The sequence below is a fragment of the Dendropsophus ebraccatus genome, chromosome 2 (assembly GCF_027789765.1).
Source record: "Dendropsophus ebraccatus isolate aDenEbr1 chromosome 2, aDenEbr1.pat, whole genome shotgun sequence".
Classification (NCBI taxonomy): Eukaryota; Metazoa; Chordata; class Amphibia; order Anura; family Hylidae; genus Dendropsophus; species Dendropsophus ebraccatus.
The window spans coordinates 31,692,484-31,835,409 of record NC_091455.1 but is presented as its reverse complement, the minus strand read 5'-3'; the positions used below and the strand labels follow the sequence as shown (position 1 = coordinate 31,835,409).

Here is a 142,926-nt window from a genome sequence, read left to right as displayed (position 1 = left end):
TGAGGGAAAAAACAAGAGGAGAAGACAAAAACAAATTCATCCAAGAGACACACTGAGACTGGGTGACTGGAGAGACATTGGACAAGTGCTCCATATGTTATCTAGGAATTTTCAGAGCTTCGGGATAGGCCTAGAGAACTCATGGCTACTAGAGATGAGCGAACCTGGAGCATGCTTGAATCCATCCGAACCCGAACTTTCAGCATTTGATTAGCAGTGGCTGCTGAAGTTGGATAAAGCCCTAAGGCTATGTGGAAATCATGGATATAGTCATTGGCTGTATCCATGTTTTCCAGACAACATTAGAGCTTTATCCAAGTTCAGCAGCCCCAGCTAATCAAATGCTGAACGTTCGGGTTCGGATGGACTTGAACGTTCGGATGGACCTGAACCCGGTTCGCTCATCTCTAATGGCTACCCAAACTGCACTTCTTCTGAGGCTAGCACCTAGGAAAGGACATTTTAGTATTATAGTGAGTAAGAGACTTACAAGGGACCTTATTCCCACACCTCAAGTGCTTGGCTTATTCCTGACCCTCACCATCAAGACCAGAGACTATACACAATGAAAACATTACCATCTCTTACCATTCGTGTAGGCCACTGCACTGGGAATGTGGGATACCCTTGCAGAAGCTTTTGTGCCAGCATAACAGCTACAAGTTCTAGCCATCCCACAGATTTTTGGTTTTGCCTATAGTGGCAGAACATAGGAGTCCGCTCTCCCCAGCACACGTCTACTCAGGTGTAATCATTACCATCTCGCAAAAATGACATCCAAAAACATATAGAAATAGATACACAGTCAAGAGAAGTCCAAAGGTAGTCAATAGCAATGCCCTTTGTAACCCATCACTAATTTTAATCTCACACTCTACAAATGTAATATGAGGCATTGATTTGGTACTGACCACTCGTACTCTGCACACCACTGTACTGTGGATGGCCCTGATACAGTGTCCATTTAATTTATTATATTTCCACTTTACCCAATTGGCATTTAGTTTCTTTAGCAGAACACAATATCACATGGAGGTACCATATGGCATTAGATACCATGAGCTACTATGCATTTATCCTGAACTTTGCATTGGACCAACCTATTAGTCAGTCAATGAAAATGTATCTTTGTATATACCTCCAATGATGATTACAGTCACATTTGCCACCAAACGTGATGCCAGGAAAAGCAGGACGGTGGGTAGGCAATTGTCTATGCAATTACACCATCTCATCTCCCAATGGTCATCCTAATTTTTGCCAAATCTTCTGAAATCTTCTCCTCAGTGAAAGGTCCATCATCCAGTTCAATAGAGCTGGATGATGGACCTTCCACACACTAGATTGAAAAATAATTGTCAACAAATACTTTCCTTGGTACAGCCGATTGTTTGGTGTCTATGGGGGTGAAAAACTGTCCCTCAAAATTTTTCCATCATTTACCAACAAATAAATGTTCTTAAACTATGGAATTGCTCTTGTGTTCTGCCTCTGAATAGTAATGTGTAGCCTTCATGTGGATAAAGCATATAAGCCGTATGCCTGAGAGAAATTGAAAATTCCGGCATAATAAGCAAGGACCTTGCTACGATGAATAATATGTAACTTTCATTTCTCTGCCCAATATGAATAAAATTGACATTAATATATATATATATATATATATATATATATATATATTTTATTTTATTATTTTTTTTACAAATTCGGGGGAAAAAAGCTCAATGCTAAATAAAACACTCTTTAGAAACTGATATTAAGATTGACTTCATTAGGAAATAAAAGTCTCAGAACATTTAGGGGAATATTACCGAACACAAAGCCATATGAGACGCGGGGAAAAATCTGATTATGAAAAATTGGAATTATTAAAATTTATTTCATGTCGAGCATTCATCTTCCAGGACTTTTCACACCTAAACAGGAGGAGGCCTAAATACTGAAAGATTAGGAAGTAAGATGTTTGTGTGAGTTCATGGAAACACTTAAAATAAATTATATTTATTTAGAGGCCTAATCATTACCATTAGAGATGAGCGAATCGGGTTCGGGTCCAACCGAACCCGATCGTTCGGCATTTGATTAGCGGTGGCTGCTGAAGTTGGATAAAGCCCTAAGGCTATGTGGAAAACATGGATATAGTCATTGGCTGTATCCATGTTTTCCAGACAACCTTAGAGCTTTATCCAAGTTCAGAAGCCCCCACTAACGCTCGGGTTCGGAACGACTCGAACCCGATTCGCTCATCTCTAATTACCATTAGAGGAATATCTATCTACACTCTCTCTCTCTCTCTCTCTCTCTCTCAGATGCTATATTAACTATTTTGAAGAACTCAATGGGGGAATTTACCAAAGTTTTTGAAAGGGATGTGGGTTGCCTTTGATGGTCAATGTGAAGTCGGACATGAGGATAGGAAGAAAGATTTACATCCACATCAGATGGAGCTAAAGTCTAGAGATGAGCGAGTATTAACATGCTTGGGTGCTCAAAACTCGAGACGAATATTTCCCGATGCTCGGGTGCTCGTTTCGAGTAACGAGCCTTATTGAAGTCAATGGGAAACTCGAGCATTTTTGCAGGGGACCAAAGCTCTGCACAGGGAAGGTTGCCCAAAAACCTGTAAACCTCAGAAAATGATGTAAACAACACGGAAATGGACAGAAAACAGCAGGGGCAGCATGCATGGACGCCTCTGAGGCTGCCCAATTGCAACATTACACCAAATTATGGGCAACAGCCGGGTGGTGGCCCTCAATACAATTTTGCTGACCCAGACCAAGATGAGCAAGGCACATGTACTGGCACATGTTAGGAAAGCACACAACTAGGTGCAACTAGGAGGACTTTTGGTGTAGTCTATGGAGTCTCTGTGTACCAGGTACCAGGTGCTTTTTGTTTTAGAGCACCCGTTACACTGCACACTGCACAGCCAGGATAGGTGTAGCTGCACTAGAGATCCCAGCAAGCCAAGGTACAGCAGCAGCAAAAATGAATACGGAGAGGACTTTGGGGAATTTCCTAGGGGTCCATGTGGACCATGTGCTGTCCCCTTTCTGGTACCAGTCACTCTGCACAGTGTGCAGCCAAGATGGCGGTAGCTGCACTACAAGTCCCAGCTAGCAGCCAAGATTAGCAAAAATAATATAGTTGTAGCCCGTAGAAGAACTGTTGGGTTCTTTGTGGATGATTTCTTCCTAACCGACACTATTTTTCCCACCCTAACACTCTCCCTGACAGACAGCAGTTCACTCCCTAAGCTCATCCAGCCTGGGTCTAAAGGGAGCATCGCGGGACCTGATTCTTATATGCCCGGGTCATCTGATCTGGCCAGCCAATCGCTGCTATCGACATGTAGGGTTCCCACGTGATGCTACGAGCTCCCAAAGCCTCTCCTGCATGATGATTGGCTGAGAAAAAGCCGCCAAACATGCAGGAAGAGGACAATGTCATTGTCTCGAGTATCGCGAGATGCTCATCCAAGTAATGAGCACCATCGAGTACCCTAAAACTCGAATGAGTACCAAGTGTACTCACTTATTCCCTAAGCTGTAAGTCCATCTGCAGGATGCAGGTCTTTAGGTAAATCCATGAGGTGACAGCTGCAACATCTCTAGACCCGGCCTGAAGCCCTTGAAGGATCTAGATCTACTATGGAGCTTTTGCACAACTTTCCCCCGAAGTTTCTACACGATTGTCTGCATCTCCATTCTGTAAGTTCACTCATCTCTACTTGAGGGTCTAAGCCCCCATTGCATATGCTACAATCCAAACTTTACCTATCCTATAATCCAAAATTCTGAAAATATCAAACTATTCAATAAGTTCCATAATTAACCAGCTCTCGTGTCATGGACCACTAGTACATTGACACTTACTGTATAGTATCCATCTAAAAAAATTAAAAATGAGCCATAACTACTAGGACTTGTCAACCGCACACCACAGAATATTCTAAACGTAATTGTGGTGAACATCGGAAAAAAAAGCAACTGAGGCCAATGTACAGTCTTATCTGCAGGTCCGATACATGACATTCTGGAGCTACATTATATCCGGCAAGTACTAAGTATATTTGAGCCATAATTATTTCATTTATCGGAACTGGAAGATAAGGGCATAGACAGAAAGCATGGGCTCTCAACATTGTTCCAATCACCAAGAACTACTTCTGAGAGTCATTTAAATGTAAAGCAGTCTGGTCCGGGCTGGAGGAGTGGCGGTAGCTCGCAGAGGGCTTGTAGCAGCTGTCTTTTGGCTCTTTTCAATAAGCAAAGAAAATGGAAGAAAAACTCTTATCTATAATAAGATGACAAAACAGAATGAAGCAAATCGAGTCCTCCAACCGTCTATAAAGTCGGATATCTTAAGAAAAGGAAAAAAAAAAAAGTTAATAGACTTTTAAAAAGGTTCCAAGCGGGAAATGAATTTTAATCCTTCGGCTCACTGGTGTCTTAATCAGGAGCGCTAGTGTTTTCTAAGTTATACTGTTATGTGAAAAACTATTTTTTTTTTCACCATTTTCACCTTTTGCTATAAATAATAACTTCTCGCGCTGAATTAATTGAGAAGGAGACGCTTGGAAATTGAGCTACTACCAGTGTCAATGACGCAGTTCTAGGATTTCTGTTTCTTTCTTTGGGGAAAAACAATGTTAAAATAAACCTAAATAGAGCTTTTTCTGCAATGTATACAGGGGTGGAGATACATTTTTTGCAACCTGTAATGCTGGAGGTTTCGAGTAGGTTTCGAGTAACTCCTATTTCATGTACGATGCATTTGGAAAAAGTCTTCAGACCCTTTTACTTTTTTTTACATTTTGGTAGCCCCTGTGTTAAAATTAATAAATAAAATAAAATACCCCATAATGACAAAGTGAAAACAGAATGGTGGAAATTTTTTGCAAATATATTAACCCCTTGCCGCAAAATGACAGGAACGTTATGAAAAGCAGGGAGTTCACGCATCGTGATGTTTCCGGAACATTGTGGTGTGCAGGGGCTCTATGAAGCGAGCTCAGGAGCAGAGCTATCAGCAGCCGGATCCTCACTGTTAATGACAGGCCGCAGCGGCTGTTGTCCGACATGAATCCCTTCATGACCCCCCGCCACTATTGTAAGTTTACCGATCCCGATCAGTTTGTAAGGGTCCCGATCAGTTTGTGTGACTGCAGGAGGTCATATACTTACCTCCCTGCAGTCCGATCAATGATCTTCTAATCTTCTATGGGAAGATCGACGATAATACTGATCAATGCTGTGCAGTGGCAATAGCATTAAACAGTATATGCAATCTAATGATTGCATGTAATAGTCCCCTAGGGGACAAAGCCCCTCTGCCAATAAAATTTTTAATATTAGCATAAGTATTCAGAAACTTAGGACTTAATGAGCATTGTCATTTAAAACAATCTTTCCTCCATAGCCTAAATAAGAAAACCCATCCAAACTGCACATAATGTTAACTGACCCCAATCCACATATGGGTCATATCAGTTAGTGCTGTTGGCATTTAGCCATTAGATTGAATGCATTAGGGACTACAGTAATAAGAGTCCTTGCTCTCTCTCTCTCTCTCTCTCTCTCTCTCTCTGCAGAGCCAGAGGCATTGTGGGAAATGTAGGCAGCATTAGAAATCATTTCAGTCTTAGAAGAGTAATCAATAGGGCTAAAAATCCATGTCTGCCGCGTTAGTTAAAACTGGTAAGCACAAAAACCTCTACAAGAATGTTTTTATAGATATCACTATCTTGTCTTTAACCCCTTAACGACATCGGGCGTAAACTTACGCCCTCGCGCCCTGGTACTTGGCGCATCAGGGCGTAAATTTACGCCCGATGTTTCCCCGATCGCTGCGTGTTCACACACAGCGGTCGGGGAAGATGGCCTGCTATAAATCATAGCAGGCCATCTTAGCTTCACGGCACGGGGGGTGGTTAACACCCCCCGTGCTTACGATCGCCGCTATAGGCTGATCAATTCAGATCAGCCAATAGCGGCGATCGGAACCTTTCCGGGTCATCAGCGACCCGATGACCCGGAAAAAAATGGCGGTCGGTGCTGTCCGAGGACGGCACTGACCGCCATTACTGTAAAAAGTAATGGTGATCGCCGTGCCACCGGCCCGATCGCCGTGAACGGCCGGCCGGACGTTCACGGCGATCGGGCCGGTGGCACGGCGATCAGAGTTAAAAAATAGTAAATACCTGCCCTGGACCCCTCAGCTAGGTAGCCGAGGGGTCCAGAGCAGGTATTTGTACATTACTCACCTGTCCCGGGCTCCTGATCAGCGTCTTCCGGGTTCGCGGCGTCCTCGTCTTCGTTCGGGTCTTCGGCTTCTTCCGTGACGTCACGTTCGGCTTCTCTCGGCTATTTTCGGCTCCAGCGTCGGCTTTTTCCGTATTTTGCGCTCTGCTGCCCTTTAGCGGCTGATATGTGTAATACACTTATCAGCAGCTACAGGGATGTTCAGAATGTAGAAAAAAATATATATTTTTTTTTTTTCAAATTTTTTTTTTTCTATTTTCCGCACCCTATCGCCGCTGAGTGTTGATCAGCATCGCACGAAAGTGCGCTGCTAATCAGCAACTCCTCCTTTTTGGCGTAGGGTGTTTTTTTTCTCTATTCTACTGCCACGGTCTGCTTATAAGTGCCGCACATAAGTGCGGCATTTATCAGCAACTCCTTTGTTGGCGTAGGATTTTTTTTTATACTTACTGTAAAAAAACACGTAAAAAACACTACATTACACCACACTACATTGAATAAAGTTTGACACTACACCACTACATACCCCATATGCCAATCCCCATATAAAGATGGCCCCCAGGGTGTTTTCGGCGTCAGAGGGATACGTTATTATTGCCTCCGACACCAAAACAGCCAGTAAGGATGAATGGGGGGATCCTTCTTTCCTCAATTCATCCTCATCATCCTCATCATCCTGTGACGTGTCTGGGGGTAGCGTAGCGTACGCTGCCCCCCAGACACGTCTTTTCCGCCAGTACCGTCCCAATAAGAGATGACGGTATGGTGTGAAATTCTACAAACTCTGTGAGCGTACCTCAGGGTACACTTACAGACTTAGGGTACGTGCACACTGCGGAATCGCGACAGATAGCCCTTCGTGCATTCCGCAGCTGGCACCCGCCGGCGGACTGATGCGGGCGCATGTCCCTACCCGTGTCATAGACTCCATTCTATGCACGGGCGGAATCCGTCGTCCATCCAAAGAATGAACACGTTGGACGGAGAGCGGAATCTGCCCGTGCATAGAATGGAGTCTATGACACGGACGGAGACATGCGCCCGCATCAGTCCGCCGGCGGGTGCCAGCTGCGGAATGCACGAAGGGTTATCTGTCGCGATTCCGCAGTGTGCACGTACCCTTAGAGTGTATGTAGGAAGGGACACCCGAATGCAGCCCCCAGATGCCCCCAGATGCCCCCCCCCCCCCATCCTCGGAACAAGTGGGAAGATCGTCCGGGAACTGATCTTCCCACTGCTGGATAAAGGTCACCACCTGTACGGGGATAACTTTTATACCAGCACCCCCTCTTCTGGTCCCTCGCCGCCTGAGCTACTGTAGCTTGCGGCACGATCCGAACATATCAGAAGTAGTAATAGAGCCCTAATATTTAGCAGCCATGGAGCGGACCCAGCGCTTCTGGATATGAAGGACCCCGGATCGCACCAGGACAACATTTTCCAGGTGACGTCCCCCACACTGGAAAACAGGAGACCCCAGAAGAAGTGCAGAGTGTGGTGTAACAGGGGGATCAGGAAGGACACCATTTTCCAGTGTGACGCCTGTCCTGATCCCCCCGGCCTCTGCATACTGGATCGCTTCAAGGCGCACCACACGTCATTGGGGTTCTACATTTTCTAAATTCTTTCCCTTATTCCTATTTCAGGGGTCACGTTGATCCAGGGATTATTCTGATCGCCAATATGGAGTCGGGAAGTAATTTTTCCCCTGTGATGAGGCTACTGTCGTCTGCCTCACGAGGGTTTTTTGCCTTCCTCTGGATCAACACAGGTTGAGTTTGATGGACACCTGTCATTTCCAACCTTATAAACCAATAATTGGCCTAATACCCCCAAATAAATAAGAATTGTCCCTTTTCCCCAGCTAAGTAGGTATGGCCGCCATTCCCATTAGAGGATGCCATGATGCAATTACAAAGCCTCTGTGCGGCCAGGACAGTAGAAACCCCCCACAAGTGACCCCATTCTGGAAACTACACCCCATAAGGAATCTAACAAGTGGGGCAGCGGGGATATGGCCCCCTGGTGACGGCCACATTTGGGACGTGAAAATGAAAAAAATTGTATTTTTTATTTTCTCGGCACATGTTCTACGTAAGTGCCCGTCACCAGTGGGGTCCATATGCTCACTGCACCCCTTGTTAGATTCCTTATGGGGTGTAGTTTCCATAATGGGGTCACTTGTCGGGGGTTTCTACTGTCCTGGCAGCACAGGAGCTTTGTAATTGCGACATGGCCTCCATCCTCCATTCCAGCCTCTAAATGGCACTCTGTCCCTTTGGTGACTTGCCCTGTGCCCATATGGCACATTATGCCCACATGTGGGGTATTTTCGTACTCAGGGGACACTACCCTACACGTTTTGTGTTCATTTTCTTTTTTAACCCCTTGTGGAAATGGAAAAAAAATCAAGGCTAGACCAACATTTAGTGTAATTTTTGTAAAATTTTTACTCTAAATCATTAATCTTGTCATGATTTTTTCATTTTCACAAGGGGTTAAAAGATAAAAAAAAAACATTTAATGTGTAGAGCAATTTCCCCTGAGTACGGAAATACCCCACATGTGGACATAAAGCGCCATGCGGGTGCAGGGTAAGCCTCCGAAGGGAAGGAGCGCCATTTGGTTTTTGAAGGCTGGATTTGGATGGAATGGATTTCGAGGGGCCATGTTGCATTCAAAAGGCCCCTGTGTTGCCAAGACAGTTGAAACCCCCCACAAGTGACCCCATTATGGAAACTGCACCCCTCAAGGAATGTAACAAGGGGTGTAGTTAGCATATGGACCCCACTGGTGACGGGCACAAATGTGGAACAATGTGGCGTGAAAATGAAATATTACATTTTTTACACTATAATGTTGGTTTAGCCTTGAATTTATCATTTTCACAAGGGGTTAAAAGAGAAAAAAACACACAATATGTGTAGAGCAATTTCCCCCGAGTCCGTAAATACCCCACATGTGGACATAAAGCGCCATGTGGGCGCAGGGCAAGCCTCCGAAGGGAAGGAGCGCCATTTGGATTTTGGAGGTTGGATTTGGCTAGAATGGATGATGAACGCCATGTCGCATTTACAGAGCCCTCGTGCTGCCAAAACACTAGAAACCCCCCACAAGTGACCCCATTCTGGAAACTGCACCCCTCAAGGAATCTAACAAGGGGTGCAATGAGGATATGGACCCCTTGATGACGGGCACATTTGTGCCATGAAAGTGAAAAAATGACATTTTTCCCTTTCACGTCACATTGTTCCACATTTGTGCCCGTCACCAGTGGGGTCCATATGCTCACTGAACCCCTTGTTAGATTCCTTGAGGGGTGTAGTTTCCAGAATGGGGTCACTTGTGGGGGGTTTCCAGTGTCTTGGCAGCACGAGGGCTCTGTAAATGCGACATGGCCCTTGAAATCCTTTTCAGTGAAATTCAGCTTCCAAAAGCCAATTGGCGCTCCTTCCCTTTGGAGGCTCGTCCTGCGCCCCCTTGGCACTCTATCGCCACATGTGGGGTATTTCCGTACTCGGGAGAAACTGCGCTACACATTTCTTGTCTTTTTTTGCCTCTTATCCCTTTAAGAAAATAAAAAATTGAAGGCTAGAACAACGTTTTAGTGTAAAAAATAAATTTTTCTTTTTTCACGCCATATTGTTCGGAAAAACTGTGAAGCACCTGTGGGGTCCAGATGCTCACCGCACCCCTTGATACATTCCTTGAGGGGTGTAGTTTTCTAAATGGTGTCCCTTTAGGGGTGTTTTTTAGGTTTTGGCACCCCAGAGCCTCTGCCAACCTGAAGTGGTACAGTCAGAAATGACCAAATATAACGGAGGCGTTGAAATTCACTAGGCGCTCCTTTATATCTGAGGCTTGAAGTTGCGTCAAATAGCGCAATAGGGTCACATATGGGGTATTTCTATAAACTGCAGAAACGGGACAATAATTATTGGGGTGCATTTCTCTGGTAATAGGTTTATAATTATGAAAAATATTGGATTACAATAAAATCTCTGCACAGAAAATTAACATTTTCAAATTCCTTACACACTTAGCTTTTATTTCTGTGACTCCCCTAAAGGGTTAAAACACTTTCTGGATATGCTTTTGCAGAGTTTGGGGGGTGCAGTTTCTGAAATGGGGTGCTTTGTGGGGCTTTCTAACACACAGTCCCCTCAAATACACTTTAAACCTGAACAGGTCCCTAAAAATATCTGATTTTGAAATTTTACTGAAAATTTGGAAATTTGCTGCTAATGTTTTAAGCTTCCTATTGTCTAAAAAAAAATGAAAGATAGTTTAATAAATGCCGCCAACATAAAGTAGACATGTTGCTAATGCTATTTAATATATAATTTATGTGGTATAACCACTTTCTGTATACGCAAAAAAGTTTCAAAGTTGGAAAAATGCATTTTTTCACATTTTTTCACATTATTTGGGTTTTTTTCATAAAGATTTGTTATGAGTATCGACTCCAATTTACCAGAAATGTAAAGTACAATATGTCACGAGAAAACAATCTCAGAATCAGCCGGATAGGTAAAAGCATCCCGAAGTTATTAATGAATGAAGTGACACTGGTCATATTCATAAAATTTGTCTCTGTCATTAAGGCCATTTCAGGCTCTGTCCTTAAGGGGTTAAATGAGTTATCCAGCGCTACAAAAACATGGCCACTTTCCCCCTACTGTTGTCTCCAGTTTGGGTAGGGTTTTGAAACTCAGTTCCATTGAAATAAATGGAGCTTAATTGCAAACTGCACCTGAACTGGAGACAACAGTAGGGGGAAAAGTGGCCATGTTTTTGTAGCGCTGGATAACCCCTTTAAAAGGGACACTCCAGACAAAACTGATACCTCATTATGGACCTGAGGGGGCGGAGCATGACACAGGAATTTAAATAACAACACAGAGGCCATGCACTGCCCCCTCAGACCCTGCACTAAGCATAACAAAGTCCTCCGTTTTGACTAGAAAGATCCTTTAACTTTACCGTATTTGGTAGTCTCATAGTTTCCGTTCCTTGCAGCAGGGTGATATATATATATATATATATATATATATATATATATATATATGCTATTTTGTGGTCATCAAGGCATGATAGAAATTGCTTAAAAGATTCCAACAAGGCCTTGGAATTAGGCTTGTTCATATCATGAGATTTTCTGCTTCTTTGTTTTAGTGCAAGGTAAATGTCAGGGATCTATTTTTAGCCCCTTGTAAGAAACAGAAGGTTATCTTTATCTGTACAACATGTTTTCATTTCTCTACTTATTGAGAATTAGATACCTCTCGCTGCGAGCTCAGAAGGTGTTTCATGTGCTCTCCAAATATCAAAATATCTTAAGGCCTTGTACACACTGTACAGCTTGTGAATGCTTGAGACAACCCAGGTACAGTTCTTAAATAGAAGAAACATATGAAGGAAAAAGAGAGGTTAGCTAAGACCGACTGGTCAGGTTAGTGCCCTGGGGGCTGGATGCAGCAATGAGCCAATCTGCCTTGCCAAGGATATTTAGGGCAGTGGACTAATTTAAAGGGGTATGCTGTAGAACAAAAGAAAATTCAAGTCAGAAAGTTATCTAGATTTGTAAATTGCTTCTATTTAAAGAAAAAAGAAATCTTCCTATACTTATCAGCTGCTGTATGTCTTGCAGGAAGTGGTGTATTATTTCCAGTCTGACACAGTGCTCTCTGCTGCCACCTCCGTCCATGTCAGGAACTGTCCAGAGCAGGGGAGGTTTTCTATGGGGATTTGCTACTGCTCTGGACAGTTCCTGACATGGACAGAGGTGGCAGCAGAGAGCACTGTGTCAGACTGGAAAGAATACACCACTTCCAGCTGAGTACTGGTAGGTATGAGATTATTAAATAGAAGTAATTTACAAATCTATATAACTTTCAGGTGAGTACCTGTGATTAAAGTAATCTGCTTCTTATGAAGCATTCCTAGGCAATGTCAGTCATTTAGTCAGTATTTTTCAACCAAATCTAGGACTATGCTAAAACTCACCAATAGTATATGGAATCAGAGATAACGCTGATCCCAGCCAATTAACTCCTAGTTACCACTACGGTCAATAGTGACCATGGCATCTAGGAGGTTAAAAATTGGGTGGCGACCCTTTCTGTTCTTTGAGTCTTTCAATTTTTTTATTTTTTTTTTTACATTTTTTTTTATTCCTTTTCAATAAACAACATAACAAAACAACAGAGAGAACTGCCATGGGAAACATCCATCTTAGTGGCATGTTATCGTGTAAGCAGTATTGCAAAGTAATCCAATTATGTTCTATAGAAAGATGGAAATTACAATGAATGTAGCAATAATACGGTCAGAACGAGCGAGACGGCAGGGGACAACAATAGAGAAAACAAAAGATATCTAGTATGGATAGAAGTAGAACTAATGAAGGGTCGTCACTTTATGAAGTTCGCAAGGTTAGAGTATACAACTCTGTATCTGTAAGGAATGACTTGGTGTCTGATGATTAAAAGTCCAGTAAAAGCCCTGTTACACTAAACAATTATTGGCCGTACTTGGCCGATAATCGTCTGGTGTAATAGAAGACAACGATCAGCCGACATGAACAGTGCTGTTGTCTTTCAACATGTTGAAAGGCAAATGACCAGGACAGCAACGATCTGCTGCCGTCGCTCTGTGGAATAGGGACAGCGGCTGCAGACCGCCGCTATCCTCTATGGGCTGCCTGGATGATCTAGTGATCACCCGGGCAGCCGCCCCACAGCTCCCTGTAGCCTCCCCCGGCCTTTACCCACTCGCTGCCAACGCATGTAATAGCGCCAGCAGCGAGCGGGAAACAAGGAGCAAACGAGCACTGACAGCACTCGTTTGCTCCTCAATATCACCACGTGTAATAAAGGCTTAAATGTAAGGGCCCTTGCACACTATGGAAATCAATCAGATAACCTCCCGCGGATTCCGTGTGCGCTGCCGCTTGAACATTCGGCCGCCCCATAAGTTTTACACTAGATGCAGGCGAATGCCCCGGTTCCAGCAGCGGGTCCCGTATCGTGGCACTCCGGTCCTTGGTTCCCGGCCACTTCCTGGTGTCTGACGCGGGCTCAAGACGTCTCAGATCCGACGCGGGCTCGAGACGGCTCAAATCCCGCCTCTGTCACTGACTGGCTGAGCGGACTTAAAACAGATTCCGCCTCTGTCACTGACTGGCTGAGCGGACTTGAAACAGATACTGCCTCTGTCACTGACTGGCTGAGCGGACTTGAAACAGATCCCGCCTCTGTCACTGACTGGCTGAGCAGACTTGAGACGTCACGTCTCGAGCCCGCGTCAGACACCAGGAAGCGACTGGGAACCGGGGACCGGAGTTCCGCGATACGGGACCCGCCGCTGGAACCGGGGAGGTGAGTGGACGTCTTTTCTCTCAGCCACCTCCTCCCTGGCCAGATCCAAAAATAGCCCCCACGCTGGAGTACCCCTTTAAAGTAGAAACTATAGAAAGTTTATAAGAGAGATTAAAAGAAAGCAAGAGCAGTGGTAGAGGAAAAGCAATAGAGAAAAAAAAAAGAGGAGGGGGGGGTCTTACCAGCATGGTAGAATAATAGGGATGAAGCCCTAGTCAGAGAGAGGGGTCCAGTAGTAGGGATGAGCGAATTTACAGTATTAGCAAAACTAAGAGCTTGGCTACGCTCGGCGGTTGCCTTTGAACTACGTGCCGCTCTGCTTCAGGTGCCTGCAAAAGCTGGATCCAGAAACTTCTCCCAGTTTCCCAGGACTGGATCCAGCTATTCCAGGCAGCTGGAGCCGATGAAATAAACATCAGTTTACTTTGAATTATCCATGAGTGATATGCTGCGTTTACACGAAGCGATAATTCGCCCAATCCATCGTTTAACGATTTTGAAGCAACGATTTGGTTTTTATAACGATCAGCGTTTAGACCAAAAAAATCGTTAGAAAAATCGTTTGAAGATTCGTTAGAAAAATCGTTATTGCGATCATTTTTAAGATCGCTTAAACCCATCTTTTACATAGGGTAAATCGGTGAAAGACTGTTTACACGAAGCGATCTGCGAATTTTTCAGCGAACGACGATTTAAGAACATGTTGAAAGATCAAAATAAACGATTTCTCGCTCGTCGCTTGATCGTTTGCTGTGTTTACACGGTACGATTATGACTCAAATGCGATCGTTTATGCGAAAATTCGAACGATAATCGTTCCGTGCAAACGCAGCAATACTCTCTTCACACATAGGTATATATTGTGCAATTATATGGTAAAATAAAAGGTGCCTCAAAACTAAGCGCTAATCACTGTCAATATTTCACGGCACATAATGTCTCAGCTCCCTATATAACGGCGGAAGTTCAGCACATGCATTATAGCTATAGAATAAACAGTGTGTCATTAGGCGACCTGGTGGTCTATGCTCTGATTTTACAGATCCTGGGGAATCTGGGTCAAGGCGTCATCTAATGGCTGTTCACGCCTAATGTCTGCGTGCTGGAGGTCTGCAAACAGCAGGGGAAGGAAACAAGACTGGTATTACAGGCACTTAGTATTGCTCGTGTAAATGTAAGCACTCTAATGAAGTCATTTGTAATTTTCTGCTGAGATTATAACAAAACTCAATTAAATTGTACTTTTTCTAACATTCTTTTTTTTTCAACTTGAAATCCCAGATGTTTGGGTTTGATGAACTGAAGAAGAGAAAATAACAAGTAATTTACATTGGAAGAGACCTCTTAACAAGCTCCCCTCAAAATAGCTAATGAGTGTTATTATGTCTACTTAGACGGAGCTTGTTATCTTATTATAGGTTTCCAAAATGTAACTTTCTCCTCTCAGACAACTCAATAAATTGAATTTAAGAGAGTCTGTCTCCTGCGCAAGGTGGTAGAAACCATAATGAACCATTAGGAAACTCAATAGGGCATGGTTATAGGTTGTGCAGGTGGACCCGAGCCTGAGTGCAAAGGCTGTCACATTAGAAGACGGCAGTATTATAAAAAAAAACAGGGTGGGGAAGGGGGCTACATTTTCATTGGAGCCCAGTATTAATGGGTCATTGCCAATAATTGAGTTATTAGACAGGTGAGATCACCCAATATGTCTACAGCTGCCCATACGCATTGCATGGGTGTTGGCTGGATCAACCTATTTCTTCCATTAAATGTGGATGGTGACCTTCCAATTCTCCCCTAATGGGAAAAAAGGGTTGGGCATGTTGGATTTAAATGTGCTTGATCCTTTTGTTCTCTGAGAGATAAGCCACCATCAGATGCATCTGACAGCAGCCCATAGCTTTACCCCATTGAGAACATGTTTATGTGTATGGTGCGGTTGGGGGAGATAGTAGTCAGTCAAATAAGTGTTTGGGTGACAGCTGTCTTATGTATATGCTCAGCTTAAAGAGGTTTTCCAGAAAAATAATATATTGTTTTTCAGTAGTTTATTGGTGGGGTTCCGATCAACTGCTGTTCAGTACCTCACTGCATCGAGAACAGAGCCAGAAGCAATTGGCTCCATACTCCTTGTAGTGGCAGCACAGCGTTACGGCAGCCTCAGGTCTTAAAGCGTAACTGTCATTTTTTTTGCAGTAGTATCAGTAGTATAAGCGATTTTAAGAACTTCTATAATAGGTTTTAGTAGAAAAAGCCTATTTCTGTACTCAAAAAGCAATTTCCAAGCCTCCCCCCCCCCCCCCTCTGTTCATTAACAGGCAAACGCATCTTCATTACAGAGAAACAAGTGAAGACGGGTTCTGCTGTGTACGTTATATATATTGTATAGGGGGGAGGGGCAGAGGGAGATGAGTGAGCAGGAAGAGGAGACATGAAGGTCAGCTGTTTGTAGACTGTCTGGGCATCTAAAACGCTGGATTCAGGGGTCAGAAAGGTCAGGGCTTATCTAGGAACTTGCTGAGAGAAGATTGCAGGATGTTGTGCTGTGCAGGACTGCTCCGTGCTCACTCACTCCTCTCAGCCCCTCCCCTCTCCATAGAGCATAATGGACACAGAAATCCTCCTTCTTCTAAAGTGACAGGGGAGCTAGGAAAACTGCTTGATTAGTACAGAAGGAAAGTCTTTTGGTGAATAAAACCTATTACAGAGTTTCTTAAAATCGCTTGTACTGTTGATATTTATTGTTTTTCAGAAAAATGACCCTGAAATGACAGCTACGCTTTAATTCCTTTCATGTGGCTGTGGCTGCAGTACCCCGACACTGCCACAACAAGCAGTATGGAGCAAACTGCTACAGGCTCTGTTCTCAATTTAGTGAGTCAAACAGCTGATCTCTGATGGTGCTGGGTTCTGGTACCCAACAGATAAACTATTTAAAAAATTTTTTTTTCTTTTCTTTTTTGGAAAACCTCTATAAGAAATTTTAGCTGTGTGTGAGCCACTAAGGGAAGACTTAAAGAGGTATTCCCATCTGAAGTAATTATGCCCTAGCCACAATATGCACAGGAAAGGGCATAACTAAGAGATTGGGGGGGATGGGGGCTGACCCCTGACCCCCTTTCCCAATCTCTAGAACAGGGACCCCGAAATCCCTGCTGTATAGAACTATGGGCCGTACATTCGCATTGCAGCTAAAAATATTCTCTATGGAGCTGCCAAAGAGTCCCCAAGGCTGCTTCTCTTCATCTCTTCTTCATTCTCCATAGAGAATACATTAAACTGTAGTGTGGCTCCATTCAGCAGAGATTTGGGGGTTGTGTATGAAGCAATGAAGGTTTACTTTAGCGTATGAGGCAAGAGAGGGGCACTAGTTCTGAGTAGGGCACTAAGGGGGCATATGCATGGGGGTATTTTATCTCCATGTATTAATAATGGCTGATCAGTGCTCAGTGTAAGAAACTCTTTTCTATTTTCTAGGTTAAGATATGTGTGTTCATGTTCCCACTTGCTGCCATTCATACTACATCGTGATCCGTACAGTTGGCAGTGTTATTATCCTCCCACATACTGTAAGCTGAGGTCTCTATGAACTCTCGCAGACTTTTCTCCCTCCGTCTCACAAAACCAGTTCTCATCTAGTCAAGAAACCCCTTCGGTTTGATTATGAGGACCTCGGGCATCGCACACGCCAGGTCCTGTGCCAGTGCGCCTTAATATGTCTTTAATAAACCACCTGTGGCTGAGCGAGTCACAATGTCAGGTCTCTTAAGGAGAAGAATGTACTATTCATCACCTTGTATGGGAAATTTCACTGAATTGCAATGAGAGCAATGAAGCCTTTAATATCCTCGTAATGTTTGCTTCCCACACATTATGTATTGTATTAGATACAAGATGTCAAGCACTAGACATGACGGTAGGGCAGGCTTCCAGCACCATGGAGAATCATAAAGACAAAATGTTAACAGTTTAATCGACAGGTTAAGTACATAACCTTATAGGTCTGATAAATTAGATTTTACTAAGGAGAGTGTTCAGACCCTGACCGTTTACCAGAACAAGCCGGGAGAAGCATGGCCTTAGCGTATTCTCTCTTGGTTTAGTGTCACATGACCTGAACAGCCAGACATAATTTTTTTATTTAAAGATAATTAATTTGTTTATGTCCCACCATGACTGATGCCAGGATCTTGTCTGTGATGGAGTAAAGAGGAATGCGGGAACAAGGAGAGGTGAGTATTGACAAAGTCTGTTATGTCAGGACGGGGCAGGTAGGGACAAGACACAACAGTGAGCCCTGAAACTGAACCCACCTACTGTCCCTACCTACTTGCCTCACACGGCCCTAGGCAGCCGCGGACAACCACGATGACGTTCCCCACACTGGGTACGTGCACACAAGACGAAAAAAAACAGACAAACACAATATCTGATAGTAAACTAGCAAGGGCCAAAACCAGACGGGCAGCATAGTACAAAAACAAGTATCGGTCGGATAGTTTAAAGTCAAAGCCAGAGGTCAGACAAACAAACCAGGGGAGTTAGGACGGAAAACGCAGAAATAAACAAGGCGAGCTGGGAACAGGGTTTTAACCTAATAGCCAGTGCTGAGACACTGCCGCAGATCAGTTTTATGCTGAACAAGAGCCCGGTCCGGATCCTCATTGGACTGGCGCTCTGATCTCCCAGGCTCCAGACAGGCAGATGAACAAGTCAGTCAAAAAGGTCTGCTCAGCTGCAGTAATCAGGTCCTTGCTAGAGATGAGCAAACCTCAAGCATGCTCGAGCTCATCCGAACCCAAGCGTTCGGCATTTGATTAGCTGGGGCTGCTGAAGTTGGATAAAGCTCTAAGGTTGTCTGGAAAACATGGATACAACCAATGACTATATCCATGTTTTCCACATAGCCTTAGGGCTTTATCCAACTTCAGCAGCCAGCGCTAATCAAATGCCGAATGCTCGGGTTCGGATGGACTCGAGCATGCTCCAGGTTCGCTCATCTCTAATCCTTGCAAAGTTCTGATTAACTCCTGCATTGCCGGATGCTGAGAAGCAATTGGGTGTGTCACATAAAAGCAAAAACCAGGCCCAGTTCACACCAGGTTACTGCACAATCCTGACATGTTAGGTCTGCTCTTGGGTCTGTATTTATTTAACGGAAGGGTGGAGGGGGAGGAGTCTCTTTATTGGGGGGGGGGGGGGGTTCTGGTCTGGAGTCCGGTTTTAGGAGGTCTAGGGTCTTTTTATTTAAGGGTTTGGTCTGGAGTCTGTTTCTCTTTCAGAGGCCTGGGTTTCTACTTAGGGGACTGTATTTAGGGAGTCTGTATTTTTTAGAGTGTTTGGTCTGGGGTCTGTATCCGTTTTGTGTAATGATGAAAGACGTATACACTATTTGTGATGCAAATGCTTTACGTTGGGGGGGGGGGTCCCATATGGGTAGGACATATGTTGCGGGACTCTGTACACCACATTTATTAAACATTAGTAGGATGTGGTTAAAGAGGCTTTTTCGGGTACACCAGAATTTTCTCAACAGTTGGACATGGAGCAAAAAATGATTAAACTTTCTATAATGACCTTTTTGGTCCCCCAGCTGTTACACCTACAGTCCTCCGCTGGTCTCGTCTTCTTCTGACGTCTGTGTCACCCAACCCCCGCAGGACCCTTCGCATCAGCCAAGCACAGACAAGACACCTCTGTGGCTACTGTTTGGCTGAGCGTGCAAGTCCTGTGGGATCAGGAAGACAGAGAACCCAGAAGAAGCAGACACCAGTGATGCATCAGTAGAGTTGGTGTGGCAGTGGCAGGGGATCAGAGGAGGTGAGTATATCATGTTTATGTTTATAATGCAGAACAAAGTACAATTTATGACATATGCTTCTGATCAGGAAAATCTTTGAATTTCCTTGGGTAGCAGCCTGGAATACTGTCAATTCTCCATATAGCTATAGGCCTATGTCTTCAATTTACTTCTTATGACCAACTGCTGAGACTATCTGAACAATCTCAGATCTGATTGGACACTAAACATAGGAAGCATAGATGGAGAGGAGATGATGGATGAGTACAATACAGTAACTCCAAAGTATCATACAAATAATAGCACTTCTCTAAATGCTCCATGGTTCTCGTCTTCCAAGGTTCGGTTTTGCAATTACTAGACGCCAGGCTGTAATGATGGATTCTCTCTGACCGCTCCGTTGTGGTTCTTCATGTAATGAGGACACAGAGAAAAGCATGTAAAACAATGAGGATCCTCTGTAATTGTCTAGTGCAATAAAAAGCTTCAGTGGAGAAAATTAAGACTATTAGAAATACATCGCTTTGATTGTTGGAACAAGAAAGATGATTGATTATATGGATTTTAGCAGATAATCTCCAGAACAGATAGACTCCAGAACGAGCCAGGAGGAGGGGTGCTTCCATAGGGGTTGCAGCCAAATATTCTAATATAATGCTGCCTGAATGAAAGTGACTGCAACTAGCAAGTTGCCAAAACCACCAGGGGCGTAGCTAGGATTCATGAGGCCCTATAGCAAAAAAAATAGTAGGCCCTATTCCTTACATCTTTTTTGCTATGGGGACACATATCCACTAATTTGCCAGGTAGAATAATGAGTCTCTGTAATGGACTACATTGCATGTGTCTTCGCAATGCCCCCACCAATACTACTGTGACCTTCTGTCACCATCACAGACCTGGGAAACGACAAGATGGGACTCGTATCCAGTACTGCACATCTCAAACCTTTACAGGCTCATGTATCTCCATGGAAACAGACAACAAACAAACCCTGTGTAGTCTGATACTGTAGTTATAATTCCTTTCAGCTGTCACCTATACTTCCTGCCCCCTTAATCTTCCTAGCATAGCTTTACCAGGTTAGATAGTTGGGGACCAGTAATGAGAACTGTGATGGCAGGATCAGACTACACGGAATATGTACAGATCTCAGAGAAAGACACAGAAAATCAAAGAAATCTTGTGGTTTCCTGAACCTGAAACAGGGACACATTCCCATTTTTGCTTTGGGGGTCACGTACTTATTTGTTACATCAGCAGACAAATAAATTAGATAGACAGACAGACAGATGGATAGATATGAGATAGATGAATAGATAGATAGATAGATAGATAGATAGATGGTGTCCCACTATTGGTGTTGCTATTGGTTACACCCTTCATAAAAGCCTGTAGTTATTGTACACAAGTGGTGATAAAGGTAGTGATAAAGTTTCGCCACTAGATGTCGCTGTTATAGACATGTGGTGAGCCCCCGGAGGGTGTTACAGCAGTGAGATGGCCGGTCACTTGCTAGGTGTTGTAGTGTGACACGACTCTGGTGGTGGATGGCCAAGATACAGACGGACCTTAATGTATTGTCATGTGACGCCAGTGCCTGGTGCGTACACAGGTGTGATGGCCCGCCTGTTTTTAGTGTGTAAGGTCAGTTGTACCCTTTTCCCCTGTGGTCAGTGTCCTGCCGGGTTGCTGCTGGGTCTCTTGGGATAGTGTCACAGATGATGTAGTCACAGGTGTCCTCCAGAGTGGTGTAATGACCCTTCTGAATAGTAGGATCGCCACCCACAGAAAGGGGAAATGTCCCAAGGTTGCGGTGTATATGCTGTGTTGGTGATGATGAACAATCACAGAGATAACGTTGAGTTGGTTTACTACTTGTAAATTTGCAGCAGGTAATACAGTAGATCTTTGGTATACACTTGACGAAAGTTCCAATAAACAATTGCACATAAGAAAAGCAGATCTGTGAGATAAGTGCTGAATAGGAGATAGTTGTGTTGGTAGAGTTGTGTTGAGGTAGAGTAGCAGAGATGAGGATGCCATGAGAGTCTCAACCCATGTAGTAATGTGCTCTACTAGGATGTTGGAGGATATAATAGAATACTTGTAGAAGAAGAAGAAGACCTGTGCCTGTGTATTGACCTTTGCTTTAGTCTTCACACCGCCTTATGCCCACTAGCGTCGGCCGAACCGTACTGATGGGTGACAGGTCCCAGACCTTGTTACGTGGGTTGAGCGGAATGCTGAGAGTTCCCTGCTGACACCTGCGCTGCGAGATAGAGTTCATAGGCTTACTGCAACTTTGCTCCACCCGGATGAGTTCCTAGCTCTTTGGCTCTATAGCTGATACTGTCCTGCACTGTGACTTCTCCTTGCCCATGGCGTGGGTTAAGGTTATCTTTTGGCTAGTCCTCTCCTAAGAGGTTTAACACCGCATAGTGCTTTGTGTGGGTACTTAAAAGGGAATAGGTGACAGTGTGATGTCTTGCGTCCTACCCATGCGGGGCACTGGCTAAGACTGAACTGTGGGGACCTGGCAGAGGGCCAGAGCCCGGACGAGACTGCTGTGGAGAGGTATCTAGCTTTGCGATCCTTTAGCTGTGCAACTTCCATATATCAATACATAATACAGCGGCATCTAGTGGTCAACTCTTAATACTACCTCTACCATAATAAGACCACAAAAAGTACAGACTTTTGCAAAGAGTATATATTAGTAACACCTCTAGTGGGACACCACAGATATATGTACTTAGATGCTGCATGGCTGAAGTATGTAAAGGGTTATCGTTTATTTGTGTGTCACATGGATCTGTGGACCTATGGGAATCTTATCATCTCTCTCTCTTTACTTCTTCTACTTCACCCACTCACAGCACACTTTAGATACGCTGAGGAAGAAAGTCACATGGGTGGAGGAAGTGCATGGGTCTTTCATGTTGTACATTGTGGAGGAAGGACGCCAGCCCTCTCTACAGTGGTCCTCTCTGGACCCTGGCCCTCTGTCAGGTCCCCCTACTCTCAAGAAGTTCAGTCTTAGTCAGATCCCCGTATGGGTAGGAAACAAAACAGGACACAGCTAACAGTTTCTTCTCAGTAACGCTACACAACACTATGCAGTGTTAGACTCCTCACAGAGACAATTCCAACCCACGCCGTGGATTAGGAGAGTCACAGAGTAGGACAGTATCCACCGGGGGATGCCACAGATAGATAGATAGACTTGGCAAATACTTGCCAACATCATGGAGGTTCAAAGAACACATACATACAATTTCTCCCTGTTCCCTGTCCATTCATGGGCTGAAACCTATGCCCAGGGTCAGATTAGGAGAGCTGAGAGTATGGAGCTGATAATCTGTCAGGGCCCTTCAACTAAGGGTCCTTTTACACAGCCCAATATGGGGCCGTGCAAGGACACAGGCAACCGCCACTCATTTGTGGTGCCCTCAGAAGGCACGATCAGTCATGCTGCCAAGGCACGCGCACAACCCCTGCATTGTTCAAGCAGCTATTTAAGTATATTGCCGTCGGCCGCACATCCCCTGTTTACACAGGGGCTGATAGTTATACAATTTAGCACAGCCAAAAAGATTGGATCAGCTAAGGATCAGGCCAAACCTGATCTCCCAAGTGTCCCTCTTTTGGAGGGATAGTCCCTTCTTCTCAGCCAAGTCCCTCTGTCCCTCTTTGCCCCTTACATGTCCCTCTTTTTGACCTAGGAACTAGATCTGCATTAATATACTTTCTATGTTGCTCTAGAAAGTGTTTCTTACTGTATAATAGACCCAAACCTGCTTATTATTCCATCATGTGATGCAAGTTGGATCCTAAAAATTGTTATATTCAGATGAATTATGTGACATTATGACCCCTTTTACATGTCCGTGTCACCTATTTGAGAGTGAGTTGCTGCAAATGCAGACAGTTACTAAAACACATTGGTAATCCTGTCCATGGTTCCGCAATTACAGACAGGGTCACTATGTGTGAATGGGACCTAAGGATGCAGTCACACAAACCGCATCTGCTGCAGATTTGCAGATATCAATGTGACTAAATGCATCAATCTGCAGCAGATCCTGGATGTGTGAATGCTTCCTTGAATTAAAAAGTATAGAAATGTCTGTAAATTTTTCCTAGGGTGAATCGCAAGTATCCCTTTTTGGTCGTCCAAAAAGTTGAGAGGTATGCACGGGCAATACACGTGCAATTATTGGCCGAGGGGCATTTTTAGCAACACAACGTGTAGAAATTCGGCCTGTGTAAAAGGCTCGTAACACAGGCCCTCTACCAACTCTCGATAAAGTCCAAATGTGGGGTAAAAGAGCCACCTATATCTTATGAGTTATATGCTGTATGGGCCATACTGGAAACAGATCACTGATCTCAGGGAGACCAGCCATAGATAACACTGCCAGCTGCCGGTTAAAGCGCTCAGTACAGTGAAATCCTAGGTGCATTGTTCCCTAAAAAATATGTAAAAAAGAGCCTGTGGAGCCTCACTTAAGATTCTCAAAACACAGGACTAGCCAGATATCCCTCTGGGTAGGACCCAACCAAGGGGTGGCTCCTGTACGGAAACCACCTGTGGCGAGTGCTTGACTGGTCACCTATGGAGTTGTTCCGGGTGACGCCACTTTCATGGTGGTTGGTCGGTGGAATATAGCCCAGCCAGATGGTATGTTGTTGTGACGCCAGTGCTGACTCAGCACACAGGTAAGAGACACACCTGGTTTTAGTTTTTGAGGCTGGCTATACCCTTTCCCCCTTGGTCAGTGACCCGCCGGGTTGTGATGTGTCCCTTGGGCGCTTATCACGGTGGTCCGGACTGGAGCTATGACCCACCCGTACTGTCGGTACCGCCAACCACAGAAAGGGGAGATGACCCAAGGACGGTGTAACTACTGTGTTGGTGCTTGAGCAATAACCACTGAGTCCCATTATCATAAATAAACTCTTCCTTACTGAAGGAACACTTTAATACACCAGCTGATAATAGACTTTTGACTTGACTGGACAAAATCTGTTCTGAGAACTTTAGAGGTAGAATAGCAGTGCTCACTTGATTGCATGCTGAGAAGTAGAGTAAGCTCAGAGTAGAAAAGAGGAGTAGGTTGTGAGAGTTCAGAGTAGTGGAAAGGATTTTGCCTTGAGAGCCCCAACCCAATTTAGTATTGTGCTCTGCCGGAACTTTAGAAGAAGAAGAAGTAGAATACTTGAGAGTACTTGAGAGTAGAAGTATACTTGTGCCCGTGTTTTGACTTCTGTCGTGATACCACCTATTGCCCTGCAGTGTCGGGTGACCCATCCTAACAAGGTGACACAAGCCCCAGTCTTTGTTACCTGAGTTGAGCAAGGTGGCCAAAATTACCTGGTTACACCTGCGCTGCGAGTTAGAGTACGTAGACTTGTAGCAACTCTGCTCTATCTGGATCAGTTCCTCTATCTTTAGGATACTGTCCTGCGCCTTTAGAGACGTTCAGCGGCGTGGGTTGGGGTGATCCCTGATTTGTCCTATCTGTTGTCGTTTAGCACTGCATAGTTGGAATAAGTCTTGCTTGGAAGAAAAGGGTCTCTGTGATTGCCATGTAGATACACTACAGCTGGTCTGTCCCGAAGGGGGTACCTGGCCGAACCAGGCTCCTGGCTAAACTCTGCTGGTCTGGTCTAGACTCTGTTCTGTGTGTCTTGCCTCTATGATAACCAGAAAAACACTAAGTGTGGGCGTACACTTCCTCTCCCCATGTGACAACTTCCTGCAGGATGTGTAACAACTCCTGTGAGTGGTAGAGGAGAGAGTGCAAAGAGAAAGGAGAATAGAGATAGGTGAAGAAGAAGAAGCTCTCATTGGTGCAAAGAATACAAACAATATCCCCTGGCTCACTACAGCTGTACAATATACAAGTAAACATATACATTCTAGCGACATCTAGTGGCAAAACTTAGGTATAACTTCATTAACACTTGACTTTGAGTACAGGCTTTTGCGAGGGGTGTACAGACTAGCAACACCCGTGGTGGGAAACCACACCACCAAAGCCACCATATTAAGTGGCCGTATAGGTCAATGTAATTACAAGGGAAAAATCAAGGCCAGGTATCCATCCACAGACAGCTGTGTCAGGTGGTTGCCCTTCATTAGTGTGAAGAAGGATTCTTTATGGGCATTGCTAGTGTTAAAGTAGGTAGGTCACCCCACTAGACAGGTAGGGCCCCCCAGTAGGTAGATTGGTTCCCCCAGTTGGCAATTTCCTGTGTTAGTTAGGTTCCAGCAGCACATAAGTAAGTGTGCCCAGTAGGTAGATAGATGCCCCCAGAAATAAGACTGGTCTCCTCAGTAGGTAGTTCTCCCCAGTCAGTAGGCACCGATATTTCACTATACGAACGAGTATTCGATCCCATTATAAACTATGGGGAAAAAAATTGCGGCACTTGGAAATCAAAATTCGACCACTTGGGGGTCACCAAGTCCCTCATAAAACCTCCCTAAATGATGCAAACACCTCCGGAATGACGCTGTGACATCAGGGGGAGCATGCCTGGGTGTACCCAACACCCCAAAATCACAGTATAATGCCACTCTCTGCAGTTGCGAAGGAAAAATATTTGCGAACGCTTTATGAACATTTATGGCAATGTTCACACATTTCGTTCGTATTTCTTGTGCAGTGTTACATACATGATTCCAGTGTGCGTCCACAGAGTGTCATGTTGTTCGCGCGTATCATCACACGTAATGCTGTACGAACGTTACTGGAACAGTATGTATCACGTGCCTTTTTCTGGGCTACTGGAACAATATGTATCACATGCCTTTTACTGGGCAACTGAAACAGTATATATCAGGTGCCCTTAGTGGGCTACTGGAACAATATACATAACGTGCCCTTAGTGGTGTTAAACAGGGACACTATAAGTCACTTGTACACACAGGGTACTGGAATGAAAACAGCTGCTGATGCTGCTGCTGTTATATCATCTATTTCTTAGCACTGAGAAGTGCTTTGCATTCAGAGATTACTTTTTTGCTGGATCTTAGCCTTGAAAAGGACTTTTGGGTTCTGTAGTAAGCCTGCCTAACCAAAACGCTACTAAAACCAATCTCTCCCTGCTGCAAGATCTTTCCCCGGCTAGGTTGAAAGCTCATCTGCGGTCGAGAGGCAGGAGCCAAGTATTTAAGATTCAAGGTCATGTGGTTCAGCTATCCAATGAGGGTAGACGCTATGAGTACTCCCAGGGTCCCTCACGGCCTCCCTGCATGGTCATTGGATTTAAAAAAGCAGCAATTGCGATGGGAGGGCTTTCGAATGTTTCCCGCGTATTCGCCTCACTACTTGATTGAATTCGAATCTTTCGAATACCGCAATATTCGATCTAATACCTACTCGATCGAATCGTATTCGCTCATCTCTATTAATTACAAATCTATATAACTTTTTTACATCAGTTGATTCGAAAGAAAAAAAATTTCCACTGGAGGTCCTCTTCAATTGCCCCTGTAGGTGTGCCTCTAAGTAGATAGATAGACAGACAGACAGACAGACAGACAGACAGACAGATAGATAGATAGATAGATAGATAGATAGGTAAATAGATAGATGATAGATAGATAGATAGATAGATAGATAGATAGATAGATAGATAGATAGGAGATAGATGACAGATAGTGAGAGAAAGCAATGTAACTTTAATGTAAGTTTGACATTTCAGCTTCTTCATGCACAATACGTAATAGGACAGTACACAAGTCTAATTCATAAAAAGTAACATGAAATGTACTTTCTATTCTTACAGCGGATGACTCGGATATACATTTACGTTATCAGAAATTACACAAGCGTCCAGGGCGTCTGCTGCAGCATCTTCCATGAGATGACTCAAAGAGGGCTCTTGTTCTTATTTTAGCTTTTGGCCAAACATGATGACGCTCGGACAAGTAGCGCTGGAGCTTCATGTCATCCGGTCTATTCTTGCTATAATGCTACAAGCCTCATGAATGACGTGTGGCCGAATGGCGTTATAATTTACCTGCTCGTTGTCTGGCATCTTTGAAATGTCACATTTTGTATCATTCGGCATAAGCCGCCTCACGGAGAGTGTCTCGTAAATACTTGCGATAACAATGTCTTCTAGAACACTCTAATGACCATAGAGCAGGGATGGGGAACCTGTAGCCCTCCATCTGTTGCAACATTGCAATTCCCATATGCCTGGGCGACCCTACAATTCCCGTCATGCCTGGGCAACCAAAGCCAGGCAGCATGGGAATTGTTGTTTTGCAACAGCTGGAGGTTATGCTGTTAATATTATATTTTTGTTAAATGTGAGAAGTTATTGGAGTCAATCTAACGTGTTTCCCCAAAAATAAAACAGTGTCTTAAATTTATTTTTTCTACCAAAGATGCGCACAGTCTTATTTTCAGAAGATGTCTTATTTTTCCATGAAGAAGAATTTACGTCACATGCACAGCAGGGACTGAGCGTACGGTATGTTGGCTTCCAGCCACTAGGGGGAGCTCACCACATCACACTTGTACAGCACAGCAGGAACAGCATACGGTATGCCGGCAGGCAACGGGATAGCGTCAGACTGTGCGCAGTTCTACATCTGGTGGTAGGGGACAACGGGGATGGTGGCAGGCCTCTTGATGCCTTGTCTGCATATTTACAAGTGACGGCCAAGGAAGGGAACAACGGGATCGGTGACAGGTGACAGTCTTCATGTCCTTGTGCTCTGTTCGTTGGGCATGCTTATTTTTAGGGGAGGCCTTATATTTAGCAATTCAGCAAAACCCCTACTATAATACCTTATTTTCAGAGGATGTCTTATTTTGGGGGGAAACAGGGTAATAATGAATGATGATGTTTATGCTGTTGTACATGAATGATATAGAGTTAGCACAGCTTTGTAAAGCACGCACATGTTATCTCACTTTCTTCCCAGCTAGAACTCCCCAGTTGGGTGATTAGTATTCAGAACCTTCTGGCAGGGGGAATGTTAGTCAGAACTTATTTACACCTGATTTTAAAAGAAGAGTGTAGAGTGGTGAGATGCAAATTGTGAGTGCAAGCATGGGAAGCTAGTGAGGAGTTCGCTCTCAAGGCCTATCCCGGGTCACTGAGAACCAAGCTGGGTTCAGAGAAGGACCATAGTTAAAATTTTAACTAGTCACTTTGCCCTGGCCTAAAGCTGGGCACATACCTTCAACCGATGGCCAAATGATCATTCGGTTATCATTCTCCCGTCCTCCTTCCCACACACAGCTATGCGTTCTCGTATTCTCTATGGGGAGCGTTAAGCTGCCGTCAGACTGCTCTGACTGTGGCTTATTTCTCTGGAAAAAAAGTAGTCAGGCAGTGATTTTCCATCACACCTGACCCCCTATGTCCACTGGCATCATCTGTCGGGAAAGTCTCATACAGTTTATACCGACTGCCAGACCAGGTGTGAGCAGCGGGTAAAAGTATAAGGTGAATGGGGACCTTTAAGGATATCCCTTTTAAGAGGAAGACCAGTATTAAGTCTCTTTACTAGTCTGAGAAGATAACAGTTTTGAAGGACCTCTTCGCAGCCCACAGCCTTATAGACTACCAACCAGTATGATTTTACTTTGTCATCTCAGAGAATAGCTTAAGAAACTTAAGGACACTTCACAAGACCATGGAGGAGCAGCAATCCACTACTGTACTTGCATATGCCTTCAATTAAAGTGGTTAGAAAAACTTCAATTTTCGCCATTTTCTCCAATCGCCATGCCCGCTAATTATACATTTAAATGCAGCTGTCAAAACTGACAGCTGCATTTAAATGTATAATTCCCTCCTATCCCTGGTGTCTAGTGGGGGGATCCCTCCCCTCCCTTCTGCTTAACGGGCCGGGGATCAGCGTCGCAGTGACCCTGATCCTGGCCCCGCAATCTGTAGATCTGTAGAACAAAGCAATACAGCAATGATCTGATCGATCATTGATGTATTAAGTATACTGCAGTGATCTCTATGGGAGATCACTGCAGTAATACTGAAAGTCCCCCAGGGACTGTAAAATAAAAAGTGTTTTTATTAATAAGAAAAATCCCCTCCCCTAATAATAGTTCAAATCACCCCCCTTCCCCATTTTATTAATATAAATGATTAAATAAACAAACAAACAAACATATTTGGCATTGCCGAAAACGAATAAATTATTACATTCTGGATCTGGATTCAAAGTGTTCCCAGCGGTTAGACTCCCAGTGAACACCTTTTTATCCCTTATCATATAGATAGGCCTTAAAGGGATATTCCCATCTGTGCTTTTCAACACCTATCAATAGGATAGGAGATAACCAGCTGTTCCCTGGGAGTCTAACCGCTGGAAACACTTTGAATTCTGTAATGGGACAGTATAAAGTAAGCTCCCTCTAGTGGTGGCTGCAAGCATACAGAATATTATTATTTACAATAGTATCTATGCAGAAGCTCTGGGTCAGAAAAAAAACAAAGCTACAAATACTATAAAGATCTATTAGTCAATTAATAATCAATAAAAAATAATTTTGGATCTACAAAAGACATGATGGTAACTGGTGGAGATTCCCTTTAAGCATTGGCTATATACACCTCCTTTCTCCTCCGTGCTGCTCAGGAGAGGGGATCTCCTGGTGTATAGTGTGTTCTGTTTGCTCAAGCAAAGAGAAATCATGATTTTTATTCTTGTCAAAACACCAATCTCCCTTCCTTTCCTCTCCTTGGGTGAAATCACTTGAGACAATGACTCGGTATCCCAGGAAACCGCTATCACACGAAAATATCTTCATGTACATTCTCGCAACCTGCCAACCTGTTCTAGTAAGAGAAGCCTGGTACTGTATCTATGCGAACTGGAATTACAAGTAGACGAAGGGGCAGCGGAATGGCGGTAACCCCCGTATGTCTCTTGCAGTCTCTCATATTCTCCCATCCGGATACATTGAATAATTTATGTTATAAAATGTCTTTGTTCTGGTAACATTCCAGATGTAAACTGCTGGCGTCTCCACGAAACACATTAATGAACATTGTAAAATCTAGCAGAAAAAAAAAAACGTGGATGGGGAGCGGAGTGCGTGCACACCATCGCCATGGAAACTGGTGCGCAGTGTTGTCTAGTCTCAAGTAATCAACCTTTCTTCTTTATTATCCTAATAAATGAGGATAACTTACCATGTAATACCAACAATTCCCCGGAGAGCCGCGACGTCAGCGCCTTTATAATGGTCAGGCAAAATTTTATATATTTGACTTTTAGTAGGAAAGAAAACAAAGCAAATGCAAAGGCTCATTAACCCCGAGAAGACTAATGGCCGCCATTGCTCATTAGAGCCCGGGCTGCTAGCTATGTCCACAGTTATTATAGGAATACTGCCCATCACCCATTATGTGCGTCCATGCTTAATCATGGGAGATGCACTCATTGAAAGAAAACTTTAACCCATTGTAAGGGTGCAGGAGCTTCATGTGACTATTAGTATTGGGGATAATTATTCTTCTGAAACTAGGTACATCGCTTTTTTGTTTTTTATATATGAATAGACTGGCCCCAATGAGGGGATACCAGTCCCGCAGTCCTTTCCGCGAACCACCACTCAATTCCCATGCACTATTACCGAGCACTGGCCAGGCATTAAAGTGACTCTGTACCCACAATCTGACCCCCCAAACTGCTTGTACCTTCAGATAGCTGCTTTTAATCCAAGATCTGTCCCGGGGTCCGTTCGGCAGGTGATGTAGTTATTGTCCTAAAAGCAACTTTTAAACTTGCAGTCCCGTGCCAAACGGGAGTATCTGTGCACTAACTTTGCACCACCCCACCATTCCTCCTCCCCACCCTCCCCATCATTAGGAATGCCACTGGAACATTCTCTCCATGCTGAACATTGCACAGGTGCCTTAAAGGACAAGTGCCATGAAAAACTTTTTTCCAGTAATTGAAGCACATTACAAAGTTATATAACTCTGTAATATGCTTCAATCACCTATCTGCCTCCCTTCCCTGTCTTTTCCCCCCTCCACCCCCAACCAGGAAGTGTCCTGACTCACACAGACCTGATTACTGTCGTCACCGTCACCAAGCTCTTCTCTCAGCTCCTTCTCCTGTTACACTAGCCTCCCCCCTCCCCTGCCTTGTCAGGTGACTCAGCTTGCTCAGCTCCCATTGGCTGAACAACTGCAAGCCATCACTTGGACTGGGGAGGGGGGGGCTGGTGTAACAGGACCTAGCCCCGCCCTCCTGCTGATGACTCATCCTCACAAGAAGGAGCTGCCTGGTGACGGTGACGGCAGTCATTAGGTCTGTGTGAGTCAGGACACTTCCTGGTGGGGGGTGGAGGGAAGAAAAGGCAGGGAAGGGAGGCAGATAGGTGATTGAAGCATATTACAGAGTTATATAACTTTGTAATGTGCTTCAATTACTGGGGAAAAGTTTTTCATGGCACTTGTCCTTTAACGATCCAGCCCATGTTCAGTATTCACACAGTTGACGAATAGAAGACAGTCTGCCTGGAGCACTGCTAATAATGAGGAGGGTGGGGAGGAGGGACGGAGGGGTGGTGCAAAGTTAGGGCACAGATACTCCCGTTGGGCACAGGGCTTCAAGTTTAAAAGTTGTTTTTTAGGACGATAGCTGCATCACCTGCCGAACGGACCCCAGGACAGATCTTGGATTAAAAGCAGCTATCCGAAAGTTCAAGTGGTTTGGGGGGGTCAGATTGTGGGTTCAGAGTCGCTTTAAGCACCGGAGGCGGGCGGGCCGACTCCCAGTGTGGCGTGGGTCCACATGCCACGTCACAGAGGGGCAGGGGTTTCATCACACTTGTTGCCAGCCAGGACGCCTTGAGTGCTTCATGCTCGGCCGGTGCCCGGCAATATGCGTGGGAATCGGGTGGTGGTTCAAAAACAGGACTGCAGCAACATCATCCCCACACTGGTCTACTCATGTTAAAAAAAAAAAATTGATGTACATTTGCTTTCAGGAACAGTTTGCGACAATAGCAGTTGCCTAATATGGCTGATAGCGGGTAGGGCTCAGTCTCTTAATGGAACCCTGTTGGCACTAGCTATGGTGTCGTTGGGAAGCAGATTGGATGGATAGATACAGACTCCTAAAGTGATAGGTGGAGTAGGCAGTAGTTTATTGGGAAAAGTGTATAGTAGGGTCATTAATGGCTTTTTGACTCGCTAGTCTTGTATGGTCCCCTGTGGCTCTGTAAATGGAGGTCTGCACAACTGTAGTAAGTCTTTGACCCCAAGGTACATCTGGGTAAGGTGTCCGAGTTGTAGTCGTGATGATGTGTGCAATAGAATCAGTCCAGATATGTAGATAACTTGCAAAACAGGGATTAAAGGGGATGTCTGAGATAATTTGATCTTGCCGGGGCCACAGGGGAGTAATGTATACTTACCTGTCTTGCTCCCCGCCACTGTCAGATTATGGGCCCCCTGTTCTCCGTTGCTCTCAATGTTTTGGAAACATCCGTTGATGTTCTGCTCCCTCCAGAAATGGCTGGTCAGTGTAGATCCTATACCAACTCACATGTACCCCACAGCCTCAGCAGGATCGGAAAGTAGCCCACAAAAAGTAAAGTGGTGGCAGAAGAGTCCTTGCACAGCTCATCACTCTTCTGACTAGACTAGTCTTCCTCTCAAAACAGGTGCAGCATAGTAGGGATGAATGCCCCTTAGTGTGGACAGGAGATAGTCTTGGGTACACCGCCTAATACAATACTGTAGTGTCTAAGAGCAGATGTGTCACTATGTCCTATCACCCCCTGTCATCAGGTATTTCTGTTATATGTCACACTCTGGGCTAGTGGCTGCCTTTTGCTGCTTCACCACTTGATGTCTCACTTCTCCTATTTCTGTTCTGTTTCTTTTATCCAATCGTTAGCCTGGGTACCACACCACACAGCCTATCACACACTTAGGCCCTATTCCTTCTAGTAGTTTCCCCGCCAATAGAAGCTTAGCCCCGGCCACCACTACCAAAAGTGTTGTTAGTTCCTGGGTGTTGTGGTTGAGGACTAGTAGAGGAGACAGAAGTTCTAGTTTTGGTGTGTTCTTACAGGGAATATCCAGTGCTAAGTCCAAAGGTGGGGTAACTGCCTACTTAGAATACCTTATCTACATGAATCAGGACAATCCAATAGTCATAAGGACTCGTCAGCAGGGGAGCAAAGTGCAAGTAAAGCCGATGTACTCTGTTGATATCTGCTCACCTACTCGGGAAACCTTGAGGGCCTACCTTTGCCCAACAATGTGCTTCACACATGTGGCCCATAAGTATGTCATCCATGGACTGTGAGGCATTGGAGCTGTAGCCCCTTTAAACAGATTGGAAGGCATCTTAGGAGTCAGAAACTTGACAATATTAATATTAATGATCTCTCTGGAGGACAGGAGCTGTGGGCCCTTTAAGAAGATCATTGGCTGGGGTCTTGGGAGTCAGACCCCTGACAATCTAATATTAATCATCTTTCCAGAGGATAGGTTATCAATTTTGAAAAACTGGATAACCCCTTTAAATAAGTTAATTGATAATTCAAACTTAAGGTCTGCTGAGCTAGCTGTAAGCATTTGAACCAAAGGCAAGATTAACAGCTTAGACTGCTCAGTTGTGATGTATAATGTCTTCTATACTGCTGCTTTATGGAGTATATGCAGGGCCGATTCTAGGTTCTATGCTGCCTGAGACGAAAATTGAAACTGCGCCCCTTCCCCCGCAAACACAACTATATACCAGCAGTGAACATTGCATATATAACTACATACCAACAGTGCATACAGAACTATATAACAGAAGTGCATACACTAAGGGTATGTTCACACTGAGTAAAACAGGTGGAATTCCGCGGTGGAACTCTCCGCCGCAGGATCCCGCCTGTCTCACTGTCCCATAGCCCGTCTATGGGAGAGCGCGCGCTCCTCCGCAGCCGCCGCTCTCCGCTCAAAGAAGTAACATGATACTGCAGCGGCGGCTGCAGAGGAGCATGTATAAGTGCCAGTCTTAATGGTGGTGACATATGGGGAGCCAAGTGTTAGAGACCCCCAAATAGTATAGGTCTCAGACTGCCTAATACTGCCAGCTTCAGACCCTCAATAATACTGTTAGCCTCAGAGACCACCTTACCCATATCATCATACTACTCCCCCCTTCATCCTCCATCATCATACTACTCCCCCCTTCATCCACCTGCCCTATCATCATACTACTACCCCCACCTTTATCCTCCAGACCATCCATCATCATACTACGACCCACTTTATCATCCTCCTGCCCTTCTATCATCATAGTACTACCCCTCTCATCCTCCTGCCCTTCCATCATCATAGTATAACCCCCCTCATCTTCCTGCCCTTCCATCATCATAGTATAACCCCCCTCATCCTCCTACCCTTCCATCATCATAGTATAACCCCCTCATCCTCCTGCCCTTCCATCATCATAGTATAACCCCCCTCATCCTCCTACCCTTCCATCATCATAGTATAACCCCCTCATCCTCCTGCCCTTCCATCATCATAGTATAACCCCCCTCATCCTCCTGCCCTTCCATCATCATAGTATAACCCCCCTCATCCTCCTACCCTTCCATCATCATAGTATAACCCCCTCATCCTCCTGCCCTTCCATCATCATAGTATAACCCCCCTCATCCTCCTACCCTTCCATCATCATAGTATAACCCCTCTCATCCTCCTGCCCATCCATCATTATAGTACTACCCCTCTCATCCTCCTGCCCTTCCATCATCATACTACAACCCCTCTCATCCTCCTTCCCCCTCCATCATTATAGTACTACCCCTCTCATCCTCCTGCCCTTCCATCATCATAGTATAACCCCGCTCATCCTCCTGCCCTTCCATCATTATAGTACTACCACTCTCATCCTCCTGCCCTTCCATCATCATACTACAACCCCTCTCATCCTCCTGCCTTCCATCATCATAGTACTACCCCTCTCATCCTCCTTCCTCCTCCATCCTCATAGTACTACCCCTCTCATCCTCCTGCCCTTCCATCATCATACTACAACTACCCCTCTCATCCTCCTGCTCTTCCATCATCATAGTATAACCCCTCTCATCCTTCTGTCCTTCCATCATCATAGTACTACCCCTCTCATCCTCCTTCCTCCTCCATCCTCATAGTACTACCCCTCTCATCCTCCTGCCCTTCCATCATCATACTACAACTACCCCTCTCATCCTCCTGCTCTTCCATCATCATAGTATAACCCCTCTCATCCTCCTGCCCCTCCATCATCATACTACAACTACCCCTCTCATCCTTCTGCCCTTTTATCATCATAGTATAACCCCTCTCATCCTCCTGCCCTTCCATCATCATACTACTACCCCTCTCATCCTTCTGCCCTTTCATCATCATACTACTACCCCTCTCATCCTTCTGTTCTTTCATCATCATACTACTTCTCCCTTCATCCTCCTCCTGTGCCTTCATCATCATACCACTAGCCCCTTCATCTGTATTTAAAACAAAAAAAGCCATACTCACCTCACCAGTATGGACCCTCTAGTCTTCCAGGGACTCCCCTCCCGCTCTGCATGGGTGACATCACTCACGCTCGGCAGGGGGCGGGGCTTCCCGCGGCAGGGGGCGGAGCTTCCCTGGACATGGTTTTGCCGGGGCTGTCTCGTCAGAATCAGGACAGTCCCGGCAAAACCTGAGGGCCCCCACCTGCTCCCCCCCTCACCATCCACCGCTTCTCCTTTCCCTCGGTGACAGAAGAAGACGCCACACAGGCCCCTTCCCCAGGCCAGGTCACAGCGCCATACACGCTCTCTGTTGTACAGCATTGTGACCTGGCCTGGGGGAGGGGCCTATCACCCAGCGGATGCCGTACAGTACAGGAGAGAGGATTACAGTGTGAGTGGGGGCGTCTTCTCCTGTCACGGAGGGCCCCGAGTCTGACGGCAGTGCATCCCTAGAAGCTGCAGAGCCGAAGCTTCTAGGGATGCGGAAAGGGGGACACCTGAGCGGGCGGCGGGAGTCAAATGACAGGGCAGAAGTTGCCGCCCCTAAAGGGACCCCAGAATGTGCCGCCTGAGGCGGAATACTCATTCCGCCTCATGGCAGAAGCGGCCCTGAGTATATGGAGACATAGGAGATCAGGATCCCTTCTTCTGTGTGTGTGCAGTATGTTGGAGACCTCATAGAGGTTAGGCTTCACCAACTAAGAGAAGAATGACCGTGAGGAGAAAACTGGTGAACATTGCCATATACAAGTTATATTATTGTATAGATAAAATGTTGTTTTAAAAAAGTAATTTCCAAAAAAACAATCATATACACGGCGCTGAAAAAAGCCCACTGTTATGCTGCTAAAGTGTAACAAGGGATTCCGTGGTCCCTCCTAATAGTTAAAATACGCCAAAAATATGTGTGTACACTTAAAGCGCTACAGTGCGTGCTTAAATGATGGAAAAGAAGTTTCCTGAGAGACTTTGGCGATCAGCGGTCGCCCTCCTCAGAGATAATTTTGGCCTTGATGCAGGGGGGCGACAGCTGAACGCCGAAACATGTTAGATGTTTGACCTGCATGAACTACGGCAATTACTACAGTGACGTCACTGCTATTCCGTGGAAAACCTTTGGACTACTCACCGCATGCCGAGAGTTGGTAGTAGTGGAGCCGCCGGCCGGGGCCCGCTCCCAACCCGACACCTCAACACCTACAACTACTGAAAAGATACAGAAGAATCGAGGATACTATACCACATCCCAAAACTACCAGGTATTCAGCAGTATAGCTATATATCACTAAGGATACTTAAACTGCTTGAACGAACCATTGCCACTATTTATTCACGTACTTTACAGAAAATATATTAGGTTTACATTTTCATAGGACAGTATCTCTCAGGAAACTTCTTTTCCATCATTTAAGCACACACTGTAGCGCTTAAGTGTACACACATATTTTTGGCGTAAGTTATATTATTGTCAGAAATAGCCCGGCTCTGTATGTACACACTTGTGGTAGCCTATCTCGAAAAGTCACCTAAAATAACAGGTATGCTTTAAGCAGGCTCTGAATGCAGCAGAATGGAGAATCCAGAGGAGTCATCGCAGCCGGGTCATAAAAATCATGTAGAAAAAAAGCTGCGGATACTAATGTATGTTTAATTGGTCCTCACAGTTAATGGAAACATTGGGAATTGGGCAAAGGCTGCATATACACAGGTGCCAGGCATCCATGGTACATCCTAGTCAATGTACTGAACACTTAGGGTTAATGGGTTGTTGTGACTTCTCTGTACTGTAGATATTCATGCCCGGCTATAATGTCAGCCTCACGTTATAGGGATCACTGAGCCTTATACACAATGCATCTCCAGTTCAGCTTAGACGACCATGCAGAACTACTGAAGATCCTGATGATTTTGACTACAAAACGTTATCAGCGAAGTTTAAGTAAGGAAATGTTCAGGATATTGTGAACGGCATCAATCAAAGCTAATATGAAAGATTCACTAACATATCTTAACATCTAAAATCCCATTTCAGGTCATTATTAAAACCTACCCAGAAACACTCACCAAATGTATCTATAGGTCCACCCTCTATCAGATTTTTCCTCTCCCCCCACCGATCACTTAAAGGTGTAGTCCAGAGGGGAAAAAATTGTTTTCAAATCAGCCAGTGTCAGAAAGTTATACAGATTTCTACATTACTTCTACTTTACAATTTCCAGTCTCCCAGTACTTATCAGCTGCTGTATGCCTTGCAGGAAGTGGTGTATTCTTTCCAGTTTGACAGAGTACTCTCTGCTGTCACCTCTGTCCATGTCAGGAACTGATAAGAGCAGCAACAATTCCCCATAGAAAACCTCTCCTGCTCTGGACAGTTCCTCACATGGACAGAGGTGGCAGCAGAGAGCACTGCGTCGGACTGGAAAGAATACACCACTTCCTGCAGGACATACAGCAGCTGATAAGTACTGGAAGGATTGAGATTTTTAAATAAAAGTAAATTACAATTCTTTCTGGCACCAGTTGTTTTGAAAACATGTTTTCCCCACCGGAGTACACCTTTAGGCTATGTTCACACTACGTAAAACTACGGCCGTAGTTCTCGCCGCAGAACTACCGTCGAAGTTTTGCGGGGTGGGACATAGCCTTATTTTCAATTGGATCCCGGCTGGAGCGTACACACATTGTATACGCTCCGGCCGGGATCCCGTGCGGCGCTGGAAAAAACTGACAGGTCAGTTTTCTGCGTCCGGAATTCAGTGAATTCCGGCCGCAGAAAGCCCTGTCAGTTCACACAGTGAAGTGAGCGGCTCCGGCCGCTTGCTTCACTGTGGGCTATGGGAAGCTCTGATGCGGGCGCACGCTGATGCGCCCGCATCAGAGCTCCGCGGCTGGAAAGATCATCCGGCCGGTACTTAAGTACCGTCCGGGGTGATCTGGGCTAAGACCGGCTGTTCCGTGACCCGACCGGGGTCACGGAACGGCAGGTTGTTCACGTAGTGTGAACATAGCCTAAATCTATAAGGCCAGGTATCCAAATTTCGGTCCCCTTGCATTCTCCAGTGGTCATGAGATGGTGCAGCAGCATCACACAGCTATTGGTAACTGCACAGGGTGTGGCTTCTGCTGCAATGTGGAGACCTGGCCTTATGGCAGTGATCGGAGAAGGAGGGGGGAGAAAGTCTGCTAAATGGAAAAATATTTTTTTTCCATTTTACACGTGTACTATTGAATTATGGTAATTCGTTCATAATTAGAGACACTTTTAACTCTTTGGCTTCACGCATACAGCATCATCACTCCACCATACTGTTAGTATAGAATGCTCCTGCTTATGATAGAAGGCAATTCAACAAAGTACATGTAATAATAGGCCAATCAGTCTACATACAATACTTTATAAATTAAAGACATGCTATTCATTCGGTTTCTTCATATATTAGGCCTGCATTCCCCAAAAGTTAATTTAAATCTAAATACTGAAGCCTATTTATACAGTAGAAACAAGGTTGGCGCCACCTGCTGGTAGAATGGAGGTATTTCTTCTTCTAGGAAAAGCCATATAGACTTTTGCTCTGTACAGTGGCTGTACTGGTATTGTGCTGAATATCTGTAGTCTATGGTGTGCACATTTAAAGAGTTCACACAACACATTGGGGGAGATTTATCAAACATGGTGTATAGTGAAACTGGCTCAGTTGCCCCTAGCAACCAATCAGATTCCATTTTTCATTTTCCAGAGCCTGTGAGGAATGAAAGGTGGAATCTGATTGGTTGCTAGGGGCAACTGAGCCAGTTTCCCTCTACACCATGTTTGATAAATCTCCCCCATTATTCTTATTTACACAAAACATATTCAGATTCTTATTGTAAAAGTTAACATCTTTTGGTCTAAATTTACGCTATATGATTTCTGTAATGCTGCCACGCTATTCAGGTTCCTTGCTGATTGTACAAACTTTTGCAGAATTAGAAAAACATGGTTTTCGCATAGTAATAGCGCCACTGCTATATACTGGTTGTGATTGGTACTGCAGTTGAGATCTAGTGAAGTAAATGGGGCTGAGCTGCAATACCACAAACAACCTGAGGACAAGTGTGGCGCTGTTTTTCGTACAATGCCAATAACAGGATATGTTCTCACAGGAGACAAGCCGCTGCCAGACGTCTCCGGCCACTCGGCCAAGTGTGCATGTATATGAGAGGGCTGGAAGGAATAGTCATAGACCACCTTTAGCATCCAGCATATTGTATAAGTAAAGCAAATCATAGAGCTATTATAGCCAAACTCCTTGATACACAAGTATAATTAGCAATATACACTTCTCCCACCCCCTTGGCAGCTCAAGTTTCTTAGCAACCACTTGACTTTTCTTCATTTTCCTAATGTAGCTACATAGACAGTCCCAGGAAGCTCCTCCATTATAACAATACACAGGAGCTCCAATCTCTCCAACTCAACAACAATAAGGCTATGTTCACACAGCGAATTTTGACTATATTTGTAAAGTTAAAGATGCTCTTCCTTTAAGTTAACAACCTGAGATATTTCAACTTGTTTTTCACACGTTTCATACATAGTGTGCTTTTTTTTTAACATACATTTTTGTTTGACACTTGAAGCTTTTTAATGCACATTTTTGTTTTACTTTGTATTTTGGGAGTTTTTTTAATGTTTTATAGAGTGTTTTTATTTGAGCTTTCTGTTACACACACTTGTTTTACATAGTGTTTGGAAGTCTTTTTTATGTACATTGTATGTTGTGTTTTTAGAGCTTTTTAGGCACATTTTTATTTTCTGTTGCTTTTTTTTTTGTTTGTTTTATACAAGGAAAAGCTAGGAAGGGTTTAATATCACAAGAGCAGCCGGGTCTAAGCAGTAACCTGCTTCTGCTAAGGCTAAAGGGAGGGTATCACATTCAGGAGGCGGCAATACGTACATAGAAAGACATAGCAAGAACATTATCCGTGAAAAGAGATAAAAGGAAAGCCTTGATTTACCTTTCAAACTAAGGCTGCATTCACACGTTCCAGGAAGTTGTCCGCGCTCACGGATCCGTGCGCACGGACAATTTTACAGCCCATTGCTTTCTATGGGGCTATTCAGATGTTCCGTGATTTCACGGATCCGTGATCCGTTCCGTTAAAAAATAGGACATGTCATTACTCGGAACGGATGCACGGAAAGGATTCCCCATAGAAATCAATGAGATCCGTGTTTTACACGGATGTGACATCCGTGTTCGTCCGTGAAAAACACGGATGTGATGTAATCAATGTCATTTAAAATGCTGTAAGACAGATCCGTGAAAAAAACAGACACGGATACAAAACGGACTGTTTTGCACGGATCACGGAGGTAGCTGTCGGACCACAATCACGGACCGGGAAAATCACTGAACATGTGAATGCAGCCTAAACGTGGAGGAGGGAGACTGGCTTAGCTTGCATTCACACAATCCAAGCTCTCCTGTACATAGCAGTAGCTAAGCCCCGCCCCCACCACCTGTGTTCTGTCTTGGTCTCTCTGCCGCTAGAGGTGAAATTCCCCTAACAACAGGCAGTACACAGGAGATTGCAGAGAAGTGAGACCCCTAGTGGCCAAGACTTTAGAGCATTTTTCTGCAGTGAGGAGTGATTTACAAAGTATGTTAAGGGAAGGAAAGTCTTTTATAATATCAGGGACCTTTTAAAGAAATTGCCATAAAGACATCAGCATTTTTATATTACAATAAGCAACATTTAGACACCAGTCATTTTTATCTTTAAAACTTTATTAGATGTAGCTGCAAAACATTCTTAAATAAAAGTATCGCAGGTTAATTGCTCAGGCTCTGTTCACACTCCATCATCTCTGTATGGAAAAAAACAGCACTGCATGTAGCCCCATATGTCCATTCAAAATGGCCACAATGTAGGTGTGAACAGAGACTTACTTACTGAACAGTGTCTGACTTTATCTGAAATTCTGGAAACATTAAATATTTTAAGAACAAATAAAATCTACTTATTACTAGAATTCTGGCTTCCAGCCAAGAGAACCAAGATAACTTAATGTTGTTAGTTATGGTGATCAGCTGACTGTCACAAGGCCAACTCTTCCAACCCCAATAGGAGCTGTCCCAGCCGGGCCCTGCTGCCTCATAGGGCCCAAAGGCTGCTGAACCACATAAGACAGCAGTATTATAAATGGTGTGAAGTCCTGTTACTGATTTTGCCTTTTCGGACCAAAGGCTTCACTTCTGACTCACAATGATCCCCTGGTATAACCAGAGGTAACCCCGCTCCCCCCGCACATATGGCCAACCATTTAGCACTGCTCATTGGCTTATATTGCCGATCTGATCGTACTAACTTAAACTGATGTCTGGATGTAGTAGTGCACCTTAGTGCTTAAAGGCGTACATCAATTACGTTATGCTGTAAATGTTTGATAGGGAAAGACCACACATCTGGTACCCAAACCTATGGGGAGGACAGGGGTCCAAACATCACAACTCTTGTAAGGGGCCGTGTCGGTCCCATAGAGAATGAATGGAGGACAGGTCACAGTGGCCATAGTGGCGTGATGAGTGCTACATTCATTGTCTTCCTTATTGGTGGGGGTCCTGTTGGTTAAACCCCCAATGATCAGCTTGTTTCCCATATCCAGTAAATATGGGAAAACCTAGACAGCCGATATCACATGGATAAAGGCCTGACAAGGCAAAAGGCAAAATCCCCCCAATGATTGTGAAAGAATCATGTCTTCTTCAAATCCTATAAGGCCCATTGCACTACATCTGGCAGCAGCTCATCCCATACACTTCAATAGGACAAGCATCAGAAAACTTGGGATATGCTGACACCTGGTGGTCACTACTGGTAATGCAAGGAATCTAACTTTCTCAAAGCACCTATCCTGGATTTGGTGAGCTGGTGACATGTTCTACATCTAGTACTGGATGCACCCAGCAGTGTCATTCCTGGCTTTGTATACTCCAAGCTATGACTTTAAAAGTTACATCAACCCAAAATGTCAAACGTAATGAAGACGCTGCTGGAGATTGCTCACCGACATAAATATTTAAAGGTGTAATGAGGATTCACTGAGTACAAGTTGGGAAGAAAAATGAAAATTCAGGGTGGCATTTAGCTGGCAGGACATTGGATGTGACTAATGGTACATTGTGAGTGTCCTATAGGTCTCATCAGATTGTAGGAAACTAAACCAGTCTGTTTTAGCTGCAAATTCTACAATTCCCCTTCTACATAAAAGCACAACCAAATAATTAAAATATAAAGAAAACCCCTGCAGCAGCCTCCTATACAGAAACATAAACTAACCACTAGTCACAGCCCTTCGCTTATACTACCTCTACATCAGCAGCAACGTCATAACACAAAAATTGGTTTCAACATATAAAACCATTCAGACGGCCAAGGCATCAGTAGAGATGAGCGAACCTTGAGAACGTTCGGATTCCCCCAAACCCGAACTCTTGGTATTTGATTGCCGGTGGCAGAAGAAGATGGATGCAGCCCTAAGGCTGCCTGGAAAAACATGGATACAGCCATAGGCCATAGTCTATACCCATGTTTTCAGGACTCATCCAACTAGGATGGGCTGCATCCAACTTCTTTAGCCACCGGTAATCAAATGCTGAGTTCAGGTTCAGACAAACCCACACTTTCTCAATGTTCGCTCACCTCTACACATCAGCAATGGGCAACAATTACTTTGTTTCAGAACAACACCTCCCTATCTCCTCTGCGGAACAAGAGGTAACAGTGCAATTCAGAACACTAAAAACAGGCACATAAATATATATATATAATGCTCCAGTGATGCTCCACCTATGAAGCAGAAGTAAATCAGGAATAGAGATGAGCGAACCTCGAGCACACTATGATTCTTTCAAACCCAAACTCTTGGTATTTGATTATTAGTGGCTGAAGAAGTTAGATGCAGCCCTAGGGAGCCCTAGAAAACATGGATACAGCATATTGCCTATGGCTGTATATACAGGCAGCCTTAGAGTACTTTTAGACAGGCCGATAGGGGCCCGATAACAAGTGTAAAAGAGCGCCGATCCTTGCAGCCCTTGCTTAAACTGTATACATTATCCATGCTCCAGGGCTGCTCCTGCAGTCCGCTTCTCCCCGGGTCCCGCACGCTGTAGCTAGCAGCTGTATATCGTCAGTCGCGCACCGCTATTACACGTAGCGATGCACGGTCAGCGCCCGACAATTATAGGTTCTAACCTATATCAACGATCAGCCGATGATCGTTGTCATCGGCTGATCGTTGTATTTATTACACTGAGCCGATTCGGCCCGATACGGCCAATTATCGTTCCGTGTAATAGTACCCTTAGGGTGGAATCCAACTTCTTCAGCCACTGGTAATCAAATGCAGAGAGTTCAGGTTCAGATGAATAGGAGTGTGCATTCAAGTAAATGGCCCAAAGCTGCAGAACCAGGCACGGCCACATGTATAGAGGTGTCACTGTGCCCTTATTCTGTTGTGGTGGGATTCCCATGAGTCTATATCACAGTGAGTGAGGATTGAGGATTGCCCATCAATGCATATCCTAGAACACTCCTTTAGCATAATATATATATATATATATATATATATATATATATATATATATATATATATATATATATATATAGTAGAGCACTAATATAAGCATCTAATACACCTGGACCATTGTACTACAAACAGGAACAAGAAGTTAGCAATAATATCACAGCAGTGACCCCACTGATACCCGTCTGAGCCCCCTGTACACTACACCCCCCAGGAATGGAGTGAGCACTGGGGCTTCTGCAGCTTTGGTCACGGCTGTGTATCCTGCTTACATCACAGGGTCGGCATCAGCAGAGAATCTATTCTGTGTTATGGGGGTCACTCCTGTATGTGATGGGGGAGGGGGTTTCTCATACTACAAGGTGGAGCGTCACTGGATAACTGGCACAGAGGATAAAACTATACCAAATGCAAAAGTTCTACCTAATGAATTAAGCATCTTCTTGGGTTTGTTGAATGATCCCTATTGTTTCCTCTTAAAGGGTTTATCCCAGACTGCAAAAAGAGGTTCCCTTTACTTACGTGAAGAAGCACCACTCATATCCATGGGCTTTGTCTTAATAATTCATCCCTATTGGAGTGAATGGGACTTAACATTAGACAAAGCCTGTAGACAGGAGGAATGCTGTACTTGGAAAAAATACATACTGGACAACCCCTTAAAGGGAATGTCCACCTCCTCTTTGAGGTTATGTATGTTGATTACATAAACCCTGTGTAGTCTGTAGGTCTAGCTCCATCATTCTTCTACTGCAGGGATGGGGAACCTTCGGCCCTCAAGCTGTTGCAAAACTACAACTAAAGCTTTGGCTGTCCAGGCATGGATGGGAATTGTAGTTTGGCAACAGTTGGAGGGCCGAAGGTTCCCCGTCCCTGACCAGGGAGACACATAGGTCTGCATAGGAGCTGTATACATGAAATGGTAACATAGTTAAACTTGGATAATTAGCAAATTTTAAATATTAGAACAATAAAATAGTTGCATGGGGACAAACCCCTTTAAGTCCAGGCACAGTATTAAAGGGGTTATCCAGGATAAGTAAAGACACAGCTATTTTCTTACATAAACAGCGCCACCCCTGTCCTCAGGTTGTGTGTTGTATTACAACTGAGCTCCATTCACTTCAATGGAACTGAGCTGCAAAACCCACAGACTGAGGACAGGAGAAGTGCTGTTACTGAAGGAAAGCGGCCATGTTTTTCTAAGCCTGGATGCGCCCTTTAAAAATGATTTGTGATCCTATCCAACTCCACTCATTAGGTGTTTCTCAGTCTTTGGCATATTATATAGCAGCATAAACCATATACAGGGGATAGGAGTAAGTCCTGCGAGCGGCCCCCCTTTTGCTCATACACAACGCAGGATGTGATGCGGCCATTACGTATGCCAGGCGTCACTGCAGAACATCAGAAATCTGCATCCAAAGTGAAGACGTTATCCGCTGTGTGAGACATCACAGCGAAGCGCTGGTATTCAGACACGCGCTTCTCAAAGAAATTAGTTTTTCCCTCCAGAGAAATATTCTCCATGAAGTCAAATGGATTTTCTGCATTAAATACCTGAAATGAACAGAAGAAGAAGAAACAAAGTCATGAAGATGAAGTAAGGAGTAGAGGTACAACAGCTGGGACCCCAAATGTCCAGGGTATAGGCAGCAGGAGGTCTTGGTTATGAGTCTCTATGTTATATTTAGGAATGGGGATATTGTTTTGGAGACAGTCAGCAAGCTGCTTGGCATATACTCCTCTAATCACATACCTGTTGCACTAAAGGGGTACTCCATCAGGGGAAAAAATTCTGTCCAACAACTGGTTTCAGAAAATTACACAGGTTTCTAATTTGCTTCGATTTAAAAATGTCAAGGATTCCGGTACTTATGGGCTGCTGTATGTCCTGCAGGAAGTGGTGTATTCTTTTCAGTCTGACACAGTGCTCTCCGCTGCCACCTCTGTCCCTGTCAGGAAAGGAGAGTTTTGGGGATTTGCTGCTGCTCTGGAGAGTTCCTGTCATGGACAGATGTGGCAGCAGAGAGCACAGTGACTTGAATGAATACAGCACTTCCTGCAGGACATACAGCAGCTGATAAGTACTGGAAGACTTTATTTATTTATTTTTTAATAGAAGGAAATTACAAATCCTGGCACCAGTTGATTTGAAAGAAAAAGACTTTTGCCAGAGTACCCCTTTAAGGGGTTATCCAGAATAGAAAAGACACAGCCACTTTCGTTTAAGGAAAGCGCCTCCCCTGTCCTCAGGTTGTGTGCAGTATTACAATTTACAGTCATTTCAATGGAAATGAGCAACAAAACGCACATCCATACTGAGGACAAGAACAGGGCTGTTTCTAGAAGAAAGCGGCCATATTTTTTTTCCTAACCCCTTTAGGACAGGTAGTTCTTTAGTTGCCGGTGTTATCTTTTTTTTTTTTGCTACATGTTCCAGAATACAAAAAAAAAAAATCATGCTGCAGCAAGGAATGCTGGGAGAGTTCAGCTGTGTAATAAATGTAATAAAACATGTAGTTTAACCCCTTAATGACCAGAATTTTATTTTTATTTTTTTGCAACTTTGCACAATTTATTTCTGCAGCGTTTTTTTTTTACATGACATGCTGGGCTGTTTTTAATACCTCTTTAATATAAAATTGAAAGTAAGCAAAAAAAGCAGGATGACAACCAATGTGCTTTCCTCCAGCTTTCCGAGACTTCCTAAGCCCTGTTCACACACTATTTTACCTGTATTCAGGAACATAGTATGTAGTATGGTTGCTGATCATGTATGTACACAGGATTGGGGCACAGGATAGGGTGGACCTATGGGACATGTACTAAGAACAATGGATAAATACACTGGAACTCATTACCTTTGTAAACCCCAGTTCCCCCAGCAGTCGATCTGCCACAAATTCTATATAAGTTTTCATTAATCTGCAGTTTATCCCGATGAGATCCACAGGTAAGGCTTCTGTTAGGAACTCCTATGGAGGAATAAAGGTAATGAAATCCGGGTAACACAGACAATGTGTATAATACAGCGAGGGCTATAAACCTTTCTCCAGCGGCAATGATCATTCCTGTGTTCCCGAATGACTGCCGCCACACGGCTCCCTGATCTACTACTAACGGACAGACATCTTGTAATAAAGTTGCTAAACCACAGACCCTGGAAGCATTCAGTAATAATGTATAACGCTGGATATAGTGTTACATGGAGCTGAGGTAGTGCTACTCAGGTAGGAAACTGATAGGAATGAATCGAGTGTATATAGAGCAATGACGTCCTGTCGGATCCATCGTACAATATAGGTTACAAATGCACTGATGTGTTATTGTACAGACGCAGCATGTGAATATAGACATGGATGAGCTCCAGAACCTCAGATAACTGACCTGCAGCCCTGTCTAGTCCAATCTCAATATGTCCAGGACTCCCTCTCGCCTACGTCTATGGGGCACCCTCCCTCTTACGTCTATGGGGCACCCTCCCTCTTACGTCTATGGGGCACCCTCCCTCTTACGTCTATGGGGCACCCTCCCTCTTACGTCTATGGGGCACCCTCCCTCTTACGTCTAAGGGGCACCCTCTCCAGTGTCTATGGGGCACCCTCTCCAGTGTCTATGCCGCACCCTCTCCAGTGTCTATGGGGCACCCTCCCTCTTACGTCTATGCGGCACCCTCCCTCTTACGTCTATGGGGCACCCTCCCTCCTACGTCTATGGGGCAACCTCCCTCCTACGTCTATGGGGCACCCTCCCTCTTACGTCAATGAGGCACCCTCCCTTCTACGTCTATGGGGCACCCTCCCTCTTACGTCAATGAGGCACCCTCCCTCCTACGTCTATGGGGCACCCTCTCCAGTATCTATGGGGCTCCCTCTTTCCAGTGTCTATGCGGTACCCTCTTTCCAGTGTCTATGCGGCACCCTATCCAGTGTCTATAGGGCACCCTCTCCAGTGTCTATGGGGCATCTTCTAGAGTATCTATGGGGCACCCTCTCCAGCGTCTATGGGGCATCCTTTCAAGTACCTATGGGGCACCCTTTCCAGCGTCTATGGGGCACCCTCTCAAGTATCTATGGGGCACCCTCTCCAGTATCTATGCGGTACCCTCTTCAGTATCTATGGGGCACCCTCTCCAGTATGTATGGGGCACCCTCTCCAGTATGTATGGGGCACCCTTTCCAGCGTCTATGGGGCACCCTCTCAAGTATCTATGGGGCACCCTCTCAAGTATCTATGGGGCACCCTCTCCAGTATCTATGCGGTACCCTCTTCAGTATCTATGGGGCACCCTCTCCAGTATGTATGGGGCACCCTCTCCAGTATGTATGGGGCACCCTTTCCAGCGTCTATGGGGCACCCTCTCAAGTATCTATGGGGCACCCTCTCCAGTATCTATGCGGTACCCTCTTCAGTATCTATGGGGCACTCTTCTCTGTCTGACATTGTACTAGTATAATATTCAGTATAATAAGAGAAGACATTACCTGCTCTATTCTCACGGCACTGGTTATAATCTCAGTGACGCGCTGTTCTGTGGGTTTATTCACCAGGTAGTGAAACATTAAACAAGCAAAATCACAATGTAGACCCTGGAGATAGAAATGTCAGATATTACATGTACAGTAATAGCCGTAATAAAGCAAACAAAATTAAAGAGGCTCCGTCACAAATGCGTCTCTTACATACATGATTGTAAGTAACTTTGTTATATACAGGTTTCCTTTTTTTAACATTTTCTATGTTAAAATTCACCTGAAACATGTGACCAGTAGTTGTCTCCCTTTGCCTCAAACTGCAAACATGTGTACTACTATCAGCAGCATGGCGGCTCAGTGGTTAGCACTGTATATGGCAGTACAACGGCTCAGTGGTCAGCACTGTATATGGCAGTACAGCGGCTCAGTGGTCAGCACTGTATATGGCAGTACAGCGGCTCAGTGGTCAGCACTTTATATGGCAGTACAGCGGCTCAGTGGTCAGCACTGTATATGGCAGTACAGCGGCTCAGTGATCAGCACTGTATATGGCAGTAGAGCGGCTCAGTGGTCAGCACTGTATATGGCAGTACAGCGGCTCAGTGATCGGCACTGTATATGGCAGTACAGCGGCTCAGTGATTGGCACTGTATATGGCAGTACCGCGGCTCAGTGATCGGCACTGTATATGGCAGTACTGCGGCTCAGTGATCAGCACTGTATATGGCAGTAGAGCGGCTCAGTGATCGGCACTGTATATGGCTGTACAGCGGCTCAGTGGTCAGCACAGTATATGGCAGTACAGCGGCTCAGTGGTCAGCACTGTATATGGCAGTACAGCGGCTCAGTGGTCAGCACTGTATATGGTAGTACAGCGGCTCAGTGGTCAGCACTGTATATGGCAGTACAGCGGCTCAGTGGTCAGCACTGTATATGGTAGTACAGCGGCTCAGTGGTCAGCACTGTATATGGTAGTACAGCGGCTCAGTGGTCAGCACTGTATATGGCAGTACCGCGGCTCAGTGATCGGCACTGTATATGTCAGTACCGCGGCTCAGTGATCAGCACTGTATATGGCAGTACAGCGGCTCAGTGGTTAGCACTGTATATCGCAGTATGGTGGCTAAGTGATGGACAGGAACTTCCAATCTTCCTAGAAGTTACAATATAGCGGTACCTTACTCTAAATATGATGTTAGCATTAGTCATGCTCATATGTTACCTCATCCCGACTGATCAGCTCATTGGAGAAGGTGAGTCCGGGCATCAAACCTCTCTTTTTCAGCCAGAAAATAGCAGCAAAGGATCCGGAGAAGAAGATGCCCTCTACAGCAGCGAAGGCCACAATTCTCTCTCCTATAATGAACAGAATATGAGAAGGTAGTGTAATAGGGACATACGTCTGCGTCTGTAAGTCCCAGCCTGACTGTGTGTCCTAAAGTGATGGCGGTCAGTTTGGATCATCAGGTCTATGGTCGGGCCGGGATTTGCAGGTGTGATACAGATGCACAAATGTGTCCATATTACACTAGTGTGAACCAGACAAAGCAATGTATAGACGGCAAATATCAGAACCCTTTTCACAATGAGGGAGATACAAGTCTGACACATACAGCAAAATGTACTTTAAAGGGGTACTCCTGTGGAAAAAAAAAATCTTTAAAATAAATTGGTGTCAAAAGTGCCAGAGATTTGTAATTTACTTCAATAAAAAAAAAAAAAAAAAAAACATCTCCAGTCTTCCAAAACTTATCAGCTGCTGTATGTCCTGCAGGAAGTGGTATATTCTTTCCAGTCTGACACAGTGCTCCCTGCCGCCACCTCTGTCCATGTCAGGAACTGTCCAGAACTGTAGAAAATCCCCATAGAAAATATCTTCTGCTCTCCAGACTGAAAAGAATACTACTTCCTGTAGGACATACAGCAGCTGATAAGTACTGGAAGACTTGAAATATTTTACTAGAAGTAAATTACAAATCTCTGGCACTCTGGCACACCAGTTGATTTAAAGAAAAAAATATTTTTAATATATAAACTTCCACATGTAAATTACACTACACCTTATAGGAATGATCATAGGGGAACATCTAGAGCTGGACTGTCAAACCTTCGGCCCTCCAGCTGTTGCAAAACTACAATTCCCATCATTCCTGGACAGCCAAAGCTTCGCTTTGGCTGTCCAGGTATGATGGGAATTGGTAGTTTTACAACAGCCAAAGGGAGGCAGGTTTAACACCTGTGATCTAGTGCAATAATTTTAATTTAATTTTAGGGCACCTATTAGGGCCGCTGGGTTCAGGTTCTGCCACATTTACTGTAAGCTCAGCACTAGTAAGGAACATATGTCACAATACGAGCAGCTCCAGCATAGTAATACTTACCAAAGGAAGCTTTTCGGTTCGATATCCATTGTAAAGCCCACTCTGCTTTTCTTCTAACACACGGCATTGTTTCAATAGCATTAAATAAATAAGTACTATAAAAAAAAAACACAAAAAAACAGATATAAAAAATTTAAGTAAGCACTAAGTGAGACTAACAATTCCTTTTATACTTGTTATTATCTATTTGGTCTCCTTCCCCCAGTTCTGAGCTGCTGCTTTCTGCTGAAGACACAAAAAACTGTGTGTAAGGGTTTGTTTGTTTCTGTCTCTTCTCCTCCCCCCTCCCTTCTGAGACGGCTGACAATTCCCTGACAGGCTTTATCTGCAACTTTGTAGCTACTTTTTAATGCTGGTTGGGTTCATCTGAGGAAGTTGCTGGTAAACTCACTGTGATTAATCCTCCTGGCATTACAAAGTTGCTACCAAGTTGCAGATAGGGACTTGTTTACATCAGCCTTCTTGGAAGGAAGGGGGAGGAGGGTAAGACGGAGAGAAAGGCTCACACACAGATTTTTGTGTCTTCAGTAGAAAGCAGCATCTCAGAACTTGAGGAAGGAGACCAAATAGATAATAACATGTATGGAAGGAATTTTTAGTCTCACCATGGGATAGCAACACATGAAAAGTTATGTTTGAGCAGAATACCCCTTTAATTTTTTTATTCTGAATGCTCATCGAGTCCAGTCTAAAACCTTTTGTGCCTGGTAGACCCCATTTTATTCTCTGGTTAGATACAATATTAATTTTTCATGCCTCCTGTTGGCAGAGAGCAATGCATTGTGGGAGTTCCGCAGAAGTGAATGCATTCCCTGCCTCCCAGCCCTCAGTACCGTTTCGGAGGATCTTTGATATAGGTCTCAATCAGCAGGCTGTACATTTCAGAGTGAATATTCTCTATGAGAATCTGAAAGCCATAAAAGCATCGAGCCTCTGGTATCTGGACCTCCTGAGTGAATCGCTCCACCTGAGGAGAACAGAAAAAAAGGAATTTATAACTATAAACCGGATCACTCAGGACAAATATACAGTCAAAGCAATGGAGACGCCCCAGGGCTTAAAGAATATGCAAAAACCTCAACTAAGGCCTAACCCAAAGCAAAACATTGAGTGCAAGCAGTTAGGGGCAGGGTGCCTCTGCTGTCCCCAATGGATGTGTTAGGGACTGCAGGTCTGCTCAAGTCCTGGTCCCAGCACAATGCATATTGCTTGCAGTCCTAGATACAGCTCATGTGATACTAAGCCTCCCCTGATGTCTATGATAATGCATGTAAGCATTAATATACAGATTAGAGATCAGGGGAGGCCTAGTATTGCTATCACTGAATACATATAACTGTGCTGGGATCAGGGCTTATGCAGCCCTGCAGTTTCTGACACATAGGGGGAGATTTATCAAACATGGTGTAAACTGAAATTGGCTCACTTGCCCCTAGCAACCAACCAGATTCCACTTTTAATTTCTCACAGACTCTCTGGAAAATGAAAGGTGAAATCTGATTGGTTTCGAGGGGCAACTGAGCCAGATCTACTTTACACCATGTTTGATAAATCTCCCCCATTGTGTGTATTCCACTTAAACATAACTTTTGCTATATTGCTGCCTATGGTGGACTAACAATTCCTTCCATACATGTTATTATCCATTCAGTCCTCTTCCCTCAGTTTTGAGTTGCTTTCTGCTGAAAACACAAAAATCTGTGTGTGAGCTTTTCTTTTCTCTCCATCTCCCCCTCCCTTCTGAGATGGCTAATGTAAACAAGTCCCTGGGTGGCTTTATCTGCAACATTGTACATTTTTGTAATGCTAGGAGTGTTACTCTTAGGTCAAACTCGTGATGTACTCACTGTAATTACTCATCCCTGCATTATAAAGAAGCTACAATGTTGCAGATAAAGCAAGTCAGGGACTTGTTTACATCAGCCAGCTCAGAAGGGAGTGGGAGGAGGGGGAGACAGAGAGAAAAGCTCACATACAGATTTTTGTGTCTTCAGCAGAAAGCAGCAGCTCAGAACTGGGAGAAGGAGAATTAATAGATAATAACAGGTATGGAAGGAATTGTTCGTCTCACCATGGAAAGCAACATATCATAAGTTATGTTTGAGTGCAACCCCTTATATTACAAAGTTATATAACTATATTAAAGAACTGTAAAACATGTTATTTATTGGAATACCTCTTATGTACGGTTACATCAAATCCTTGTTGAAGGAGATCCCCAGCTCTAATCCCAGACATGCTACATATAGTATCAGGGTCCACGCCCATTGTAATCTTACAAGATAGAGGGCCAGAAGACAGTATAGTAACACATATAACACCTACCAGATTCTCATTCACTATGCCATCACTAGCAGCAAAGAAAGCCAATACATGGGAGATAAAGAACTTCTCATCTGATGTCAGCTTCTCCCAGTGGGCAAGATCCTTGGTTAAATCCACCTAATAGGAAGATTAAGCCAGTACATTATATACAGTAGATGATATACAACAGATAGTACATCAGTAATATAACATGCAACAGATCATGTACAGCTAAAAAAATATACAGTGGATTCTAGGTTAGGTTGGGTTCACGCTACGTTTTTTTTTATCCCTTTTTGCAAAAAAACAGAAGGAAACACGGATGCAATTGTGTGCATCTGTTTTGATCAATTTTTCCATTGACTTCCCTTAAAAAAAAGGATCAAAACACATCCTTTTTTTAATGTACACAAAAACGTATTTGACCTTATTTTTGTGTACATTAAAAAACACTGATGCGTTTTGATCCGTTTTTTTATAATAGAAGTCAATGGAAAGATGGATCAAAACAGATGCACACAATTACATCAGTTTTTTGTAAAAATAATGAAATAAACAGATTGTAAAAACGTAATGTGAACCCAGCCTTATCAATTTGTAGCAGATGCCCCCTTGGGGGCGCACATCATGTCTCTAGGGGTCTCTCCCTCTGTTCTGTTGTGCCTTACATATGCAGCATATTGTAGGATCAAGGCCTTGGGGTTACTCCAATATAACTGATTTGGGTAGGAGGTACTGCAGTAGATAATATACGGCATGGTATATTGTATGATGACTGGGGGGGGGGGGGGTCACTGCTGTATATAATATATGCTAAATAACATTTCAACATTATTATACACAGTAAGTATTAAAAATATACAAAATATTAAGTATATGACATGTATTTAACCTGTACAACAAACAGAACATAAGATATAATCCACTATTATCAAGGATGAACAAAGTTTTGGAAATTTTAGGAGCCAATTTTCTGCAAATGAAAAGAAAAGAAGCGGCGTCTCGTCCTTACAGATGGGGATGATGAAGTATTTTATAGGAGCAGATGGCCGGTAATTTCATAGAGAATACATTATTTTATTGCCTTCTTCTGTCACTCTGGTTTCCTGTCTGTTTACATCTGGGCCGGCAGATCTCATTGAGGTTTTATTGTCGCCACAAAACAGAAATCAACGGATCACTGAGGTCCCCGGATCCCGTAACTGAAAAACTCTGCAGGTGCGTTTGGTAAAATATAAGGCGATGGTGTCAGTATCACTTCATTTTCTTGCTTTTTTTTTATTTCTTTTTTTATTTGTATATGTATCTTCTTTGTGTCTCTTCTGAAGTCTGAAGTACTGTCAGGAGATGTGACCACCATGTTAGATGGTATCATAGTAAAAAAAAAACTCTGTTGTACAACTTAACCATACAATACTCAAAGCCCCTGGTACTCAAAATTGTCTGGAGCCTGGCAAAAGACTCTTTGGGTGGTAAACTTTGCAACTGCTTTATTAGATAAGTGGTCCAAACAATGGAAACTGCAGTTGAATGTTTCCAAATGTAAAATAATGCACTTGGGGAGCAGGAATCCTCTTTCCGAGTATCATCTCGGCAGTTCTGTGTTGGCAAAGACTTCAGAAGAGAAGGATTTAGGGGTAGTGATTTCTGACAGCTTTAAAATGAGTCACCAGTGCAACCAGGCAGTGGGGAAAGTTAATGGTATGCTGGGCAGTATATATATATATATATATATATATATATATATATAATGGTATGCTGGGCTGTATATAATGGTATGCTGAGCTGTATATATATATAATGGTATGCTGGGCTGTATATATAGTGGTATGCTGGGCTGTATATATATATATATATATATATATATATATATATATATATATATATATATAGATAGATATATATATATATATATATATAATGGTATGCTGGGCTGTATATATAATGGTATGCTGGGCTGTATATATATATAATGGTATGCTGGGCTGTATATATATAATGGTATGCTGGGCTGTATATATATAATGGTATGCTGGGCTGTATATATATATATAATGGTATGCTGGGCTGTATATATATAATGGTATGCTGGGCTGTATACATATATATATATAATGGTATGCTGGGCTGTATATATAATGTTATGCTGGGCTGTATATATATTGGTATGCTGGGCTGTATATATAGTGGTATGCTGGGCTGTATATATAATGTTATGCTGGGCTGTATATATATTGGTATGCTGGGCTGTATAGCTAGAGGTAGAACCAGTAGGAAGAGGAAGATTGAGATCCTACTGTATAGAGCTCTAGTTACAACGCATCTGGAATACTGTGTCCAGTTCTGGAGACCTCACCTACAAAAAGATACTGATAAAATAGAACGGCAACAAAAATGGTGGAGGGTGTAAGGCATAAAACGTATCAGGAAAGACTCAAGGATTTGAATCTGTATAGTCTGCAGGAAAGAAGGGAAAGAGACAACATGATGGAAACCTTTATATACAGCATGTTAAAGGACTAAATAAGGTTTAGGAGGCAAGTGTTTTTAGAAAAAAAAATGAACTCAAGAACAAGAGGACACAGTGAGAGGTTAGTTGGGGGGGAAAGATCAGAAGCAATGTGAGACAATATTACTTTACTAAAAGAGTAGTAGATGCTTGGAGCAAAATTTCCTGCAGAGAAATCTAATAATTGCTTTTATCATGCCCAAGCCATGGCCAGCATAAAACACTGACGGGTTCCCTTTGTAGAATATGTACAGTGCCTTGTGCCCCCTTGAACTTTTCAACCTTTTGCCACATTTCAGGCTTTAAACATACAGATATAGAATTAAATTTTTTTTGTGAGGATCAACAACAAGTGGGACACAATCGTGAAGTGGAATGAAATTTATTGGATCTTTGAAATCTTTGCAATATTATTCGCCCCCTTTACTTTCAGTGCACCAAACACAGTTCAGTGAGGATCTCTGAATAATCGAATGTCGTCCTAAATCACTGATGATGATGAATAGAATCCACCTGTGTGTAATCAAGTCTCCGTATAAATGCACCTGCTGTGTGATAATAATAATAATAATAATAATAATAATAATAATAATAATAATAATAATAATAATAATAATAATAATAATAATAATAATAATAATAATGCTTTTATTTGTATAGCGCACACAGATTCCGTAGCACTTCACATAGTTTTTTTTGCCAATTATTGCTCCCTGTCCCCAATAGGGCTCACAATCTAAATCCACCTATCTGTATGTTTTTGGGTGTGGGAGGAAACCGGAGTACCCGGAGGAAACCCACGTAAACACGGAGAGAACATACAAACTCTTTGCAGATGTTGCCCTTGGTGGGATTTGAACCCAGGACCCCAGCACTGCAAGGCTACAGTGCTAACCACTGAGCCACCATGCTGATATTCTTAGGGTTCTGTTTAAAGCGCAGAAAGCATCATGAAGAGCAAAGAACACACCAGGCAGGTCCAAGATACTGTTGTAGAGAAGTATAAAGCCGGATTTGGATACAAAAAGATTTACCAAGCTTTAAAGGGGGTTATCTAGTGCTACAAAAACATGGCCACTTTTCCCCCTCTCGTCTCCAGACTGGGTGGGGTTTCAAACTCAGTTCCATTGAAGTAAATGGAACCTGTCACCCTGTGGCCCCAGGCAGAAACGGACATACCCTGCAATAAAGCTCAATATACTTACCACATCGGTCCTGGACCACATCTCGCTGTTGACACAGAGAAATTGCTGAATTTTCTTCTTGCGTCCATTATGGTAATGAGCGCCGCCGGGCCTGAAGTCCAGCCTTCTCCACACCTCCGACAGTTGACACCGGTCTTTTTCCTCCTCGTCTTCTGTCTTCTCGCCTGATCCCGCCCAGGCGCCATGACAGATGTTCTCAGCGCATGCACAGTTTACAATTGAAGCCACTCCACAGCTTCACTGTTTGCCGCGCATGCGCAGAAGAAGTGACGAGACCTTTGCAAAGGCGCCTGCCTGGGAATTCGTGAGAAGACTGAAGACATCAATCAAGTTCCAGGAGGCATGGATGGGCGGCGACGAGAAGAGGACCTCATGAATAAGTTGGACTCATCCGTCAATTCCTATGGACGTTGGACTCATCTCGGCTCATTACCATAATGGGCGCGAGAAGAATATTCGGCAATTTCTCAGTGTCGGGACTGGGACCGATGTGGTAAGTATATTGAGCTGTATTGCAGGGTATGTCCATTTCTGCCTGGGACCACAGGGTGACAGGTTCCCTTTAATTGCAAACCACACCTGACTTGGAGACAAGAGAGGGAAAAAGTGGCCATGTTTTTGTAGCGCTGTATAACCCCTTGAAACATCTCAAGGAGCACTGTACAAGTGATAATATTGAAATGGAAGGAGTACCAGACCACTGCAAATCTACCAAGACCCGGCCATCCCTCTAAACTTTCATCTCGTACAAAGAGAAGACTGATCAGAAATGCAGCCAAGAGGCCAATGATCACTCTGGATGAACTTCAGAGATCTCCAGCTGAGGTGGGAGAGTCTGTCCATAGTCATACACTGCACACATCTGCCCTTTATGGAGGAGCGACAAGAAGATATCCATAAAAAGTCTCGCTTAAAGTTCGCCACAAGCCCCCTGAGAGACACCAAACATGTGGAAGAAGGGGCTCTGGTCAGATGAAACCAACATCCAACTTTTTGGTCGCAATGCAAAACAATATGTTTGGCGTAAAAGAAATACAGCTGATCCCCCTGAACACACCATCCCCACTGTCAGACATGGTGGTGGCAGCATCGGGGTTTGGGCCTGCTTTTCTTCAGCAGAGACAGGGAAGATGGTAAAAATTGATGGGAAGATGGACGGCGCCAAATACAGTTTTTTTATTTGTCAAAAAAGTTTAAAATAACCAATAAATTTCTTTCCACTTCATGATTGTGTCCCACTTGTTGATTCTTCACAAAAAAAAATTTAAACTTTATGGGGGAGATTTATCAAACATGGTGTAAAGTGAAACTGTCTCAGTTGCCCCTAGCAACCAATCAGATTCCACTTTTCTTTCCTCGCAGACTCTTTGGAGAATGAGAGGTGGAATCTGATTGGCTGCTAGGGGCAACTGAGACAGTTTCACTTTACACCATGTTTGATAAATCTCCCCCAATATCTTTATGTTTGAAGCCTGAAATGTGGCTAAAGGTTGAAAAGTTCAAGGGGGGCGAATACTTTTACAAGGCACCCTATGATTTAGGGTCCTTTTACAGGCCCAGATAAATCAATTAATCGCTTGTTTAGTGAAGGACAAGTGATGATTTTTTTCTTTTAAACGATTCACACAAGAAGATAAATCTATATGAAAAGTCGTTAATGCCATCTTAATTGTGTTCCTATCTATACTTTGAATATTCGTAATTGCGTTCATATCTATATACTGTGAGTGATGAGTGTTTACACCGAAAGACTTGAGAACGATTAACAATGATTTTGAGGTCAACTCAAAAGATCAACGACACAAACAATTTTTCCTTCAGAGTTTGATCACTTAAATTCTACTCTTTATGCCACAATGTCACTATGTCATAATATTGCTGTAAATGACAAAAAAAATTTCAGTAAAAATATTGAACCAGATCACTTAAATTCGAACAATTTAATAATTTTTCGCATGATAATCAGCCCATGTAAAAGCCCTTTACTCTGAAATACTGCAGCGTATCATTTAAGGCTGGTGATGTGGGGAAAAGCCAATGGAGACCTCCTGGTTATTCAGAATCCCCTTGCTGATAAGGAGAGATGAGTGAAACCACAGTAAGTTCAGGCTTGCAAAACTTTGAACTGTTGGCATTTGACTCCCTGTGGGTGGAGAAGATGGATGGAGTCCTAGGGAGTCCTGGAGAACATGGATGCAGCCTAACATGAGCTAATTTGCACACTTTTTTTTCCAAGAGAGCAATGCTTGGAGTGTAGGTCTCTCTGTGCCGACAGGAGAAACAATAACCCCAATATCTATTCCAGTTGTGAGACAAGAACAGGCTTCTTCCGGAAACTACACTCCAACATGGCAGACGTCAGGTAATTGTGACTGACATTCATCTGATGTGTGGCTGCAAATACAGATTTATATGAAGTAGTCTACTTGTGGAGACCACCAGCTGGTGTAGGGAGCCTTATAGGCCAGGCAATGCCCTCTGGATATGCAAATAAGCTCTCCTCCAGAAGAAAGAAATCTGGCTCTCTAGCGGCGGCTACCCTGTAGGCCAATGTGATACTTCATACATGACTAGGGATTATCATCTCCTATTATCTTCTGGAAAATCATCTGTAGCTAAGCATGGGGCCAGTAGGACTCCATTGATATAAAAAAAAAAAGCTGTACAGTCTGGAATGCTGCTTCTGGAGGAGACTAGCCCTGTAAATAGAATGTTTCTAGAAGAATAGTTCTGTACATACAGTCTGACAGAACATACGTATAATGGCGGACATCTATGCAGCTATATATTGAGGGCCATACACTATAGAGGAACTATTACTGGTCTTCACAAACATGGCCATGATAGGAATGAAATAAACCCCAATGTTCTCATCTATCAACACTGGCCTTGTAGCAACCAATCAGAGCTCGACTTTCAATTCCTAAACTTTTCTACAAAAATGAAGCTGCGCTGTGATTGGTTGCTAGGGGCAACAAGACAAATTTTTATTTTAGTTCAGGGGGCTCTGATCACACCACCATCAAGGCATCTGTTACTATGGAAACCACAACTGCAGTGCCAGGCCTATCAAATGATAGACATCAACTAGGCCCAATTATTTACTATGGGGTCTATCACCAGGAATAGCGCCGCACGTTGGTAGAGGGTAGAGATGAGTGAACCTTGAGCATGCTCGAGTCGATCCGAACCCGAACTTTCGGCATTTGATTAGCGGTGGCTGCTGAAGTTGGATAAAGCCCTAAGGCTATGTGGAAATCATGGATATAGTCATTGGTTGTATCCATGTTTTCCAGACAACCTTAGAGCTTTATCCAACTTCAGCAGCCCCAGCTAATCAAATATCGAATGTTCAGGTTTGGATCGACTCAAACCCGAACCCGGTTCGCTCATCTCTAGTAGAGGGTGGTAGTGTGACTATGTAACATACAGAATACACATCCAGCAATCACTTACTTCCTCCACAGTCCAGAATGAAGCCTGCGCCTTCTTATACATTTTCCAAATGTCCGGATACTGGATTGGGAAAATGACGAAGCGCCGGGGATTCTTCCTGAGAAGAGGCTCATTCTCATCACCGGCTCCATTACTAGCGCTGCCTCCATTCTGCAGAACAGAGAGAGGACACAGTGATAAAAAAAAAAATCGTCATCTAAATGTTATAAAAAGGCCCAACATTTCTTGAGAGATACATCGGTGGGATATTTATGGATAGTGTAATAGTTATCTCTCCTGTCCCCCCCATACATATGTTCTCTATGGGGAGGGTTAAGCCGCAGCCAGAGAGCTTTCTCTTATATCTCCCAGAACAAAGGGGATGGGCAGATTGCAGACATTGATCACTGCTGTGACATAGACATAGCATTGATCAGTGTGATAGGCGTTCTGCTCATTGAGCCTACCTGTGGCAGACTCAATGACCAGAAAGCCGATCAGACCGCACGGAGGAAGGTAAGAGACCTCCGGCGGTCCGATACAGCGATCAGGACCCCCGCAGTCACACTGCGCTGGTCCCGATCGGTAAGTGACAGGGGACTCCCCCTGTCACTTACACTTAAACGCTGCGGTCGTTATGGGGTTAATGACACACTGCAGCCTGTCATTAACGGTGATGGCCGGGCTGCTCACTGCAGCCGGCCCCCACCTCCTATGAAGCGCGCTCCATTGTCTGGGGACAGACATCCAGGGAGTACCGGTACGTCCTTAGTCGTCTAGGGGTTAAAGGGGTACTCTGGCAAAAATGTTTCTCTTTCAAATCAACTGGTGTCAGAAAGTTTGTCAGATTTGTAAATTACTTCTATTCAAAAATCTCAGGTCTTCCAGTACTTATCAGCTGCTGTTTGTTCTGCAGGAAGTGGCATATTGTTTCCAGTCTGACACAGTGTTCTCTGCTGCCTCCTCTGTCCTTGTCAGGAACTGTCCAGAGTAGTGGGAAATCCCCATAGAAAACCTCTCCTGCTCTCTAGACTGGAATGAATACACCCCTTCCTTCAGGACATACAGCAGCTGATAAGTACTGGACGACTTGTGGGGGGGGGGGGTGATTTTTTTTGTTATAAAAGTAAATGACAAAACTCTGGCACTTTCTGACACCAGTTGATTTGAAAGAAATGTTCACTTTTTTTGTCCACTGGAGAACCCATTTAAAAGCAAAAAGTTTCTAAATCACATAAAACTAGGATTTCGTGACAACTTTGCCTGCAACAGGTGTCTGTGACGAAGGATTGACATCTTAACTGTAATGCATTGCAGCTAATGTAAGTAAAAGGAGTTTATTGTCACCCGTAAGTGGCCAAAACAACCTACAGACTGTCACAGTGACAAATATTGCTGGTGCTATGGAGGGCGTTTGGTGCGGAGTGAGGGCATCATAGCTGGCACTGTGGTTGGTACTGCTATGTGGGAAGTACTTGTCCATAAGGGAGCCTAAAATCTTCAAAACTTTTAGCATGGTGAAAAAAAAAAAGTTTCTACTCACGGCATACACCACAATGTGTGACCGGGGGGCGGCATTACACCTGAAGTCTATAGAGGAGTTTTTGTCCAGTAAAATGATGGACACCATTAAAGTCAATGGGGTCCATTAGGCTCACTTGGTGTACTTCGTGCTCTGGATCGGTCTGCTTAGTTTTCTATCTTAAGTCTATAGGCCTGATAGGGACGGCTGCCATTTGTCTTCATGTGTCAGAGATTAAAAGCAGCAGGTACAGTAGCTGCAAACTGTAAGGCTGGGTTCACACTGCGTTTTTAGCATACATTTATCGGATCCGTTTTTTTTTTAACGGACAAAAAAAATAGTGTCAGCAATGTTTTTGTGTCCGTCAAAAAAAACGGATCCGTTTTTTTTATAATGGAAGTCAATGGAAAAACGGATCAAAACGGATGCACACAAATGCATCAGTTTTTTTCAAAAAAAACGGATAGCAAAAATGCAGTGTGAACCCAGCCTAATAGATGTGGCAGAAGTGGCATCCACAGAAGACAGGCTACACCTGTAATACAAGTCTGTCCTCAGCGGCATCTAATAACAACACAGGAGTCTGGGAGACAAAGACTGTCACTAAAGTGCTTAATCCCATAAGGACCCTCTAACATTACTGTATGGAAACCATGAAAGGATGAAGATTTGTCCCGGCCAGGTGCTCCGCTCATTTACAGTAACGCTCATCCTATAACGTCAGGACACATCATCCTCCTCTGAAAATGAACAGGGAAGGTTCAATAGGCAAATTATTATTACGATTATTATTTTTTCTAATTTTTTTTTACTTTACTAATAACAGCGCCCCTCCTGTCCATAGGCAGTGTATGGTACTGCAGCTCAAGTGGATGTGACTGAACTGCAATACTGGATGCAGCCATTGCCTATAGTGGTGCAAGGCATGAGGGTGGCTTTTAGGAACATTGCCATCCATTGTTATTATCAATATTTAAAGGTCACACTGTCCCTTTAAATAGGATTTAAATGACCCCAGCGACCAATCAGATTGCAGCTGTTACATAACCAGAGCAGATGCAATGACATAGGCTGCTAACACGTATGTGGATCTATAAGGATCATTATACTTCTTCTAGGTTAGATCTTCCTATTATAGAGGGGACATGGTGCAGGTCCCACACAGCGGTTCTGTGCAGCTGCGTCATCACATCCCCCCTCCCCTCCTCTATACCGGGTCACTCTGCGTCTGGCGCCAGTCCCATCAGGTTATGATGGCGCTGTGTACATTACCTGCTCTCCGGTACCGCAGCCATCATCCCCCGGAGGAGGAAGCCTGCTGTCCCCCATAGCAGCGCAGCCTCAGATGCGGCCAGGGGCTGAGCCTGGTGCTGTGTGACCAGGAGGAGGAGGGTACAGGGTGAGCGCTAGGACCCGGGCCGCCCCGGATCCTCCTACACAGGGAGGGGACAGAGCGCACTGCAAAACTACAATTCCCATCATGCCTGGACAGCCTTCGGCTGTCCAGGCATGATGGGAATTGTAGTTTTGCACCAGCAGACGTTAATTTATACATTGTGTGGATCAACAGCCACAGACTTAAACGGAAATCAAAAAATTATTTTCCAGCGTGTGAACATGGCCTTATAATTATAGGGGAAATTTATCAAACATGGTGTAAAGTGAAACTGGCTCAGTTGCCCCTAGCAACCAATCAGATTCCACCTTTCATTCCTCACAGACTCTTTGGAAAATGAAAGGAGGAATCTGATTGGTTGCTAGGGGCAACTGAGCCAGTTTCACTTTACACCATGGTTGATAAATCTCCCCCATATGGCTAGTGATGTCCACAATTGCATGGGCCCATACATAGGTATAGGTGATCAGAATAATATGGGCCATATAATAGCGTGCAGTACGGTTCACGGTCCTTTTTACGGAACCATAAAAGTTGAGTAAAAAAAATGTCCATTAAAATAATTGGGTACTACACTGTCTGTAGTTACGGATCCCTAAAGGGGTCATGAACAGGGGCGAGAACGGCAAAGCATTATACCTACGCCCGTGTGTGTGGCGTGGATGACGACCAATGACTAGAGATAAGCAAATTTACAGTAATAACTAAGCGAGTCGCTTCATTATCTCTGCAATCCGCTCATCTGCCTGCTGTCTTTGTTTTTTTTTTTGTTTTTTTTTAACTCACTGCCGCTCCTCCCTGAGTGCCAGGAAAAGCTAGGTCCAGTCTTGGAAAACTTTTCCCAGAACCCAGGGAGGTGCGGCAGTGAGTTTAAAAAAGAAAACCAGCAGGCGAATTGCAGAGATAATGAAGCGCTTTGCTTAAAGGAGAAGTCCAGAGAAAATTTGTATTAAAGTATTGTATTGCCCCCCAAAAGTTATGCAAATCCCCAATATACATTTATTACGGGAAATACTTATAAAGTGCTTTTTTTTCCCTGCACTTACTACTGCATCAAGGCTTCACTTCCTGGATAACATGGTGATGTCACTTCCTGGATAACATGGTGATGTCACTTCCTGGATAACACACTTCATGGATAAAATGGTGATGTCACTTCCTGGATAACATGGTGACATCACCATGTTATCCAGGAAGTGACATCACCATGTTATCCAGGAAGTGAAGCCTTGATGCAGTAGTAAGTGCAGGGAAAAAAGCATTTCCCGTACTGAATGTATTATTGGAGATTTGTATAACTTAAAAATAAAATATTTGCCGGACTTCCTTAATTATTGTAAATGCCCTCATCTCTTCCTATGACTGATGAATAGAGCAATTGCTATGGATGTGTGAATGGACCCCATACACTGTTAGGGCCCTTTTAGACTGAGTAAAACAGGCAGAATACCACTAACCTTAGTATTACACAGTTCCTCTATGGGATGGTTCCCACTTCTCCACTCAAAGAATTAACATGTCAATTCTTTGAGCAGAGCGCCACAGAACCATCCCAAAGAGACACTGATGCAGATGGGATTACACAGCAGGGGGCTCCGCCACAAAATTCTGCCTGTTTTGGTCAGTGTGAACATGCCCATAAAGGAATACTCCAGCAAACGACTTTCTTTCAGACCAACTATTGTCAGAAGTAAATTACAAATTTATATAACCTTCTATTTTAAAATCTCCAGTCTTCCAGTACTTATCAGCTGCTGTATGTCCTACAGGAAGTGGTGTATTCTTTCCAGTCTGACACAGTGCTCTCTGCTGCCACCTCTGTCGATGTCAGGAACTGTCCAGAGCAGGATTTGTTACTGCTCTGGACAGTTCCTGACCAGGACAGAGGTGGCAGCAGAGAGCACTGTGTCAGACTGGACAGAATACACCACTTCCTGTAGAACATACAGCAGCTAATAAGTACTGGAAGACTGGAGACTTTAATAGAAGTAAATTTCAAATCTGTATAACTGACGTATAACTGTTTTAAAAGTAAAAAATTAATTTGCTGGAGTTGCCCTTTAAATCCTTCCGCATTTGCACCCATTCACAAGGTTCTCATGGAGGGGTCTGTACCCTCACCAACAGGTTGTGGCAGCTGCAGGTAGGACTACAGAGGTGACACATTTGCGGACCTATAGACACATCAGTGTGTGTTATGGATCTGTGTTGGGACAGTGATCCATGCCGCACAAAAAAGGCTAAGCCATTGTATGGCCCAAATCAACAATAGTGAGCAAAGGAGTTATCCAGCGCTACAAAAACACAGCCACTTTCCCACCTACTGTTGTCTCCAATTCAGGTACAGTTTGCAATTAAGCGCCATTTACTTCAATGGAACAGAGTTTTAAAACCCCACCCAATCTGGAGACAACAGTAGGGGGAAAGTGGCCATGTTTTTGTAGTGCTGGATAACCCCTTTAAGGAACGCACATTCATAGTCTCAGACACGCAGCTATGGACGTGTGCACACAGCCTAAGCCTACGGCAAACACTGAACGGGTAAAGAGTTGTTTTATTTTACACGTGTAATCTTAAAAGTAATAGACTAAGTGTATTCTGCTTTTTATAATAAAATACAATACACATAGATTTAAAATTACTTACTAATTCACAGAAAATAGCCCAGTCTCTTTCTGGTATGTCATGCATGTGTATAACTGCTCCATTCACTCTCTATAGCAGGGATGGGGAACCATTGGCCCTCCAGCTGTTGCAAAACTACAATTCCCATCATGCCTGGACAGCCGAAGGCTGTCCAGGCATTATGGGAGTTGTAGTTTTGCAACAGCTGGAGGGCCAATGGTTCCTCACCCCTACTCTATAGGATCTGCCCTAAAGAGCCTGGTGGTTGTATTATCTGCAGGAGCTCCATAGAGAGTGAATGGACTGCATCCATAACAAAGACTCAGGACCCCCTGCCAGAGATTGCCAGGGATCTCAGTGGTGAGCTACTTTGCATATTTTATTCCCATGGAGCATTGTGTGGCTTGTAAGGGCCCTTTTGCACAAAGATTTATCTGACAGATTATCAGCCAAAGATTTGAAGCCAAGGCCAGGACTGGATGTGAAAAGAGGAGAAATCTCAGGCTTTCCTGTATGACCTGATCTCTGTTTATAGTCTGTTCCTGGTTTTGGCTTCAAATCTTCGGCAGATAATCTTTCTGTGTAAAAGGGCCCTAAGACTCCATACACCAGTTTGGTGGTTTCCTCAAGGAGACACACTACCCCTATAAGGCCTCACAGGATGGTTCTGTGTAATCTGTGAGCAGTGTGAGAACTACGCCACCCGATCCTCAGGTTGTGTGCAGTATTGCAGAACCAAAACTGGTGCTGTTTCTGGTTTTCTAAGCCAGGATAACCGCTTTGAGTAAAGTAAATTTCAGACACTTTTAGGGTGCGTTCACACCTACAGGATCCGCAGCAGATTTGATGGTGCAGATTTGATGCGGTGTTCAGTTATTTAAATGAAATGTGCTGCGGATCCGGTAAGTATGAACGTACCCTAAAGGGGTTATCCAGTGCTACAAAAACATGGCCACTTTCTTTTAGAGACAACATGACTCTTGTCTCCAGGTGAGGTGCGGTTTGCAATTAAAGCTCAATTCACTTTAATGAAACTGAGCAGCAAAACCTGCACCCGAACTGGAGACAAGAGTGGGGCTGTGTCTGGGAGAAAGTGGCCATGTTTTTGCAGCGCTGGATAACCCCTTTAATTAATAAGTTACAAGTTTTATGGAATTTTTCCTCTGTAATAAATCAATCACCGTGATCTCTTATAAGGGTATGTGCATACTGAACCCGTTCACATTTTGGGCGGATGGCAGACCGCCTGACCGCAGAATGGAGTCTATAGCACAGGCGAAGAGTGACGTGGGGACGAGCGGTGGAATGCGCCGTGTTTTCTTCAGTGTGCTCATACCCTAACACAGGAGTCGACTTTCCACATGTTTAGATTGATCCAGCTCTGGGCAGAGACCCCTCCAATTGTTAGTTGTAACCAGGTGAAGCATAAGGCAGAATGCTTCATTATCTGCAGCAGGACTCCTGTATAAATGTACAGAGCACATCTCTTGCAATGATTCAGATCAGGTGGTGAGAGGGAGAGAGTAAAGCACGCTCCCTTGCGCTTCACCCGGCTATAACTATCAGAGGGAGTTATGAACATATTGGTTTAAATTCTGCTTTATCCAGTCCCCAAAAAAGTTATATACATTGATAGCACTATTTCAGAGACTACCTATCAGACTGTAAAAGACTGACTTATGCTCATTGACAATCCATGATTTAGTGTTTCCTGAATATTTGTAATTTACTGGGGTGGTGAAAAGGGTCATGTGATGACAGATTGGTTTATATGGTGCAACAGCTAAGTAAACTGGGTCATGTTGCAACTTCTGGGTTGCAGTGTGACCTCATCCACTTACCTTATCTGCAATGTAACAATCCAAGCTGTGTAGCCCAAACTTTACCTGGAGTGTTTATGTAAAATGCATTGGATTGTAACATTCATATCACGCCACAGGCACACAAAAGATCCATCTTTAGGGTAGCTTCACACATACCGTATCGCTGTGTATTTAACGCTGCGTTTTTGGCGCGATTTTTACATGCGAGTTTTGATTTTCAGATGAAAATCATGTGAAAATCAAAACTCGCATATGAAAATCGCACCAAACACGCAGCGATAAAAACACAGCGTTAAATACGCAGCGATATGGTACATGTGAAGCTACCCTAAAAGGGTTTTTCTAGCTTATAACACCTTATACACAGGACAGTGGATGTGTCCAAAAACTGGGGGTCCAACTTCAAGGATCTCAAGAACAGGGTCCACAGTCTCCCAATGAAGTTGAGCAGTGCTCTCTTGCACACCACTACTCCCATTCATTATCTATGGCAACTGCCATAGAGTATAGAAGACAACACATTGGATTGGACCCTAGCGATCAGATGCTTTCAGAGCGATTGGGAACAGATAATGGGAGACATTGTTCCCGACTGGACACAAGTAGTGTAGTAGATGACTGCTTTACCCCCACCTCCTACCCTGACCAGCCCAGTACTTTCACTTTCAGACCCCCATTGATCCCATGACAGATGCGGCACAAAAACCATAGTGACAAAACCTTCAATTTAACCCAGAAATAACGAAAGACTTACTATAGGTTTCTTTCAGTTTGTTGTTTGTTTTTTTACTAAAAGCTTCCATTTAAAGTAAAAACAGTAGAGATCAGCTTTGAGTTGTATTTCCCCATTGGCTTAGGAATAGACAGAGCATAATAAAGTGAAGGATGACTTTAAAAAAGGTGATTTTTCTTTGAGTGCATAGAACATAAAATGACAGATGTATTTGTACATGCAAATCAGAACCCATGGTTAACAAATCGTTTCCAGTCAATGGAGAAAGCCTTGGTCAGACCAAGATCTAGGCGAGTGACACTTCAAAACAAAATAGTGCAACATAAGCTCGATATTTCATATCTGGATATCACTTTTACAAGTTTAATATACATCATGTACATCACAGTAGCCAAACTACAAATTAAATAGCATGGGAGAAGGAGGAAGAAAAAAAAATAATGTACCCAAACATTCCCACACATAAAAAAAAGTCAGGAGAACAGATTTTTTTTTTTTTTTTTTTTACATTGCAATTGCTCACTCCCTTCCTTCAGAGACAGCCGTGAAACAGATTTCACAAAGGCAGTAAGTGAATAGTCTATATATTGGCCTGGTCTTCTCGCTATTCATCACAGTGTAATCATTTTCTGCTGTCCTGTTCCTTGGGGGCGGGCACAGCCTAGCTGAACCGTTACTCAGAACAGGCATGGGGGGGGATCAAGGCTGTGTCTGTACCTTCAGTTTACTGAGGAATGTCTTAACCCAACTGGTGTCGGCAGTGACCGGAGCACCAAAAGTAACAAAGTCCTCAATAGACCACCAGGGGGCGTGACAGCAGTAACCTTCATATCTTGTTTTCGATTGACAAATGGAAAAGGATCTACAAAACCCATTGTTTTTACTAGGTATATTACAGGGGAGGGGCACACTTTATTTACTCTACACAAAACCAAAGTTCTTGGTTTTAATAGCAAGTAATAATTTCTGTTTGAGAATCTGTTTGGAGGAGTAAAGAGGGACGTAGAGGCGGGAGATGCACGTGTTGGCTGTAGGGAGGTGTTGGTCATCGGGCGGGCGGATAGTGATGGATGGCATGGGCTGAAATCCTTCCTCACTTGCCGGTAAAGATGGGCTTGAGGTCCAGAAATATACCTAGGAAGAAGGAACAACTATTACATTGCTGTTTAATTCTTCTTTTCACCTGTTGTGATGCTAGAACACAGCATCACTTAAGTCACATTATATACAAGCCACCAAGCAGGTGTCATATAAAAAGTGTTAAATAAAACGGGGGGCAGCCACTTACTAGATCTTGTCGCTCTGTCATACTCATCTTTTCAACTATGGACCAGAACCACCGCTTGAACTGCAATAACTTTTCTGCGTTTTCTCCTGTAAAGACAAAAGCATTATATATACTTTTAGTAAATTTGAAGAAACTACGAAGTGTACAAATTAAATGCATCCTAGTGAAACTCAGTGTATCACAAGGGTTGTCCCATCTGGATCTAGAGCAGCATACATGGAGAGGGACGATGTGCAGGAAGCCAACTCTTTACTAAAGCTCAAACAGCGGCCCTGTGGACTTAACGTGGCAATGTTTAAACACACGCACGCCATGCAACACAGCATTTCTGGATGAACACACACAAAGCTTTCAAATCTTGGGGTTAAAAACCAGGGGTCCCTTTACAGTGGCAGATTTCCAGAAGACCGGAACCCTCACTGCCAATAATTGGCCCATGTATGAAAACTGGCATTAATGGGTTGATCCACCCATTGGAGGGAATTTTATTGGAGGGAATGAAGCTCAGCAGTCACATATGCCTGTGTAAATGGGAACGTGTGGGCGACTATCATCAAGTTAAAAGGCCACATGAGCCATTGTAGAGCGTTAAAAAGGCTATGCAAACTAGCGCCAATCTCGCTTTTTAGCACTTGCTTGTCGTCATAGTCGGGGTGTGTAAAATGGCCCTAATGGATCATTAACAACATTCAATGGCTATATACATGATTATACATTTAAAAAAGGAATTTCAATGAAACCTGCAGTGTAGCTATAGGGTTCAGTTGACCAAACATGATATATGCATGTGTCTTGCAAATGACATTTATAAACTACAGATGGTATATTGAATTATGTGGCTTTACAGGGGTATATACTGGAGTGCATTTTTGATAGCTTATGATTTTGAGAGAAGTTGCACAGTTTTTTTGGCTTCTTCCCAACTAGACTACTCCTGAGTGTAATGACATTTACAACGCTTCCATTACATTATTTAGGGCATACGTTAATATTTTACTTGCAGAATTTATTAATGTCAGTTATTAAGTTGTAAAAGCAAGTAGACGTGACCCGGCGCTGTTACCTGATTCATCGTTGAATGATGTGAAACTGATCAGCATCTGAACATTCACTTCACCGCAGCCATTAACAAGCAGCCTGAAGTCCTCAGCTGTTAGGTCTTCCAAAGCAGACTTCGGAAGCACATCCAGCAGACCTTTCCTCATTGCCTGCAATACAGAATAGATGATATTAAACAGAGGCTCTACAAAAAAAAACAATAAATAAAAAAAAAAAACATTAGTTGGCAGAACCTGCAAACCATCATCTAGTGTGTGGACGTTGAGGCATCTCAACTCTACACAGCAGAATCAGGACATTCTCAAGGGAGAGACCCCTTAGTCATCATGTAACCAAAATCTAAAACGTGACTTATTTCAATCATAGTATAAAGGACGGCCAGGATGCCAGCACCATAGGCAAATATGACAGCTGTTTTGCGTGCGTTAGCACGATTCTCCAGTCTGGAGAAGCGGGCAGACGTACGCGAAACAGTCACGTTTACCATATGGTGCTGGCATCCTGGCGGTCCTTTTTACTATGATGGATTTTAATGGATTGAAATAAAAGTTACATTCAACGGTGAGTGCCCTACCGAATACCTTTCTTTGTTTACTATTATACGACTGGTTTCTTAACTATTTTGGAGTGAGCACCCCACGTAATGACTACTGGCAGAAGATCAGCCGGACATCCCAATAGGACTCTGTTCACATGACTATAGTGCCGATCTCTTTTTCTATGTTTTGGGACAAAATCTAACAAATTCTGCACAAATGACAACTTACATGAAGTGGTTGCTCTGCAACTACCAGCATTCTGTGCTCTGCGTATTTCCTGACATATTCGTATACATTCTGAGGGGTTACAGGGATATTAACACCATTGGGAATAAGTTCAACCTGTGGGGGGAAAAACACAAAAATGTAAGAGAAAAGGCTTCTTCAGTATTAGATGATTTATTTAATCAAGCTCTTTGGGAGATATAGGTTAAGCACAAGATAGTACATGATCTAATAATATATTGTTAACTGTGCACAGAGTTAAAGCTTCTGATCCCTTTTAGGCGAAATTAAATGTGCAATCTTTGATACAGTTTCTGAACACACATAGGGGCAGATACCAAAAAAAAAAGAGACGTTTGTCTCCATTCACATTTCCTTTTTGGATTCATTGTAAGAGTGAATCCAAAGTTATTAACTGTAAAATATACCTGTCCGCCACTTTCTTCTTTGCACAGGTCTATTGCAAAGGCTAGATCCATAGATGCAAACACCGCATCTGCATCAGGACTCTGCGAGGCGAGGATAAGCTGCCGCAAACTTTCATACATCACGTGATCGAAAAATGCAAAATCGTGCCAATTCACCTAGACATAAATAGATTAGATTAGTATTAAAAAAAATAGACCATTTCAGACTCCATTCACAAAGCGGAGCATTATTGAATGGCTTTATGTGTAGGATTTGGTGATCACACGTGCGCAAAAATTTATAACACTATTGCATTGATAAATTCCCCACAATATATTTAAATCCTACGTTCACTGTACACACTGGAAAAGTGTATTAACCTCAATTGAACTGCAAAAAATAAATTTACACAAGTTTAACAATGAGAGTCTACTTCTGACTAAAGCCACAGTATGGTTCTGTTTGAGCCTTCTGTCACATATACTTTGGGCATAAACAACTATTTTTGTGGCTAAATCTGGAGTTCCATCCCCATCAGAATTATAAGAGAAATCTGAATTTTGAAATTAGAAGTAAAAATAAAAATTCTATGTTTTGGGTAAAAATAACACAAAAGACTTGCACATATTTGCATAACCAGCACGTGGGGTGAACAGACTTACTTTTCTGCCCAGAAGAACTTTGATAACCTGTCTGCTCAGCGTGATTGGACACAACTCGTTCTGTAACAGACACAGGCCCAGAATCCTGAAAGATAAATGTACAGCATGATGAGAAATTTTCCATATTACTGAGATATCCATATCTAATAAGAACACTGCTTATATTCCTTTACCTTCCAATGTTCCGGAAACAGTTTAACCGTGCTTCGGTGTTTTTGCCAGGCCTTGGGCTATAGAAACCTCTTTTACCAGGCTGATAAAATAATGGTGCGTTGTCATCACCATCATCTGTGTCTGTCAGCTCCATATCCACCACACTGCGGCTGGACCCATGACGCTTCCGGTTTTCCTGCACTTTTTCAGATGAATCTAACAAGCCAAGGTCAAGAATACTGTCTGCTCCATTTTCCCTAAAGAAATGAAATTACATTTTTTGAAACAACTCTGCATATCAATTTTGAGCAAGTCTGTCTGTATGTAGCATAGCAGCAGGCGGGTGTACTGTACCTTCCATGTGCTATAATCAGTTCCATAGCCTCATCAACCCTGGCTCTCAGAGAGTCCTCGCTGGCCAGCAGCAGTAGTAGTTGTGCAGGAGACAATTCTAGCAGCATACCAGTAATTTTACTTGCAAAGGCCTATACAAAAAAATAGGTCCCATTATTATTATTTTTTTTGGTAAATCTTAAAAAATCCTCTTTTAATTAACTAACTAATGAAGCAAAGGGGTACAAGGTAACTAAAAATGTCCATACCGGCTGCATGGCTTGGACCCGTGGATACAGCCTCTCTCCAAGAGCCTGTCTATGAGCAGGTAATGGGTCGGGGTCATCGCTGGGATTCCCTTCAGAGGCTGGCCTAAACGGCCTGGTATCAATAGACAGCTGTCTTCTGAAATCCCTAAAATAGAAGTGTGTTATCCCCAAAAAATAAAACTTAATAGCAATACTATAAGTGCACTAGAACAACAGTATACAAACCTGTCTCTATCCCGCCGAGAACCGGCTCGTAAACCACTGCTCCGCCTCATGTCTCTTTCCCTTTCGCGATCTCTGTCCCCTCGATTTCTTAGTCTCTGCATCAAACCTTTAAAATGTTGCAAGACAATTCTATAAAATTTTGTATTCACCAAAATTCATGTTATATGCACAGACTAGGAGTAGACAAAACATAATTGGGGGTGGTGGCGCGCTGCACGTAATGCACTTGCTCTGACACCCACCAATTGCTAGACAACCATAAGTAGTGCTTCGCTGACCAATTCATTCTCCGGTTTGCTGCTCTGTCTCCTTGTAGGAGTTGGGTTCCACATAGTAATGTAGTAGAACCCAACTTCTACAGCGAGGTAGGGAGAGCAAAAAAACTGGTGCTAGAACACAGATTAAATCTGACCACCCAGACCCCAAACAAAGCAAAACTTTTGACAAAAGTTTTAGGGGGAGATTTATCAAACATGGTGTAAAGTGAAACTGGCTCAGTTGCCCCTAACAACCAATCAGATTCCACCTTTCATTTTCCTAAGAGTCTGTGAGGAATGAAAGGTGGAATCTGAGTGGTTGCTAGGGGCAACTGAGCCAGTTTCACTTTACACCATGTTTGATAAATCTCCCCCTTAGTTTTTCTTAAAGCTGCAGTAAAGCTTTAGGGTACAAACCCACACACCGTATTTACTACTGCGATACGCAGCAAATACGGAGCAAACACGCAGATTAGATCTAAATAACTGAACGCAGCATCAAATCTTCACCATCAAGGGTTTATACCCTTAAAGGAATAAGTCATAGAAACAACCAGAAAATTCTAAATCCAATTAAGATATCCTTACTTGTATGAGTCCCTTTGTTGGCATTCTGGATACAGTCTAGACTTGGAAGTTTTTCATTGGACAAAAATGCTTGTGCGATAGCTGTATAGAAGCTTCGGGCCACTCCACTGCCTTCTCCAGGCTCATCTTTAAAGGTGACTTTTACTCTGTGGACAGCCATTGGGGTTGTAGCGCACCTTCTCCCAAAGTGATTGTTTAACTGTCTCATGGTTTGCTGAATAAGGAGATCGCGGTCTCTGTCAACCTACAGCACATATAAGACACAGCGGATGTAAGTAATTTGTCATAGAACAAAACATTACATACATACAGACCCATTCATACCTCCAGTGTTAGGTCCCTGGACTGTTGATTCCTAAGCTTTTCCATCTCTCGTCTGAACTTGGACTCTTTCACTTCAAAACCCCCCAACTCTGTGAGAATCTGGTAAGGAAAGAGATTGTACAAAAAGGTAAAAATGACACACTGGTAGATGACACCAACAAATAAAACAGGATCTCTATACTTCCTATGGAAAAAGCTAAGGATTATTTTCAGACTTGTTACTTACAGAACCAGGCTCTGCTCCCACATCTTCCATAAAAACGCGTCCAAATAGTTCAAGGGATAATCTCCATCTTCCCAACAGCATATCATGTGATATCACCATACCCATAAAACTGCACTGTGGCCTGAAAAGTATTATGGAAAAAATTCATCATTCATACTAAAAACCGATGAAGCCCAGCTTAAAAGGAGCATGTATCGGCTAGATTTCTTCCTACTGACTACAGCCTGGGAAGTTTAGTTTTAATAATTTTTCTTTAAGTTTTAGCATATCATTAGGGAAGCGGCCATGTTGCCTGAACTTTTAAACAGCATTTAGAGTTGCTTAACAGCAAGCTCCAAGAACCACAATAGATGGGGGCTGAGCTTTTAGCTTTATCTATTAACATCCTCATCTACAGCAGACCCTTCCTCATCAGACAAAAAAAAAAAAAATAAAGCCTCGAGCTTAGGGCGCCTTTAATCAGATTTGACAGATTTTTGAAGCCAAAGCCAGGAATGGATTTGAAAAGAGGGGAAATCTGAGTCTTTCCTTCATGACCTGTTCTCTGTTCATTGTCTGTTCCTGGCTCTGGCTTCAAAAATCTGTCAAATTTTTCTGTGTAAAGGCACCCTTAGTTTTAGGTGAAAACCTATAGACTATAAGTAGACTATAAAACAATACCCACAGCATAAAACATGTTCATTTTCTGATGACGCATTCCCTTTCAGATATTTTACAGACTGACTTGTCCATTAACATACAAATATTGTGAGATTACCTGAATGATGTCAATGGAGGGCCCTCACTCTCAGTCAGTCCAATTTCTGCCAATAGGCTGCTCTTTAGCTGGGCTGCAAGATCATGCGCAGATGGCCCAGGCTTTGAGCTTTCCACGTCCTCCGCAGGTACATTTTCTTCTATAGTTTCCTTCTGTCGGTTCTGCATACTCATTACATTCTTCAGGTTAGCAGCGTAGGACATTTTGGTTGGCAGAACCTGCAAAACACACAAACATGCAAAAGAATCATTAATTGCTTTACATTCATTGTGTAACTCTAAATCCAGTAACAAGTGTGAAAACTGCATTTATTTCTGTCACAATTCTGACACTTTACTTGTAACCTCACCAGCATTCAAGCGTACTGCAGCAAAGAAAGGGAATAGGCGATATGTAGGGAAAAACTCAGAACAGTGTGGTTTCCCAGCACCCTTAAGAAAGACAGTGCTGGTGTGGAGGCCGACATCAATTACCTCAGATTACAAAAAGGTGAGGTCATCCCCTCTCATTACTATTAACAGGGGTTCACTGCTTAGACCAAGGTTGCTTATATTTAACCATATTGCTGTGATCCTTTCTGAGGCTGTTTAGAAATTAGACATGGCATTTCAGAAAGAAGGAGGGCATGTGAGTAGGTGTGTCCTTGGATTGGCCAGATAAGTAAAAGTAAGTCTACGTGTAAGCACTGCCGGCAAAGAGTCCATTCTCTGGTCTCCCCTTCTGAAACTGAGAATATGAGAAATACATATGCACCATGAAGGGGGCTCAAAAACAACAGCAGTGACTGCACTAAAGTCCCTTGTCGCCACTCTGAAGGGTTATTCTAACAAACCCGTGTAGGTTTCTAGATCGTTTTGAAAGTACAGATAGGCTTTATGCACATTCAAGTGAATCGGGCTGTGCTGCAATTGATACAGCGCTAAGTAGTGGAGCTATGTTGGTGACATGCTATGTTGGTGACTTAGGTAAGCCCTCAAAACACGTCTCAGCCTAAATGTAGGGAGAAAATCTTTTGTTTAGGAGAACATTACAGTTTTTCCATCCTAAAAAGTGTGGACCGATCAGAACAGATGGACAGAAAAACAAAGACATTCTAGGATACAGTGGACTTTATTTGTAGCACATTATGCAGAACGGTTTTGCAGAGATGAATGGGTGATGTGCAGCGATGGCTGGCACCTGTTCTGTCTTACCTCTAGGCAGTTTCTGTCTACTGTCACTTCTATTAAGCATTTTCCACTATTTGCTGAAGATGAATAGAGACCCTGACTTGGACGGCCAAACAAGTCTTCTTTCCGAGCATTAGGCTGTAAATAAAAGAGCTGGCATTAAACCAGGTGACATTCGGGAGTATTATGTGTGAGTTTATTATTCACAAGAAATTCAAAACTTTTGGTCCATGTATTTACATTAAAGTAGAGGAAATCATGTATATTTCAGATCACAAAGTTAAAAGAGTACAAACTCTAAAGTATCTGTCCATCGGTACAGAAGGCCACAGTTTAACTCAAGTGACTAAACAGATGTTACACAGGATACACTTACTACATGATTTACATGGCTTATCATGCAGAGTATATGAACTATGGAACATCAGACTGTAAAACAGATCAATTCTGTACACTTTAGCCAGTGACTAGGTGGTTAACTTATCACACTTAACATTTAAAGCTCTGAGATTTCAGAACAATGTTTAATACCTGTAAGAGATGTGGCTGGTCAGCTAAAGGAATAGCTTCTGCAAGCGGAACCTCAAAAGGATTTGGTGGGATACAACCGAGGAACGTCATTGAATCTGAACGGCGGAAAAAAGGGTGGTTCTGTCCGGTTTCCGCAGGCAGAGTGTCATCATCCTTGTCATTCAAAGTCGAACCTAAAACATACAACTTCATTATGAATAAATTCTGATGATTTGATTCAGTTAAACACGAATGGAACAGATGGCAAAACTAGTACTGTCACTAGTCTTTTCTGGAGTTTGTTATTGTTATACAGATGGTGAGCATGGATGTCGTCATACAGGACATATTCTCAATAACATCCGCAGAACCCACATTATAAAGTCATTTCAAAATTGCTTGAAATTGACATGGAAGTGCAGTGACTCATATACTAACTCTGATTGGTGTCATCATCATTTTCATGCTCCGAGTCTTCATTATCGAGACCAAGCTCAAGCAATTCTCTCGTCCTAGATTTAAAAAAAAAATAAATAAATTAAAAAAAAAAAAAAAAAAAGTCAGTGCTACAACCAATAATGCAATCTGCCTTCCTCTCACTCAGCATCTAGGGACTTCATTTGCTCAAAATATCAAAGCTATCCTAGTCACACAAGAAAGAAAGAATCATGAGCAAGTACTCAATGTACTTTTCCTTTTAAGAGCACATTGCATTATATTTTATTTGTTCGGGGAGCTGTATTTAGCTGTTCAGTAACTGTGCGGAGTGATATCTACCTCTTTCGCTCCATTTGTGGGGTGTCCAATGTCGTCTGCTGATTCATTGCTTTAATCCAGTAAATAAGAGCTTGAAAAACATAAGCCACGTGTTTCAGGGAACAAACATCCAGCACTGGGAGAACATCTGAATGTTCGTCATTATGGGAGCGCATCAGTGATAGTGCATAGTTTAGAAAGTCTCCACGTGCGGACATCCCTTGGCGAGCGCTGAGCAGGGTTGCTCTTCTAGAAATAAAGAATATGAAACATAAGCTACAAAAAGGAAACTCTACGACTCTTACATAAATTAAATATTTCTTGTTACACATCAGTTCTGAACAAGTCCTGCCAATCTAATGTTTTTGGCATACCCTTTGGATAACAACAATTTTGGAGCGCCATGTAGTCACTTTAACAAGTAAAACTGTAATTGTAATTTAAGTCTACATTACCTTCTACCCTCCAGTGTCCTTAAACTCGCTTCTTCACGTGCAGTCATCCTCTCCCTACGAGTTGGATTCTGAGATGCATGGAGAGGATGGTTCGGATGTCCAGGATCGCCAGCAGATGACAATGCAGACCCATAACGGAGCTGTGCTTCTGTAGAGTCCATGATGCTGACCATCCAGTTCCAGGTTGGAATAAGTTTTTCTTCTACATAGTTCTAAAAAGGTGAAAGTATGAGAGTTAATGGTTCTTATAAGCATTCAAGTATCAATAATTGCACACAATATCTGAGATTACTGGTGGACAGTAAAGTCAACTTTACCGATTGCTGCCAAGACATAAAATCATGGGAGACATCAAAAGTGGCATAAATTCTAAAGATGAAAACATAGGGTCCTTTTACACACACAAATTATGGCCATATTCACACACTGTATGACCATCTGTTTGACGCGGCTGGGTCAAACAACGGTCGATGTCAGATGTTTATTTTAATTGGAATGTGGGCACATAGGGTTTCTGTAGATTGAACGTGATGGACTCGTCTTTCTCAACCTTATTAATTATGTTACTATATTAATATTTATAGACGTACCTGCAAATTTACCGCATCTTGGTACGTCAGCTTTACAGCAGCAGGTATCTGTGAGTACACCAGGTGATTATACTTTGGGATTAAACCCATTAGGTCAGATATTTGCCGAATGACTATGCTGTATGCCCTTGCTAGGCTGCTTGCTGACGTTAAGTAGCTGCTAGAGTTGCTCGCTTCAAGGGCAGCTGCTGCACTGGAACTCATGTTCCCACTTCTTCGCAAGCTGGATGGTTCAATATAAATCAGTGCTCCAGAGCTGGCTGCAGAGTAAAAAAAAAAAAAAAAAAATTAAGATCAATACAGGATAATAAAACACACGGTATGGGTATGTGTGTATATATATAATTTATTTTTAACAGGAACACTTCCTAAAAGTTAACCAAATGTTACTAACACAATTCATATTGCATGGCTTCCATAATCATTGTTTCATTTCAACTTGCCTGCTGGAGTGGAGGTACTAGAAGGGGCTGCATTTGGGGCCCTCTGATTTTGTGTATTCCTCACAGCCCACTGCATGGAACGTGGAGCCTGTGCAGCACCATTGGCATGGGTGCTATTCGTCGATCTCTCTAAAGGCTCATCAATCATGAAAGTCTCCTGATCGAGGTCATCGCTCTGACTACTACTGCTGTCAGAATCACTGGAGTCATTGGACTGGGAGTCATCTTCAGAGAAGAAAGCTGGAACACTGCTCGCACCTGCATGTATACAACAATTACTACGCTGATTTGGACAATCAGAGAAAGTCTCATGGATGTAAACAATACCTGCTTCTGAACCAGCGGTTGCTGCGGTTACCACACTTCTGCGGCCGCTGGCATTGTCCTGGTTACTGTGATTGCTCTCACTGTCACTTTCAGTCTCTGCAGCTGCCAGAAGATCTAATTCCATGTCACTCCCTAAGGCACAAATATTGTATGACTGCTAAAGTACTTGGATTCATCACATCAGCATTGGACAGAGACTATACAGCATAAATTACCATCCTCGTCGTGTTCATCATGTTGTCCTTCAGCCTCTGCATTCTCCTCCCCATGTTCTTCCTGCTCATCATGATGATCTTCCTCACCAGCTACTCCCTCCACTACTTCCACCTGAAAAGAAATCAGAAGATTACCCACTGAAGAGGTCTGGCTGACTACATTAAAAACTTCTGCTTATAACTTTACCTGCTAAATATCAGACATTTTGAAATTTGAGATCAAATGACAATTAAATGGTTGTCTCAAAAAAATATGCCCCCTGCTATGAGCCAGAATTGAAGGAAATGGCCTTGTTTTACATGGATGGCAATTCATCTAAACAGCCACCATGTAATACTGTATTTTCCGGAGCAATAGACACTGAATGAGGAATTTCTTCCCTGCTAAAGAAAACCCAGAATCCGCTGATCTTGTGCGGTCCTCATTTTAAAAAATGTTTCAAAGAGGTAAAGGAGTAGTCCGCCATTTGAAAATCTGCCAGTCACTGCCGGGGGGGGGGGGGGGGGGGGGGGGGGGACAATATATCACAACTCTCCTCTCCCCTTGCTTCTTCAGCTCTCCAGGATCTTCTGCAGAGTCAACACCATGACACTGTTGATGGACAGCCCACACAGCCAGTTATTGAGTGACTGGGGCGAGACGCTGAAAACCTCCACCCAAAGTTGTGACATCATCACAACTCGAGAGGGGAAATGCCTTCCTATGGGGTCCCAGAGCCTGTGAACCAATGCTTCGCAGGCACTGGGAGAGCTAAGTAATGATTGATTGTTAGGTTATCTATGGCCGAACTTCTTTAACCCTATTATAATTAGCCACTGCTACACTGTAGAGCTGAGAACCATATCATACAGAAGGATTTCTATATCTATAATGAACATGATTATATATGTTGAGAAATCACCTCTTCTACATCTGCAGACACAATGTCGTCCTGCTCTTCATCTCTGCTTCTTACAGGCTGTGACTGACTGATCCTCCTTTGCTGCGGATTTCTAATGATGTACGACGACTGGGACTGATTGGAACTGGATGAAGTCAAATAGAAGACAGATGAAATCTTTAGACAACATATTGCAAAAATGCAAGCACACATATGTAAAACATTTTCCCCATAAGAGAAGGTGTATTCCCATCTTAACTAATATAGTTAAAGGACAACTCCGGCCAAAACATATTTTGTAATATGCTATTGCTTATGGAAAGTTATACAAATTCCTAATGTACCGTATTTTTCGGACTATAAGGCGCACCGGACTATAAGGCGCACCTCCAATTTTAGCCTGCTAAGCCATCTAGGTTCATATATAAGGCGCACCGGACTATAAGGCGCACCGGACTATAAGGCGCACCGCATTATAGTGTATAAGTTTGGCGGAGGAAGCACGGAGGAAACTGGAAGCCTCTCTCCCCTTTGCCCGGTCAAAGCAACATGGCACCGGAGTCCCTGCGGCTCCCCCTCCCTCCTGCTCATATGCCGGCGGCGGAGCGGTGTGGCAGACTGCTCCGTCACACACAGCATCAGCGGGGACACACAGGGAGCCCATGGCAGCCCGTACTCTTCCCTCATCTGACAGAGGTAACAATCGGAACAGCCTGCCTGCAAATACCGGCTCCCCCGGACCCTTGCCGGGCTTAGCCGCAGAGCCGCAGCATCAGTTCCCCTCTGCCTCCACTCGGCCTCCCCCTCCCCTTTGGAATGCAGACAGCTCCTCAGCACAGCAGCGCTCAGGCCCTCTTCTGCATCCATTTCTGCCTGCCTCCGCTCCTGTTAAGTCCTTGCCTGTAGAGCATCCCTGACACTCAGCTTACTACTGCTGGAGAGAGCGGGACACCTTGAGAGCAGGAGAGCGGGACAGCAGGACAGGCCTGCGGAGCCATGGGCCGGAAGTCCAGGTGAGGGAGCGCTGCGCTGTTCTGTGTGGCGGGGAGATGTGAGCTCGGCAGCCTATCTGCGCCATGGAGGCCGGAGCTATCCCGGTCCATATATAAGGCGCACTGGACTATAAGGCGCACTTACAATTTCTTAGAAAATCATAGTATTTTAAGTGCGCCTTATAGTCCGAAAAATACGGTACATTAATTATGGGAAATGCTCACATACTGCTATTTCCCTTGATTTAGTAGATCAGGCAGGGTTCAGATTCTGTAAAAAAAAAACGTGACGTCACAAATCAGTTGTAATTCCTATGGAGTGTCCAGCAGGGGGCGCTAAATGTAGAAATACATGGCACTTCATTGTCTACGGAAGTGCATGTAATGTCATGTAGTGTAATGTACACTAAGCTTTACTGATTGAATACATTGATGGAATACTTTCCTAAATGTATTCCATTAATACATTTGGAGGGCACCGAGCAGGGAGGGAGAGAGGTGCCTGTGCATCTAACCAACTCCCCCCTCGCTCCCTGCTCGGTGCTGTGGGACACACATACACACACTACTCCTCCCATCATGAGCAGATGATGGGGGAATACTACCAGGGCTATCACCCCCCCACCCCACATATACACTGTACTACTCCTCCCATCTCTAGCCAGACCACTGCTTTCAGAGCAGAGGGGGGTTTGTAGCCTAGATGAGTCAACAATTGGAGGAAAATAGCAGCATATCAGGAGGAGGCAGCAAGTTTGCTAAATGAATGCATGCTAGAAATGTGCATCCTAGGGTGCCTTTGCATTTGTGCTTGCAATTGCAATACATTGTTAAGGCAAAATTAAATAGTTTTCCAATGCATTGACTATACGACAAGCCATCTGTGTGTGTGGGGGGGGGGGGGGAAGACACCTGGTTTTTGTCTCAGAACAAATCACAGCTCATTTTTAAAGAGACAAAAGCTGAGCTGTGATTGGTTACTGACAGATCATTGTTTTAATATGCTTTTCCTAAACTTGTGAGCAGTGGAAAAAAAAACCCCTCATAAACCTGCATAGAGGGCACAGAGTATCCTAACTATAAAGCAAATGTGGGGAAAATGAAGCAGAGAAGGAACAAACAAAATCTTGTTTTATAGTCTTACTTGCTGGACTGATCAGATGACGGTCTTGGTGGAAGAGGTTCCACTGAGAAGAGCTCTTCACTTCCTTGCATGGCATCGATGCTTGTACTGGCCAGGGTAAATGGGGCTGTCGGCCTTGCAATTCCCATTCTCACAGGGACAATAAGTGACTCGGCAACATTACACAGCTCCTCCACTGCATAAGGAAGCAATGCCTGGAAAACTCTCTTACATTTGCCAATAGGTTGTGGTATAAAGTTGCTGGAAAACAAAAATAGATGCGGTTAAGAACAGACATCTCAAGAACCTAATGCATGTAGAACCAACTTAGTATACATAAAATCAAAGTAGAATACATACTTTTTCTTTTTAGAAGAAGCCATTTCAACACTGAGAATAACAAAGACCCGTGCCACAGAACGTAGAAAGCGCATTGTGACAGCTACTGCTTCCTCTCTGCGCCCTGGAGCATATTTATTCTGAAGTTCTTTCACAAGCGTTCCAAGCAATGTGTCCAAAAGCTTGACAGCCAGGGGGAGGAAAAAAAAGTACATGTTATAACTTTGAAGCGGTCACTTTCAATTCAGTAAGTATTTTAAGTCCTTTGTTTGATTACCATGCTTCTCAGGCTTGCTGCAAAATTTTTAAAGGGGTTATCCAGGCTTAGAAAGACATGTCCACTTTCCTCTACAAACAGCACTGCAGCCATTTGTTTTGGTTTTTCAGCTTTGTTCCATTGAAATGCTAAATTGTAATCCCACGCACACAATTTATTTTTTTTGCAAGATAGTAGCTATGTTTTTTCTAATCCTGAATAACCCCTTAATATATGCTAACAAAAACAAAATTAAACGTCACTGCAAATTAGCAAGCTGTGCAAATACAGACACTTACCAAGATGTCGGCTGTGCATTTGACAATAAGGCAGTGAGTGAAACAGTCCAGGCGGATGGTACCACTCTGCTGATTTAGATAAACTTGCTCCTCTGGGAGAAGGTGACCGATTCGGCTGCTTGCACTAAGACTTAAAAAAAAGGGATTGTATATTAATTAAAAACATCTATGCAATGAAACCTTGCCGTGTAACGTGTGTGATTTTATATGCCACTGCTACCTTCAACAACATTTCATCATTCGTGGCAGCTTCCATTTGAGATTGGGATGTTTAGTTGGGATAACACTAATGCTTTTTATAACAAAAAGTAAAAACACGCAAAAAAATAACTCACGGGTCCTTGTTTTCTTGAGAGCCAAACATGATCATGGATTTAAGTGCATTCCAGTCTTGTAAGACACGTTCTAGTGCAAGTTGTGCAAATCTCGGGGGCTCCAAATCATGATCTGGCATGTCAGAATCTGTCAGAAACATTTCATATTACCAGAAGGATAACAATCATGCCAACTGTACATTCAGGTATATTTTATATTGAAAGACAATCTTTTTATTCCAACGTTAAGAACACACCTTCAGGATTGGCTGCTTTGCGATTTCTGTCTTCACGAATACGGGGCGGTCTGTACTGGCAATGCTCAACTGTTTGCCTGGCAACAGTCTGCACCAAGAAGAGAAGTAGATGCTCCCCTCTAAAATAATAATGGACATCAACAGCTGAAGATGATGAAGATCATATCATGGGGGAGGGGGAATACAATACATTTAAAAGCAGCCATCAGTTTTGACAGCTGCATTTAAATGTATAATTAGCGGGCGCAGCAATCAGACCGTGCCAGCTATTAGCCACGATCCCGGGCTGCAGATCACGACCCCTCTCTGAACCCTCCCACCCGCATCAGGACGTAAATGTACTGACTGATGCAGGAGGGGGTTGAGTAAAGACCTCAGACAAACTCATTCCACCAAGAACATAAACATTACCTGCTGTTTGGCATGGTGACTAGATTAGTGATGGTCAGCAGTCTGTACAGGAGGTCAAGACGAGCAGACTTTTGACCAGCGATTAATGTTTTACATTTGCACTTCTCCCAGCAATCACAATAGGCAGTTGGTGAAGTTCTCTTTAGTCTACAAATAAGCAGGGGATAAAGTCAACACACACATAGGTGGCGATCCAGTCCTATAAAGAGAAGGCGAAAACAACAACTTACTTGCAGTCATGCCCTTTGTGGCAGACCCTAGCACATTCTGTACAACAGCAGAGAGATTCCAATAGGCCACATGTACGGCATTCAAAAATGTCCTGAGAAGAGAGGTCAAGTAAAAATTAGTTTCTAGGGTCATTGATAAAATGGTTCATGACAAGGAATTAAAAAAAAAACAAAAAAAAAAAAAAACTTATTAAATAAAAGATTTTACACTGACAGTGTTATGTACTGTAAAGAACGAAATTGGTTATGCCTAAATTAAAAGTTATCCCATATGTACAGGACAGGTGACAAGGAGTCCAACAACCAGGACCTTCACCATTCAGAAAAAGAGGATTTTTTACTCACCGTAAAATCTCTTTCTCGTAGTCTTCATTGGGGGACACAGATACCATGGGTATAGGCTGCTGCCACTAGGAGGCGCTGACACTAAGAGAAACAAAGAAAGTGACTCCTCCTGAGCAGGATATACCCGCCCACAGGCACTGAGCTAAACCAGTTTGTACAAGAGCAGTAGGAGAAGTCAAGAACAGGTAAAGTAGAAATAACACCAAAAACGGAGAAAACTACCATACCGAGGAAAAACCCCAAAAGAAAATGGGTGGGTGCTGTGTCCCCCAATGAAGACTACGAGAAAGAGATTTTACGGTGAGTAAAAAATCATCTTTTCTCGTGCGTCTTATTGGGGGACACAGATACCATGGGACGTCCAAAAGCAGTCCATGGGGTGGGAAAGATAACCGCTAGACAAGAGCGCTTGGCGAGAAGGCACAGAATAGCACCAACACAACCATCAACTAGGAAGAGAGCAAGGGATGATGCTGAATGCATGAGAGAAAACCCTGACAGGTCCGCGGCAAAGGAAAAAAAGAGTGTCTATTCCCTGGAGCAATGTGCTGCACAGCAGACAAGAGTGGGTTGTGTCCATCCTGGAAGCCAGCGACATGATGTAACATTGAGTCCAACAGAACTAGTAGGCTAGATGTGGGGGAAAAAAAAAAAAAAAAAAGCAGACGCCCAGCCAAGTGGGTGACCACAGGCAGCAGGGACTTACTCTGAGGTAAAACAGAATAAAAGGCAAATACAACCAAGACGGGAGAGACTGGAAAATGTTTCATGGCACATAGAGGTCTAAGGCGTCAAATAAAGGAGAGAGGACTGAGCGTCTCTCATAGAAGGTGCCACATGAGATGCAGGAGAAGCTGCGTCCTTGACTATGGAGCTGGCAAGAATGGCCAGGCTGGAAACTCCATAGGCCTAGGAGTACAGTCTTCACTGAGAAGACAAAACTTGAGCACAAGAGAAGCCATGGCCTATGATATGAGTTATCCCATCTGAGAAACACATGTTAATAAGAAGAATAAAGCTGTCCAAGCATAAAGCAGTCCAGGGAAGGAAGGAGCTGGAGGAAGGAAAAACCGCGATCAGAATCTTGAGTAAGTTGTCCTGGAAGGAGTACAGTAGTACCTGGTATCCCGCAGTGCCCAACAGAAAAGAGGAGCAGAGAAAAGCTGGTAAGCCGGGGAAAAAACAACTCCATGGGCTGTTAGAGCCTTAGAAAGGAGGTTGATCATATAAAACACTCTGCTCCAAGAAGCCTAGAGGTACTCGAGAGCCTGGAGTCCCAGAAGAAAACTGTGAAGGGAGGTCAAGGTAAGGCTGATGGGCATGGGAGTTGTCACAGGACAATGGGCACAACAGGTAATACATAGACTAGAGTCCATATGTAAACTAGATCCAGAAACCAACGCCTCAAAGGGTGAGCGGAGACGTTGCTTGGTAAGAGCAGAACAGCAAATGTAAGTCCTGCCAGAATGCGATAGGTTTGGAGACGATAAAAGGTAGGGCCAGACATGGGCCAGTGAACAACCCTGTTTCCAAGGAGAGGAAACCTTTAAGGGAATAAGTTCTCAAGGAATCCACATGGGAGACAAGATAAGGGAGGGGGACTGGGAGCCCCGTCTGGAGAGCATGGCCGGTCAACAAGAAGACCAAGGACAAGGAAGTCAAGCAGGAGTGCTCATAGAGGCCAGTGAGGGTCGGAAACCCACACCCGCCTGTCGGAAGAAGCAATTACGGAATAACAGTCGTCTGGAGGATACTTATACTAAATATTCCATCCTCCTGGAGGAGGGAAGGACTGCTTGAAGATCTTCTGACTGAGTGGTAAAAACCCAAACCCAGGATGGGGGGGTCATGCACAACAGTGTGCTACTCCAGAGCGTAAGAATAACTGTGTATGCGGGAGCACTGCAAAACCCTGAACTGAGAACAATGCTTCATAGTCCGTATGGCCAAGCAAGGACACCTGGAGAAGCTAGACCACGAAGAGACCATACACCTATGCTTAGGACGGTAGAGAAACCGTACAGGCAGTAAACAGGAAATCCTCACCCTGTGAGACTGCAGCTGCCTAAGAGAGAAGACTAAATACTTGCCATGTTGGCCATAGGCAGATGCAGAAGGAGAAGTCCTAAAGTAGCACTGTGATAGACATGTAGGCAATTGATGTCATACACACACCAGGGGTAAAAGAAACCCTTTACTGTTTTACCTGAGGAGCCGAGAGGCCTCACTTCACCCAGATCAAAGAGGGGACGGCCTAAGCAATACAAGCCATACTACTGGGGAACAGCCAGCGAGACAAATGCCAGAACATGGTAGTTATGCCCAGACCAAGGACAGAAGAACCACCCTGACAGTACCAGGATGAAAGTGACCGGATCTGTATGCTGCCGGCCACTCAGAGGACCAGAAAGAACCACCCTGTATGAGAGTCCAACAGTCCGGGGGCAGGTAAAATGAGGGGTCCTGTACCTTGTGTAGTGGGACACGTAGCAGGATGCTTGGGCTTTAGAGAGGATACAGCCCAAGAGGAATACAACAAGGTTACGCTGCCTGAGAGCAGGTAATGAGACTTGTTAGTGGAAACATATAGAAGACAACATGGTGTAGTAACAAGTTACCCTATGATGATCCCCTGAAGTGACAGGCACAGATCATGGAAGTCCTACGAGGATGAAAGGTAATATACAGGGTAACACGAGCAGAGTAGCTGCAAGCCGTAAGTAACAGAGGACCAGCATTCAAGAGATACAAATACCTGGACTGGAAGCAGGTAACGTGCCTGGTCAGACCTGTAAACAGAAGCCTACAGTGTGTGCTCTGGGAGCAGGGAAGAGAACAGGACTGTGTCCCTATGTAAATGAGGACTGGATACGAGAGCTGCCCAGCATCACCAGGATAGTGAGCAGACCTGAAGGTGGTGTATTACATCGTGTAACAGGTTACCACAATCTGCGCACACAGAACTACAGGTAATGTAGTTGGAGCTATATCGTGCAGCAGAGGGCAGAGCTCTGAATAACCTTGTACCACCACCTGGGAGGGGGTAACATGTCCAGTTCTATGTCCGTGACATCATGTAGTAAAGGTATCTATGTCATGAAGATGAGAGGCAGGTCTGAAGCACCGCCCGCTAATGGGTGATGTGAGTGACAGGACTGGAAGCTCTGAGTAACACCGGAACAACGACTGGCAATGGGTGATGAGTCTGGTCCCATAACCTGTCTGACAAACCATGTAGCCGACTGTTCTGTTGTGAGAGCCCAGGAACACAGCATAGTAATAGGTAATGTGTCTGGTTCCATGTCCTGCTTGCGACACCATTTAGCAAAGGATTCTGCCTCGAGAATACATTAGTCCCCTTAGGAACGGTAATGTGTCTGGTCTCATGTCCTGCTTGTGAAACCATGTAGCAGAGTGTTCTGCTCAAAGATCGTTTGTCAGCGAGTAACATGTCTGGTTCCATGTACTTACCGTGACACTGTGTAGCAGAGGGTTCTGCTCAGAGCACAGATACACTGTCTGGAAACAGGTAACGTGTCTGGTTCCGTGTACTTACCGTGACACCGTGTAGCAGAGGGTTCTGCTCAGAGCACATACACCACCCTGATAACGTGTAACGTGTCTGGGTTTATGTACTCCTCGTGACACTGTGTAGCAGAGGGTTCTGCTCAGAGCACAGATACACTGTTTGGAAACAGGTAACGTGTCTGGTTCCGTGTCCTGCTCGTGACACCAGGTAGCAGAGGGTTCTGCTCAGAGCACAGATACACCACCTAGATAGCGGGTAACGTGTCTGGTTCCATGTACTTCTCGTGACACCATGTAGCAGAGGGTTCTGCTCAGAGCACTGATACGCCGCCTGGATAGCGGGTAACGTGTCTGGTTCCATGTACTTCTCGTGACACCATGTAGCAGAGGGTTCTCAGAGTACAGATACACCGCCTGGATAGAGGGTAACGTGTCTGGTTCCATGAACTTCTCGTGACACCATGTAGCAGAGGGTTCTGCTCAGAGCACAGTAAACTCTGTCTAGTAGCAAGTAACGTGTCTGGTGCAGTGTCCTACTTGTGACACCATGGAGCAGAAGGATCTGAGGGCACAGAAACACTGTATGGTGATGGGGAATGTGTCTGTGCGTATGTGGTTGAAGGGGAACCAGAGTGTCTGTATATAAGTATTAATGTAATCTTATATATATATAAAATCTGACACAGAGGGGTCAACCAGCACCAAAAATGCTGGATCTGCAGACCAAGGGTTGCTGGAACATTATATGGAACATTGGCCATAATAAAACATGATGCAAGCCATTCTCATATATGTAATGGTGTAATAACCACTTCCACCAGTAGGTGGCAGGAGAGGTGCATCAAGTGTCCCAAGCTGCTGGAATAGAAGGGCAGTGTGTGTGGTAGCTCCATCAGGAGACCGCACACACACACACACATACACATGGCAGGGGGAGGGGGAAGCAGCATCCCTCAGTGCAGGCTCTGGAGAGAGCCAAAAGGGGGGATGCCACGGTCCGCGCTGCACCCGAAAAGGGGCGGGGCCTACCGGGAGGGGGCGGAGCATCTTACTGTGAAGGCTCCACATAGAGCCACAGGTAAGATTAAGGTGGGATGCTGCGGCCCACCCGACTCCCGAAGGGGGCGGGGCCTACCGGGAGGGGGCGGAGCATTCCAGTGCAGGCTCCACAGTTGAAAAAAGGCGCAATTCTCCGGGCCGTGCGGCACCCGGAAGGGGCGGGGCCTATAGAAGGCGGGGCATCCTCAGAGCAGGCTCCAGTGAGAGCCAAACATAAGTAGAAACGAGGCGGGCCGCGCAGCGGCCGAAAGGGGGCGGGGCATATCGGGAGGGGGCGGAGGTAGCCCTGTGTGTACTCTGGAGAGCCACAATATAGGGAAAAAAGGGCGGGATGCCGCGGCACCCGGTAAGGGGCGGGGCTTAGGGAAAAGGGGCGGAGCATCCTTTAGTATGGTCTCTAGAGCCACATGAAAGGAAAAGTGCGGGAAGCTGCGTAGCACCCAGTCAGGGGAGGAACATCCCTCACAGTGCGCCCCATGGCACCCAGAGAGAGACACTAATAAGAATAAAATGGTGGAGAGGGCTGGCCTGCTACCGACTGAGGGGAGAGGAGTATCTGCCTGGGGAGGGCTGCAAGTGACTGGAGAGGGAGAGCTGCCTATGTGGAGTAAAATGGTGGCCTGGGAGGGAGGGCAGGGGGAATATACTCACCATATAGGAGCACATACTCACCATTGTCGTCTTCAGCCGGTGGGTGCCTCACCTTAACGCGCCAAGCTTTGGGGGGCGAGGCGGGAAGGGGCTGTGCGGATACAGAGTCCGCAGAAAGGCGACCAGATAGACTGATCTGGGGCCCTGGTGTCACGTTGCCGGCCGGTGGCGACCGAGGGGTCACAGCCCATTTACATTTATGGTCTGTTCCCTGGTCGCATAGTGGGGGGATCAGGGTGAGTTTTAGATAACCCACCGTGCCCAAGAATCCATAGAACCTAGAAGGAAAAAGAAAAACCAACTAACTAAACATAAAGGAAGAAACTGGTCTGGAGAACCCAGACCTGTGTCTGCCTCCTACTGACACTAAGCTAAACTGGTTTAGCTCAGTGCCTGTGGGCGGGTATATCCTGCTCAGGAGGAGTCACTTTCTTTGTTTCTCTTAGTGTCAGCGCCTCCTAGTGGCAGCAGCCTATACCCATGGTATCTGTGTCCCCCAATAAGACGCACGAGAAAGTCCACACTGCCTATGCCGACTGTCATTCTATTCACATGGAGACAACAGACTCACGTTCTTGACATCAAGAAAGAAAGCAAATGAGCTAGCTATGTGATTATTTTAGGATAACCCCTTTAAGCCAGGGCTACACCAACTTTTTGTAGTGCTACAAGATTGATTTTAACTATTCAGATATGGATGTTGATCACAAGAAAGCAAAGAGCTTAATGTGGACTATGGGCTCCAGCTGTTAAAATCCATCTTGTGGAGCTAAAAAAAAAAAAAAAAAAAAAAAAAAAAGGCATAGTGTAGCCCTATCCTTAAACACTAGAAACGTGTTCTTACCTGATTGATGTGCTCGGCTCCAGTCCACGTAAAGCTACACGTGTCATTACAACAAAGAACATACAGGGGAGAATCATCTGCATTGGTTCCAGGTGGGCAAATCATGGCTTTAAAAACATCCTCTTCTTTCTCATTTGCTTTTGCGTCGGCTAAAACAGGAATTAAATAAGCGCATATCAGCTGAAGTACTTTAAATGTGACGCGTATCGCACCTCAATACAATCAGACACCCCTTTACAAACCTTTGGCAATTTTCTGTGCCGTTTCCAGAATTGTTATAGCAGCCGGATAAGCTCTTCCACTAACAGCAGACATAAAGGGAGTCATACCCCTGGCATCCCTAAGGAAAACAAAAAATGGAACAGCCATCCTAATAAGAAAATTACGGGTTTACATGATTAAGATTCCCTGAGGTTCTAAGAGGTTTATTTTTTCACATTTTTATTTCATAATGAATAGTTTTCCTTATGGACTTTCTGCATCAATTCTTCACAGATTTAAAGTGTCACTGTCTTTTTTGTTTGTTTTTTTGTTTGCAGAAAATCAATAGTAAAGGTGATTTTAAGAAACTTAGCATATTTGCCTAATAAACTCAATTGCAATTACCTGCTTTCAAAAAGACTTTCCCTAGGACCCCCCCCCCCTTCTCTCTCACATTCACTGCTCATCATCAGGAAATCTCATCTCTTTTTACATCAGTCGAGCCCTGTCTAACCTATGGAGGGGGAGGAGGGAGGAGGAAGACTAGTCACCAGCAGAGAACAAAGGATTACACAGTGGGACCTGTGTTAAAGCCGGTACTCAGAGGTCAGAGCGGTCAGTGCTGACTTCAGAGGAGATAGCCCGGTGATTTGGCTGTAAATTAACTCTTTGTTGTTCTGTTTTGGTGCTCCATCTCCCTCCATCCCTCCCCATAGGAGAATCATGGAGCCGGGGGGTTGGGGGGGGGAGTTTCAAACTGTTTTTCTATGATAAAAATGCATTTTTTGGCTAATAAACCCAATTACAAAGTTTCTTAAAATTGCCTGGACTATTGATTTCTGCAAAAAAAAATTAAACGGCAAACTTTAAAGATTTCTGCCAAACTTTGCTAGTTACAAAAAGAGGATTTTTGTACTCACCGTAAAATCCCTTTCTTGTGGCTTCATTGGGGGACACAGCACCTGTGGGTATAGGCTACTGCCACTAGGAGGCGACACTAGACAGAAGAAGAAGTGACTCCGCCTGGCAGGCTATACCCCTCCTACAGACACCAGGCTAACTCAGTTTAGTCACAAGCAGTAGGAAAAGTAAAGAAAACAACCTCAAAATAATAGGGTGGGAGCTGTGTCCCCCAATGAAGCCACAAGAAAGGGATTTTACGGTGAGTACAAAAATCCTCTTTTCTTGTGCCTGTCATTGGGGGACACAGCACCTGTGGGACGTACAAAAGCAGTCCCAGAGGGTGGGGAAATCAGATGACAATCCCCATGCGGCCTGCCTAACACACGGCAGCCTGCAGAACCTTGTGGCCCAGACTGGCGTCAGAGGAAGCCAGGATATGGACCTGATAAAACTTTGTAAAAATGTGAACTGAAGATCAGGTGGCGGCCTTGCAGACCTGGGACACCGAGGCCTGATGGCGAACCGCCCAAGAGGCCCCCACAGCCCGAGCAGAAAAAAGCGGTGACCCGCACCGCCACGAACACGGTAGGCTTCTGCGATGGCCGTCCTGATCCAACGCCTAATGGTGGTCTTGGAGGCAGCCAGCCCCTTGCGCGGACCCGACGAGACCACGAACAGGAAATCCGAGTGGCGGGAAGGAAGCAGTGACTGACAAGTAGATCCGTATGGCCCGGACAAGGTCCAAACAATGCAGGAACCGTTCCCTAGGATGGGAGGTCGCAGGGCAAAAAGAGGGGAGAAAGATGTCCTCATTAAGGTGGAATGCAGACACGACCTTCGGCAGGAAGGAAGGAGGAGGGCGAAGCACAACCTTGTCCTTGTGACGGACCAGATAAGGGGAGCGACAAGAGAGCGCTGCCAGTTCAGACAACCTACGGATGGACGTAAACGCCACCAAGAATGCAACCTTCCAAGAAAGGAAACAAAGAGACACCTCCCGTAGAGGCTCAAAGGGAGGACCTTGCAGAACCTCGAGGACTAAATTAAGGTCCCAGGGCTCTACAGGCTGTTGAAAAGGGGGGGGCCAAATGGACCACCCCCTGAGAAAAGTCTTCACCTGAGGGCGGAAATCAAGAGAACGCAAGGTGGAATGACTGAGGCCTTTGTCCAAACTGGATTGCAAAAAAAGAAAGAATCTTTGTCGCGGAACACACCAAGGGGTGAAAATTATTCTGTGCACACCAAGAAAAGAAGGCCTTCCATACGCGATGGTAGTTCCGAGCCGACTGAGGCTTGCGGGCCTTAAGCATGGTTTGGATGACTGGCTCCGAAAACCCCCGAAATCTCAATACCACGGCTTCAACAGCCACGCCGTAAAACTCAGCTGAGGTAAATTAGGGTGGAATATTGGCCCTTGTGAAAGGAGGTCAGTCCACAGGGGAAGACGCCAGGGGGCGTCGGTGAGGAGGTGCACTACGCCGATGCACGAGGACCGGCGCAGCCAGTATGGAGCGACAAGAATGGCAGGAAAGCTGAGTGCCTTGATGCGCTTCAGGACTCGTGGGAGAATGGGCAGAGGAGGAAAAGCGTAAACCAGGGAGAACTGCTCCCATGGGGTCACCAAGGCGTCCACCGAGAACGCGCGAGGATCCCGGGCTCGAGTCACATAGGTGGGGAGTTTGTGGTTCAGCCTGGAGGCGAAGAGATCCACGTCTGGGAATCCCCACCGCCGGCAGATTTAAAGAAACACCCCGGGATGAAGAGCCCATTCGCCGTGATCCAGTCTTTCGCGGCTGAGATAGTCCGCCGCCCAATTGTACACCCCGGGAATGTGGACTGCCGAGAGAGCTGGAACAAAAACGCTCCACCCAACGGAGAATGCGAGCGGCCTCGGTCATGACAGAGCGGCTCCTGGTACCGTCTTGACGGTTCAGATAAGCAACGGCGGTGACGTTGTCGGTCTGAACACGGACCGGGAAACCCCTCAGGAGATCGGTCCACTAAGACAGGGCGAGGAAGATGGCCCGGAGCTCCAGGATATTGATGTGAAGCCGAGCCTCCATCGGTGACCAAGAGCCCTGAGCCGTGTGGCTCGCGAAAACAGCCCCCCCACCCGGACAGGCTGGCATCCGTAGAGATGACCAGCCAATTGAGGGGGAGAAAGGACCACCGGAGACGTCAACCACCAAAAAAGCTCCCTGCGAACAGCAGGCGACAGGAGGATCTCCTTGTGGAGAGACAGAGGGGGCCTGGCCCACTGAAATAGAATCGCTCGCTGCAGAGGGCGCGAATGAAACTGAGCGAAGGGTATCGCCTCGAAAGGGGAGACCATCTTGCCCAGGACTCACGTGCAAAGGCGAATGGAACAGGCAACCTTGTTGGGAGGAAGGAGAACGCGTGCCGTCTCTGTGTTGAATAGCATCCAGAGAAACTCCATAGAGCAGGTGGAAAGTAGGGAAAATTGTTGGCAATTGATCACCGAACCGAAATTGGTCAGGAGATCAAGTGTGATCTGGAGACTGGACAGAGTGTCCTGTTTGGAGCGGCCCTTTACAAAGAGGTCGTCCAGGTAGGGCAAGATAGCCACCCCCTTTGACCGAAGCAGAGGCCTCAAGGTGCAAGGATCTTGGTAAAGACTTGAAGTGCCGTGGCTAGCCCAAAGGGCAGGGCAACGAATTGGAAATGTCGAGAACAGACGGTGAAACGTAGGAAACGTTGATGACTGGCTGCGATGGGAACATGCAGATAGGCGTCGCGGATGTCTATAGACGCAAGAAATTCGTCCTGCTCTAGAGACGCGACCACTAATCACAAGGATTCCATGCGGAACTGCCGAAGGCGAACAAACCTGTTCAGCAGCTTCAAATTCAGGATAGGACGGACCGAACTGTCCTTTTTGGGGACTGTGAACAGATTGGAAAAGAATCCCTGTAAGCGCTCAGAGGGAGGGACTGTGACCACAACTCCTTGAGCTAGGAGATTCTGAACCGCCTGAAAAAGCTCGGAAAGCTTTGCCGAAGAGCGTTGGAGATTTGATGGAAAAACGTGAGGCGGCGGAAAGAACCCGAACTCGAATTTGTATCCTGAAGACATTACCTCCCGAACCCACACATCGGACATATGAGCCAAATCTCCTTGAAGGAGAGCAGAAGACCCCCTACTTGAGGGAGAGACCTGAGTGGGGAAGGACCTTCAGGAAGACGACTTGGGGGCAGGACCCTTAGAAGGGCGAGAACAGGGCTGCCAGGATGGGCAGGGTTTGAAGGAGGGCTTCCTAGAAGGAGCCGGAGGCATACCCTTAGCCGGGCGACAACGTGTCGGAGGCTCAAGGGAGCGGAAATGACTGGAACACCTGAGAGACTGAGGGCGCCGGGACCGGTTCTGAGGGAGCAGGGAGCTCTTCCCCCCGGTAGCGTCCGAGACTATTCAATCCAGCTGCTCACCAAAAAGTCTGTTTCCTGCAAAGGGAAGAGAAGTCAGAGCCTCCTTGGAGGCGGCGTCAGCTGACCAGGATTTTAGCCAGACCGAGCGTCGGATGGCTAGAGAGTTTGCCAGGGCGCAAGCAGAAAAACGAGCGGCTTCCTGAGAAGCGTCACACAAGTATTTGGACGCATGCAGAATCTGCGAGCCCAGAGACAGGAGATCCTCGCGTGGAGTGTACAGGGAGAGGTCAGGACTAACTGCCTGACCCAAGAGGAACAAGCCTTGCTGACCCAGGATGCAGCAAGGGTAGGACGCCGGTCCGAACCAGCTGCAATAAAGACCGACTTCGAAAAAGTGTCGATTTCCTTGCTTATGAAGGACTGAAGGAGACTTCACTCTTGGATGTAGAAGGGGGCTCTTCATCAATATGCAAGGTGTCCCGCACTGCACGGATCAAGGCTTGCACTGCAGAGGCCAGCTGATCCTCCCTGTCAGACTCTGAAGCAAAGTCAGAGGGGTCCCCCGAGGTGGCGGAGAGGGGTCGCTGGGAAGCAGAACCGCCTGCAGTGGATCTGTCGGAGAAGGGTCTGAGGAACACCTAGAGGGTGACCGTGAGACAGAGTCTTGGTCTCTTATGGGATCGTCCTCTGGAAGGGAAGTCAGGAGATACCCTGGAGGACCCCGCTGCTGGGGGCACCTGGGAGGGCAACCGCTCAATGGCATGAATCATGACCTGAGACAGCTAGAGAGGTCACCGATCGCCTGGGACAGGGACCTAGCCAACTCAGGAGAGGCTAAATCTGAACCTGGAGGGGGGGGGGCCTCCTGGGAGTTGGCACCAGGGTTAAGGCACAGCAGGCAGAGGAAACTTCTTAATGCAACGAACACATGCAAAGTGTGTCGTCACAGCCGCGGGAGCGAGCTGCCTAGGGGGGTCGTCCCGGGGACCAGACATAGTAGCTAGGGCTGTTAGCCTGGGGAGTGGGGGAGGGGGATATCACCCACTGGGTGAACCTACCCGACCCTGGAACTGCTGCCGTGCTGGATGCTGGACTGGATTCTAGCTGCTGCACGCTGGTGCTGCTGTTGCACAGGGAGTTGTAGCTGCTGTACTGGAGCTGCTGTTGCACAGGGAGTTGTAGCTGCTGTACTGGAGCTGCTGTTGCATAGGGAGTTGTAGCTGCTGTAGTGGAGCTGAAGCTGCTGCTGCTTGGGAGCTGTGGGGCTGACAGTCTGTGATAGCAGCAGGAGACCACAAGCTGCTTGGCTGCAGGGGAGAGGAGGAGGAAGGGAGGGGGCACAGGGAGGAGAAGGTGGGGGCTACACCAATAGGAACTGGGCAGGCGGGCGGGCGCTCCGCCCCCGTGACGTCACGGCTGTGCGCCGATGCGGCCTAGCTCCGGGAGAAGCCGGGGCCTAAATTTATGGAGCAGGCCGGCGGCGGCAGGACACCGGCGCGGAGCGCTAGAAGACGCGGTCGCCCAGCTAGCCCCGGCAGCTGCTGCCAGTGCCCTAGTGCCACCCCCGGCAGAGACACCACGACCAGGGGGGGAAGTAAGTCAGAGACCCCCCCGGAGACCCCTGTGCTGTGAGGCGGGGGGAGGAAGGGAATCCACCCTGACTAAACCTCTGACAGCAATGTCCCTAAGGACGACACCCCAGGAGAGATAGAGACCCCAGGAGGGAAGAGGGTCCCTAAAGAACGCTAGGCAGGACAATCCCCCCAAGAGGGAAGGGGGGGGGGGAGACCCCAAAGAGAAGACTTGGGGCAGGTGGGACAGAGGAGATACTCACCTGTCCGGCGGCTTCAGGTGCGCGCAGGGTCACCCCTTCGGTCACCTCGCACCTGGGTGGGGTACCGGCATCATGCCGCAGGGAGCGGCGGTGGGGGACAGGTGACCGGCGCAGGGAAATAAAAACTTTCCGTGCACCCTCAGAGGGAAGCTACGTCTGGTGTGGCAGCCCACGCCGACGGTCCCCCTGATAACCTAGAAAGAAAGAGAAAGAAATAAAACTAAAATAATAAAGAGGTGCATGGCACCTGTGTCTACCTCCTACGGACACTAGACTAAAACTGAGTTAGCCTGGTGTCTGTAGGAGGGGTATAGCCTGCCAGGCGGAGTCACTTCTTCTTCTGTCTAGTGTCGCCTCCTAGTGGCAGTAGCCTATACCCACAGGTGCTGTGTCCCCCAATGACAGGCACAAGAAACACAGCTCTGATAAACCCTGGACCTGTGTGATCGCAAAAGCAGAACAGATATTGCAGAGTGCTCCTAGAATTGTATAGAATTAAATAGGTTTAAAGATACACAGACATGGAACAGTTGTCTGGCCGATTGTTTTAAGGCTTTCAGACAGTGACCGGCTGAGCTAACTTGTCATGCAGTGTTAGGAAACAAAGCATCCCCTTTAAGTGTCAGTCACTCTATGCTTGCAGCGATGAACATAGAGCAGTTTACCTAAAATCAGTCTTCATCATAACTCCTTGCTTTTTACCAGACACCAGGCAATCCATCTCTTTATATACAGATATGCAAAATCAAATCCCAAATCAATGTTTATAGTATTGTGAGCATTTATAATGGCTGCGCTGCTTACAAGTGTGTAAGGTTCCCACAAATCACCAGAACAGCGTGCCTACATATACCAGGTTGCACCTGCCCCAGATCCCCCGAAGTTAGGACCATTTTTAAGTGTAGACTATTTTTGTAGGACGACAGTGCTTGTTAGACTAGCACAAAAAAAAAAAATAAGCCCACTGAAATTAATGGATACCATAGTATAAATCAGTCAATGTACACTACGGAGGTAGGATACTTTATAAACATGAGCCTAGCCTAAATGAAAACACCATATCCTGGGTTCTGTACTGAATAATTTAAGGGGTATGCACATGCTGTGTGAATACAGTCAGTGCACGGAACTCCCAGCATCATGTATCATTATGATGCCAGAAGAAAATCATTAATTCAGTCCGTAGCATGTCTTCTGTGCACGGACCATATTCATGGAACGTGTGAATGCAGCCTTAGACACTGTTCTGTCAAACTAAGGGGAAAATTTTTATGAAACAATCAATAGATTTCTTCTTGGTTATAAGAGTTCCAAACATACTTTGCAGAAAGGAGGTCCCGAAGAAACGGCTGCAAAACGGCACTATCACACAGCAACTTCAGGATAAAATGAGCGTTCGCTTTTCGATCTTTCGACTCCACCACCGAAGGTTCTGAAGAGGGACCTACAAAGGGAATTGAGTGGTTAATAAAAACGCAAAATACTAAAGAAAAATCGTGAAATCCAAGCTAAACTTCAATATTATAAAAGACTTATGGGATTTGAGGTAAAAGCTCATATCAAAAGTAAAAGCAGTTTCACCTGGAATGGTTGATGTACTAGGCCCTTGACCAGTGCCAGTGGATGTTGTAGTAAGGGATCCTACTGCAGGGGCCAGGATAAAATCTATGTCACCATCTTTCAGAAAAAAGAACAGCATGATGTTTACCGACAGGCAACAATCATTCCAGTAAGTTACAGTCCTGGAAATAATCTCCACATCTGTGAACTCACAATTATTCAACCACTGCATACAGTCAATGCTTTTATTGAAAGAAAGCTAATATACCACCTGCTTTACTTGATATATACACACAGACTTTAACATAAAGTCTGTTTATTGGTTAATTAAAGCCTCACCTCTCCAAAATATATAAAACTTATAGACAATGGTAGTGGCGGTTATTGCCATTTAGCTTCACTCACCGGGATCCATAGCTGGTGGATCTGGCACCCAGCTAGGAGGAGCTATGGGTGGAGAAACTGGATCCTGATGATCACCTGAAGCTCCAGCTTCATGTCTTCCCAATCCTGCGGCTCGAAGAGATCTCCTCATCATCTCCCTAAGTCTTAAGCTGAATATATACACATCCATTACATAAGAAATACAACAGTATTACAAGTTATATAATCGTGCTTAGGCCATCACATTTTATGTATGAACAAGTTTTCTGACTACTTAAAAAAAAACTCTATTTACCAGTATATGGCCATTTATTTTACTACCTCTGTTCTCTTTTATGCTCTCCCTCTGCTTCTGATGCTGTTGTACATCCTGTAATAACACTGTAGAAGGGAATTCAGCCATCTCTATCCCCATTCTACTATGAGGACTGGGTTATAGTCAATATGTAGTGAAATGTGATAGAGTACACCAAATTCCCAGCTTGAATGTATACATGAAGTCCATTACAGGATTACACCAGGACAGACCTGTGCTACTGCTGCATAAAATTCACCAATATAAGTTCATTTATTACCAGCTAAAAACAGGTTTCATTGTCAGACAACCCCTTTAATCCTGCCCATATCCACCAAGTAATTTTAGGCTACAGCACAAAAAGCTGTAAGAACACATAGAATTGTTACTTTATTGGAAATATAAGTATTTACTAGGAAAGGTCAGACGATATCACACATCTTTTTTAAAAAACTGCAGTTCCCTTGAAGGGACAGTCTCACCATAGACATTCATACCAAGCTGCCTCTATACCAGGGGTAGGGAACCTGCAGCCCTCCAGCTGTTGCAAAACTACAACTTCCATCATACCTGGACAGCCAAAGCTGGTCTAGGGCATATAGTATAGACATATAGTATAGACAAATACTAAGTATTACATGGGTAACAAATTAAATTTTCAATGCCCTGTCTAAAATGGTCAGATGTAAGGTTGACTACTATGATCAGATCACCCTATCTTGTTGAACCCCCCCCCCCCCCAACACACACTTTACCATTTCTCCTACAATGACAGGTAGAGCGTCTGCGTAACCTGAGCCTTAGTTTCTGGCAAGCAAAATGGCCTCTGCTATACTCTTATCTAAGTGATGCTAAAGCCCTGCACTACTATATAGAGTACATTACCATTTCATAAGCAGCTGACACCACCTGCAGTATTAAATATGAGTATGCAGGATAATATAGGTCTACACATGCCGTGAGGAAAGACGTATACTGTAAGATGAGAATTAGTGCAGTGCAGCAGTCTAGCTGAGCTGAGTAGGGAGACTTGGGAAGAGCACTGTGCTGACCCAACTCCTCTACACAACAGTCACAGGGTGAACGTCAGACCATCAGTCAAAGGAAAGTCCCATCAGGGAGAGATGGAGAAGCAAATGGGTCAGTGTAATAATTCAATGATTGTAATTGTTGTAAGTCTGTAAGCGCTGACCTGTGACTTAAATAGCAGTCATGAGACAGAAACAGAATGTATCCATAGATGTGAATGTACTTGTGGACTTTCACCAAATAGAGTAAGTGTTTACCTTCGGCTGCTGGAGGATCCGGCCCGATTTCCAGGCCCATTACTGGACACCACCGAGATGGCATTGGCAATAGCTTCCACAGCAGAAAGTCTCTCAGCAAACGTATTCCTCTCAGAGCGCTCTGCTTCTGAAACAATGTGATCAATCATTTGTATTCTTTAAATTTAACACTCACATCAAAACATTAGGGGAAGGTAGGGTGGATTCAGTGTATAAAAAAAAAAAATTATGGCATTACCCTTACCCTCCTCCTCTTTAGTCTCCTTGTTGCTGGTGGGAAAACACACAGACACGCATGCATGCAGGATGTTCCGATTGCCATCGCATCGGTGGCTGAGAAACGCCTGCATCATCTGGGTGCTTTCATCCAGTACAATGTCCTGTTCCAGGTTCATCAGATACTGTCGGCAGGCTTCATAGTCACAACGCAGGATGTGCTGCATCAAAGTTTGTTTCTAAAAGGAAAAAAGGATTTTTAGTCCAATGGGGCTTCTATAAAAAAAAAATAATAATCTGGTAGCTGGTTAAGAACAGAGGTTATACATCTTTCATTGTGCAGATTAAATATTGCATAAGGGAAAAAAAACATTAAAGTGTCACTGTAGTTTTATTTTTATTTTTTTGCAGAAATCAATAGATTTTAAGAAACTTTGTAATTGGGTTTATTAGGCAAATATGCCATTATCTGCATTCAAAAATACTTTCCCTAGGCCCTCCCCCTCCTCTCTCTCATTCACTGCTCATTATCAGGAAATCTCGACTCTCTTACATCAGTCGGGCCCTGTGTAACCTATGGAGAGGGGAGGGGAGGGGGGAGGATGGAGATTAATCGCCAGCAGAGAACAAAGGATTACACAGCGGGAGCTGCATAAAGCCGGTATTCAGAGGTCAGTGCCGACTTAAGAGGAGATAGACGGTGATGTAGCTGTAAATTAACTCTTTGTTGTCCTGTTTTGGTGCCTCATCTCTCTCCACCCCTCCCCTCTCCATAGAAAATTATGAAGACAGGGGGGAGATCTTCAAACTGCTTTTTCATGATAAAAATGCATTTTTCAGCTAATAAACCCAATTAAAAAAAGTTTCCTAAAATAGCCTGTACTATTGATTTCTGCAAAGAAAAATTTAAATGACAGTGACACTAAGTTCCACTGAGGTCCGAGATACTAAACATGCCCAGGCTGGGTTCATACAGGTTATTGTTGAGTGAACCCAGCAAATGTTTGTATGCTGTAACTGAGAGTGGTCTTCCATACTATAGAGTACAGTAAAATAAGCGCATAGGAGCAGGAAGTGGCCTGAATATAGTCACTAGCTGAAAGGGCCCACTGCTGAGAGCCTGGGTATAGGTAGCCATCCTTTCTTCATGTAAAGCAAACATATAGCCAAGATGCACTGCAATAACGCTGTTAGAACCCAATAGTGTCAAAATGCCTGAGCTATGAAATCTGTTTAACAAATGGTCAAAGACTTAAAGGGGTTATCCAGCAGCACAAGATATTTGAATGAGGGCTTTGTACGTCAAGAATACAGGAAATACTGCTCAGCTAGGACTGGGCAGAATAAAATCACTATGGACCATGGTAGCATCAATCTACCCACCACCACCCTTATTTTTATGTCAGCCTGCACCATTACTGAAACTGCACCATTACTGAAACAAAACCAATCAGGATTACATATGCCCCCTTCCTTCATTGCCTTTAAAGGGGTCACAAAACTGTAATGTCTATGACAACTTACAATCCTTGCCTAAAAACTGAATACCGCATACACACTACAGGTGAGCACAAAAGACCTATCCTTACCTCAACAGCCATGATGATGATGGCAGCCTTCTTCTTGATGGTAGAATTGGCAGGTAAATTAGCTAATGAGTGTACCCCCATTCCCAAACTGCTAATCGGAGGAAGATCCAACCAGTCAGGGTCTCTGATGCCTCCCATGCAGTCCTTAGCCATGGGATAAATGGTACCATTTCCATCTCTAAGAATTATGGGAGATTCCTGCAACAACGAGATCAGAAGCATACAGTAAAATATTTATAGCATGTCACAATGAGAGTTTGCCATTTATCAAACTACAGATTTCAGCATAGGTGCAAAAATAAGCAAAAACATCCCTTCAAATTATGAAAAGCATCAACCGCAAAACTAAGAGTACAGACCTGTCCTGCTGTGAAAATGGCCACATTTCTCTCATTCTGACCAAGGAAAGCAATGCTGCTGGTGGGGAAATTGTTCTCCTGTTCAGCTTTTCCAGTGGCAAGGTCAAAAATGCAGTAGCGCACCCATGTACCGGTCTTCAGCACAGCATGTACTCCTGTACACAAAGATTATATATCACATTATGTACAGTCTAGACAAAAATCCACAACATCCACAACAAAGTCAAAAAAACTAACACTTGCAAATTTAAAAGTTATTTAAAATCAGGGCAGGGTATTGTATAAAAAAAAAAAAAAAAAATACAAACTGGTGTACCTGAAGTACATGCACTTTAAAATTGCTTAATTTACTGCTAAGCCAGCTAATCACTAACTACATAAGGCAGCTGGTAAAACTGCAATGTAAGTCTGCATTTGTTGTGACATTACCTTTGGAATCCACATTGACAGCAAGTATTTCAGTTTTTTCAGGAATGCACAACTTTTTAGGAGTCCTTTGGAAACAATCAGGGACTTTTGGCGTTCCACCAGTCTTCACCACCTACGTGTTACCAGAGACATCCTTTATAAGTTTTCAAATAAACACAATTCATATGTATAGCCTCAGTGGAGGATTCTTAGAGACTAATGCAGCACCTCTGGGACTCTACAACATTTTATGTGTGCACATGTACGAGACATATCAAAAGTTTAGATCAGTCAGGGTCTGGAAGTACAATAAATACAGCCAGGAGAAGTTGATTCTAAGCACATTCTCTCTAAACTCTGCACCACATGACAGACTGTGAAAACACATGTCTATAGAACAGTCTAGATCCAATAGATACAGATATGGGGAAAGGAAATCTCTCAGCCAAACGTTTTTCTCGCTTGTTTTAGCAAACAAGACCACAACGGGTCAAAATATCTGACATTGTCCCAGGGTATGTCAAAGGTTTACTAAAGCAACAGGTACACGTTAATGTTATACAGAATTTAGGAGACAAGTCTTTTTTGGCATGGAGTTTTGTATGTCTGAGGTTCCAGTAGAAAAAAAAAAAGTTTTCGAAACCCTGATCTTACAATGGTTTTGTATTTACATTTTAGTCCGTGTTGCCCATTACAGATGTTCAGACTAGCCATACATGATCATTGACATTAATTCTTTCCTGAATGATCCTTTGTGGATATTACTACTACTATTTCATGAGTCAGAGACCAATTAACAGTATACACTGGGAAGTAGTTTTTTGCCCATGTACTGTACCTGGAGCTCATCAATCCTTAGAAGTCTGCAGTCCTGAAGCAGAGATGATGGGTCAGGATCACAACCTGGAGTGCACTGGTTGTTAGAATTGTTTGATGTTCCAGGGAATTTCACAGCAACGTAAGCGCCATCAACTTTAAGCACCTAAACATTATACAAACAGGATTTATAAACTATCTTAAAATTCACATTGGACTGCAGAATTTACAGTAATATCAGGTTATTAACCTTGCCCACTGGAACATTCTTGACATCTTCTACAAACACAACTTCTCTTAATGACCACTGCTCTTCATTCACCTTCTCTTCTTCTTTGGGAGCAGGAGTAGATCTTCTACGTTCTTGGAATGATAAAAAAGCTCTATTAGATATGCATTTTACAGGTAACACTTAAAGCGATGGTACATTCGCGTTAACATATTTTTCAAAAGCCCAACAAAAATGGATGGGTTCCCTTAAACGGAACCTGTCACTTTAGCACCCAGGTCAGAACCCACACTACCCCTGGATAAGGAAAATATACTTACCCCCCGCAGGTCCCACCACGGAGAAATTGCAGCCCGCTTAATATGCAAATTAGCAAGGATCCGATGTCCATAAGAAATCATTCGCATATTTTGCGTGCAGCGATTTCTCTGTGGCGGGACCAGCAAGATGGTGGTAAGTATATAATTTTTTTTATTCAGGGGTAGGGTGGGTTCTGCCCCAGGATGCCAGGTTCACTTTTAAATGGAGCAGCAGTTCCCTGCAAAGCGGGTGCTTGGAAGCAAGATAAGCAAGGTTGCAACACGGTCAAGTAATACTGGCATACAACAATGGCATAATAAAATCACCATTAGTTTACAACAAGTATTCTTAAAACATAGTGTGAACGAGGAGGTAATGACTCCAGCACTTACCGGTATCTTGAACATAGGCTTGCTTTATTTCATATCAAATGGTGAACAGGGAGGGAGAAGGTGCGCGGCGTCTCTAATGGTGACGGCCGTTACTGGCCACACGGGCCTGTCTTGCTCTCGGCTAGACCACAGGCCCATGTGGCCAGAAACGGCTGTCGCCATTAGAGACACGCCGCGCACCTTCTCCCTCCCTGTTCACCATTTGATATGAAATAAAGAAGCAAGCCTATGTTCAAGATAACGGTGAGTGCTGGATTCATTACCTCCTCGTTCACACTGTACATGACTGTTCCTCCTGTCCGTGCACCGCCGCTATAGGCTACCTTTATTGGAGACATACTTCCTCTGCCTACACCTGTGCTGCATACGACTGATGGCTTCAGCTATTGCCCATCGGTTGTGCTGAGGTCTCTTGCTCCCAACATAAAATATTCTTAAAATATAGCCTCTCCTGTGGCCTTGTTAAATTACTTATACTAACTAAATAAAGTCAAATAAATCTCCTTTAACTTCACATTTCTAATCTAAATTGCACCGCATCTAGAAAGCAGTATTTTAAAGAAAACATTTTTACAACTCAAAAAAAGGCAAAGAAAAACTTACTATACGGCATTGAAGCACTGCTGGCAATGGAAGATGCATCACTACAGGTGGATGCAGGAGAAGGTGGTGGTCCCATTTCTGTTTTTACAGGCTCCTGTTTACTTTCAGGCCTTGAAATAAACATTAAGAATGATTAAGTATACTTACACAACAATGATGCAGATGAATACTGAACGGTGTCCAAAACACTGTCGAAAACACAGTTCCCATTATCCGCAGTTATAATGCTAGAACCTTTCCACTTTAAAATTGATACCCACAAATCCCAACAGCCCTACAAATATATGCGTCCATTTGGGGCCATTTGAGATGCACAACTGAACTGTCGAAAAGTCCATAACCATGTGAACAGAGCCTTGGTCATGCAATATTTATTCTGAACCTCACTAAGCAGTTCATATAAGCCAGGCTTTAAAAAAAACAACAAAAAAAAAAAAACACATCTACACAGTATAATAGGTGCCTGCACTTACTTGATCTCTGTAGTCTTGCTAGTTTTCTCAAGGTTTTTTAGGCTCTCAGGTGAACGCAATTGGAACCTGCAGCTGTCATTCATATTCCACACAGACTCCATCAGAACTCCAACTTTTGGAATTCCAGCACTAATAGAGAAGGCCACAGCCCCCGCATGATACAGGGGGTTATTTCTTAAGCAAACCTGTAAGAAAGACCCAAATGTTAACACTGGTGGCAAAAGCTGAAGAAACTTGATTGCTAAAAAAAAAAAAAAAAAAAAAAGTTCATTCTCTCTCTAATCTGGACTAAAGGATGTGTGCCTATGGCCGTAAAAGGTGTAAGCCACTCAAGCGAAGAATTTATTTTCTACCGTTTTACAGGTTATATTTCTGAAAGCAGCAACAGGTGCCAAATAGGCAAACAGCTGGCAAATGTAAACTTTTTGCAAGACAGTCCTCATCTTTTTCATAAAAAAAGAATACATGCTGTTCAGTGTATACAGCATTTTGCTGAACAACTTAAAGGGGTTATCCAGCCCTACAAAAACGTGGCCACTTTTCCCCCCTCTCATCTCCAGATTGGGTGGTGTTTCAAACTCAGTTCCATTGAAGTAAATGGAGCTTAATTGCAAACCAAACCTGAACTGGAGACAAGAGGGGGAAAAGTGGCCATGTTTTTGTAGCGCTGGATAAACCCTTTAACTGCCCGATAAATGTGCTCTATATCAGCAATTTCAAGAGAACCCATGAAAGTCCCCACTAAAGCAATTTATTTTTTCAGTTCATGTAGTGGTAGTAGAGTTGGGCTGCTTACCTGTGCAAGCACAGGCACTTCCTTTCCCTTAGTGGGGTCGCCAATCGCAGCACCTACTCCTTACTGCAATGCTACAGCATAGAAGTGCTGGTGATGCAATAGACTAGCCCTGTGTGATCGGATAATTTACAGCAGTGCTTCTCAAACTTTTTGTTCTCGGGCCTCACCCGGCAATCCATGTTGATGCTCGGGCCTCACCAACAAACATATACAACTATGAAGCGCCAGATACCGCCATGTAGTGCACATAATATCCCAGAGCAGCTTAAAAACAACACTTAAGTGCAGAAATAAATGTTGCTTCACCTTTAGTAAACCACCAGCACAGTGCAGAAAATACATACTGCTCCACCTGCAGTAACCCATTACCACATACTGCTCCACCTGTATACCAGCCCCACAGTGCAGCATTTCTTTCTCCATAACACACACACAAGATTCTACTCTTAACCTCCTCTTCCTGTGGTAGCTCCCTTTTCCCTCATTACCCCATTTCTGTACATTTGCCATTCCTGTCACTGTCAGAGTGATGTGCAGTGTTCCTGGCACTGTCAAAGTAGTAGGTATTCCCATAATAGCTCCCATATAGTAGTTAATACCTTAGGGGACAAAGCCAGTTTTCATTTTTGCGTTTTCGTTTTTCCCTCCTCGTGTATATAAGGCCATAGCGCCTGCATTTTTCCACCTAGAGACCCAAATGAACCCTTATTTTTTGCGCAACTAATTGTACTTTGCTATGGCAGATGTAATTTTTGCCTAAAATGTGCCGGGAAACCAGAAAAAAATTATATGTGTGGTGAAATTGAAAAAAAAAAAAAAATGTTTTTACTCCGTTCACCCTGGGGTAAAAATCGTTATACATGTTCCTTAAGTTGTTACGATTACAACGATATGTAACATGTATAACTTTTATTTGATTTGATGGCTTGTAAAAAATTAAAACCTTTTAAAGAAAATATATGTTCCTTAAAATGGCTCCATTCCCATGCTTATATCGCTTTTATCCTTTGGTCTATGGGGCTGTGTGAGGTGTCATTTTTTGCGACATGATGTGTTCTTTCTATCGGTACCTTGATTGCGCATATATGACTTTTTGATCGCTTTTTATTACAATTATTCTGGATTTGATGCGACCAAAAATGCGCAATTTTGCACTTTGGGATTTTTTTTGCGCTGACGCCGTTTACCGTGTGAGATCAGGAATGTGATTAATTAATAGTTCGGGCGATTACGCATGCGGCGATAGCAAACATGTTTGTTTATTAATTAATTAATTTATTTTTATTCATAAAATGGGGAAAGGGGGTGATTCAGACTTTTATTAGGGGAGGGGATTTTGTGTTATTAAAAATACATTTCTCGTGCGTCTTATTGGGGGACACAGATACCATGGGTATAGGCTGCTGCCACTAGGAGGCGCTGACACTAAGAGAAACAAAGGAAGTGACTCCTGAGCAGGATATACCTGCCCACAGGCACTGAGCTAAACCAGTTTAGCTTAGTGTCAGTAGGAGGCAGACACAGGTCTGGGTTCTCCAGACCAGTTTCTTCCTTTATGTTTAGTTAGTTGGTTTTTCTTTTTCCTTCTAGGTCCTATGGATTCTTGGGCACGGTGGGTTATCTAAAACTCACCCTGATCCCCCCCACTATGCAACCAGGGAACAGACCATAAATGTAAATGGGCTGTGACCCCTCGGTCGCCACCGGCCGGCAACGTGACACCAGGGCCCCAGATCAGTCTGACTATCTGGTCGCCTTTCTGCGGACTCTGTATCCGCACAGCCCCCTCGCCCCCCAAAGCTTGGCGCGTAAGGTGAGGCATCCACCGGCTGAAGACGACAATGGTGAGTATGTGCTCCTATATGGTGAGTATATTCCCCCTGCCCTCCCTCCCAGGCCACCATTTTACTCCACATAGGCAGCTCTCCCTCTCCAGTCACTTGCAGCCCTCCTCAGGCAGATACTCCTCTCCCCTCAGTCGGTAGCAGGCCAGCCCTCTCCACCATTTTATTCTTATTAGTGTCTCTCTCTGGGTGCCATGGGGCGCACTGTGAGGGATGTTCCTCCCCTGACTGGGTGCTGCGCAGCTTCCCGCACTTTTCCTTTCATGTGGCTCTAGAGACCATACTAAAGGATGCTCCGCCTCTTTTCCCTAAGCCCCGCCCCTTACTGGGTGCCGCGGCATCCCGCCCTTTTTTCCCTATATTGTGGCTCTCCAGAGTACACACAGGGCTACCTCCGCCCCCTCCCGATATGTCCCGCCCCCTTTCGGGCGCTGCGCGGCCTGCCTCATTTCTACTTATGTTTGGCTCTCACTGGAGCCTGCTCTGAGGATGCCCCGCCCCTTCCGGGTGCCGCACGGCCCGGAGAATTGCGCCTTTTTTCAACTGTGGAACCTGCACTGGAATGCTCCGCCCCCTCCCGGAGTCGGGTGGGCCGCAGCATCCCACCTTAATCTTACCTGTGGCTCTCGGTGGAGCCTTCACAGTAAGATGCTCCGCCCCCTCCCGGTAGGCCACGCCCCTTTTCGGGTACAGCGCGGACCGTGGCATCCCCCCTTTTGGCTCTCTCCAGAGCCTGCACTGAGGGATGCTGCTTCCCCCTCCCCCTGCCCCTGCCGTGTGTGTGTGTGTGTGTGTGTGTGTGTGTGTGTGGTCTCCTGATGGAGCTACCACACACACTGCCCTTCTATTCCAGCAGCTTGGGACACTTGATGCACCTCTCCTGCCACCTACTGGTGGAAGTGTGTTATTACACCATTACATATATGAGAATGGCTTGCATCATGTTTTATTATGGCCAATGTTCCATATAATGTTCCAGCAACCCTTGGTCTGCAGATCCAGCATTTTTGGTGCTGGTTGACCCCTCTGTGTCAGATTTTATATATATAAGATTACATTAATACTTATATACAGACACTCTGGTTCCCCTCCAACCACATACGCACAGACACATTCCCCATCACCATACAGTGTTTCTGTGCCCTCAGAGATCCTTCTGCTCTGAGCAGAACCCTCTGCTACATGGTGTCACGAGAAGTACATGGAACCAGACACGTTACCCGCTATCTAGGTGGTGTATCTGTGCTCTGAGCAGAACCCTCTGCTACCTGGTGTCACGAGCAGGACACGGAACCAGACACGTTACCTGTTTCCAAACAGTGTATCTGTGCTCTGAGCAGAACCCTCTGCTACACGGTGTCACGAGGAGTACATAAACCCAGACACGTTACACGTTATCAGGGCGGTGTATGTGCTCTGAGCAGAACCCTCTGCTACACAGTGTCAGGAGCAGGACACGGGACCAGACACGTTACCTGTTTCCAGACAGTGTATCGGTGCTCTGAGCAGAACCCTCTGCTACACGGTGTCACGGTAAGTACACGGAACCAGACACGTTACCTGTTTCCAGGCAGTGTATCTGGGCTCTGAGCAGAACCCTCTGCTACACAGTGTCACGGTAAGTACATGGAACCAGACATGTTACTCGCTGACAAACGATCTTTGAGCAGAACCCTCTGCTACATGGTTTCACAAGCAGGACATGAGACCAGACATTACCGTTCCTAAGGGGACTACTGTGTTCTCGAGGCAGAATCCTTTGCTAAATGGTGTCGCAAGCAGGACATGGAACCAGACACATTACCTATTACTATGCTGTGTTCCTGGGCTCTAACAACAGAACAGTCTGCTACATGGTTTGTCAGACAGGTTATGGGACCAGACTCATCACCCATTGCCAGTTGTTGTTCCGGTGTTACTCAGAGCTTCCAGTCCTGTCACTCACATCACCCATTAGCGGGCGGTGCTTCAGACCTGCCTCTCATCTTCATGACATTGATTCCTTTACTACATGATGTCAGGGACATAGAACTGGACATGTTACCCCCTCCCAGGTGGTGGTACAAGGTTATTCAGAGCTCTGCCCTCTGCTGCATGATATAGCTCCAACTACATTACCTGTAGTTCGGTGTGCGCAGATTGTGGTAACCTGTTACACAATGTAATACACCACCTTCAGGTCTGCTCACTATCCTGGTGATGCTGGGCAGTTCTCGTATCCAGTCCTCATTTACATAGGGACACAGTCCTGATCTCTTCCCTGCTCCCAGGGCACACACTGTAGGCTTCTGTTTACAGGTCTGAACAGGCACGTTACCTGCTTCCAGTCCAGGTATTTGTATCTCTTGAATGCTGGTCCTCTGTTACTTACTGCTTGCAGCTACTCTGCTCGTGTTACCCTGTATATTACCCTTCATCCTCGTAGGACTTCCATGATCTGTGCCTGTCACTTCAGGGGATCATCATAGGGTAACTTGTTACTACACCATGTTGTCTTCTATATGTTTCCACTAACAAGTCTCATTACCTGCTCTCAGGCAGTGTAACCTTGTTGTATTCCTCTTGGGCTGTATCCTTTCTAAAGCCCAAGCATCCTGCTACGTGTCCCACTACACAAGGTACAGGACCCCTCATTTTACCTGCCCCCGGACTGTTGGGACTCTCATACTCTGGTCCTCTGAGTGGCCGGCAGCATACAGATCCGGTCACTTTCATCCTGGTACTGTCAGGGTGGTTCTTCTCTCCTTGGTCTGGGCATAACTACCATGTTCTGGCATTTGTCTCGCTGGCTGTTCCTCAGTAGTATGGCTTGTATTGCTTAGGCCGTCCCCTCTTTGATCTGGGTGAAGTGAGGCCTCTCGGCTCCTCAGATAAAACAGTAAAGGGTTTCTTTTACCCCTGGTGTATGTATGACATCAATTGCCTACATGTCTATCACAGTGCTACTTTAGGACTTCTCCTTCTGCATCTGCCTATGGCCAACATGGCAAGTATTTAGTCTTCTCTCTAATGCCCCTATTCCACGAGTCGTTTGAAGGAGCAAACGAGCGCTATTAGCGCTCGTTTGCTCCTCGTTCCCCGCTCGCTGCCGCCGCTATTCAACGCGGCGTCAGCGAGCGGGTGAGTGCCGGAGGGGCGGCGGGGAGCTGCTGGGGGGGCTGCCCGGGGGATCGCTGATCGTCCGGGCAGCCCATAGGATACAGCAGTGTCTGCTGCCGATGCTCCTATTCAACGGAGCGACGGCAGCAGATCGCTGCTATATCAGTCGCTTGTTTTTCAACATGTTGAAAAACAAGCGACTGCAACGATCAGCCGACATGAACGATGTCGGCTGATCGTTGCACTCTATTCCACGGGACGAATATCGTTCGTAGCGGTCGATATCGGCCGAATACGAACGATATTGCTCCTCTAAACGACCCGTGGAATAGGGCCTTTAGGCAGCTGCAGTCTCACAGGGTGAGGATTTCCTGTTTACTGCCTGTACGGTTTCTCTACCGTCCTAAGCGTAGGTGTATGGTCTCTTCGTGGTCTAGCTTCTCCAGGTGTCCTTGCTTGGCCATACGGACTATGAAGCATTGTTCTCAGTTCAGGGTTTTGCAGTGCTCCCGCTTACACCATTACTCCTTCTCCCTGGAGTAATGCACTGTTGTGCATGACCCCCCCCCCCCCTATCCTGGGTTTGGTTTTTTACCACTCAGTCAGAAAATCTTCAAGCAGCCCTTCCCTCCTCCAGGAGTATGGAATATTTAGTAAAAGTATCCTCCAGAGGACTGTTATTCCGTAATTGCGTCTTCCGACAGGCGGGTGTGGGTTTCTGACCCTCACTGGCCTCTATGAGCACTCCTGCTTGACTTCCTTGTCCTTGGTCTTCTTGTTGACCGGCCATGCTCTCCAGACGGGGCTCCCAGTCCCCCTCCCTTATCTTGTCTCCCATGTGGATTCCTTGAGAACTTACTCCCTTAAAAGGTTTCCTCTCCTTGGAAACAGGGTTGTTCACTGGCCCATGTCTGGCCCTACCTTTTATCGTCTCCAAACCTATCGCATTCTGGCAGGACTTACATTTGCTGTTCTGCTCTTACCAAGCAACGTCTCTGCTCACCCTTTGAGGCGTTTGTTTCTGGATCTAGTTTACATATGGACTCTAGTCTATGTATTACCTGTTGTGCCCATTGTCCTGTGACAACTCCCATGCCCATCAGCCTTACCTTGACCTCCCTTCACAGTTTTCTTCTGGGACTCCAAGCTCTCGAGTACCTCTAGGCTTCTTGGAGCGGAGTGTTTTATATGATCGACCTCCCTTCTAAGGCTCTAACAGCCCATGGAGTTGTTTTTTCCCCGGCTTACCAGCTTTTCTCTGCTCCTCTTTTCTGTCGGGCACTGCGGGATACCAGGTACTACTGTACTCCTTCCAGGACAGCTTACTCAAGATTCTGATCGCGGTTTTTCCTTCCTCCAGCTCCTTCCTTCCCTGGACTGCTTTATGCTTGGACAGCTTTATTCTTCTTATTAACATGTGTTTCTCAGATGGGATAACTCATATCATAGGCCATGGCTTCTCTTGTGCTCAAGTTTTGTCTTCTCAGTGAAGACTGTACTCCTAGGCCTATGGAGCTTCCAGCCTGGCCATTCTTGCCAGCTCCATAGTCAAGGACGCAGCTTCTCCTGCATCTCATGTGGCACCTTCTATGAGAGACGCTCAGTCCTCTCTCCTTTATTTGACGCCTTAGACCTCTATGTGCCATGAAACATTTTCCAGTCTCTCCCGTCTTGGTTGTATTTGCCTTTTATTCTGTTTTACCTCAGAATAAGTCCCTGCTGCCTGTGGTCACCCACTTGGCTGGGCGTCTGCTTTTTTCCCCCACATCTAGCCTACTAGTTCTGTTGGACTCAATGTTACATCATGTCGCTGGCTTCCAGGATGGACACAACCCACTCTTGTCTGCTGTGCAGCACATTGCTCCAGAGAATAGACACTTTTTTTCCTTTGCTGCGGACCTGTAGGGGTTTTCTCTGATGCATTCAGCATCATCCCTTGCTCTCTTCCTAGTTGATGGTTGTGTTGGTGCTATTCTGTGCCTTCTCACCAAGCGCTCTTGTCTAGCGGTTATCTTTCCCACCCCATGGACTGCTTTTGGACGTCCCATGGTATCTATGTCCCCCAATAAGACGCACGAGAAAAGAGGATTTTTTACTCACCGTAAAATCTCTTTCTCGTAGTCTTCATTGGGGGACACAGCACCCACCCACTTTCTTTTGGGGTTTTTCCTCGGTATGGTAGTTTTCTCCGTTTTTGGTGTTATTTCTACTTTACCTGTTCTTGACTTCTCCTACTGCTCTTGTACAAACTGGTTTAGCTCAGTGCTTGTGGGCGGGTATATCCTGCTCAGGAGGAGTCACTTCCTTTGTTTCTCTTAGTGTCAGCGCCTCCTAGTGGCAGCAGCCTATACCCATGGTATCTGTGTCCCCCAATGAAGACTACGAGAAAGATTTTATGGTGAGTAAAAAATCCTCTTTTTTCTTTTACTTTACACATATACTAGAAGCCCCCCTGGGGGACTTCTAGTATATGCACTCTGATCTCTCATAGAGATCCATGCAGTATAGTTATACTGCATGAATCCATGAGATCGGTGTTCTATTGCTTTTGGCTGCTGCAATAGAATGCCGAGCCGGGATCAGCGCCATTACGGCGCAGACCCCGACCCGGGATGGATGCAGGGATCGCCCCCCCGCAATCGCGCCGCAGGGGGACGATCCCCCACTAGACCACCAGGGATGGATATGAGCAAGTATTTAGAAGCAGCTGTCAACTTTGACAGCTGCTTCTAAGTACTTAATTAGCGGGCACGGCGATCGGACCGTGCCCACTAATAGCCGCGATCCCGGGCTACATGCGGCACCCGGAATCACAACAGTTCAGAGGGGGGTCGCCGCGCGACCCCCCTCTGAACTCCCATAGCGGCACGAGGACGTTTAGTAACGTCCTGGTGCAGCTATGGGTTAGTGCCTTACAAATAGTAAATTCCCCCAATAGTGCCCCACAAACAGTTAACCCCACTAGTGACCGACAAATAGTTAATTCCCCCAATAATGACACATCAGTGTCCCACAAATTATAATAATGTCTCCTGCTGTGCCATCATATAGTTATAATGCCCCCTGCTGTACCCCCATATAGTAATAATGTCTTCTGCTGTGCCCCCACATATAGTAATAATGTCCCCTGCTGTTCCCCCATATAGTAATAATGTCCAGTGCTGTGCCCCTACATAATAATAATGCACCTGCTGTATCCACCAGGTAAGTTCCCCCCCCCCACTCCCCCACCTACCCCCCCCCCCACTCCCCATATGACCACCGCCCCTTACACACACAACATCACCTAACCCCCCCACACACACACACACACACACACTTACACACACTACCCCACCTGACCATTTGCCCCCACACACACACACACACACACACACACTACCTCACCTGCCCCTCCCCCCCCCCACACTCACTACCCCACCTGGCCCTCATCCCCACCTGACCCTCCCCTTGTTTTCCATATGTCCCCCCCCCTCCTCTTTTTCCACACATCCCCCTCCCCTTGTTTTCCATATGTCCCCCTCTCCCCTTTTTCCACACACATGTCCCCTTCTCCCTGTTTTCCACATGTGATGTCCCCTGGCCCCGTTTACCACACCACTGGCTTGGAGACGGAGTTGCTTGCTTGCAACCGTGGGTGATTCCTTATCCCATCTGACTCTCATTCTGTTGGACTGTATATGGTGATCTTTTCCAATTTCCTTTTTTTTTTCCCTATGCTCCATTATTTGTGGTTATATTTTGTTTTACTGGGTCTCTGTCTAGGTAGAGATGTTGTATTTTTGTTATTGTACATACGGTCCAGAGTCAGAGTGGTAGATTAGCCCTGGCTGGAACACCAGCAGGACTTATGGTGACATTTTAGTGTTTTTAATGTAGAGCAGTATTTGGGGTGTTGTCTCCCTCATTTTACTACTCCTGTATTCATTTTCACTTATTTATGTGGTACTTTGTATGTATGTCAGTGTTATAATAAAGATTTTTGTGATGTGCTACCATTTTTTGTGCATATGCTTTTTTTCTTTTGAGAGGATGATGCTTGCAACTGCACGTCCGGCTCCCATCCTCCGGTCACTGTCACTGTTCGTCACTCGGAACCCAGGGGGAGAGCTCGGCGCCGGCGGTGATGGACAGGTGGGCAGGGCAATCAGGAGCAGAGGTGCGACGAGGCTGTACTGAGCCTCAGTGCACCAGATTAAAAAGAAATAGTGGCGCCATGAGGGGGCTGAGCGGGCGGCTGGAGGAAGTGTGCGGGACCTCCCTGTCAGCTGAGCGGCCGCGCAGCTTACAGGGAACGCTGGTGACAAATCCTGGAGTCCCTGCTGTGTGCCGATGTCGGGCACAGACAGGGACCCTGCGCCTCACCAGACTGCGAGCTGTGCCTCATATAGATGGCATGTAGGAAAAGGCTACTCATACATTGTCTTTCTAAGGTGCTACATGAGCAGAAATTAAAACAGCAGCATCAAACTTGCTTGCGTCTTTATTCGGGGATGAATGTTATAAAATCGTGTATCTCACCTGGGTACCAACTGTAATGTTTGGCATTGAAGAAATTCCAGCACTGGATTTGGGTTTTTTGTTTTTCGCTCTGGCTTTCTCAAGCATTTTTTTCCTTTGGCTAAAGGGAACAACACCCCTAGGAGATATACAGGAAAACATGGGGATTAATTTTGCCCGTTAACTGCTACTTAAAGGGGTTGTCCGGCGATAAAAAATTATTCACAGAATAACACACATTACAAAGTTATACAACTTTGTAATGTATGTTATGTCTGTGAATGGCCCCCTTCCCCGTGTTTCCCCCCACCCACGCTAGACCCGGAAGTGTGGTGCATTATACTCACCGCATCTCGTGTCGTCCACAGTCTCCGATCCTCAGCAGTGACGTCTTCTTTGGGAGGCCGGCGGATCTTCCCGAGTGCTGGCCGCCCTCTGCAGAGTCATCCGAAGCTCATCCGCGATTGGCTGAGCATAACGGTGCTCAGCCAATCGCGGCTGAGCAGCTGATGACGTGGCCGCGTCATCAGCCGCTCAGCCGCGATTGGCTGAGCACTGTTATGCTCAGCCAACCTCGGCTGAGCTTCGGATGACGCTGCAGAGGGCGGCCGGCACTCGGGAAGATCCGCCGGCCTCCCGAAGAAGACGTCACTGCTGAGGATCGGAGACCGTGGACGACACGTGACAGGTAATCTATAGCGCACCACACTTCCGGGTACACGGGTGGGGGTGGTGGGACACGGGGAAGGGGGCCATTCACAGACATAACATACATTACAAATTTGTATAACTTTGTAATGTGTGTTATTCTGTGAATAATTTTTTATCGCCGGACAACCCCTTTAACACAGCGCATCTGGTCATTAGTTGCCTGTCTTATAGATATGACACCAATGTACAACATCTTTAATCTTCCAATCATATATAAACATATAGTGGAACAATTCCCAAACATGGACTACTTTAAGTTCTGTATTAAAATAGAAGTACTCACCACCAGTAAAGGTTGTTTTCCAGTTGTGCACAAGTGTATAGTGCACAGCAGTGTAGTGACACAATCTTCTCTCCCTGCAGCTCTGGAAACACCTGGGCTGTGTGTTCTAATTTTGAAGCCACTGAACTTAGCGTCTCATCTACCCAAGTGGCCACCTAAGGCAACAGTACGAAAACTGGGTCATATTTATTGAACAAAACGTGTAAATGCAATTCAAACACTAGTTGCTTTTGTATTGACATATGCAGCCAGCTTTCCAACAGACAACTAAAGGGGGATCCTCTGGGACCCTCAATGATCCTTAGTGCAAAGCAGACTCTGGGCCAAGTTCTCACTGCAGACTGTCTTACGCTAACCCTGCCCCTTCACAGTTAAGATGAATGATGGCATATCCTAGCATATATGTGGATAGGGAAAAAGTGTTGTAACTTGAAATACCCCTTGAAGGAGAATCCGTCAGAGATACCCTTTAATAGGGTGCACCTTTGTTCTTCTGCATCAGAATCTTTGTGGCATACAACAAACAATAAAAGGCCTAGTACAACCCAAAAAACTCTAAAATAAAAGCCCAAACCTTATTGCTTTCCGTAGCAACCGTTGCACGTATACTATTAGCAGAAAGAAGAACAATTTTCTCATTTGTCAGGCCCAAGAAAGCCGTTCTTGGATGATGAAGCAATGGATTCTAAAAACAGGAAGGGGAAAAAGATTTTTTTTAAAAGTCAAAGACAATGTGCATACTAAAAACCGACTTGTCAATCCCTAGGATTATACATGGCATTTATTCATCCATATCAAAGACTTGTCACGAGGATGGAATAATAAACTTAAAGCAGCAAAGTGACAAACCTGAGGGTTCCTATATGGTTCAGATTCCAGCCATTTCCATTGATACAGCTCTCCTTTACTGCTCACTGCAACCAGTTCTGAATACAGTGCACCAATGGCAATAAATTTTGTTCCATCCTAGACACAAAAACAAAGACATTAATCATTACTGAGGGAGTCTTAAAAAGAGTACAATAAACCAGCTATGTGACATATGTATGTACTGCAAACAATGAAGCTTCCACTACAAGCAGTTTATACTCAGAAGGCAAAACCAGCAGGCATAAAGCTCTAAACTGGCCCCTAATAGTGGCTGTCAGAATTTGATTACCATCAGAAATCAGTATGAAAACAATACCTTTTCTGGCCACCACTGCAGGTCTTCTCCTAGGGATACTGGACTCAGTATGGGCGTGTTCTTCTTGTCCAAACTGGGCTCCCCTTCTTTACTTGTGGAGCCTCTTTCATTATCGAATGAGGCCCCATCAAGCCACCTCCTCTCACGCAAGCGTAAAACTGACTCACGTTCGCGCAACAGCTCAGAGTCTCTTTCTAAGGGAAGAAGGAGAACTGGTATGCAATTGGGTCACACCAGTGGGATAAAAGTAAGCCAATCTCTATTTAAGACCCTTCTTATCTAGCAGCAACTAAAGCTTATGTATGCTTCAAAGAAATGATCTCCATTACTACCATTTCTTGGTTTATAGGGTCATATGACTAATTCTACTTTCCACACATAGAGGTGGTTTGTGAACTTGACATACTTCTCCGCTCAGGAAGAACATTAAACAAAGGAAAATAAATAAAAAAAACAATGATATAATAGCTTGGACAAGAAGCATGGGTTAGCCCTAAATGGGATGTTTAATGCAGGACTACTTGCTAAGAGGGTCACTGGGCACATTAAATCATAGCACAGGGTGCTGGGTGCTTGTCAGTACCACACCTTGATGAGCCAGATTGCCAAAACTAGTTGAAAAAGGCAAGAATAAAAATGCAAACAAGTTCCCAGCACAGATATTAATGGCAAATATACATAATTCCACCTCTGATCTGCCCCTATGTGGAAAACATGGGTCCCACCGACCAGAATCCAAGTAGAACATGGATACAGAAGAAGCTGTACACTCACTCCTATAAAGTGGATGTGCCATAAATACCAGTGATAGAAATACTCATTTACCCTTACATGTTTGCATTTGCAGCTGTCCAGATTTCTAGTCAAGGTGGTGTTCCATATTATTAACTGTTTGGCATGGGGTCCAGCATGACACTTATTTTCGGTATTTGAGAAATAAAGGTAAATAGAGGATCCTTGCCAGTTTGGCTTAACTGGGCCACCAAGGAAGCTTACCGATTACTTTGAGGGTCTGTCATTGGCCTACATATTTTTAAATCGTCAAAACCAAAAGGGAACGCTAAAAACTAGCACATAACATGGCTAATTTCTAAGAAGACAAAGGCACAGAATTACCTCTAGATGAGCCTATCCTGGAAAGTGAAGAGCGCCGAAAGGATGGATAACCAAAGTAGCTAATATCTTCTGAAAACATAGCATCAGCATCAATTATGACACTTGGGTGAGCAGAATGAATGTCAGCATCCAGCAGTGACATAAGATCCTCTATAAACACAAGGATCACAAGCCGTCATTAAGCAAAGTATGAAAACAGAATGCCATGAGACATTTCACTACAGTCACTAACGCCCAGAAACAAGGTCACGTATCCCACGACAAATTTGTACATAGACTGTGACCACATTTCAAGCGGGATCTCATTGCCCATTAAGATTCTGTTTTAGGAAACAAGGCCACCTCTAGTCGCGAGTAACTGACAGGTCAAAGAAGTCGACACTAACCTCCTGGTAAGTAGGATTCACTGGCTGTGTCGTCTCCATCATCACCATCTTCATCATCCCGGCTCAAGAGGTTGTTCACGGCCAAATTTACGTCAAGATTTGTCCTCTGTAGTTCTCTTATAATGACGCTTCGAGATTTTCCTTGCAGGACAACCTGTGCCTAAAAGTGGATAAGAAAGCCATGTAATGACCCATCAAAATCAGCCAAAAAACACAGAGGGGGGCTGCAGATATTTTAAGAACATTATGGGCAAAAGTGATAAGACGATATAACTAGGGATGGTCCGAACCCTCCGAGGTTCGGGTTCATATGAACCCAAACGCTCGGCATCAGATTCTCGCTGTCTGCCCGCTCCGTGCAGCGGGTGGATACAGCGGAAGGACAGCCTGGGAAACTGGGATACAGCCTATGGCTGTATCCCAGTTTTCCAGGCGGTCCTCCCGCTGGATCCGCCCGCTGCACGGAGCGGGCAGACAGTGGGAATTCGTACGAACCCGAACCGAACTCTGTTCGGACCATCCCTAGATATAACATCTAATGTTGTTCCTGATGAAGTACTTCAGAAGAATTCTCTCCTACTCTGTCTATGCAGTAGCCACAGAAGTATCAGAATTACATACTGTTATTTTAAAGGGAAACTATCAGTAGTTTAGAAGTATCTAACCTGCTATCTCCCTACAGCGCACAGGGTGCTGAGGATGAAGGCAATTTTTTTACCTTCATCCTCAGCGCTGCTTCTCTGCTATTAGGAGTTTAATTCCTATGCCAACTAGGGGTTTTAGTACACTGGGGGCAGGACTATACTTGTGTACAGTAGTGTCTTAGGGTCCATTTACACAGAAGGATTATCTGACAGATTATCTGCCAAAGATTTGAAATCAAAGCTAGGAAGAGACTATAAACAGATCAGGTCATAAAGGAAAGCCTGAGATTTCTCCTCTTTTTTAATCCATTCCTGATTTTGGCTTTAAATCTCTGGCAGATAATCTTGTCAGATAATCTTCCTGTGTAAATGGACGCTTAGCTGCATCTGTATGCATAGAAAAAGAAAACACGTTTATACAAAATTGTGCGCACCTTATCCTGTTGATACTGTGGATTGGGCATAACTACTTCAGATGGGAGAATCCATTTATTTGCTGCTCAACTAAAGTAAAACCAGCGACAAGGAAAAAAAATTTGCTAAATATTGAATTACCTGTGAAATAAGTTCTTCGGGTATCACTGAAGCTGGGATCACTGGTTGTGGTTGACTTCCCAGAAGTCCAGAGCCTCTGTCTCTCCCAGTGCGGATGACTCGGGTCTGTCTACGAGAATCTCTAGCACCTGCAGAAGAACGGCCAGAGGATCCACCTCCACTTCCACCTACACCAGAGCTCCAACGACTGCTAAAACAAGACAAAGAACACACAGGGACATATTCTTATTTGACATCCTTGAGACTACTCCAGTTTGCAAGTAAAGAAAAGCAAAGGTAGAATTGCCCTCCAGTCTGCAGCACTAAATAAGACTAAACAGAAGACTCATTTAGCAATACATCTATAAGTTGACTGGGCTACAGTTGAGATTAGCCACCATTGTGACACGCTTGGTGAAGCCTGGATTCGTCCAAAGTGATTGCAGGATTTCCTACACATATTGAACATACACGTTTAGTTTCCGGGAACAAAACAGAAATAGATATTTTCAGCCTTAACCCTATTATAACTTACCCAAGGGTGTTGCCTGCCAGTCTGCCCAGAGTCTCAGAGCCAGACAAAAACCAGGGAGAGTCACTAGTCCTGCCTGGCCTGGATGTCCTTCCTGCCCCTGAGCCACTGTTCAACTTTGAACTGAAAACAAAAAAAGGGCATATCAGTCAAAAATAAGGAAGAGAGAGAACCACCACCATCCGGGATGTCAATTACAAGCCTGGAACCCCAGGTACAAATAAATGCTCAAGGACTTGGTCTGGCAAGAAGCAAGCCTAAGCAACACCCTTGGGATCTTGGCAGGAGGATGCTCCCTATGTGGCAAAGCCATTGGACCACACAATCCATGCCTGCACCCCTATTTACATAGGGGTGGCTTTCTATATAGCATTTCTACTATTCTATACATAACATTTCAAGGAAATTTGATGTGTGTTTACAGCAGTGTGTGTCACAAGGAGACCCTAAAGAAAACCTGTCAGGGCCACAGGGCTTGATGGAAGCCCCCCCCAAAAAAATCAGACAGGTGAGGACAATAGTGTTATACATTGCTCTATGTGACTGCTATCCAGTCATGGGGGTGGGGATGAGGTAGCTTCCAATAACACTCACCACTCTCCTCTCCAGGCAATCTGGCTGTCAATCAAGCCATTCTGGGCAGGAGGAGGGTGCAGTGGCAATGACTGGAAGCCACAGCATCCTATTCCTATAACTTGATAGCATCAACAGTGCACCCAGTTTTTTTTCTCTCGAGCTATGCAGCATCAGAGCAAAGGAGAAAAGCGTTGGAATACTATTCTCACCTGTCAGGTCCTGAAACCACTTACATCACAGGAAACTTATAAGTGTCCATGTGGTTATAACTTTCAAAATCTAAAACAGTAGTTGTGATATAAAGCAAATTCACAATTTACATTATTATTATTATTAGTTATCATGGAAAACACGGCACTTCCTGTGTTCTAACTTTTTTTCCCCAAAGACACTTAATACAGAAAGTCCTGCGTTTCCCAGGTCATCTGAGCGCTCACAGAGAAGGCAAATCAAGTGACTTATGGACATTGAGCCGTGACTCTCTGTACAGGTCAGACTTCGTGTGTTTAATCTTTTTTTTCCAACAAGCTGAAGACTAAAAATCTGCCTTCAGGAGACTGGAGTTGGATTAGTATAGCTTTGTTTTACAACATAATAAAAAATAACAAATGTATATTGCAAATTTGCTTTATTTCACATCTGTTGATTTAGATTTTGAACATAATAACAGTGACACTTTAATACAGCTGGCAATACTGAGCATAATGGATCTGTCTTCTCCAAATATCCTAGCAAGTACCAATGGAAAGCATGCACAAGACAAGCCACCACTGCTTCTGTTTACATGTGGGTCCAAGCTACAGTGAACAGGGTATGGGCTGTAAACCTGTGTTAGATGCACATGAACTGTTTTGGATAAGTTTTTGCTTTTTTTCTCCTTATTTTATTCCAGTTTTGCAATAGCACATGTAATCACATAATGTGCTCTACTAGAGGGGTCTAGCTTCATACAATAGCATGAAGTTGACAACACACAGTGTAAGGGTCGTTCACACCCAAGTATAAGTGGCGGAATTTAAAGCACAGCCCGCGCTGCGGACATCACTTAATATTTAGCCTCACGTGCCTCTGCTCCGTGCCCAAAGAATTGACACGTCAATTCTATGGGCGGAGAGCGGAGTAGCGCAAGCAGTGCACTGAATCAATGCGACGGGCTGAATTTCAAGCGATGTTGGCGGTGTGGGCTCCGCTTAAAATTCTGCCACTTTGACTTAGTGTGAAAGGGCCCTAAGGCTAAATAGTACACCGTCATCTCAAATATTTATAAAGGAAAAAAAATGCATTTTAAAAAGTGTTACAACCCAGTAATGTAATGTACATGGGAAACAATGGAGGAGACCGTGTAATGTGTACAGTCTCACACCCTAACTAACTACAGCCATATTGAGGATGGGGCAGGACTTCAATATGCTGAAGAGGCACAGCTTCAATTAAGTATATATCAGTAAGAGCAATTATACATGTGGGAACCAATTCCCCTTCACAATAGCTACATATGGGGAAGAAAATTAAAAGTGGTCTTACCCATCATTATTTTCAGGTTTACTCAATTCTAATCTGTCTGGTTGGACTAAAAAGCCAATTCTGCAGATTCTTCCATCCTAATGAGGGAGAAAAGATCATTAAATCATTAGTGAGGATGGACAGCTGCATTCAGTCATTGACATGTAGAGACGCTGGATGACAGGCATACCTCCAGGAGGAAAGCAGCATGGTTCGGTCCAACCACACACTGTTTAATTGTTGTCTGCTCCAGTACATTCAGAGGCGGGTGGCTATGCAGGAAACAAAGCAAACTGTATTATACTCATGCTTTATGGTGCCTTTACTCAATTGGGAAAGCGTCCAATAAATACGTTTGGAAAATTTACAATCAGCATTTCAACATTGTTATGGAAAGGGGTCTCCTAGTTTAACATGCACAAGACTGAGTGGGAAGCATACACCATTTATTTTCATGGTTTCTTCTTTATGACCAGAACACAAGACAGAAAGCCCAACAGAAACCTTACAGAAGCCCAAGACATGTAGAGGTAAAACAGGTCTATAGGTGCAGCGTTTTGACTCTCTACAGCTTGGGGGCTATACAGAATCACAATGGTCTTATGTGCACAAACACTCAGTAAATTGTAGCTCCTAATACAAGCACAAAAGCAGTCAGCTGTCTCGTCTGATTACATTGTTCATTATGGCAGGCATCCTATTTAAAGTGATATCTGCTATACCAGTGTTTCTCAAATCCAGTCCTCAAGACCCACCAACAGGTCATGTTTTAAGGATTTCCTTAGTATTTCACAGGTGATATAATTACAACCAGTGCATCAGGTATTATCACAGGTGTTCTTTGTATGGGATATCCTCAAAACATGAACCTGTTGGTGGGGCTTGAGGACTGGAGTTGAGAAATCATGTACTATACAGTGCTACAGTTTAGAAATAAAGTTTCTGGATAAATATTTATATGACCTTTAGGTAAATCTCAAGGTAAGGGGGCATTCACACATTATATGAATATAGTCCGTACACAGAAGATGTGCTACAGACCGGATTCACAGACCTACCGCCATCATAATGATACACAATATACTGTGCTGACACTGCCGCTCCAGGAAGGTATACTACAGTTATTTTTAATGCAGAATAGGCAGCCACATAGGTTATGCTGCCCTCAAAATCGGGACAGACACACTGGTTTTGCAGACTGAACCTTACACCATGATACACTGTACGATTGAAAAAAAACTATACCAAAAAGTAGGTAGTGCAGGCCAGCACTGCAAGAGAAGAGTCAATGCAGCAGCTTTCCACCCGCCTATGTTTGACAAGTCTGTCAATCTACTAGTCATGTGTGCAGAGGTGACTCCTCTTCTGCAGCACTGGCCGTCCTGTTTGGGGGTAGTTTCCCCTAACCTACACTATATTATGCCGCCTTATGAGAGGGCAGTATAACCTACATGATGAGTGCAGGACAGAATCCTCAAGGTGTCGTCATGTCCTAAGCCACATACAGCCGTTATTGCACTGCACTTCTATTAACATGCATTGTTTTATTAATTTAATCTACTAAAAATTCTCACAGAACATATAGGTCCCCTACAAGGTCCCCTATAAGGGCCACACACACTTACCTGGTTAAGTTGTATTTATTCAATTTTTCTGAAACTTCTCTCAACCTAAAAATAAGTACATACATTTATTAGGTTGGATAGGGGAAAAGAAACACACACATGTTGCAATTTTAAAGAGGTTGTCCGGGATAAAACAATTGATAGCCTATAATCCATTGGGTGGGAATACCCAGCATCCCTGCCAGCTGTTCAGCAGCAGCACTACAGTAAGCACCATAGGCGGGTCAGGCCCCAAACTTCTTCATGATACTAAAAAACTCAATAGCTAGTCAGCAAACTAAAGGCAGCAGCTTGACAGGAACCAGCAAAGACTTTTGATCCTATTTAAGGGTGCCTTTACACGTACCGTATCGCTGCGTTTTTGGTGCGATTTTTACATGCGAGTTTTGATTTTCACATAAAAATCATGTGAAAATCAAAATGCGCATGTAAAAAACGCAGCGATACGGTACGTGTGAAGGTACCCTAAATTAACAAACAGTTTCACTGGTTAGAAAGCTTCATGCAAGGCACTTTCGGTCTATTACTATGTAACATCTGTGTTCTTCAGCGCCAGGACTGATGGCAAATATGATGTACAAGTTTCACTACTGCTCATCTGGTTCCCCACTTTTGCATCTTCTCTTTACTAAAAATTAATATTCTGTCTAATCCAATGATGTTTGATAGAGCCACATGGGAAGAACTCAGACTAAGTAGTGTGCAGCTTTTAAAAGTCCCCCCCCCCCCCCCCCTAAATTGATCTCCATAGGCAAGTGGTGGGGTACCTGCAGCCCTCTAGCTGTTGCAAAACTACAATTTCCATTATGCCTGGGCAGCTGTTGGCTGTCGAAGCATGGTGGGAACTGTAGTTTTGCAACAGCTGGAGGGCCGAAGGTTCCCTACCTCTGCCATCAGCTAATGTTTTCCATTGGAGTTAAAAGCATCACGCCCCGAATTCTATTCACAGGTTCTGGATTGTCACCACTGACAAGGATAAGGATTGTAGTTTATCCATCAAAGACTATGCACATTCCTGATGTATGTATGATCTGGGATCATGAGTCACGCTGCACTAAGATTCAATGCAGCATGCCTCTGCAAAGTGAGAGAAAGGAGGGGGGAGGATGGTCTAAATGTGACTGACTACCATATAGAACAGAGAGAGAAAAGGAAATAGAAGAATAGAAGACCCCCCAGAACAGAGCACACATGAGGAACTACGTTTCCATCTTTGGTGTAATTGAGCAACTGTTTTCAGTAACAACTTGTAATGGTCATATGTCGGCACAGATGTGTCAATGAGAAGCAGATGGATACATCAATATTTACATAATTACATAGAAAAGTGGTGTCGCATGCAGCCCTGGTTCAGTTCACATGTTTTAACCCCTTAATGACCACAATGTCTTGTCGGCGGGGCAAGTGTGGTCTGGCACTGGTCTCCTGTGCGGAATATGAAGGGAACTTGGATGTTGTATGAGAGCAAGACCCCTGCTCTAACTATCAAGAGCAGAGAAACCGTCCATCTTTGTAGTTTAATCCCTTAGGGCCAGTTCACACTGAGAAAGTGTGGCGGAATTTCAAGCAGAGGCCGTGCCGCGGATGCCGCTTGAATTTCAGCCTGTCTCATTGTTTCATTGGCATTTCTTGTGTGCCTCCGCTCTCAGTTCAAAGAATTGACATGTCAATTCTTTTAGCGGAGACACACGAGAAATCCCATTGAATCAGTTGGACAGGCTGAATTTTGAGTGGCGTCTGGTATGGGCTTCACTTAAAATTCCACCACTTTTCCTCACGGCGAATCGGCCCTTAGATGGTGTGGTCAAAGTGTGGACTGTGGAGAATAAGCGGTTTCCAGACTTTTGTCACCCCATCACCACCAGGCTGATACAATCGGTGAGATGCAGATTATTTTCTATGGCAGCAGGGGGTCTAATGAAGCCCCAGGTAAGCCATATATTAATGATTACTCAGTTCTGTCTATGGCAAGGCTGGTTAGATTGCCCATCAATGTTATGTTGACAGGATATTAGACCACACAATACTAGAAGTACAGTGTATTATATCAGCCATCTAAAGGTTGCATTTCAAAGTCTCCTTGTGAAACTAATAAAAAAATTTTTAATTTAGAATAAATTTTTTTTTACATACATACGTACATATGTACATATAAAAACACCCCATCCCGAAAAATACAACTACACAGTTTTCACTCACAAAAAAAAAAAAAAAACACAACAACATTTGTTGTTATCACTGCATCCATAAAGACCTGACTTATCCCATTATCCCACCTGGTGGACACTATAAAAATGATAAAATTACATCAGACCTGAAAATTACATCAGACCTGACTTATACAATCAAAAATGTATATGTTCCTAAAGACCTAAAAAAATTAGAAGGTTCAACTTCAATGGCAACGATTAAAAAAAAAACTAAGAAAGTTGCTTGGTCATGAAGGGGTTAACACTATTATCAGTGCATAGGGTGAATGCACCCAAAGGGCTCAAGTGACCTGATACGTGGTATACAACATGGAGGTAAGCAACCCCATAAGTTTTATTTTTTTTTTAATGCGCAGAAAAGCACAGGAAATACTTCTGATGTAATCCTTAATTCTACACTCTGTACAGTCACACATCTAGTAATTAAAAAATAAAAAAACACGCTTTTTGTGCTCATTATGCAGATGAATCCTCTCAGCAGAGTTCCTATGAGGACGCCGGCGCACCACAGGAAGCAGCCCGACAGCTCCAGACTTCTGTGCACCAGCTCACAGCCACGCAGCTGCCAGGAGGATCAATGAACAGGTCCCAAAATGCCTGTCAGCAGTAGGAAATCTTTAGGCACGTAGGCCACCACTCTCCCAGAGTTTGTTTTATTCCCAATAACTGGGTACACAGTGTATTTTAGCATGTATACAGATGAAGGTGGATACAGTGCCTGCTCCTGGGAAGAAAACCAGATGACGCTCAGATCATACAACAATCCATAAAAAGGGGAGTAACACTGAAACTTTCCCAATAATGCTTTCTTAGCGATATAGTAGCATACTGGCCAAATAAAACCAAGGGGGGAAAAAGAACACACATCCTGATCTACAGAGCAAGGACTTTATGAACACAGCTTGAAGTCACTGTACCACCAGGCCCAGGCTGAAGCACTGGAGGCAGGCCGACCCACCCTTAGTGGGAGGAAACCCCCGCCCCTCTATGATAGGGTTCCATTGATTCTAATGGAGTCACGTCATGGAGGGACTGGAGTTTCTTCCCACTAAGGGTGCGTTGGCCGCCTCCAGTGCTTCAGCCTGGGCCTGGTGGTACAATCACTTTAATAAGGGTGCCTTCACACCTACCGGATGCGCAGCGGGTCTCACTTCTGCGGATTTGTAGCGAGAACCGCTGCGGATCCGGTACCATTCACCCCTATGATAGCACATACTCGCAGCGTGATTGACATCCCGCTGTGAGTATGTGCTTTAACCCCCCGTCTGTCCACAGCCCCCATCGCCGGCCGCATCAGCCCATCCCCGGCCGCATCCTGCAGCCTGCCGCCGCCCGCATGCCCGCATCCCCCCATCCCCGGACGCATCCTGCAGCCCGCCGCCGTCCGCATCCCCCCATCCCCGGCCGCATCAATCCCGCTGCGAGTATGTGCTATCATAGGGGTGAATTGATACTGGATCCACAGCTGATCTCGCTGCGAATCCGCAGAAGTGAGATCTGCTGCGGATCCGGTAGGTGTGAAGGCACCCTAACATGATCAGGAAGGTTCCCATTTTCCAGCTGATTAGTAGGGTTCATAGTAGTATCATTCTGCTCCACCGCTGGTTTTCAGGCCGCCCAACAGTTTGTTATGTCTCTTGCAAAATATAAAATTATTCAGAAAGGACCGGATGACCCCTTTAACTGGTCATGCACAAAAAAAGGATCTTAAACTTCTTGAAAGAAACATTGACAACCTCTGAAGACAAGAGTGATCAGAGGCTTTATGCATTCTAGACCATACAGAACTACTTGCTCCTACATTTTTAAAAAAGATTCCTGGAACCACAACTGTGCAAAGGAAAGCTGTGTAATAAAACGTGTATCCAAAACCAGATAGGTGGCATTACGAGAATGGGACATGGCAAGGACGCCAGAAAGACAATATTACAAGTTATAAAATAGACCCAGTTACAGAAATATCTGCCAACACTCAAATGGTAACAGCCAAAACAAACCCCACTAAAACAGTACGATGGCTGAGCAGATCTACACACTCCATACCCTCCAGAGAGATAGCAAAACCTGTGCCAAGTCTAAATCTGTACGAAGGAAGCTACGCTGTACAATGTAAACCAGGGCACAGCCATCGGCAGCACCATTACTTTACAGAGAAAAGACGAGACTATATCCTCCCCATGAAGCAGGACATGTTACGGCTAAAGCTTCTGTCCAGCTTTTAAACACATATGACTCGCGTTAAGGAACCTTAAAGGGAACCTGTCACCCCCTGTACCGGGGTGACAGGCTCCCGACCCCCCGTTAGAGCCCCATATACTTACCTAATCCCGCTGGGTCCCGCTTCTGGAGGTGGTCGGGTGACAGATCTCAGCCGCTGCAGCCCGGCACGCGCGCTGAGAGATGAGTCCAACACCCATAGAGAATGACAGGAGAGTCCAGCGCTCCGTCATTCTCTATGAGCGTTGGACTCACCTCTCAGCGCGCGCGCCGGGCTGCAGCGGCTGAGATCTCCGTCACCCGACCACCTCCAGAAGCGGGACCCAGCAGGATTAGGTAAGTATATGGGGCTCTAACGGGGGGTCGGGAGCCTGTCACCCCGGCACGGGGGGTGACAGGTTCCCTTTAAATTGTTTCAGGTTTCCAAAGGAATATCCATCTGAAAGGATCTTACAATTATTACTTTACGATCGGAAGAGGTCGATTGGAAGAGGTTGCTTACATGGTGCTTAAAAGGTGAGCGGAGGACACAGTATAACGACACATTGCCCATTCTTGAGTCACATCATATTCCTAAGGATAACACATCCCAATGACTGGCACACAGTGCTGGTTATATAGACAGCAGCAACAAGAAGTAGGTTGACCCTAAAGATTAGTGGAATATAAGTCTATCATGTACAAAAACAATTCCCATCTGCCAGCTGTCCTTGGAAGTAACAGACAAGGATGTACTTGGAATCAATCAGACTCCATAATAAGTCAGTGGGGTCTGTTGGGTGCATACTAGGACAGATGCAGTATAGCATTGTGGCATTTGCGCACTGGAAAACATAAGAGTTAAAGGCTGGATTCACATAAGCAATATTTCATGCCAAAGCTAGTAGTCAATCCAAAAGAAAACAAATTTTTTTTTTTTTTATAAAAGACTTTTTTGGGTTCACTCCTATGTTTGGCTTAAAAAAAAAAAAAAAAAAAAAATGTACATATGACTCCAGCCAGATGCAGAAACAGAACATTCAGTCCTAATGTCCGTTATAGAAAAAAACATTTTTATACACTGGTGAATTGTGAATAAACCTGAATAACCAGGGCACAGTCACCTGTTCAGTTTTATCGTACGCTGCAATGTGGGCAAGTCCTTATCCATCATACATGGAAGGACACTCAGGGAAATATGGCACGGGCTCAAAAGCTGAGCCCACTCCACGGATGACGGGTGTTTTTCTGTTTGAAAGTTTTTATTAGAATTTTTCAATAAAACAAGCCAGGTATATCATAAGGGCCTCTTCACACCTAGTAAAACAGGTGGAATTCCGCAGCAAAGGCCCCGACAAAGACTCCTCTCAGAATCCTGCCTCAGTGTCAATGGGAAGCCCTGTGCACCTCCACTTAAAGAATTGATGTGTCAATTCTTCGAGCGGAGGTGCACAAGGCTTCCCATTGACACACTGAGGAAGGCGGGATTCTGAGCGGAGTCTGTTCCGGGGCCTTCACTGTGTAATTCTGACCGTTTTACTAAGTGGGAACATATCCTAAGGGTGGAAATACAAAGTATACAATCCGTTCCAAATGGGACAGATATAAACACAAAGGAAAAGCATAGTGATAAACAGTGATGAACAAAATGGCAAAGAAAACATAACTCAGCATCCACTATACTAGTAGTATTCATATGGTTAGGCCAGGGCCACACTTATTTATTTATTTTTTTAATACAAACAGACAAAATAAGTGATCCTACATCAGGAAATGGGGCTTAGGGGCTTCGCTGAATGTTGGGCGTCCTAAAACACTTCCCAAAATTTTTTTTATGGATGTCACATCCATGACATCCGTAAATATCACGGATCAAAGCTATGCAAACTAGTACTATTCACATTTTACGGGAACGGATGATTTTCCACTGAGAAAAAAAAATAGCAAGAGGTTTTACAGCTCAGAAAAAAAAAAAAAGTTTGACTATACAAGACCTCATGCACTTGGGATAAATTCTTTCGTATCTCACGGTGTCACTGCATGTTAAATGTGTAGTCTGCAAAGGGGAAGAATTTTGAATCCTGCTAGATATCAGAAAAAAAAGAAAATGTGTGAAACGGAACCTCATTCAGAACTATGCAACTCACAATATGGTTTTGTTTAGCATATAATATTGAGGGCCAAAACTCAATAAAACCCAACCAATAGGGTGCTTGGGGCCTTACTGACAGCCTAAACCCCTTCTCTACTGTGGAAACCTCTGGAGGTTCCTTATTGATGTACCCAACAATGACGGGTAGTCAAAACTTTTCCCTAATGTAAAATGCCAATTAAAAGTTACAAAAAAAAAAAAAAAAAGGGATAAATGCATTAAAGTATTAATATACAATTACAGAACATATAGCAAATGTTCCTGTGACAGCTGTACAATGCATAGCTAAAAGTAGATAGGTATACTCCGAGCCCAGAAACAAACAAATCACAGGCAATAAGCGGCTGTAATGTAATTACTTGATCCGATGTTACATAAACGGCATCTCCAGTTACGGGTACGATGCAACTGCTGTTACATAGGACCCTGCAGACACCAGTCACATCCATGAGGCTGGGACACTTACAGGCAGCACGAAAATGTGTCACCAGGTCAGAGCACAGAAAAATGCTTCCAGGCCAAAGGGTGAGGAGGCACCAGCTCCATTCATGTATCCACAGCTGAGGGAATCTACTGGGGAACAGTATCACTATGTAGACACTAGAATACACAGTAAACAGGCAGCATTCACTACTACAAATATCCCAGACCTTCATCTGTATGGACAAACCCAGAAAATGGCCACATGAGTATCTTCTCATCTGCCGCTCTCCAGCTATTGGAAAACTACAACTCCCAACATGCCCCGTAAAACTAAATACTGGAGTTTAAGTTTTACAAAAACTTCAGCACGCTAGGGAAGGTAGTGCGCCTAGAAAGGTTTGGCCTTTAAGACAAGCCCGTTCACATCTATTAGAGGCAATGCTAAAATCGCTCAATATACTACAATTAAAGAAAATAATAGCATATAATGAAAGGCTATAGACTTCTATAGACCCCATTTGAAGGGGTTATACAGAAATAGAAACACATGGGCTACTTTATACCCTAAAACAGTGCCAACCTTGTCCTCAGTCTGTGTGGCATTGCATTTCAGTCGGGGAAAAGTTGTAATAACGCACACAGCCTGAGGACATTCGTGGCACTATTTCTGGAGGAATGAAGCCATCTTTTTCTATTTCTGCATAATTCCCTTTAAGTCATCGGGGTTTGTTCATTCACATGATGGATGACATGACCTTCATTTCTGTTTCTTTGCAACTACAGCAGAACAAAACAGAAATTAAGTAGTAAATGCAAATAGACCTACATCCCACAACAGGGGAAAAAACAACTCAATAGCTTCATATATAGTATCAGGATGAATCCTCACTGCCAACTCATCCACATTTACTAGTAATCCACCTGAATTACCAGCAAAATACAGCCCAACTGGCATAGTGCCCCTCTGCCATCCAACGCCCAGGGCTGAAGACGTCAAAGCATAACATAAGATGCTACAACTGAGCCAAAAACATCTGGTCTCTTCAGAAGCATTGAGACATCACATGACAACGTAGGCAATGTGCCCGAGGCACGTGAGCACATGACTTATAAAGTGTCAACCTGACAAACGCTGAAGAATAAGAATATATAACAGTCCTCCACCCTCCTGTCCGCATTATCTCTACATGAACTGGTAGACTACCGACAGCATCAGGATGGCAGTATCAACGTCAAACTTATTTCCTGAGATTTTAGTCCCACAAAAAAAAAACTACAACAATACTAGACAATAGACAATACTACAACAAATTATTATAAGTTGTGGCTGTTGCAAAACTACAACTCCCAGCATGCCCCAACATCTTTTAGCCGCCAGGTTCTGGTGGGAGTTGCAGCTTTGGAATAGCTGGAAAGCCACAACTAGAAGAGCATTGCTGCATACTGTGCACCTCCCGGGGAGCACAAGTTAGTATATTCCTGAATATAACCTCCAGCAGGTAAAGAAGTCTCCAGCTGACGGCTCCTGCTGCACAAGAACAAATGACAAACCTGAGGACTGGCTGCTAAGAAGCTGCGAGCAATGTGTTTTCCTTTAGGCTTCCGTGCTCTAATAGCAGAAGGCTCTTTCTAATCCAGATAATAAACGTGCGGTGGGGAAAGGCATGAGATGCAATTTCCTAACACAAGCTAGGCACCTTAACTCAGCAGAAAGCTAGATGGCTCAGAGCAGAGTGCATGGAGACTGCAGGGAGGCACACCAGGCCCTGTGGCTATTACACAGCACCATAGTGAAGAACAGTAATAGTCCTTGCAGGAAAAAATAAATACTCACCCTGTGATCAGCTACATACAGGGCACCCAGCTACTTATATTGGCAAACATTCCTCCTCCTGTGACCGTATGGGTAGATGTACTGCCATCTCATGCAGTGCTAGGAATTGCTATTACTTTATGATCAGTGGGGGGGTCTGACTTCTTGGACCTTCATCAAGCCTGAGAAAAATAAGGGGCTACAATGCTTGTTCAGCTTCTCTACTGATTTCCTCTGCAGAGCAGCCTCCCATCCAGCCACCATAAAGAGAGTCAGCGATATGCAATCACTTCATAAGATACTACTTTAGGTTATGTTCACACAACGCAAGTTTCAAAATAATCATGGCCGTTGTTGCCATATTGCAACAGCAGCCATGATTACTACAGAACTTACGTAGTGCTGCCATCTATGGAATCCCGGCCAAAGCATATACACATAGTATACATTCTGGCCGGGATCCAAAGCGCTGCCGCAAAAAACTGACATGTCAGTTTTCTGCAGCGACTATTCATTGAATAGCCGCCGCAGAAAACCTGTAAGTGCACACAGTGAAGTGAGCAACTCCGCCCGCACGCTCCATTGCGTGCAGCGGGGTATTTGGATGCGGGGGCACACTGATGCCACCGCATCCGAATTCAGCAGCGAAGTTCAACCGGCTGATGCTGCGGTACCGGCCGGGGTGATCTTATCTGACAACGGTCGTTCCGTGACCTGGCCACGGAATGGCCGGTGTCTTACGCCATGTGAACATGGCCTTAGGGTGAATTCACAGGCGGCAGATTAATTGCAGATTTCTACAACTTACCAATAAATCTGAAATTCTCCCAATCAGATAAATGGAACTAATATGTAGTTGTGCAACAACTCTGCTGTGTGTGAACACTCCCTCAGGGGGTACTTTTCCATACCCCAAGGTAGTACAGGCTTAGAATCCTATCACACGGTGACTTTCTGTAAGCGAGTGCCGATGATCTAGATCGGCACTCACCGAGTCCATACACTGCTGGATAATTGGGCAGCAAGGACATGGATAGCAATGTCAGTGCAGCCTTTGTATTTAAAGGGAACCTGTCACCCCCCGTGCCGGGGTGACAGGCTCCCGACCCCCGTTAGAGCCCCCTATACTCACCTGATCCCGCTTCTGGATTCGGTCGGGTGACGGAGATCTCAGCCGCTGCAGCCCGGCGCGCGCGCTGAGAGGTGAGTCCAACGCTCATAGAGAATGACGGAGCGCTGGACTCTCCTGTCATTCTCTATGGGTGTTGGACTCATCTCTCAGCACACGCGCCAGGCTGCAGCAGCTGAGATCTCCGTCACCCGACCAGATCCAGAAGCGGGACCCGGCGGGATTAGGTGAGTATAGGGGGCTCTAACGGGGGGTCGGGAGCCTGTCACCCCGGAACGGGGGGGTGACAGGTTCCCTTTAAAAAAGGCAGCTCTTGGCACTGTGTGAAGTCACAGGCCGCTTAGCCAATAACGGGGAAAGTGCCGTAGCGCTGTCCTGATGATTGGCTAAACAGCCTGTCACTTCAGACAGTGCAGTCTAGATTTATCTAACCTGCTGATAGTTCCCCTTTAATTGCAGCATTCTTGGAATCAATGAGGTTCCTGGACGGTCGACCTCTGCCTATAAGACACTCAATGAAAGGTCTTTAAATGACGCCAACACAATAAATAGCAGATTATGCAATACATCATATTAAAAAAAAAAAAAAGGTTTGTTAGCGGAAAGATCAGAAGGAAAATGGAAGTTACTTTACTAAAAAAGTAGTAGATGCTTGGAACAAACTTAACGTGGATGTGGTAGATAACTGTACAAAAACAATGTAAAGCTGCCTGGGATAAACATATATCTTAAGATAATAAGAAGGGAAACACTAAGAGGGGAGACTAAATGGACCAGGTGGTCTTTTTCTGCTGACAATCTTCTAGATCAGGGATAGGGATCCTTCAGCCCTCCATGGTGCCTGGAAAGCCGAATTGTTTTGCAATAGCTGGGGGGCCGAAAGTTTCCCACCCCTGTTCTAGTGCTCTCTTTTTAGCAGATCTTCCTAATAGGCTCATAAGCAACCTTGTGCTAGAATGTCTAATGGCCATATTAAAGCACATGGAGACAGCATGCCACGTCAAAAATACACATTACCAATGTAACACTAACTGTGTAATCATACACATTAAGAGTATATTCACATGGGACAGAAAGTAGGTTTTCTGTAGCTGAAAAATAATAATTCATTGGGTGGAAAATACAAGGTGGCAAAAAGTCAGAAGATATTTGTCATTTGTTCTTCACCTTTCCCTTTTGTCTTGTGCCAATATCTAACAACAAACTCACATTGTTCCACAAAGTTTGATGAAACTGCTTTGATGCAGTACATGACTGGAATCCATCAGGGATGCCTACAGATGCTGGAGGACTGTGGCAGGCCCGATTCAATTCAATAGCCTGAACACAGTCACCTAGTGACCCTATTCATGCTACTTCCTGATGCCATACGGTAATATAATGGGAGTCAAAAGTGTGCATCAGCGGGGATGGGGAACCCTTGGCTCTCCAGCTGTTGCAGAACTACAATTCCCATCATGCCTATGGGAAGCCGCCAGGCACTAGGTGACTACATTCAGGCTACTGAAATAAATGAGGCTTGCTGTACTCCATCACAATCTCTTTTTTGACAAGATACCAATGAAATACTGCATAAAGGTAACATAAACTAAACATACAATGTCAAAAGTCTCTCCTGCAAAGCACAGACCACAGAGGAACCTACCAACATCCGTCAGACAAAACTGTTCCATCATACACGGTTGTAAAAGCTTATACATGATAGATCACTGTAGGTACCACCTCATACATTATCCCATGACAGAGTAATTCCACAGACTGAGGTGGAGAGAGATAGCAGGACCCCCACTATCAACAGAACAGAGATGAATTGCTCCTAACTAAATGGAGCAGCAGCGCCATGCTCGACCACCACTTCATTCACTATCTAGAGGACATGCAAACATGGCCAAGTGCTAAACCCTGCCTTGTGAAGCCAGAGTAAGATTACAGCGGGGCTTGAGCATGCGCACTATCGCTCCACTAGTAGTAGATTTCTAGGCGCGGCACATTTCTATTGTGCGGCAGAAGAACGGACGCAGTGCCCTAAGATACTTGGGAGCCGTTTCGATTAAGGGTTGGTTCACATGTACCAGATTTCACGCTGCGGAATCCACTGGGATTACCGGTCCTGTCTGAGTAGGTTTACATACTCACAGTGGAATTTTCATTCAGCTGCGAGTATGTAAACCCCAGACCCCCCAGGTAAATACTTTACCTGTCCCCGCTCTGGCCTGTTCCTGTGGCTCCTGTCTCCATGACGTCCCGCTGGGAGTGGCTGCGGCGGGACGGCACACTGATTGGCTCCCAGCGGGACATCAGGGAGCCGGAAGCCACGGAAGGAGGCATGGGTTAAGTATTCACTGGTCATCGGTGGGTTGAGGGGGACAAGGTTTAACCGGCTGCAAGTATGTTAACCCATACAAGCTGACAGTACCAGAAACCAGCAGCAGATTTTGTTGCGGAATCAAAATGTGAAATCCGCTGCAATTCCAGTACGTGTGAAGCTACCCTAAGGCCTAAATTACAGCGAAGAGTCAAACTATTTCTTTGTTCCTGGCATGATACTGATACATCATACTAGGTAGGGAAACACTCCATTACAGGCTTTCCCGTCCATAGCCTCCATAATATACAAACGTGAGAATAAGCCCTTATTCACACGTTCAGTGATTTTTCAGGTCCGCTATCTTTAATCCATGACCTGTGAAATATGGTCCGTAATTGCATCCGTAGATGCAAAAAAATGTTGACCAAAAAAAAAACAAAAAAAAAAACACTAGCATGCTTAGATGAGATCCGCATTTTTCATGGACGTCTTGGATGTCACAACTGTGACAAACACCAATCCCATAGACTTCTATTGGCTAATCCTCCGCAATTTTCATCAGCACTATTTTTTCACGGCAACGTGTAAGACCTAAGGGGTACCTATCATGACGGACCGCTACAAGATAAGCGGCAAATTCCTATGTTAGGGTATGTTCACACTGAGCAAATGTGGTGGAATTCCCCAAGAGAACTCTCCACCACAGAATCCCGCCTGACTCAGTGTCCCACAGTATCTCTATGGGACATCTCCAATTAGAGATACTGTGGGATTTGCTCAGTGTGATTTGCTCAGTGTGAACATACGCGTAAACAGCAAGTTCGGGTCTCCTTGGATACTAACATGCAATGGAATCATAATGCGTACAGCCCCCCCACCCTGAATCTACTGGGGATCTTGTGCATTAAAGTCTCATTGCATGTTGGGACCGAAGGAGACCTGAACTTGCTGTTTAGGGCTGGGTTCACACTACGAAATCCGCGTGGCTAAGTTCGGGCGGATTCCGACGCTCGGACCCACTCATGGCGGAGCGCATGTCCGCCCATCCCATAGACCCATATTCACCCGTCCCATAGAACAATTAATCGTGGTGGTACCGGTGGTCAACCTTCCACTAATCACCAGGTTATCCAATATCCTATGGACAAGGGACAACATTTCATATTTCAACATTCCAGAGAAAATCAGTAGTGGCACTCACCCATAGGTTCTAGACACTTTTATGTCAACAAAGGCAGGTAACAGACAAATACAGTGCAATCCAGAGAGCTACGAATCGTTTCACGCTACACACACCTTAACGAGCTCAATGAGCACGTTGAAGTGCGTGTATGTAGCATTAAAAAATTTGTAGCTCTTTCTGTGGATTGCACTGTATTTGTCTGTTACCTGCCTTTGTTGAAATAAAGCGTCTAGAACCTATAGGTGAGTGCCGCTACTGACTCTCTGTTTGGAGCGACGAATTGTGACTAGAGAACAGCCCCCCTGATGGCGGGATAGACTGTGGGCTTCGTGTGCTTAGCCCCTGTTCGCACATTTAGTGACTGGAGTGCCCGCATACACACTAGCGCATCTGTGATTTTATATTTCAATACATCCTTTAATATAATCTAAACCAGCGTCCCTAAACAATAGCACTGCGGCTATTGTCAAACTACAACTCCCATCGTGCCAAACCCCGATCTGATCCAACTACCAACAGTATAAATAATTCTAAACAACCAGAAAGAACGAATAACGGCCGCAACAAAGACGAAACTCAGCCTTAATGCCAAGAACAATAGGCAAAAGGCGTAAGACTGAGCGTCCGTTGGGTCTTTTGTAACGTCAATGATTTTATGCAACGTCCCGACCGTTAGCGTCTTAAAGGCGTTGGGTGATTCAGACGCCAGCGGTATGAAGTATCCATAAGAAGTCAAGGGACGGCAAATGCGGCCACCACACCTAGGTTATAGTAAGATTGTCCTCTAAAGTGGCACAATTCCTACGATGGGTCATGTGACGGCGGTGGCGGACACATGGCAGCACCAGCATGGCTGCCCATCTCCATGGTGGGGCCCCTGGTAGAGCAGATGGCACTCCCCATCAGGGTCACACTCTGGGCACATAGGCCTCCATGTGCTGGGGCCCGGCCGCCCCTTTGTCACGTTTCCCTCCCCGGTTTCCATGGCCGGTATGGCGGGATGTGAGGCCTGAGGCCTCGGCCTAGAGCAGCGCCCCCCTCCCCCGCCGTGCCGAGCCTCCATTACCGGTCATTGAGCTGGTCCTCGGTGCCAGGCAGCGGATGTACCACGAAGTGTATGGACGTCATGGCGGAGACAGCCCGGGGGCCCCGCCGGGGAATCCCGCTCCGTGAGGGAAATTAACACGAGTGAGGAGAAAAAAAAAAAAAAAAGAAAATGTCTGCGGACTCCCGTGCGAGGCGGAGCTGCGCCCTCTGCTCCTTCACTACCACACAGCGACGGCTTCTCGTGTGCAGCCTCCCCCGCCGTCCGGACTCACAGCCTCTCCGTGACAGGAAAGAGAAAACAACGAGCGGACTTCAAAAAACGGCGGAGAAACGGCGGCACCTCTAACACTCCGCCGCCATCTTGCAGACTCCCAGCAGTTTGTCTCCCTCCTCTCTCCGGGGGCCTGAGTGCTGGATGTAAACTCGTCGCTGATTGGTTCAAATCAGAGACTGCCCGGCCGGCAGGGAGGGTCTTGTAACACGTTCTGCTATTGGCCTGAAGGTAAACTGAGCGCCTGGCAGGTGGTACGCATGCGCGAGTTTTCTTCGCCCTGAAGCGGGAGGGAATCACGTGTTCATCAACGCATGCGCAGTGCAAGGTGTGGGCTTGTAGCGTGTTTGTGGAGTCCAGAGCAGCTTAGTTATGTAAGTTTTTTTTTAATGCCCTTAGTTTTGAGGGTAATGACCTCATAGCTTTATTTTATATAGTAACAGATGAGGACACATAGTTCTCTCAATAAAACTGCAGGCATTACATGGCTGAACTGTTGGGGTATGTTTGCGCAGGTAGAAACCATGAGGAAGACGTCGGTTTAACGATTTATCGAAGATTTATAGCAACCAATCACAGATCAGCATTCATTTTACCAAACAATATGAGAACATTTGAGCTGTGATTGGTTGTCATGGGCAACAAAGAGAAACTTACCATCTCATGTGCATAAAGACCTTCTTAAAGGGGTTATCCATAATCAGAAAAAGGACACCTACTTTCTTGAGAAACAGTGCCACCCATGTCCCCAGGTGGTGTGCTGTATTGCAATTCACCTCCATTCACTTCAACTGAACTGAACTGCAAAAACGAGGTGATGATCCCAGCACTCCGAAGTTAAAATATCAAGAATACTTTATTACATATCTAAAAAGAAAGTGATAAAGGTTATGGCAAGATTAGCTGAGAAACCTATGCGTTTTGTGCGCATGCGTGCTTAATCATGGTCCATGGACTATGATTAAGCGTGCAAAACGCGCAGGTTTTTAAGCTAATCTTGCCATGAGCTTTTATCTATGTAATAAAGTATTTTTGATATTTTAACTTCAGAGTGCTGGGACCATCACCTCGCTATTTCCACTATCAAAGCCAGACCCGTGTACCCTCTCTCCATGAAATGAGACCTTCCCAAATCCATGTGGAGGTGAGATGACTACCATTACACTTTTTTGTTGTTTATGAACTGCAAAAACCCCACCATAATCGGAGGACAGGAGTGATGCTATGTTTTTTAAAGCCTGTATTAGGAAAATCTCAGTAGGGTCTTTTTATTCTCTTTGGGGTCTCTGAACTTTGCCAAGCTCAGTCCACTTGTTCAGGGGTCAATTTACTTTAAGCTAGTTGTCCCCTATTCTATAACCCTTGGTTAC

General features: G+C 44.7%; 2 protein-coding genes across 2 annotated transcripts; both read right to left on the bottom strand.

Moving 5' to 3' along the window:
* Window positions 1-41,741: 41,741 nt before the first annotated feature.
* Window positions 41,742-63,820, bottom strand: RRM2B (ribonucleotide reductase regulatory TP53 inducible subunit M2B). Its single transcript, XM_069957281.1, has 9 exons — window positions 63,647-63,820; window positions 60,874-61,023; window positions 53,725-53,841; window positions 52,233-52,366; window positions 51,400-51,494; window positions 50,241-50,374; window positions 49,028-49,132; window positions 47,405-47,518; window positions 41,742-46,100 (listed from the first exon to the last, which is right to left on the bottom strand). The coding sequence occupies exons 1-9, from the start codon at window positions 63,701-63,703 to the stop codon at window positions 45,948-45,950; spliced, it is 1,059 nt and encodes a 352-aa protein (XP_069813382.1). The 5' UTR covers window positions 63,704-63,820; the 3' UTR covers window positions 41,742-45,947.
* Window positions 63,821-69,104: 5,284 nt separating this feature from the next.
* Window positions 69,105-141,767, bottom strand: UBR5 (ubiquitin protein ligase E3 component n-recognin 5). Its single transcript, XM_069957279.1, has 58 exons — window positions 141,305-141,767; window positions 126,825-126,869; window positions 125,390-125,471; window positions 125,221-125,297; window positions 123,124-123,243; window positions 122,610-122,799; window positions 121,411-121,570; window positions 121,025-121,174; window positions 119,909-120,120; window positions 119,572-119,688; window positions 119,297-119,407; window positions 118,723-118,877; window positions 117,750-117,867; window positions 107,490-107,674; window positions 107,017-107,126; window positions 105,743-105,855; window positions 105,515-105,658; window positions 104,698-104,809; window positions 104,269-104,423; window positions 103,910-104,107; window positions 102,349-102,559; window positions 102,105-102,231; window positions 100,545-100,693; window positions 100,161-100,256; window positions 99,900-100,023; window positions 92,501-92,598; window positions 92,259-92,407; window positions 85,832-85,923; window positions 85,602-85,748; window positions 85,191-85,309; window positions 84,955-85,081; window positions 84,620-84,749; window positions 84,086-84,246; window positions 83,747-83,986; window positions 81,632-81,755; window positions 80,730-80,841; window positions 80,515-80,646; window positions 80,188-80,445; window positions 79,745-80,004; window positions 79,155-79,366; window positions 78,721-78,948; window positions 78,382-78,455; window positions 77,965-78,137; window positions 77,458-77,571; window positions 76,265-76,482; window positions 75,508-75,628; window positions 75,282-75,380; window positions 74,958-75,201; window positions 74,113-74,218; window positions 73,888-74,032; window positions 73,640-73,770; window positions 73,306-73,542; window positions 73,133-73,217; window positions 72,491-72,646; window positions 72,066-72,179; window positions 71,303-71,447; window positions 70,240-70,325; window positions 69,105-70,085 (listed from the first exon to the last, which is right to left on the bottom strand). Exons 1-58 carry the CDS (start codon window positions 141,364-141,366, stop codon window positions 69,873-69,875), a joined length of 8,373 nt encoding a protein of 2,790 aa, XP_069813380.1. The 5' UTR covers window positions 141,367-141,767; the 3' UTR covers window positions 69,105-69,872.
* Between the last annotated feature and the right edge of the window lie 1,159 nt (window positions 141,768-142,926).

What these genes read in the sequence shown, in the direction of transcription:
- UBR5 (XM_069957279.1), bottom strand. Translation starts at nt 141,366, where the DNA reads ATGACGTCCATACACTTCGTGGTACATCCGCTGCCTGGCACCGAGGAC. An exon ending in TCATCTGATCAGTCCAGCAA is followed by an intron (nt 81,756 to 83,746) that starts GTAAGACTATAA and finishes GACTTCATCCAG; the next exon opens with TTCCAATCAGTCCCAGTCGT. An exon ending in GGGTCCAAGCCATGCAGCCG is followed by an intron (nt 73,771 to 73,887) that starts GTATGGACATTT and finishes TTTTTTGTATAG; the next exon opens with GCCTTTGCAAGTAAAATTAC.
- RRM2B (XM_069957281.1), bottom strand. Translation starts at nt 63,703, where the DNA reads ATGGGGGACAGCAGGCTTCCTCCTCCGGGGGATGATGGCTGCGGTACC. An exon ending in ATCAAAGATCCTCCGAAACG is followed by an intron (nt 51,495 to 52,232) that starts GTACTGAGGGCT and finishes TTTTTTTTATAG; the next exon opens with TACTTATTTATTTAATGCTA. An exon ending in GTGCCGTGAGAATAGAGCAG is followed by an intron (nt 47,519 to 49,027) that starts GTAATGTCTTCT and finishes ATTCCTCCATAG; the next exon opens with GAGTTCCTAACAGAAGCCTT.